The sequence below is a fragment of the Lethenteron reissneri genome, chromosome 55 (genome assembly GCF_015708825.2).
Source record: "Lethenteron reissneri isolate LAM-NWPU_2019-01 chromosome 55, ASM1570882v1, whole genome shotgun sequence".
In the NCBI taxonomy this organism is placed as follows: Eukaryota; Metazoa; Chordata; class Hyperoartia; order Petromyzontiformes; family Petromyzontidae; genus Lethenteron; species Lethenteron reissneri.
In genome coordinates this window covers 2,169,478-2,313,132 of record NC_083833.1, presented here as the reverse complement: position 1 = coordinate 2,313,132, position 143,655 = coordinate 2,169,478, and the positions used below count along the sequence as shown (strand labels likewise).

The 143,655-nt window shown below is 53.5% G+C and overlaps 3 protein-coding genes across 6 annotated transcripts in view; 2 read left to right on the top strand and 1 right to left on the bottom strand.

Annotated features, from left to right (window-relative positions):
* LOC133356801 (fibulin-1-like) overlaps nt 1-19,926 on the top strand; it is a 24,430-nt gene extending 4,504 nt beyond the window's left edge. The window contains exons 3-15 of one of the 3 annotated variants that reach the window (XM_061574492.1): nt 305-416; nt 2,531-2,771; nt 3,216-3,287; nt 4,469-4,570; nt 4,890-5,033; nt 9,246-9,377; nt 10,649-10,774; nt 12,256-12,375; nt 13,309-13,440; nt 14,330-14,453; nt 15,583-15,728; nt 16,615-16,749; nt 17,138-19,926. In XM_061574492.1, coding sequence (XP_061430476.1) covers nt 305-416; nt 2,531-2,771; nt 3,216-3,287; nt 4,469-4,570; nt 4,890-5,033; nt 9,246-9,377; nt 10,649-10,774; nt 12,256-12,375; nt 13,309-13,440; nt 14,330-14,453; nt 15,583-15,728; nt 16,615-16,749; nt 17,138-17,277 — 1,726 coding nt within the window. In that variant the 3' untranslated portion in view covers nt 17,278-19,926. The remainder of the gene's footprint in view (nt 1-304; nt 417-2,530; nt 2,772-3,215; nt 3,288-4,468; nt 4,571-4,889; nt 5,034-9,245; nt 9,378-10,648; nt 10,775-12,255; nt 12,376-13,308; nt 13,441-14,329; nt 14,454-15,582; nt 15,729-16,614; nt 16,750-17,137) is intronic. The other 2 variants (XM_061574493.1, XM_061574494.1) reach the window with 2 other exon arrangements.
* A 3,653-nt stretch (nt 19,927-23,579) lies between these two features.
* Nucleotides 23,580-77,223, top strand: ATXN10 (ataxin 10). The gene is made up of 11 exons (XM_061574495.1): nt 23,580-23,869; nt 32,227-32,409; nt 32,969-33,054; nt 33,177-33,273; nt 34,000-34,164; nt 34,577-34,657; nt 34,782-34,962; nt 35,690-35,798; nt 38,527-38,696; nt 51,279-51,342; nt 75,774-77,223. The coding sequence occupies exons 1-11, from the start codon at nt 23,661-23,663 to the stop codon at nt 75,965-75,967; spliced, it is 1,539 nt and encodes a 512-aa protein (XP_061430479.1). The 5' UTR covers nt 23,580-23,660; the 3' UTR covers nt 75,968-77,223.
* A 16,029-nt stretch (nt 77,224-93,252) lies between these two features.
* LOC133356804 (protein Wnt-7b-like) lies at nt 93,253-119,013 on the bottom strand. 2 transcript variants are annotated; one of them, XM_061574498.1, is made up of 4 exons: nt 118,346-119,013; nt 109,496-109,722; nt 102,995-103,287; nt 93,253-98,518 (listed from the first exon to the last, which is right to left on the bottom strand). In XM_061574498.1, exons 1-4 carry the CDS (start codon nt 118,414-118,416, stop codon nt 98,036-98,038), a joined length of 1,074 nt encoding a protein of 357 aa, XP_061430482.1. In that variant the 5' UTR covers nt 118,417-119,013; the 3' UTR covers nt 93,253-98,035. The 2 variants fall into 2 exon arrangements, with proteins under 2 accessions (XP_061430482.1, XP_061430483.1); XM_061574499.1 differs by having other exon boundaries at nt 103,007-103,287.
* Between the last annotated feature and the right edge of the window lie 24,642 nt (nt 119,014-143,655).

The following is a 143,655-nucleotide window of genomic DNA, read 5'->3' as shown; positions in this document are numbered from 1 at the left end:
AAGCCCGCTTCATTGGGCTATCATTTGCGATGGTCAGGTCGCTTCTGAAAAAGAGCTACATATCTTCTTGGTTCTTTCGGTAAAGTCACGTAGAAGGGAAGTAATAAAATAATACAAATAAAACATGATTATGTTTTATTCTACGTGACTTTACCGAAAGAACCAAGAAGATGAATCCCTGCAGTCACGAAAGCTTTAAATCGAAATTTAAGAGCTACACAACTCAATGGGCCTTGCCTGGTCAAATCATTTTTTTTAAAAAGTTTAATTGAATTTCATCTCTGTCTTGTTTTGGGCCGCTTAGCGTCACGACGTTGCTGTGCTGCCTGGCCTCTGTGCGGAGAGCGGCGTGCGAGCTCGGGATGGAGCTGGCGACACGCGGCGGCGAGACGTGCAATGCCAGCGAAGGTTGCCAGGTGGGAGCCCACGTCCTGGCGGAGAGACCGCAGAGACACGGCGAGACAGGGAGACAGCGAGAGAGAGAGAGAGACAGAGACACAGCGAGACAGAGACACAGAGAGGCAGAGACACAGCGAGACAGAGACACGGCGAGACAAGGAGACAGCGAGACAGGGAGACAGCGAGAGAGAGAGAGAGGCAGAGACGTGGCGAGACACAGCGGGACAGAGACACAGCGAGACAGAGACTCAGCGAGACAAGGAGACAGCGAGAGAGAGAGGCAGAGACACGGCGAGACAAGGAGACAGCGAGAGAGAGACGCAGAGACACAGCGAGACAGAGACACGGCGACAGAGAGACACAGCGAGACAGAGACACGGCGAGACAAGGAGACAGCGAGACAGGGAGACAGCGAGAGAGAGAGAGGCAGAGACGCGGCGAGACACAGCGGGACAGAGACACAGCGAGACAGAGACTCAGCGAGACAAGGAGACAGCGAGAGAGAGAGGCAGAGACACGGCGAGACAAGGAGACAGCGAGAGAGAGACGCAGAGACACAGCGAGACAGAGACACGGCGACAGAGAGACACAGCGAGACAGAGACACGGCGAGACAAGGAGACAGCGAGACAGGGAGACAGCGAGAGAGAGAGAGGCAGAGACGCGGCGAGACACAGCGGGACAGAGACACAGCGAGACAGAGACTCAGCGAGACAAGGAGACAGCGAGAGAGAGAGAGAGAGGCAGAGACACGGCGAGACAAGGAGGCAGCGAGAGAGAGAGGCAGAGACACAGCGAGACAGAGACACGGCGACAGAGAGACACAGCGAGACAGAGACACGGCGAGACAGAGACACGGCAAGACAGGGAGACAGCGAGAGAGAGAGGCAGAGATGCAGCGAGACAGCGAGACAGAGACACAGAGAGGCAGAGACACAGCGAGACAGAGACACGGCGACAGAGAGACACAGTGAGACAGATACGCAATGAGATAGGGATGGAGTTAGATAGGGATGGAAAGATGAATGCATCTCCCATGTCCTTGCCGAACCTCAGCAGCGGTTCGTCCTCTCCCAGTGTGGTGGTGGTGCCATTGGCCCCCGTGGCTGACCCGCCTCTGATTAGCCGACCGGATAAACTTTATCCGCCTTTGGCAATGAAACGTGTCACAATTTGGCATCCGTTCATCGACTTTATTCACCGGGGGAAATGGCAGTTTCGTCTGAGCAAATGGCCAAGCAGCCGTGTTAATTGGTGCCACGAAAACCATCGTCAATTGTCGTGAATGGAATATTGGAAATACACGTTAAAGGCCTAATTTGTTCCAAGACGATCGGAAGTTAACCTTTTTGACCCTAAAAACATAGTTTATAATATTTAAATACGCAAATTTTTTCGAGACATGAATGCCATAAGAACATATTAAAGCATTAATATTAATAGAAACATGGATAAAAATAACGAATAGAGCATTAAAAGTTTAATAGAGCATAACATTTAAAAAATATTAGCTTAGGTTTAAGGGGTTGATTGTAGAAGTTGCAGTGGGAGGTAATTTATTTTTGAAAGGAGAGTCTCCTTCCAAAAGGGCTTCGCTGATTGGCTGAGGTCTGCTGAGTCCACTTAGGAGAGGTCCGATTGGCCGAAATTGGCGGCCACGTGATATCGTAAACATATCGTTAATCGAAAATGTATCGTTCATCGAAACAATGGGACCCTATGGGTAGGGGGATCATTAATCGAAACATCGTTAAACGATGGCAGAGGTCGCAAACGGGTTTTGATTCCTTACCCGTACCCTTACCTGGCCGCACCAGGGTCGCAAATGGGTACCCGTACTCGTACCCGGCTGGGTACGGGTACCCGTTCCCTACCCGTACCCGTACCCTACCCGAAATGAGTGACAAATGGTTACTCACCAGTGACCTACGGTCTACCCGTACCCATACCCGGCCGTACCAGGGTCGCAAACGGCTACCCGTACCCGTACCCGGCCGGGTACGGGTAGTCGGGTATCGGGTACCCGGTTGCGACCTCTGCGAGGGACCACTGTATAGGCATTTGCGTTTCTTCTTTCACACTCTTACTTCCCCTTCCCCGTTTACCCGCCCCCCGCCCCGGAATCCCGCCAGTCCTGCTGCAGCTGCTGCCGCCTGGGCAAGCAGGCCCAAAGCCTGGGCCTGGCTTGCGCGGCCCTGCCCGGCCTGGGCTCGCTGTGCGGGCAGGCGTTCGAGGCGTGCTGCCGTGGTGGGGACCGCCTGCCCCCCGTGCGGTTCGACGAACCGACCGTGGAGGGTGGGAGCCGCGTCGCCGTGCCAACCAGGGCCCCATCGCCGGGGCTCACCGCGCTGCGGACTGCCGCCCCCCTGCAAGGTCCGGCAGAGACGCGTGAAAGGCGGTGGTTACGCGAGGGGGTGCATTCGTTGCTTGCGATTGCCACTGGCGACGCTTTTTACTACGAGCAACTATCCAGTAATAACTTATATGTGTGCATGTTGAACTTCTATCGCACCATACGTAGCCAACCATGCTATTCGGAGGTGCTGAGCCTCAAATTAAAGCAAAAACAAATCTAAAAATTACTGAGTTTTTTTTACTTTTGAGGACAATAAAAAACAAATTTTGTTTTTCATTGTTTGGTTTAGTCATCATCAAGCAATGTAATGTAATAGTTGAACGCATCTTGACGCTCACAAAAGTAGCATCACCAAAACGGCCACGTGACACGCTACTTTTTGGCGGGAAAAGCCAAGTGACGCCATTCGCTGATCCGTGTGGTTCCGCGATCTCCCCGGATTTGTGTCCCTCTGGCGAAAGAGAACGGACGCAGAGTGGAGCAGGAAAGCCGCTCGGGGGATGTCGTGCGGCTGCCCTTGGACCCATGCAAAGGTTTGTGATGGGGCAGCAGCTAAAACCAAACAAGCCAACCAACACACAACCAGTTAGTGCTGAACTCATAACTAATTGGGCTACGTTCTGTTTACGTGACAAACTTTGTACTCCACCACGCCAAGACAGTGCAGGAGCACAGACGTTGGAGTTGCAGTGGATCCAAGGGGTGGGGGTGGCGGGGGGGGGGGGTAATGGGAGGTGCCGCAGCCCAAAATTGGGAAAGTTTTTAGACCCACCTCGGATTGGGGGCACATAGAAAGCGCAGCTTTGTACAACAATGGACTTTGCTGCGCAACACGGAACTGTCCACCGCATCGCCACGTTTTGTAGTCACACCGCTGTTTACATCGGAGGATGTGTTCCTGAAAAGCGCGACGACGAATATCGAAACGACGTAACAAACCGAAGCGATTTACAGGGTTAGTAGAAGTATAGTGACGCAGACCGGCGACAGTAATAACTGGAGGCACTTCTTTTATTTAACAAGCACCATCGGGATAACACACACACACCCTACGTGGGTGCACACTATTATCATTAAGACCGTCTATTGTCGACGGCACTACTTAGTTAGAACAGTTGGTAGGCTGTCTGACTAGCAGCACCCCGGGATGGTGAAGACAGAGACGATGATGAGGTGACGACGACGAGATGGCGACGACGATGATCTTGAGCGGCACGACAGGGATCCCACTTCCAGCAACAGCCCCGAGCTCCCGCCCAGGGCCCCCTCTTATACTCCCAGTGTGGCCTCGCTCCGCCCCAACTACGCCCCCCTTCTGGAACCTACTAGCGGGTTCCCAGGGCTTCTCGATGGGCCCCTTTTGTGACCTTTTCCCGAGATATCCCCCTCTCGTGTCTATCGTGGCCTGCTGACGCGAGTACTGCCGTACAACGCAGTTACCCTTTTCCGCCAGCAGCCAGCGCTATACCACTACAGTAGTAGTGGGTTGGTATCGACGAAGGCTGAGAGGCGCGTGAAGGGGGGGGGGTGGTGGGTTGAGGCGGTGCAAATCAGGCGGCGACGTTAGTAAGAGAGCAACGGCGTGTTTGCGAAACGACGAGACGGGGGGACGGCGGAGGTGAGCGGTGGGGGGGGGACGCTAATCGCGGAATTGCTGCAGCAACACCGGGGCGCGTTCGGTGTCTCTGCCGTGTGGTCGTCGTGGCGTGCGCAGGGTCCGCCCGCTGCGACCACAAGTGCGAGGACGTGCGCGGGGCGGCCGTCTGCTCGTGCCTCCCGGGGTTCCAGCTGCAGGCCGACGCCAGGGCCTGCGCGGGTCGGTGACGTCCTCTGTTGATATGCAAATTCCTTTGTCAAGGCGCCCTTCCCCCCCTAACCCAGCTTAAATATACCCTGCCAAGCTTGGCGGTGTTCATTCAGACGTTGTCTTTCCGACAGACCTGTTCTTCACCTGAGGACGGCTGCTTGCGTTGTGGCCGAAACGTCGTGAGAATTGTATTTTATTATGTTTTATTTTTATAATTCTATTATTTCCCTTCTACGTGACTTTACCGAAAGAACCAAGAAGCCGATGCGATTGTAAAATATAAACAATATAATTATTCCGTCTCCCACCGCCTTGTGCTCCTCCGCAGATGTGAACGAGTGTGCGGCGGTGCCAGCGCCGTGCCCGCAGGACCACCGCTGCGTGAACACGCTGGGCTCCTTCGCCTGCCAGCAGGACAGCGCCACTTGCGGGCGGGGATTCCGCGCCAGCCCCGACGGCTCCCAGTGCCTCGGTAGCGACCGCCGCACCACCGACAGACAGCGCCGCTCCTCACACACGCGCAGAGCACCGCTCACACACACACAGAGCACCGCACACACACACACTCACAGAGTGATGCTCACACACACTCACACAGAGCACCACTCACACACTTACACAGAGCACCGCTCCTTACACACACACAGAGTGAGGCTGACACACACACATGCAGAGCACCACACACACACACACTCACACAGAGCACCACTCACACACTTACACAGAGCACCGCTCCTTACACACACACAGAGTGATGCTCACACACATACATGCAGAGCACCGCACACACACTTACACAGAGCACCGCTCCTTACACACACAAAGAGTGATGCTCACACACACACACACACGCAGAGCACCGCACACACACTTACACAGAGCACCGCTCCTTACACACTCACAGAGTGACGCTCACACACACACGCAGAGCACCGCACACACACTCACAACAAGCACCGCTCCTTACACACACACAGAGTGAGGCTCACACACATACATGCAGAGCATCGCACACACACACACAGAGTGATGCTCACAACAACAACAACAACAACCGCCATTCGCCACTAAGTGGCGGTGACGTCACCACGATGCTTGTGCCAGGCCAAGTGCACCTTGAGGCCACGTGAAGTGTCGAAAGCCCGCTGGCAGGAGGTCACGGGGCAGACCCAGGTGCCACTGGTCGACTGACCGAGATGACCGAGATGACTGGCTGATGCACCACCTGTGCCCCCTACTGTGCCAACTTGCTGTGCTTTAGCCACCCGGCGCTCCGCTCGTTGTTGTGAGCGTCGCTCCTCCGCCCTCCGTTGTTGTTGGAGGGCGACTGCCTCCAACTGCCCAGTAGCGTCCTTCACGAGCCTCCTCCACTGAGGCCGATCTTGACACCGCTGGTACCAGTCATCGGCAAGTCCACTCAGCTCCACGTCCTCCTGTACCACATCACTCCATCTCTTCTCCAGCCCGTGCCGCGCCCGTCTAGCCCCCTCGATCCGGCCGAACAAAAGCTGTTTAGGCATGCGGTGGCTGGGCATGCGGGCTACATGACCCAGCCAACGCAGCCTTGCCTGCCGGAGGAGCTCACTGATGGGACTTTGCCCAGATCTTTCAAGGATTTGTGAGCTCCTCACACAATCCAGCCTGGTTAAACCCAGGATGGATCGTAGGCAGGCCAGCCTAAATGTTTCCAACCGGCGAAGATGCTCCACCAGGGGGGTCCACGTCTCGCAAGCGTAGAGAAGGGAGGGAATGACCGTGGCCGAGAAGACCTGAAGCTTCGTGCGGAGCGACAGACCAGGTAGCTTCCACACAGCGTTACGCAACCGATGAAAAGATATTGCCGCTCGACTGATTCGGAGTGAGACCTCTGCTGATAGACTGGAGCCGGTCATAAGCACACTGCCCAGGTATGGGAAACTCTCCACTCTCACACACACTCACAGAGCACCGCTCACACACACACTCACAGAGTGATGCTCACACACACACTCACACAGAGTGCTCACACTCACACACGCAGAGCACCGCTCACACACACACTCACAGAGTGATACACACACACACAGAACACCGCTCACACACACACACAAAACACTGCTCACACACACACTCACAGAGCGATGCTCACACACACACTCGCAGAGGACCGCTCCTCCCACAAACGCAGAGCTCCGGCGCCGCTAGCGCCCTTGCCCACGGTGGCCTCTTCCCGTCTCTCTCACTCCCTCATTCCCTGGGCTGGCTGTCCATTCCCCGGGCTGGCTGTCCGTTCCCTGGGCTGGCTGTCCATTCCCTGGGCTGGCTGTCCATTCCCCGGGCTGGCTGTCCATTCCCTGGGCTGGCTGTCCATTCCCTGGGCTGGCTGTCCATTCCCTGGGCTGGCTGTCCGCTCTCCGCGCCACCTCCGCTTCTCGCTCAGCGACCGCTCCTCCTCTTGCTCTCCACTGATTTTCAGCGGCAGCGGCAGCAGCATTCGCGCTCTCCGACCCTTGCCAAAGTGTTGTGGTGGATCCAAGGGGGGGGGGGATGGGGGGGTGCAATGGGGGCGATTATCCCCCCCCCTTTCACCAACGTTTTCCTTTGAGACCCTGAAAAGAGGGATATTGTTAAAATGTAATAATATTTGTATTTTATTTCGCATCAATCATGCTAATAGCATCCCACAACGCCATACATTAATTATATAGAAGGAACCAAATCCCAAATGCAGCCACGACCAAGCAGATGAAAACCTCTTACTAGTACCAAGCAAAGTTAAAAACAAGAATCACAAACAACAACAAACGAGTTGTCGCCAACAAAGACATTGACCAGGGAAGATCGCGTGAACGTTTTTGTTTTTCTCGTTTGTGATTATTGTCGGGCCACGTTTAAAACGTGACATTTCGGGGTCATCCCTCCCCTCTCTTTAGAGTATTAGGCTGCTCAGTTGAACACGTGGTCGGCTTTTGCGACCAATATTATCCACAATAGAGGTTTTTGGGTTCGATCGCGTAAATGTAAATGCGTCGTTAAACCCGCCACCAAACCCACAACATTTACAATTGTGAATGTTGTGGGTTTGCTCTCCAACACACGGGTGTGCTGTACTAGTAACGAATTGGCAAGTTTTTTTTACGTGACAAACCTTACTAATTGGCTGTGTTGGGTGGTGGCGGGTTTATTCACGCGATCAAACCTTGAAAAACTCTCTTGTGAATATTCGGCTGCTGCTATAAATTTCCATGCGATGATCAGCCACTTCGTTGAGCTATCATCTGTGATAGCCAAGTCGCTTCTGACAAAGAGCTATGTAGCTCAGTGGGCCTTACCTGGTAAAATAAAATAAACATTTAGTTTTTAGTTTAGTTTCTTGGTATGTGTCCCGATCTGCTTCTGCCAGAGCGGGACTCCCTGAATGTGACGCGTAGATACGACTCAAAAGACGAACATTGATTCTTTCGCAGAAAACAACAACAACAATCCGACGTCACTTACGCTAGCGTGTAGACAAGTAACCATTTCACGTAAATTATCCGAAATTACGAAAAAAATATCTGAAATCGTCCAAAACATTTTTTGGACATTTTTTACTTTTTTAAAAAACAGGTTGCCAGATATAGGGTTGTCTTCTTTTTATGCTTGGTATTGCCGTATTGCTGATCTCGTCAAGGAGCATAAACCATCACGCGAACTCCGGTCATCCTCGCAGCAGCAGCCTTTCGCTGCCCATCGAGCAAAGACGGTCAGTGCATCGTGCGCTTTCAGATGTGCTTCCGCTCTTTCCGATATTAGAAAGCCGCTGGAGCTATGCACTTTTAAATCATTTAGAGTGAAATCGAATTCATTTCGAACTGCTTTTTGCGCTTAGTTTGTTGTCCTTTGCCCCGGCACCTCCGTTTAGCACGGTTGGCTGCGTACGGTGCGAAAGAAGTTCATGCATCCGTATGCACCTCCGGAGAGGTGGCGGCCCCCCATTTAATTCACGGCACGAGGGCCAGCGCCAAACGCGCCACGGCAGCGCATCGCCCACGTGGCAGCCGGCGTCGTAGGCCCTCGACACGCAGATCCACGCAGGTGACACTGCCGTGGGACGCGCTCACGCCCAGAACCGAGGTTGCTGAAACCTCGCGCCCGCCTCCCCGCTGCCGCGGCACCGTCGCCGAAGATTTGGCGCAACCGTGCCGGCCACCGCTCTGCGTAGTTTCCACCAATTCGGCTGCGGACATCTCGCGGCCCGAGGCGCCCCCCGGCAGTAAAGTTCGAGCGATATTCTCATTACACTCGGCCGTCGCAGGCGCATCCCCTTAACTCCAGTAGCTTAATCTTCTTGGTTCTTTCGGTAAAGTCACGTAGAAGGGAAATAATAAGCTGGGTTGGAGGGGGAAGAGCGCCTTGACAAAATAATTTGCATAGCAAGAGAAATTTAGCATATTTATGGGAAATGCAGATATGTGATTAGTACTACTTGTGAAATGCGTAGGAGGTGGGCGGGGGGTTTCAAAGTCATATTATGCCCGTGCATTATGCAGGATTAGCAGCATCAAAGGGAGGGGATAGGGGTAGCATTAATAAAGGGAAGCAATGTTAATAGAATAGCTTCGCCGTTGCTTGCGCTTGGCTCGCCTCCCGTTAGCTCCCCACCCCCCGTCGCTCCGTGCGTGCTGAGGCTGCGGTGTCTGGCTCGGCTTGGCTTGGTGTGCAGACGTGGATGAGTGCTCGGGGGGGCCTCCCCGCCCGTGCGGCCCCACGCGCCTCTGCGTTAACACGGCCGGCGGCTTCCGCTGCGACTGCTTGCCGGGGTTCGCCTACGAAGGCATCGGCGGGCTGTGCGTCGGTGAGGCCCCCCCCCCCCAACGCATCCGCCGATTCCCACCCCCCCCTCCCGCGCTCCCTCTCATCCACCGCCGCTTTCTTATTCTCTTCTTCTTGCCAATGGAACCGTGCTGAGACGTACAGCCACAGTTACCGGTGAGCTGTCAGCCCCCGTGCCTCCATCGGCACCACCCACTTTTACATAGACACACCCACTCAGTCACTACCCCCCCCCACCCACACGGCGGTTGACCTCTGACTCCGACATTGACCCCCCCTCGCCGCCGCCTAACCGTTCATAGGCCCCACCCACTACTCTGCCAACCCCGCCCAATACTCGGGTAGCCCCGCCCACTACCCAGGTAGCCCCGCCCACTACCCAGGTAGCCCCACCCACTATCCAGGTAGCTCCGCCCACAACTAGGGCAGCCCCACCCACTACTCTGCCAACCCCGCCCAATACTCGGGTAGCCCCACCCACTACCCAGGTAGCCCCACCCACTACCCAAATAACTCCGCTCACTACTCGGGTAGCCCCACCCACTACCCGGTTAGCTTCCGCCCACAACTAGGGCAGCCCCGCCCACCACCCAGGTAGCCCCGCCCACTACCCAGGTAGCCCCGCCCACTGCTCGAGTAGCCCCGCCTGCTACTCAGGTAACCCCGCCCACCAATCGGCAGCTGCGGGAAAAACCTCGTGTCAAGCCTGCAACTCCACGGACGCCTGCCATTTACAAACAACATTTGTGCCCGCCGCTGCAAGCATCTGAGCCGCACCAATCGGGTGCTTAGAGGGGAAATGTTTTCGACCTGGCAACAAAAACAGTGTGCGTGTCCTCTCGCGGTGACAGATGTCACGAAGGCGCGCACGTGCGCGTTGATTAGTGGACTCTAACCAAGGGTATTTGAGGGTCGTTTTCGGCCCTCAGTAAGGAGATAGGGTTCCCGACTCTAGATTTAATGGGGGTGAAATCCAGTGACTTGCATTGAGCCCAGTTACCAGAAGAACCCTGGCTGCTTTGCACATCATCAGTTCTCCCAATTATCTCATTGAATTGCAACAACACCTCAGTATTTTATGCTCCGCAGAGATCCGTCAAAAAAAATATAAAGACACACACCCGCTGCAATGACGCCGCTTTTTAAAGAGCACAATTTTCATTGAGCTGTGGACAACAGCTCCGATTGGCACGTTGGGTCACGTGCGGCGCGAGTGAAGTTCAACGTACACACTGCTGCCTTGAGGTGCCCTTCCGCGATGACGCTCGTTGTGTCCGCCGCCTGTCTGTAAAGATGTGAATGAGTGCAGGCAGTACCCTGGACGCCTCTGCGCGCACACCTGTGAGAACACCCCAGGATCCTACTACTGCACCTGCAGCCTGGGTTTCCGATTGGCTGCCGATGGGAGGAGTTGTGAAGGTGGACACAATGCAGCCTTCCCTTCCTTTCCTACCGGCATGGCACACACGGTGGCTAGGAGATGTTGACTACCTCGCCTGGTATACAGGAGGTGGTCGTTGGCTCGATCTCCGTCCCTGACGCCTGCTGCTGTATATTTGGAGTTTGAGCGTCTCTCCCTCTCTCATCATCATCACGGTGGCTAGGAGATGTTGACTACCTCGCCTGGTATACAGGAGCTGGTCGTTAGTTTGATCCCGACCCTGACGCCTACTGTATATTTGGAGTTTGCGTCTCTCTCACCGCGGTCGCGTGGATTTTTATCCGGGTCCCTCCGGTTCTACCCTCCGAATTTAGAATCATCGTGCTGTTTAAGAGTATTTGGCTGCTGTGCTTTTCCACGTGACAAGCCACTTCGTTGAGCTGTCATTTGTCATAGGCAGGTCGCTTCGGGAAAACAGCTCTACAGCTCAGTGGGCATTACCTGGTGAAATAAAAAAATATATATCATAGTAGTCGTAGTAGTTCCTCATGCACGTGGGCTCTGTGTCGCTTCTCCCTTCTCTCTCTCTCCACTTGTCCCCGTCTCGGGCATCATCTCCACGACCACTCCACGGTCTTTTTTCGACGCACGCGCTCTCAGTCTCTGCCCCATGTGCATCACCGTCAAAAGTGGGTTTTCCTTTCGTCACGTTTTTGAAATGTTGGCGTGTGATTTAAGCGTCCTAATCATTATATCCTACTGCTACTACGCGACCTCGCCATCTGAGTCAAGCGTCTTTGGTCCTCTCTGAGATGGGCGCCACCACTCTCGGAAACTGGAGGTGCCTGGAGAAAACCCAACAGGCGTAAGAGACGGGATAACTTTGAAAGGTTCAAACATATGAATTCACGAACCCGCTGGCTGCGCTGCCACCTCTTGGCCACTTTGCAGCTCAGCGGGTTCGAGTGTTTCACAAATCTGAAATGATCCACGGGATCCCTGCCATAGGCGCGTGCCACCGCCCGCCCGCCTGCCCGATGCCACTTTTACCCTTTTTTTCCACTGGCACATCCGAGCCGAGCCAGCGCGGCGGAGCCCTCACGGTTAGGTTTTGTGCTTCCACGGCCTGTTTGCCGAGCCCTACGAGCCGCCGCTGTCCAGAGTGACGGCGGCCGATGACGATCGCCACGTGGCGCCCGTCACCTTCCCCGTCCCGCGTGGTGCACGTTCGCAACGAAGCTGAGGAGAGGGCTTTAATTTTCTTATTCTTCCTCTTCCAACTATTTTCACGTTGCCCGGTTGGTCGATCAACCGAACCGATGATATAACCGGAAAACCGAAAGAGCAATCGATCGCGTAAATGATCGGATTGGCACGGCGCTAGCTACCAACGGATGCCTGCAAGTGCGCGCAACCCGTGCCGACTGAACGACGATCCTGCGTCGGACGACAAAATCGACCGAATTTTTTCAAATGTCGTGCCGTGTGTCGTCCATGGCGTGTGTCTGTGGCGTGGTAGACGTGAATGAGTGCGAGGGCAACCCATGCTCGCAGGAGTGTGCCAACGTGTACGGCTCGTACCAGTGCTACTGCCGCCGCGGATTCCGTCCCAGCGAGAGCAACCCCAGGGCATGTGAAGGTAACGCGACTACCCCCACCGCCACCCCTCCCACGGATTGCACTACCTGGGAGACAGGGGCGTAGACTCTACGACTGTCCAGCGTGTCCCGTCACGCACCCCCCCCCCCCACTGCCGCCTCACCACCCTCCCAACATCTCCCTCGCCAGGTATGGGTTCGATCCCGACCCGGACGCCTGCTGTATATTTGGGAGTTTGCGGTGTCTCTCTCCCCGTGGTCGCGTGGATTTGTCTCCGGGTCCATCCGGTTTTCCCCCTCCGCATTAACAAATCAACATCAACCGTTTAGAGTCTTTGGCTGCTATACATTTCCACGTGGTGATAAGCCCCTTTTGCTGAGCTATCGCTGCTTGTGATGTGGTTTTTTTTATAGTTTGTGAGATATGCTCTTTGGTTCTTTCGGTAAAGTCACGTATAAAGAGAAAAAAATAAATTAAATACTAGCATACGACGTTACGACGTTATTTAATTTATTATTTTCTCTTTATACGTGACTTTACCGAAAGAACCAAAGAGTAATTCCTGCAGTCACGAAAGCTCCAAATTAAATTGTGAGATATGGCCAAGAGGGTAAAGGTGCAGCCCTGCAATTGTCTGCTCTCCCCATTGCTGGTGGGTTGTCTCCGGGTTTGGGCGCTGGAGAGGGCGCAGAACGGGGACGGGGGGAGGGGGTGAAGGGTGGGGGGGAAGGGTGGGGGCGGGGTGTAGAGGGTGGGGGGGAGGGTTCGCTCCCCCCCATCGCCCCTCCCCCCCCAATGAGTCCCCCACTGACCACCAACCAGGTGGTAGCGACGTCCGAACTGGGCCAGGCGTTGTCCGGTGACTTGGGGACATGGAGCCCCGTGGCTCCCAGTGGTAGAAGCGCGGCTCCTCTCCGCTTGTCCGCCCCCCCCCCCGTAACCTCTCCCCCCGCCCCCCTCCCGCCCCGCGCAGACATTGACGAGTGCACGCTGTTCTCCGGCGGGAACCTGTGCACCCATCGCTGCCTCAACTCAATCGGCAGCTTCCAATGCACCTGCCCCGAGCCGGGCTACACCGTGATCAACGGAGGCCGCGGCTGCCAAGGTGAGGACGTGAGGCATGGGGGGGGGGTGGAGCGGTGTCCAGGGCAAAGGGGCCGTCCATAAATGACGTCACACACCTAGCGGGGGGGGGGGGGGGTTCAGACATCTGTGACGATGTGTGACGAGGGGGGGGGGGGGTTTGAGAAATGTGACGTCACAAATAATATAGACAACACGTTCTACTTAAATAGACTTTTAAATAAATGATTTCTCCTACAACATCAGAGTGCAGCGCCACATTAAATACGCACTACAATGACAATCGTTTAAAGTTATTTGAAGCATGTTTTATTTTTTGGGAGGGGGGGCAGAGCTTTGTGACGTCATATTTGAGGGGGGGGGGTCTGACTTTTTGTGACGCCGTGTGACGAGGGGGGGGGGGTAAAAAATCGTCCTAAATCGCGTGACGTCATTTATGGACGGCCCAATAGGAGACGAGACCTGGGACGTGCTCCGCGATGAGCATTTCTTGTTTCGTGTTTAGTTTGTTGTCCTTCCGCCACACCTCCCGATTAGCGCGGTTGGCCACGTACGGTGCGAAAGAAGTTCAACGCACGTACAGACAGATGGGAGTAACCCGATAACAACGATGGCCTGAAGTTATTGCTGCACAATGGGCGGCCTCTGCTTCGAAGGTTCGAAGGAAAACCTCGCGGAGCAGATGACGATGATGCCCGTCACAGGGTGGCCGTACCTGATGGGCATCCGGATCAACACTCGTGGCAACTAACGTCGGTTATGGGGGTGGCGCGCGTTCGCACGTGCGTTGTGTGTCTTCCTCAACACGGCCAGCGACGCGGCCCACCCACGCTCATTGACCCTGACCAACGCGCCCCCCCCCCCCCCTCTTGAACCTTCCCCTCTTTGCCCCCCCCCCCATGGGCGAGCAGACATCGACGAGTGTGCCACGCGCAGGCACGACTGCTCGGCCACAGAGACGTGCTTCAACGTGCAGGGCGGATTCCGCTGCCTGTCCTTCCGGTGCCCCCCCAACTACCGCCACATGGGCGAGAGGTGGGGCCCCCCACCCAACCCCCCGCCCCCCCCCCACCCCTGGCCGCCCCCCCCCCCGTGACGTGGCAACTCAACTCAACTATACTGAGCTGTGTAGTTCTTTTTCAGAAGCGATCTGTCCACCAATGATGGCTCAACGAAGTGGCTTATCACCATCACTGTGAAAATGTATAGCAGCAGCCACATACTCTAAACGCGCGACGTTGATTCTAAACGTGGACGGACAAAACGGAGGACCCGGAGAAAAATCCACGAGAGAGAGACACGCAAACTCCAAATATACAGCAGCAGGCGTCAGAGTCAGAATCGAACCCACGACTTCCTGTATACCAGGCAAGGTAGTTAGCATCTCCTAGCCACCGTGATGATGGTGAGAGAGGGAGAGACACACAAACTCCAAATATATAGCAGGCGTCAGGGTCGAGATCGAACCCACCACCTCCTGTGTACCAGGCAAGGTAGTTAACATCTCCTAGCCACCGTGATGATGATGATAATGACAGACACGCAAACTTGAAATATACAGCAGGCGTCAGGGTCGAGATCGAACCCACCACCTCCTGTATACCAGGCAAGGTAGTTAACATCTCCTCGCCACCATGATGATGAGAGAGGGAGAGACACACAAACTCTAAATACACAGAAGGTGTCAGGGTCAGGATCGAGCCCACAACCTCCTGTGTACCAGGCAAGGTAGTTAACATCTCCTAGCCACTGTGATGATGATGAGAGAGGGAGAGACACACAAACTCTAAATACACAGAAGGTGTCAGGGTCAGGATCGAGCCCACAACCTCCTGTTTACCAGGCAAGGTAGTTAACATCTCCTAGCCACCATGATGATGATAGTGAGAGACACGCAAACTCGAAATATACAGCAGGCGTCAGGGTCGAGATCGAACCCACCACCTCCTGTGTACCAGGCGAGGTAGTTAACATCTCCTAGCCACCATGATGATGATAGTGAGAGACACGCAAACTCGAAATATACAGCAGGCGTCAGGGTCGAGATCGAACCCACCACCTCCTGTGTACCAGGCGAGGTAGTTAACATCTCCTAGCCACTGTGATGTTTGGGGGGGGGGGTGGGGGGTCGACCGTCGGCCCGATTGACCGTCTCGCCGTGCAGGGCGGACCCCCGCAAGACCGAGTCTCTCCGCTGCCTGAAGCTGGACTGCGCCGTGACGGACGGCGCCTGCTGGACCGACCCCGTGAGCGCCATTTCCTTCACCTTCATCTCGCTGCCGGCGTACCCCGACCTGCAGGCGCCAGAAGGCACGCTCTCCGCGCTCGCTCCCCCCCTCTCCCTTTCTCTCCCTCCGTCTCTCTCGCACGACAAACGAAAACGATTTCCCTCTACTTGACCGCGCACGCTCGCGGTCGATGTCTCGAGACCAGAGGTCGCAACCGGGTACCCGGGTACGGGTACGGGTACCCGTTTGTGAACCTGGTGCGGCCGGGTACGGGTACGGGTAGGCCGTGAGTCACTGGTGAGTAACCGTTTGTCACTCATTTCCCAACGTCTTGTCTCTTCTCACAATTCAAGTTCCTAGAATCAACCCACCCGCGCCTGCAACATGTCTTCATCCCAGAGGTCGCAACCGGGCACCCGTACCCTACCCAATACCCGGCGGGGTACGGGTAGCCGGGTATCGGGTAGGGTACGGGTACCCGTTTGCGACCCTGGTGCGGCCGGGTACGGGTAAGGAATCAAAACCCGTTTGCGACCTCTGCTCAAGACGCAAAAAATGGCATCGCCTTTCGTGTGAAACCCTACATGGCGATAACATGTGAGTCGGGGAGGGTGAGGGAAACACGGGAGAGATGAGAGAGAGAGAGCCAACAATGCAGGACAGCTCGGGGCTCGGCAACTTTGGCCCAGCACCAACAACAGCGGAGAGCCCCAATGGCAGCCGGGGCAGGACCAATGAGTCTCAGGGCATCCGTGGGGGCGACTGCGACCCGTTCAACGAGTCCCAGGGTCCGCGTGCCGGTCTGAGGGCCTTCGGCCGCGAGACCTCTCGTCCTCCTCACGCTCTCCGGAAAGACTCGCCAAGACTGGGGTCCGACGGCTCTGCCCGACGGGCGCTCGACGACACCGTGCCACCCTTTAACCTCCCCCCTCACCTTGCCCCCCCCCACCCCACCTTGCCTGCGCCAGGTGTGATTTACCTGCGGGTGGCGTCCCCCGCCATCCCCACGGCGACGGGGCTGGACGTGTCGTTCCGCATCACGGAGGGGAACGAGTTGGGGCTGTTCGACGTCATCAAGACGGAGGAAAACGGCGTCTCTACGGGTGAGCGGCCGCTGTGGCCCCCCCCCCCCACCCCAACGAGCCCACGATTGCGCAGCGCGGAGAGGCGCGCGCAGGGGGGGTAAAGCACGGTCCGCGATAACGCGCGAGATGCGTAACGCAGGCCGAACAAAGACCCGAGGCGCCTGGATAGCGTCTCGAAGTATCCAGCAGCATCCCAGTGCCTTGTGCGATGCTACGCCGAGGCAGACGCACAAATCGCGCTCGTTCCTATTCGCGCGGGACGTAGGTCCGTTCACTCAGTCGTCATCCAGCGTTATACATATAAAAAAAAATGTCTTCCCGAATGCATGGACCGCGTTATCATCCAATTTGCGTCATGAGAACTGACCGTAGCCCCTCCGTTTCGTTGCTCGGCTCCCGGGCGCAGGCAAGGTGCGGCTCCTGCGCTCCGTGACGGGGCCCGTGTCCACCGTGCTGCGCCTGGAGATGGACTACCAGCGGGGCAGGGCGCTGTCGCACCGCAACGTGGTCTACGCGCATGTCTACCTCTCCCCCTACTGGTTCTGAGGTCCCGGGGTGCGGCGATCGCCATCCCACCCGCCCCACCGTCCCACCTCCCCCTCGACGATGGTGATGATGATCCGTAATACAGTAAAACCTTGGATTGCGAGCGAATTGGTCTGCGAGTGTTTTGCAAGACGAGCAATTTTTTAAAAATAAATATTAATTTGATAAACGAGCGAGGTCTTGCAATACGAGTAGTACGTGCTTTGGATTACAAACACGTTTCCGGAAAGAATTATGCTCGCAATCCAAGGTTTTACTGTTGAGGTTTTTTTCTGGTTAGATCGTTGTAAATATAAGTGTGTCATGAAACCCGCCACCACCGGGCACAGGCAATTGGTAAGGTTTGTCACGTAAACAGAACCTGCAAATTGGTTACTAGTTCAGCACACCGGTGTGTTGGAGAGTAAACCCACATTTACAATTCGAGTACCACGGCGTTTCGTGATGATGTCGAACAGAGGGACAGCGATGATATTAACCCTTTCCCCTTCTGAGACATCTGCAAGTTTGTCGGGTGGGCGTCCCGTTTACCGCTGAATCTTAGAGCACGCAAGCGGCTCAGCGTTGATTCTATTTAGAGAGGCGTAGCGCCGTTCTTTTTTAAAGACATTGTACTCACCGCAGAGAAGTGTAGCGACACGGCCGCAACTCTATGATAGTTGGCGTCAGACTGCGCTACACGCCCTCCCGCGTGGCCTTGTCGGAGCCTCGGTACCGATAAAGTTAATTGATTTTTTCTTCCGGTTTCGTTTTGATGATGCACATGTACGTCATCGGAACGAAACCAGAAAAGCTAATGACATAAAACTACAATGATTTTAAATTGGACGTTTAAATATACATTCGCTTGTTGTGTATGTACGTATGTTGAACTTCTCTCCTACCGCACGTAGCCAACTGTGCTAGTCAGAGGTGCTGCAGGGGGAGAACAACAAACACGAGGAGTCGGCCTCAATGAGACTGGGGATGACACCGATGGTTGGAGTCGGGACATTGGCGGCGACCTAGCGTGGAAAATATTTGAGGGTGCAAAACATTCATTGGTCAGAGGACGATACGCCCCCGTTGCGCGGAACTGCTCCGCGTACGATAGGCAAGTTTCCTTACCCTGCTCTGTCGAGCCAACGGTATAAACGGGTTCTCCCGCGGTCAGTCGCTCGGTAGGCCACGCGCGGTGCGGTAAAGCGTGGCTTCTCCCACCTACTCCAAGACATCGCTGCCAACCAAGAAGAGTAGGCCAGTAACACCCCCGTAGAATCAAGAAGTTGCTCCCCTCCAGTTACGAAAGGCCATTCCGTGGGCGGGTGGCGTAAGTGTGCAGTTTCAGGGCTGCGCCTCTATCCTTTAAATGTTCCCCTTCCACCCCTACGCGCCCCCCCCTGCCACCGACCATACCTGTGTGCCAGCCCGGGACGGGGTGTGAACTGTTACCGCTGAGGCTTGGCCGTAACAATTTCCGCCGCTAAGTTTTCGGCGATGACAGCAGAGGCTGCCGGTCGTGTTGACGTGCGGCGAAAAAATATACATAACCGGGGAAGGAAGGAGAAACGCCACGCTCGGAGGCCCCCCCACCCACCCCCTACTTGTGAATATCTCGGGCGCCAAGTGACGACGGCGTTGTTGTGACAGCTCGCTGTGGGCGAGACGACGGCGGATTTCAAAATAACAACGGCCCGGCGCATAAAAACTTCGCCGAATTTCCAAAATACGCCGCGCGTCAAAGGGTGCAGAGCGTGTACATCGCGAGCATATTTTCTGTGATCACGGTTGCCTAGCGCGGGCCCAAAAGCCCACGAATGCCAACTGCTCAGCAACGGATGGATGGTACTATTAAACTAAACCATTTTTTATTTGACCAGTTGAAGGCCACTGAGCTGTTAGCTCTCGTTTTAGAGGCGACCTGGCCACGCATGATAGTTCACCGTAGTGACTGATATCATCTCATGTGGGAATGTATAGTCATAGCCGAATAGTAACATAATAATCTAAACGCGTATTGTTTCAAACGTGGCAGGGGGAAAAACCGGAGGTACTAGGAGATAAATCCACGCGACCACCACGGGGAGAGAGAGAACAAGCAGGCTCCAAAGATACAACAGGCATTGTCAGGGTCCAGGATCGAACCCACGACCTGCATGCGAGGAGAGGCGAGATCACATCTCATTGTATGTCGAATTTCTTTCGCACCGTACGTAACCACACGTGCTAATAGGAGGTGCGAGAAAATGTGCCTCCCTCACATATTTGTGCCTCCACAGAAAAAACTTTCAAATTGTGTACTCATCCCATTAGCGGACACGGCCTTCTGGAAAGTGCATCATCATAAATTCAGCAGCACTTGTTCAACACACGGAAAGTTCTGGACTAGTTTCGACCCGGCGAACAACACGTTCCTTGAATTGAACAAGAACTTGGGAAAAGAAGGGAGTCAAGGAGGAGTGTTGTGCCCTGTGGTGCGGTGGTGGATGAGGTGAAACGGTCCGGTAGGCCGAGTTCTCAACACAGCTGGAGGAATCATTTGAGTGAAGTCCATGGGAACGGTAACCATGGTAGTAGCTATAGAAGCGTGACAAAGGAGCCGAACCATATACTAAAACTATATATCCGTGTAATTCTAACACAATATAATTTACACTGCAATTAACAATACTCATATAAAGTGTATGATAAGATATGAACCGTTGTAGCTGCTTGTGTGGACAGGGTTGTCCACAACACCGAGTGTTCTCACGCGACGCGTTGCGTGGACTTTGCAGTCCGGCCTCGGACTTGCCAGTCCCGGGTCCTTGTGGCATGGGACCGTCTTCGCTGGGGGTTCTCACTCCAGATCTGAACCATGGGGGGGGGGGGGGGGCACACACACACAACCCCATGAGGGACGTACGTCCGTGCGTTGAACTTCGTTCTCACCGTACGTAGCCAGCCGTGCTAATTGGGAGGTGCGGGAGGGAATGGACAACAAATGAGAGTCGAGGAGATCTCAACAGTGCAACCGCCGTGTTCGCGTCTGGCAGAAGGAAGGAAGCGATGGCGATGTGCAGAGACATCGACGGTTATGGCGACACCGACCTCTCTAACTTGAACGTGAATGCCTCCCCAGCTTTCCTCCCCAGAGCGGAGGTAGTGCTGTTCATTTCGGGGGGGAGGGAGCCATGGGTCCTTGTTTTCCACCAGGGACAATGTTTTTTTTGTCCGAGCAGCTGTATTTTTGGGTAGCGGTGCGTGTCTCAGTCAATCCATTATAACATCGGGGTCTGTCTCCGTGACCTCCTGCCATGGAGCCTTCGACGCTTCACGTGGCCTCAACGTGCACCTAGCCTGGCACAAACGCCGCGGCGACGTCTGCGCCACTTGGTGGCGAACCGCGGCTGTTGTTGCACGGCCAGAATGGGCCCTGGTGTAAGGGGTGAAACGTGGCCCCCTCGGTGCAATTAACCGCTGCCCCCCCTCCGCCCCAGCGTCTGGACCACCGCCCGCAAGCGCCCTTACGCAGTTGCACCGCCTGCACACTCGAAAAGCTGCGCCGCGGATTTTGGGCAACGGCGTTGTGCACCGACTGTGCCAACGCTGCGCACCCGTTGGGCTCCTTGGCCAGTACCGCTTTGCAGAATGTTTCTCCACTTTATAGACAAACTCAAGACAATCGTGAATGTAGTGTTGTTTATAGAGAGAACTTAAAAGGTCGCGCGCGCATTGTGCAACAGCTAGGCACCGTCGTTTGTAAGCATTGTTTTGATTATCTGGCTTTTGTTGAAAGATGGAAGTGCTGCTTTAAATGTGTTTGTTATTAAGCTTGCTTTTACCCATGAAAGTGATTCTCAAATCTTTTTTCAAGAGGATTCAGGTTTTCACAGACGGGGCGATGTTGCTGTTGTAATCCCACTTGAGTAGTTTGTCGGGAATGTTTTTTGTTGTTGCATTGGGATGTTTTACCAATACCAGTTACTACTTAACTCTTTAAATATTACCAGGTAAGAGCCACTGAGCTATGCAGCTCTTTTTTCAGAAGCGACCTTGCTACAAATGATGGCTCAACGAAATAGGGAATTGTACAGCAGCCAAAAACTCTAAACGCATGATATTGTTTCTAAATGTGGAGAGGAAAACCGGAGGACCCAAAGAGAAATTCATGCGACCACGGGGAGGACATGCAAACTCCAAATATACAGCAGGTGTCAGGGTCAGGATTGAACCCACGACCTTCCTGTGTACCAGGCGAGGTAGTTAACATCTCGCCACTGCAGTGCCTCTTACATTGAGTGTCCCTCCCCAGAAAAAAATATATCTAAATTTGAAAACTAATTTCCTTCCATTTCCTGCCTAAAATATTTTAAAAAATCACTAACACATAGGATGGACTTTTTTTTTACAATAATGTCTAATAGTGTATTGTATTACATTGCTCTGTTTTTTCTTTTTTTACCTTTTCTTGTTTTATTGTATGTAATGGCAGAGATTAGGGATTCATAAAGTGCAACCATAACCACAATCAATATATGGGGGGGGGGGGGGGGGGGACATTTTGAGCATATTTGAAAATAGATCTTGAGACTCTTTCCTGGATGAAACAATGGGACTGCTATGAGACGTAACGTACAATGTTTTAGAAATGCATCTTAAAAAAAAAATACCAATATATTTTTGTTGTAGGAAAAATAAGCACTGCTTAAGCGTATACCGTATCTTATTTACAAAGAACGCACATATATAGATAAATATTAGTTTATATGTATGGATATTTTTAGAAGGAAAAGTGGCATATACATATTAATTACAGCACTATTGCACAGCTTTTTGTTGTATGAGCACAGTCCTATTTTACATAAAATACAAGATTGTGCCTTAGCCAATGCTGCTATTACAATACAGTATACACTTTATAAAGCTTTAAAAAAATGCTGCTAAATAATTGAATAGAGAATAATATTATCGTTGCTATATTGTCTAGTATTTCACGTCGTCGTTGTCATTGGTAAAACACCACAATAATCACGCATGTAGAACATCGCAATGTTACCATTGTACATGTAACGTGGTGTCAAATTGAATCCCTTCACAAATAAAATTAATCTTTCACTATTCTGCAACGTTTCGTCAGCGCCAGCTAACCACACATTGAATTTACAGAATATGTATTTATACTGGATGAATCGAATGAGCTCATAAGCTATTTTTCACAGATGTCCAGGAAGGTGCAGGTCAGAACGTTACAACAAACAATACAAAACACGATAGGAGTGCAAAGTATAGGAGAGGTGAACAAATAACTTTTTAAAAAATGCAAATAAAACTAAACATTATTTTTAAAAATCTTACCAGATAAAGCCTACTCAGCTATTAGCTTATTTTTTCAGAAGCGACTTGGCCACAAATTATAGCCCAACGAAGTGGCAGCTAATCATGTGGGCCATTGCCTGAAACGTCTTTAATGTATATAATTAGTTTCCTTCGACGAACCAGTTTTATTGTTTGTAAATCTCGTCCCATTCTCTGCCAAACACCACGGGACATTCCGCCAACTGTTCGCGGCATAGTGTTCTGACCCATACTGGACATGTGTGTAAACAAAAACTTCGTAGCCCATCGGATTTCCTCCGGTCTGCAAAAAAAAACATTGAAAATTCTGATTCTGGACGCCTTCCGAAAATCCGCGAAAGCCACGTGCCTCGTGCAACGCGTCTCCCCACTGACCCCACGTGGTCCGCGAACGTGGTGGGTGGGGGGGCTCGGGGGAAGGAGGGAGAGGGGTGTGTGGGTAGCGTCACGTGACTCCCCCCCCCACCGTGGGCGCACGCGCGACGAGTCACGTGGTAACAACGGCGGGGGGGGGGGCGGTGCGCGTCACGTGACTCCCCCCCACCGTGGGTGCACGCGCGACGAGTCACGTGGTAACAACGGCGGGGGGGCGGTGCGCGTCACGTGACTCCCTCCCCACCGTGGGCACACGCGCGACGAGTCACGTGGTACCAACGGGGGGGTGGGGCGGTTCGCGTCACGTGACTCCTTCCCCACCGTGGGCGCGCGCGCGACGAGTCACGTGGTAACAACGGGGGGGGGGCGGTGCGCGTCACGTGACTCCCTTCCCACCGTGGGCGCGCGCGCGACGAGTCACGTGGTAACAACGGGGGGGGCGGGGCGGTGCGCGTCACGCGACTCCCTCCCCACCGTGGGCACACGCGCGACGAGTCACGTGGTACCAACGGGGGGGTGGGGCGGGGCGCGTCACGTGACTCCCTCCCCACCGTGGGCGCGCGCGCGACGAGTCACGTGGTACCAACGGCGGGGGGGGGGGCGGTGCGCGTCACGTGACTCCCTCCCCACCGTGGGCGCGCGCGCGACGAGTCACGTGGTACCAACGGGGGAGGGCGGGGGACCGGGCCATCATGGCGGCCTCCATGGAGGCCATGGACGTAGCGGCTCTCACGGCTCGCCTGCGGGACGAGGCCGCTTCGCGCGCTGCGGACGACGCCGCCGCCGTCGCCGCTGCCGCCACCGCCGGCGCGAGGGACCCGGGCGCCGCGGCAGCCGCGTGGAGGCCGCTGCTGGGCACACTCCGGTCCCTGACGGCCGCTTTCGTTCACCCGGCGAACAGGTGCGGGTAACGGCCGGGGTTGGACTGCGGCCTGGTGCACTCTCATGGACCCCCTCCACCCCCTCCCCCCAGCGTGTCTAGCACAGAGCCCCCCCCTGGGTTGTCTAGCACAGAGCCCCCCCTCCAGCGTGTCTAGCACAGAGCCCCCCCCCCTGTCTACCACAGCCCCCCCCCTGACTTGTCTAGCACAGAGCCCCCCCCTGTCTACCACAGCCCCCCCTGTCTACCACAGAGCCCCCCCCCTTGTCTACCACAGCCCCCCCCCTGACTTGTCTACCACAGAGCCCCCCCCTTGTCTACCACAGCCCCCCCTGACTTGTCTAGCACAGAGCCCCCCCCTGTCTACCACAGCCCCCCCCCCCTGTCTACCACAGAGCCCCCCCCCTGTCTACCACAGCCCCCCCTGACTTGTCTACCACAGAGCCCCCCCCCTGACTTGTCTAGCACAGAGCCCCCCCCCTGTCTACCACAGAGCCCCCACCCGTTGTCTACCACAGAGCCCCCCCCCTTGTCTAGCACAGAGCCCCCCCCCTTGTCTACCACAGAGCCCCCCCCCCCTTGTCTACCACAGAGCCCCCCCCCCTTGTCTACCACAGAGCCCCCCCCTTGTCTAGCACAGAGCCCCCCCCCCTTGTCTACCACAGAGCCCCCCCCTTGTCTACCACAGAGCCCCCCCCCCTTGTCTACCACAGAACCCCCCCCCCTTGTCTACCACAGAGCCCCCCCTGTCTACCACAGAGTCCCCCCCCTTGTCTACCACAGAGCCCCCCCCTTGTCTACCACAGAGCCCCCCCCCCTTGTCTACCACAGAGCCCCCCCCCCTTGTCTACCACAGAGCCCCCCCCCCCCCTTGTCTACCACAGAGCCCCCCCCCTTGTCTACCACAGAGCCCCCCCCCCCTTGTCTACCACAGAGCCCCCCCCCTTGTCTAGCACAGAGCCCCCCCCCCTTGTCTACCAGTGCCCCCCCCCCCTTGTCTACCACAGAGCCCCCCCCTTGTCTACCACAGAGCCCCCCCCCCCTTGTCTACCACAGAGCCCCCCCCCTTGTCTACCACAGAGCCCCCCCCCCCTTGTCTACCACAGAGCCCCCCCCCTTGTCTAGCACAGAGCCCCCCCCCCTTGTCTACCAGTGCCCCCCCCCCCTTGTCTACCACAGAGCCCCCCCCTTGTCTACCACAGAGCCCCCCCCCTTGTCTACCACAGAGCCCCCCCCCCTTGTCTAGCACAGAGCCCCCCCCCCCTTGTCTACCAGTGCCCCCCCCCTTGTCTACCACAGAGCCCCCCCCCTGACTTGTCTCCCACAGAGCCCCCCCCCTGACTTGTCTCGCACCGTAGCCCCCCCCCGGCTTGTACTGGTTGAGAGGAGCAGTGCTTCAGGGATTGAATGCGAATAATTTTTTTCGCCGTGATCTGGAGAACTGCGGCCCGCTGATGTAGTCGCAGGAGCTCACACGTGGTGGCGCTGTGAAGCCGTCTACGTTACGAGTGGACTGATGCTCTTAGGTAGCAACAAAGTCAACTGCTGACTGCCCATTGGATTGGCGATTACATTTTTTAAAGTCAAGCTTCAGTTGAATATTCACTGTGTAATAGATATAAAACATGTGATGGAGCATTACCACATGATACCATCAAAATATGAACTGCTCTGTGTATTCTAATGCAAGCATGAGAACTTAAAAGAAATGATTTGCATCCAACATGTATTTATTAAAATGTTTTAATTGATATCGAACAATCAAACATAGAACAAATGTTAAGTTAAATAAATAAAGTTAGAATAATAAAAAAAATATAACAATTCCAATAAGAAAGTAATAGGACTTTTCAAATCGCAAAAAATCGCAGCCTTTGAGATTTGATAATCGCATTGTTTCAAATTGCGATTTGAAATCGATTAATTGTTCAGCCCTATTAGTTAGCAATAAAATAAACTGCTGACTGCCCATCAACTACGTTGCATGGCGCCACCAAAGCAGTTAACCAGTGGACAGCCAATGCTGTTGAATGACAACATTTTCCTAGACGTCCAATTGTAACATCGCAGTTCCAAAAGTGTGGTGCTCGTGCCTACAACGTGCCAGACGAAATAAGAAAGAACGTGGGCTTAGATGACACCTGCTAAGCCACATTGTAGAAGCCACGTTGATGCTGTGTCAGGAGGAGTCCTGCTCTTAAACGCTTGACTGGTTCTTTTTCTGAATTAAGCCTGCAAGTGGAAGTTCGTTTCTAGTTTTGTTTGTCGTTCAGATTTGTGCTATTGATGCTTTGTTTTAACCTGTTAGATTTTTAAAACCAAACTTGTGGTTGAATTCAATTACATCCTTGCGAATGAGACCATGTTTCATGTATTGACGGGTTGTTTCCATCTCCTGGTGAAATAAAAGTTCCACTACGTATATCATATTGAGGAAATAACCCTTACATTCAAACGCTGTGTACTTAATACGAATTCCACGCCGTCTCTAAGATGCTTGTTCCATGGCGACATCTCTGTCATTGACATGGTGCTTCTGGTGGCGACGTAACGATGGCAGCAGGTGAAGTGTAATTTATTGTGATCAGGTGTAAGCTGTCTTGAAAGCAGCACTTGTCTGGTTCGAGAGCGATGCGCATTTGACATTTAATCCCACCCTTAAAAAAACCCATCCGAACGCCAAAAATCTCCTCCTAAAAGGCCACGGTATCGGCCAGTGTACACTCACCCCCTCGGGGTTTTATCCTATTTCATTTCAGCACCTCATGCGTTCCCCCGACTTTTGGGTACCTCGGCTGTTTTGGAATGTGGCTTGAGTGGCCCTTGCGGCTTAAACGGTGGGCGCTTCCTCTTGCCCCATTGGTCATTAGGCACCTTTTAGTCTTTCAGCTCCGGCCAGTTAACGTTCCGCAGGTGAGGGCGACATGCACCCGCCCCGCGCCCCGGACTCTGCTGCGGTCTAGCGTTTCACTCGTGAGACGGGCTGCCGCTTTCGTGGTGAGGAATTCAAAACAAGCCTTCCCGTGTCCACGTTTAACCCTTTAACCTTTTGTTTTTCCTCAACGCGAGCGCTGCACACACCACACATTCACCGTTCGGACATTCTCCATCGGTCGTCGTGTCATTCGTCCGGAAAAAAAGGCCTTTGCCGAGTCTCGAGGCTCTCCTCAAGGAGCGTCTTGGTAAGATTGCGACAGTTTGCATGTTCGGGGAAATCGGGAGCGTTTGGGGAAAAAACAATTGCACGCATGTGAGATGAGCACCGCTCGCATCTCTTCATGCACGCGTTTCATGAGCGATGGGAAACCGGTGGACTCGGTGAAACCTATCTAACTAGCTATTTATATTTTACTAGGTAAGGCCCACTGAGCTATATAGCTCTTTTTCAGAAGCGACCTGGCCACACATCATAGCTCAAAGAAGTGGCTTATCAATGTGGAAATTTATAGTAGCTAAATACTCGAAGGACCTGAAGAAAAATGCACGCAACCACGCGGAGAGAATGAAACATACCGACTCCAAATATACAGGCTGTCAAAGGTTGGGACCGAACCCACTGCCTCCCGTATACCATGCGAGGCAGTTAACATCTCGCCACCGCGGCACCAAAACGACGCATGCGTCAGAATAACACTTACAAGGTCCGTACGGTTAGGTTCACGAACCAACTTGCTGTACTGACCGGCCCTGGCCACTTCGCAAGCCCAGGCGGGTTTGGGAGTTTCACAAATCTCCACGATCCACTTGCCTCAAAAAGTGCTGGACTATGGACAGGCATGCACCACCACGATCTTTCCACGGCGTTCACATCCGTAATTACCCTTGCTATAACGAGGTAATTTCAACCCATCATCCACCTGGGCGGTGAATAAATTGAGCAACAATTTATACGTGAAGTTAACTGGTGGTTTTTTTTTACGGATAGACTGTTGCCAGTGATAGGAATGTGCAATTTCCACCACTGCTTCAGGGCTTCCGGCAGAGTTGAGTGACACACCGTGCTCATTGGAGAAGGGACACACTTTGTCTCTATGTTGGGTAATACTGTTTCAATGGAGATAATTTGTTTTGGGCATCTTATGAGAAGAAGCGTTAATAACTGATAAGAAGAATCACCTCGCTAGGGAAGTGTGATTGGAAGAGGCGGATACGAACGCGATCGGCAATATACGAAGATGGTGTCGGGTAAAAAATGTCATTCATATAATCACAATTAGATGTTCCAGTGCATGTACTTGTGGAACAGTTTTGTCGATCTATTGCTGGATGAGGGCCTCCCCGCGCCGTGCGGCTTGTGGCGTTTATTTGATTGTTTCGATGATGCTTTGTCATGCTGGTCAGCGCGGATTGGCGAAAGCCGGGGGTCGAGGGTGTAGATGTGGTGGCATTGGCACGGTTTTGCTACGTACGGTGCGAAAGAAGTTTAACACATACATACAGCGTAAAAAACACACGCAAAGATGTGCAGCGCAAGACCAACCAGACCTAAGTCATTTGAACGTGTCTGATTGGAGATGCCACAGTCTCGCAATGGGATTTGCCGAATGAAGGAATGCACTTCACCACTCCCGTTAAATACCAGGGCGTTTTTCCTTCTCGAATGTAAGATGGATTCATCATCATCATCATCAAATATTTATTAAAACCAGGTGGAGCCCAGTGTGAACAAAAGTATTTTTTCAACGGAGAGCTGGCTCCGTAACGTTACACTACGCTTATAAACAAAATCCACAACAATGAACAATATTCATCAGTCGACACGGTTTAACAGCAATAAACAATACAGCAGTGTAACGTTTAACATCGTAATTCATTTCCAATAAGGTAATGGACATTTTAGCTTGGGCATGCACGGTACAGTACAAAAAGCACGCACATTCGTAGTAACCAAAGAACAATTGCTCGATAAAAGTTAACTGCAAAGCAATGGAGGAGTTATTAAATTTGTTAAGAAGGACGTAAATGCATTTTTTTTCTTCATCTACGAACAGAATTACGTCAAAACATTTTCAAACGATTGTATTCGCTCTTGGGACAGTACACGCACTTTGAGGGCTTGTGTGAATTTGCTGCTTGTAAGCAAAATCGCACCTGGAATGCACCTCGGCTCGTTGGGTCCTCAGAAGCCAAGCAGGTTCGAGCCTGGATAGTGTTTTGATGGGCGACACACCATGCACACAACGGGTTAAAGGGATATGTCGCCCTTACAAGTGGTAGTAAAGCAGAGCGGATCGTGTTTTTTTAACCACGTTGGAAGAAGGATGGAAATGGATTTTTTTTCCATCTATGAGGAGAATGATGTCAATGCATTTAAAAATTATTTTATTGCCTCTTGGGAACGTACACGCATTTTGAGGCTTGTGTGAACTTCTGCGAAATCGGACCTGGAATGCACCCGAGCTCGTCGGATCCTCAGAAGCCAAGCAGGTTCTAGCCTGGATAGTGCTTGGATGGGTGACACACCATGCACACAACAAGTTGCCAAAGGGCTATGTGGCCCAAGTGATGGTCAAGCAGAGGGTCGTTTTTTTACCATATTGTAAGAGGGATGTACATGGGTTTTTTTCATCTGTTGGAGAATGACGTTAACACATGCTCAAGTGATTATAGTTATTCTTGGGACAGTACAAGTATTTTTAGACGAATATTAAAAATGTTAACTCTCTCGCCTGGTATGCAGGAGGTCGTGGGTTTTGATCACGACCCTGACGCCTGCTGTATATTTGGAGTTTGCATATTCTTCCGGCGGTCCCGTGGATTTTTCTCCGAGTCCTCCGGTTGTTCCCTCCACATTTAGGATTGACATGTTTAGAGTATTTGGCTGCTACAAATGTCCACGTGATAAGCCACTTTGTTGAGCTATCATTTGTGGCTAGGTCGCTTCTGAAAAAGAGCTGTATGGCTCGGTGGGCCTTACCTTTGTAAAATAAGAATAGTTTAGTTTGTATGTCTGCGCTCCCGAATCCTTGCTTTACGCCTTCACAAACTAGCATTAACCAAAATTGCGAAGTATGGTCAAATAACCCCCACGACACTCACGATGTGGGTAGGCCCTCATTCAGCAGCGGAAAGTCAAAACTGACTGGACACGTACACATTGTGCGTGGGCTACCGGATGAAACTTGCCAGCGCGGACGCAGCGGACGCTATAAACGATCTCGGTTATTGAATCGAATCATGAAAATCGAACCGTGAAAGATTAATGTTAACCCTTAACTGCAAGCGAGTCCAATGTTTGAGGTGTTGTATGTAGGTTGTGTATATGTAAGTTTAACTTCTTTGGCACCATAGGCAGCAAACCGTGGTACTTGGAGGTGCGGGGGAAGGACAACAAACTAAACACGAAATGCAGTCTTCAAGAAATGAGTTCTCAATCTGTGGATAGCTCGAGTTTCTTCCTAACATCGGAAGGAAGAGCGTTCCACCTGGCTGCAGAAGCGCATCCGAATGCGCGCGATGAAGTGACCGTCTTTGTTGGATGGCCAGCCAAAAGCCGCTGCCGCGATCGCCAGTACAGGACGTAGATTGATCGGGATTACGTGCGAAATCAGCAAATCGTACAGACGGACAGACTCGGTGGGGGCTGCACACAGAGTTGGTCCGGGGCTCCACCGAACCATCCTGTGCTGGCCCCCCTCCGCCACCACCCGTTCTTGTGGAACGGGGCGGGGTGGGTGGGTGGGGGGGGGGCAACGGCGGGTGCGGGCAGACAGCGGGGACATGGGTGAAGGGACGTGCATTGAGCCGCGTCGGCGCTGTTCCACCGCGTCGGCGCGGAGATCGCTCGGCGTGCCCGCGTCCACACCGCCGCGCCCGTCTTCAGATCGCTGGCGCTGTCTGTCAGTCGGAAGCCGGTGTCTGTTGCGCGAGCACTTGCCGCGCGACGTGCCCCTGACACTGTTTACGCCTCGTGGCCGGGGGCGGCGTTAACACTCGAACGTGACGGCGCCCAACGAGACGTGGAAGCGAAAACTCGTGGGGGGTGGGGTGGGAGGTGGGGGGGGGGAGGGGTGGGAGCGAGCCGGGGGTGGGGGGGCGGTCTGGGGACCGTGAAGGGACACCGCCTCCGGGGCTCGGCGCGCAAAAGCCGCGAATGTGAAGGTCGAGAGGTCATCCCGGCCGTCGCCGTTGATGCCTCCGCACCTCGCCGTCGCTTCCCTGTGATGGATCCCCGACCTGCAACCAAGTTGGCTTGGACTCGACAGGTAGTGGTGGCAGACCCGGAGCTACCTTCTCACGCCAGTGATGGTGAATTTCCCTCCACTCGAGGGGGCTCTGGGTGGTCACAATAGAGGGGAATTTGAGTGTCTACTCTTGCGCGCCACTCAGAATTCTTGGAAGAAGACAGAGGTGGGAGTAGCGACACTTTAATCCACCACTTGGGTCCTGCCAATCGACTAACTGTGCTGTACCCATTCATACCGCTTCGTATGAATGGATCACCAGTCCAGTGAGTGGTTGACCATTGCAACCACGGCAGCATTCCTCGCATGCTATTCCTGTCACATTGTATCGGAAACGAGTGGATTGTTGCGCGTGGCGTTGCCGATCTGGGGATGAAGCACGCATGTACGTATGTGCCGATGGAGTCACCAATCCATGGCCGTCACTTCTCATCCAGCGGCACACGTGGTAAAAGAGGTGACACACCCCCCCCCCCAAACTTGTTTATTAATCGCGCATTCGAACTGATACTCGTTCGAGTAATCGATTGCTTAAATGGTCGCATAGCCCGGCTCTAGAATCGACAGATGCCTGTTTGCCCAAGCGAACACGTCAGCCTGACCACGTCAGCCCGACTGACGATCTGCTTATAGTACCACTAAGTCCACTCTTGACGTTCGGCGGATATTTGTTGTGGCGTCACGTCGTACTCGTTACACGCAAAGTGCTCGCCACAAATGAACCGCAATACCGCGCTGATCTCGTCAAAGTGCATCACGCGAACTCCGGTCGTCCTCGCAGCAGCAGCGGCTTTTGGTTAATCGTCGAACGAAGACGGTCACCGGCATCGCGAAGCTTTCAGATGCGCTCCCGCGGCCGTCTGGAACGCTCTTCCTTCCTTAGGGAGCCACTACGAGCTGTGCACTTTTAAATCATCTCGATTGAAAACTAATTTCTTCAGAACTCCTTTTTTGTGTTGAGTTTGTTGTCTTTCCCACCGCGCCTTCGGTAAGCGCGGTTGGCTACGTACAGTGCGAAAGAAGTTCAACATACGTACGCAGATGGCGCGTGTTCGCGGTGCGGCGTGACCCGGCTAGCGCGGGGAGCGTGCCGCCACCCCGGCTCGCTCTGCTTGTTCACCAACCCCTCGCCCTATCTCTCCCTCTCTCACCCTATCCCTCTCTCTCCGCCACCGCTGGCGTGCGACGGCGAAGGGAAGCGACGGAGCCCGCACTGTTCGACTGCCTTGGTCAGCTGCTGGGGGCCGTGACGGTACCTGTCCGAGCGGGCGGCGCCGGCGCGGGGTCCGACCGGGCGGAGCTCGAGGTGGCCGGCGAGTGCTTCCGCTGCCTCCGCAACGCGTGCGTGCAGTGCCCCGCCAACCAGCGCCGTGTCCGGTGAGCCCTCGCCCGGCACCGTGCGGCGCGCCCGGCGGGTGCCGCCGTGACCGGTGCTGCCGGGTTGTTGCGGCCGTTGTCTGTGATGGTGTGTCTTTGTGTGTCTGTGATGGTGTGTGTCTGTCTTTGTGTCGATGTGTGTGTCTGTCTTTTTATTTTGGGGAGCGGTAATGTGTTGGTTAGCGTGCTGCGCTACGAACCCCGTGACCCGAGTTCGATTCCTGCTCTTGGCCAACACCGGTGACGATTTTCTGAACCGACCGTGGGCCTCCCCTAGTTCGACTCGGTGTGATGTGTAAACATCACCACTGGGGATGGTGCTGGCCACCCACCCCCTCGTGTGCCATGCCGGCCTTCATAGGCGCTTGTCAACAGCACTAACAGCCTGTTTAGGCGACACGGGGGATCTTTGTCTTTGTTGTTTATGTGTACGTGCCGTGCTGTGTGTGTGTGTGTGATGTGCTCTGTGTGTGTGCGTGCGTGTGATGTGCTCTGTGTGTGCGTGGTGTACATGCTGTTAGGCCGGCATGTGCTTAGCACCTTGTCTTGTGTTGCGCAGGGAGGCCGGGCTGATCAACGCTGTGGCGCAGCTGCTGCTTGCGTTTCCACCGCCTCCGTCTGCCCCGGATGAGCCGTACTTCACCGGTGGGCGAGCGAGCGGTCGTGTTCTGACATCGCCCATTTGCTACGTCGGCGTATATCGCGTGCACGCTCATGGCCGGTGTTTTTTTTTCTGTCGTTTCTTTCCCGTCCTGCCGTCGCGACAGCGGCGCGCTGCGGCCTGCAGGTGCTCGGCAACGTCGCGGCCGGGAACGCGGACACGCGGGAGGCGGTGTGGGCCGCCACCTACCCCCAGCTCTACCTGTACGTGACGTTGTCGTCCCGGTCTCGCGGTTGCGGTTCGTAGGTTCGCTGTCGTCCCAGGACGCAGCTGGCTCCGGCGTCGGCCTGAGCGGGTCAAACCGACCGGGAGCCATCGTTGCCCGTTGTTTCGCAACAGCGTCTCGGGGCACAATGGGCCTCGTCAGCAGTCAACGAACCGTGTATTTTTTTAGTCGATGACCAGGTGTTGACCCGCAGCCACGCCGGCCCCGCACAATGCACGCACTTTGAACTTCTTTCGCACCGCACGTGGCCAACCGTGCTAATCGGAGGTGCGGCTCCGCCGACCCGAGCTGGCACTGGACAAGGTGACTGCGGGGGCCACCGGGGCCAGATGGGGACCAGATGGAGCCAGATGGGGCATCTGGGATCGCCGGAGCTGCGTGTGAGGACAGGTGCAGGCTGTGACGCGTATTGTGGAATTGGAGGAGGAGGGAGGAGGGATGGTTTACCGGGTGGACCAGGTGGAGGACCGATAGCGCTCATCAGTTGCAGATAATTATGCTGTGCCCTGGCTCGGGCCAAGTACATATAGGCCCCAAGCATGAGTGAGATCGTGCTCCGTCGCACACACAGAGTGAGAGTACCGCGTGAGCGAACGATCATCGCTACAACGATCATCGCGACGCGCATTCGGTGGCATGAGCGGTCAAGTTGCGGCCGGCGCTGCACGTTTAACCCTTTGACCTTCGCCTCTGCCCCTCGCAGGAAGTTCCTGCAGTGTGGCGACGCGAAGACGCTGGACTACAGCTGCATGGCGCTGCACACGTGCGCGGGCCCCGCCCAGGTGGCGCGCCTGGCGTGCGACCCCCCGGGGGTGCTCATCGCTCGCGTGCTGCTCGCGCTGTGCTCCCGCCCGCACCTGGAGTGGCCGTGAGTGTCTCCACGTGCCCGTGGACCCCCCCCCCCACCCCCGCGGAGGTTACGGTTGCTGCACGACGACACGTTGCGCGTGTGCGTTTCGGCTGCTGTTGAAAGTCGTCCTCTCTTTTCGAGCGCGTCTGGCTAAGTACTGTGCGATAGAAGTTCTACACACACACGAGCGAATGCCGTGGTCCGTGTCGCCCTCGTAGCATCTTGGTTGTTCCTTGTAGCTCCTATCCTGTTTGTCTTGCGGGCCTCTGTGTCGAGTGGTAAACCTGGGTGAGTACGAATGCTCGTGATGGATCGTCCAATATAATTACAAATCACGGCCCTTTTATATATATATTCATATATCCACATATATTCGTATGTATAGGCAAGTGTACAAAAGCTTGCGTTTTTTGCGGTCTGGCGTTTGCAGGCTGCTGATGGTGACGGAACGCTTTCTCAAGTCCTCGACCCTTCTGGCACAGCTGTACGAACACCTGGACCTCAAGCTGAGGTGACGGCACCGTCAAGTTGAACGGACGTCACCGCGGTCTCTCTCTCTTGAGTTCCTCGCCCGGAATAAACCCGCCGGAGGCCACCAGAGCCGTGACCCCGCGTCGCCGCGCGCGTGTTCCCAGGCTGACGCTGCTGGAGCTGCTCCTCGCGAGTCTGGCCGAGGAGTCCCCGTCGGCTTCGGCGGAGGCGACGACCCCCGCGCCGGCGCCGTTCCTCATGCGGCTGGCCGACGAGCTGCGCACGACGGGGCCGGCCGTGCTGAGACTGGCGTCGCTCTGCGCCGAGGCCGCCGCTGGCGACGAGGCGAGTGGGGAGGCCGTCTCGTCGGGTCTTCTTCTTCACCATCGTTATTGAGCGCAGGCCAAACGGCACAAACCCCCCCCACCCCCACGCATCCAGCAGCCAAACATCGTGATAAGAAGGCACGCCGGATAGATAAGAGGCGTTGGGTTAGCACGTCGAGTGTGACAGGCGGTGCAACTTTAGCCGTCGCTCACATGGCCAGAGTAGCGGTTGTTGCCTGGCCGCGCCCCGCATTGCGCGCTTTCAGATGCGCCGCTGCGGCCGTCTGGAACGCCCTTGCTCTTTCCAATATTAGGAAGCCACTGGTGCTGTGCACTCTTAAATCGTCTAGATTGAAAACTCATTTCTTTGGAACTGCTTTTTGTGTTTAGTTTGTTGTCCTTCGTCCACGCCTCCGATTAGCGCGGTTGGCTACGTACTGTGCGAAAGAAGTTCAGCGTACGTACAGACAGATGGGAGTAACCCGATAACAACGATGACCGGAAGTTATTGCTGCACAAGGGGAAGGGTCTGCTTAGAAGGAAAACCTCGCCACCCTTGTCGACGGAACAGATGACGATGATGCCCGTCACAGGGTCGCCGTACCTGATGGGCATCCGGATCAACAATCATGGCAGCTAAAGTCGTTTGTGTGGGCGGCGCGCGTGGGCGGGGTGGTGAGTCCGAGCGCGTGCGACCGTTTCCGCGCGCGACGCTGTCGTCATCGCCGTCGTCTTCTCTCCGGCAGGAGGCCCTGCTCGTGGCGAGGACGCTGTCCGTGCTGTGCGAGGCGACCTCCGAACCGCGCGGAGACTCGTGCCTGCGCGACCACCCCACCTTGCTCGCCGCCGCCGTCGGTGAGTTTGCCGAGCGCCGGGTCGGGGCGCCGCATCTCCGGGCGGGACTCGACGGTTCCTTCTCCCCGTGGGTTTCTGACGGTGGCACACCCCCCCCCCCCCTCGTCGTGGCGAGATGTTAACTACCTCACCTGGTACACAGGAGGCCGTGGGTTCGGTCCCGATGTTGACGCCTGTATATTTGGAGTTTGTACCCCACGAGCTATGTAGCTCTTTTTTCAGACGCGACCTGGTGATCACAAATGATAGCTGGGCAAAGTGGTTCACCATTACGTGGAAATTCATAGCGGCCAAAATACTCCAAACGCACGCCGATTCAAAATGTGGAGGGAAAAACGGAGAAAAATCCACGTGACCACGGGGAGAGAGAGACACGCCAACACACAGGTGGCGTCAAGGTCGGGATCGAACCCAAGACCTCCTTCATACCAGGCAAGGGAGTTAACATCTCGCTACCGCAGCACCACACTCCACAGTGGTCGTCCACTTTTTCATCACCGGTTCATTGGCCATCGTCCAGATCTTCGTGGGATTCTGGCGGGTCGGGCTAGGGGGGGGGGGGGCATGGTTTAGGCCTGCAGCTCATGGGGGTCGTCTCACCATACTTCACCATGCTGGTCGGTGTAAGTTTGGGAAGAAAAGATTATTTTGTCTCCTCCGTGCACCGACTTATCTGATTGGTGTGGGTGCCCCTATCCTGCGATAGCTACTCGAGTCTTCAGGGCTCTCACGTTTCTTCACCGCATCAAAGCAGGGCTCCGTTGAAGAAGCGACGTGTTTAGATGCTGTATTAATCTCAATTGCGTTTTGAGTTGTGCGTTCGGCTACAGTGCCACCCGTTTGTGTGTGTGTGTGTGCGTGCGTGCGTTCGTGCTAACTTGTGCTTGTAGTGTTTAGAACTTATGTCCCCATCATCACAGTAGACTCATCAGAGCCCCTTGTTTTAAAATCATCATCAGCCATGCTCGATCCACTGCTGCACGAAGGCCTTCCCGAAGCCACGGCCTTCCCTCTTGGTCCATCCACAACACTGGCATTCACAAAACTTTCTTTAAAATGCGTCCAGGAAATTTTTTTTAAGGAGTCTGGTAAAAACAACTTTAATTTAGAACGAGAACTTAGTAACATGGGTAAAGTTATGAAAGTTAAGTGGCGGTGGCTTCCCGCACAAATTAAGAAGGGGTGGCGCTGCCCATCTCGAGCTCGCAGCTCTGAACCAGCAGTGGAAATTCCACATTCCTATGACCAACTCACCCGGAATGCACCAAATATTGTTAGATATTCAAAGCTAAGTTCAGCCTACAACAGGTGTTGTAGGCTGAGCGTAGTGCAACAAAACCCATTGTACTTTATTCACCAACCCGCACTGATGAGCACGGAGAAGTATGGTCAAACATGCCCCACGACCCGCACGGCGTGGGGAGGCCCTCGTCCAGCAGTGGACTGACTTAAAGGGCTGTACTTGTGCACACGTTATAAAAGGCCAAATTGATTCTTGAGCAGGTTCTCATAACTTGTGTGAGCCGGGGCGCTCGAACCACCGCACCACCGAACCTGCTGACGCACACCGCGTGCGTGCGTGCGCGTCACACCTACGTGCTCCTCCTCGCAGCGCTTGCGAACGTCTCGTTTCAAGTGAGCGTCCGCCATCGGCGGGGAGGACACCGATGCCTGCGCCGGCCGCGCTGGCACCAAGCCACCTCCCCCTGCCCGGTGTCGCGCACCCCGACGTCGGCCAAACTGTGCCGCCCTGACAGCGGCCCCCTCCGCGGTGATTGATGACCCTCCGTTCGAGGGGGCGGCAGGTCACAGAGGGGAGCCGCGGACGGGAATTCCGTTGGGTTGTAAGCGACTGCGCCGGCCTCGGCGAGCACTGGGGGGGCGGGGAGGGGGGTGGTGGTGGCAGGGGAACAATTCCCCCCCCCCCCCCCTCTCTCAGTCTCGTCGCTCGTCCCCCTGCGTGGTTAAAACCGGGCGCCCCGCAGCGTTCGATAGCTGAGGAAAGACGAGGCCGTGACACTCGATAAGTGTTTGCGTCTGCGAGCACGCGCGTGTCCCATGCGGGACAAAACAACGCGAAGCGCTTGTGCCCGTGCGGTTCGGCCCAATGCCGAGAGCGCCGTTTGTAGTGCAGTCCCTTCTCGGAGACGCTGTTTTAGAAAAATATTTTTCTGTTTTTTTACCCCATTTTATCGTGGTTTGTGCTGTCGGTGTCTCACCACGAGGCGAACTGTCACCCCACAGCGTAAGGCCCCTGCGAGGTACAAGGCAGCAGGAGGCGACGATGGCTACACTGTGCTGATGATTCATAACGAGGGCGAAGCCGGTGTGCAGTCGTCTCGTCCTGCTGCTGCTAAATGACACGGCCACAGTTTTGAGCCGGTGGTCTAAAGCGAGCCTGTGTGCGTTATGGGAGGGAGGACCAAGCTCACGACCACAACAAAATTAACCTTTCTGAGGAATCCCAGAAGCAACTCTCCATCCGCTTCTGTGGCCCTACTGTCTCACGGGGAAGGTTCACTCTGAAGTGCGGAATTAAAGGAATCGTGCAGATGTCTCAACGCAGCGGGTTCCTCCTTACAAACGAGTCTTGAGACTCCGTGAAGCTTTCAGAATCGGGATCTTTGTTTATCCTGGAGAAATCCGCTATTTTTTTTACAGATTTCCAGTTGGGGTGGAACAATACCTGACATCGTCGCGTCGCGTGTTGTCGTGTGTCCGCGAGCAGACCTGCTCGGGGAGTGCCACCGCGTGGGCCGCGAGGGGCGCAACGCCTTCAGCCTGGCCCAGGGCTACGGCGGCCTCTCTCCAGCGGCGCACCCCGCGCACGGCGTCAAGCGTGACCTCGTGCGGCTCGTCGGCAACCTGTGTTTCGCTCACCGCAGCAACCAGGACCAGGTGACCGCGCGCGGCGACCGGCGGCCGTGGCAAAATCGCGACCGTCACGCCGGCCAGACTTTACGCTCGCCTAGGCTGCCTGGTGCACCGTCCTGCGTGGAATGTTTCGCTGGCCGACTGCTCAATCGTGTCCGTCACCTCCCTGACCACTCGCCTACCCACAGGGTCTGTCCACAGCGGGGTGGGGGTGCGGGCCCGGGGCGAGTGACACTGTGTAGTCCCCCCTCCCCGCCCACTGATGCATTCAAACTAAATCGGAAGTATTACATCTGGGCGAAGACCCCGGGGCTGGCTCAGGACACGCAGGCGGGAATATGTCGCTCGGCTGGCCTGGGAACATCTGGGAATTCTCCAGAAAGAGCTAGAGTTTGTCGCCGGGGAAAGGGAGGTCTGGACCGCGCTAGTGAACACGCTGCCGCAGCGACCCTCGCCAGAACAAGCGGACTGGGAAACGAACGAATGAACCGTGACGTCAACGCGTGGGGCCTCCCGAAACGCGGGGCCGGGGGCGGTCGGTCCCCCCGATTTGCCGTGTACCCCCTAGGGACTGCTCTCCCCACTCAACCGCTCTCCTACCTAACAGCTCGCTAACCTTTCTGGCCAACGGCCAGAATCCCGTGGTGACCGATGTTAATCGTTTACCAATTGGCAGCAGAGCATCTACGGTAGCGACGACCAAACGGACGCCGTTTGCGTCCGCTCCCCCCCCCCCCTCCCCGCGCCCTCTCGTTGGGCACACGGCGAGCGGGCGTTGTTCCGCGCGAGCGTCTCACCCGTCCGGTTTCATCGGCTGCGGGTCACGGTTTGCGGGGGATCGGGCGGATGGGGGGGGGGGGTCAGGGTTCGCGCAAGGGGTCAGCGCAGGCGGTCGGCCGCTCGCCGTGACGGCGACGACGACGAGGGGCCGAGTGAGATTAACGAGCCGCTCGGCCATCCAGCGCTGCGCCCGTCCCTCCGCGCTGCAACGGCCGCCACCGCCGTCGATGGAGATTCTTCCCACGGGTGACGCGAGGCAAACCGCGGGTGGGGGAAGTTATAGAAGCGGCGAGGGACTGTGGGTCGGGGGGGGGGAGTTGGAGGGAGGGAGGGGACGGGGGCGGTGACGTGGCCGAGCGGTAGCGATTTTTTGCCGCTCGTTGGCGGAGCTTTGCGGATGAGGCCACGCTTGTGCATTTGTGTGCCGACGTCACGAACCCGGCGCGCCGAGTGCGATTCCCGCTCACGGCCAACACCGGTGACGATTATTTGAACCGGTACCTGGACTTCTCCTAGGTCGTCTCAGCCTCAAATAAGTATCTGGCGCGATGTGTAAACATTGCCATGAGGGAGACAAAGCTGGCCGGGCGTGGAGCTGGCTACCCACCCCCTCGAGTGCCATGCCGCCCTCCATAGGTGCTCGCTAACAGCACTTGCCCCAACAGTCTGTTGAAGGCTATTCAGGGGATCTTTGTCTTTGTGTGTGTGTGTGCCGACGTCACGGTCCACAAAGAGCAACAATGGGCACACACAGCCTCCGCCAGCGTCGGAGGCTGTGTGTCTCCACTCTGAACGATATTGTCCTGCAGCCGATGGTATAGTGAGTCTCAACTAAAGCGAGCGGGCTTGGGCAAGACCACGCCGCTCTGGAAGGGATCGCAGCCAAAGGAGGGGAAACGCGCTCTGCACAGATGGGAGCGCCGACGAAAGCATCTCATGCGCAGAAGCAGGACGTATGTTGAAATTATTTAAATTATTTCGCACCGTACGTTTCCAACCGTGCTAATTGGAGGTGCGGTGGAAGGAAGCTGGATGGATTGTTGTATCGCGAGACCGAGAGAGATGGCAAAGTCCCTATCAAGCAGTGGATAAATCACGGCTGCTGCTGATGACGATGATGGATGTAAGGAAAGGTATAGGATTTAACAAAAAGTGCATAGATTAGCGTACAACAGTAAAGTGTTGGAAATTTTCCTGCGTGCGAATGGATAGTGTGATGCTTTCCAACGTGCGTTTTGTCTTCAGGAGCGTTCGCTTAGCGGGAGGGAATTGGATGGGTAGCTTCAGGGCAAAAGGCGTTTTGAATTTTTGCAAAAAAAAAGTAAAAACAACTTCTCCAGCGTTAAGCCTCAACGTTTTGGACGACGCTTCGGTCAGCTTGGCTGGTTTCGGTCGCCAGTAGCAACAGAGCTAACAATCGTCTCCGCTCGCGATACAATCGGGATGGATGTAACTAATGGACAAACACTTTCCACTTCATTTGTAAACCATTGAAAATAACGCATTTATAACAATGCTTTCTGCTTACTCTCTAGACCCTACCCCGATGTCCGCAGGGAGGTGAAGCGTTGGGGGGTATGGGGGGCCTAGGTTGGGGGGGGGGGTTGGCTAAGGATCCCATCGTCACACTGCTGCCCATCAAGATCACTCAACGGCGACACCAAAGGTCATCCACCAGCCGACAACCAACACCGCAGAACGGCCGAAGAACCCAGAACCCAGAACCCAGACATCGCACCCCCGTTCAGAACCGTTGGCTACGTACGGTGCGAAAGACGTTCAACACACATACGTACATCGAGGCATCGATTCGTATCCTTTCGTAGCTGCTCCGCAAACCGGTAACTCGTCCCCCGGGCGCAGCGCCACCGTCCTACCAAGAAGAAGCTGGCGCTGCCAACGCGCCCCCCCTCCCGCCTCGGGGCCTTCTCGACGGTTTGGTCTCGGTGACCCCTAGAGGGCAATCCCTGGTCCTCTCGCTCCACCCTCCCTGCGGCTGAGTCCATTATGGGATTCGAGGGGAGTCTTAGCCGCGCTAATCTCGCGACCGCGAGGAGTGTGCGCCCCCCCCATTACCCCCCTCACCCCCCCATCACCCCCCCCCATTCCCCCACCCCTCACCGCAAGGCCAAGGAGCCCTCAGGGCGCTGGAGGACGACGCCGCCGCCAAATTCCCCCGGATTAGAAGAAACGGAACGGAACGCGGCAGCCACCCTCGCAGGTTTCGCGGCGAGCCGGCGTGGAAATATGCGCCTTATTTATTTAGTTAGTTCGTTATTTATTTATTCGCGCAGGCTGAAGCGCACCTGGGCGAAGCCCGGGGTTTGCGCGCTTGGGCAGGGATTAATGCGCTATTAATCCCGGCGCGCGCCTTGATGTGACACGCGTGTGACACGCGTGACACGTTTGATCGAGCTTGTGCCCCCCTCCCTCCCCTTCTCCGCCCCCCTCCCCTCGCCCCCTCACCCCTCCCCCCCTCCCTAAATATGTGCAGTGAGTGAACGCGGCGTTATCGTGGGAAGAAAACTTAGCCAGAGCCGAACGCAACACTTAAAACGTTGACCTCTGGCCGACGTAGCAGGTTCCCTGCGAGCGAATGCGTTCAGCCGAGTTTGCTTTCGTCGTGAAAGTTCGCTGGTGCGGTGCCCCGGCCGTGCTTCCGCTCCGCGGGCAAACTCCACGCGCCAGGTTTTTTGTTCGGACAGGTTTTTCGCGAAACAAACGAACAAACAAAAAAATGTAAACGGATTTTGAGGCAGCACCAACAACAACAACAAGAAACACGATATCGGAATGAACGATTCTTTTCGTGCGCGCGTACGGTAGCTTGTGAAATTCAGTTGGTGCTCCATCAGTCGTCCGGTCCCAGTTTTGGTTTCCGATTGCGCGCGCGGATGCTTTCACGCGTAATCACCGATTGGCAACGACTAACTAGCACCGGCTGCTCCGTGAGATCTTTGGAGTCGGCAGTTTGTGGAGTCGGCTGTCGAGCCGTTGGCAGCGAGCAATTCGCACTCCTCGTGTCGAGCACGTGTGCGCACGTGTACGTTGTGTGTGTGTGTATATCACGGGTGCTCGCAAACAGCACTTGCCCCAACAGTCTGTTAGGGTTATGCGAGGGTATCTTTGTCTTTGTTTATATCACATGTGGGGGGCGGTGGCGTGGCGGTTAGCGCGCTGCTCTACAAACCCGACGGCTCGAGTTCGATTCCCGCTGACGGCCAACACCGGTGACGATTATCTGAACCGGTCCTGGGCCTTCCCTAGGTCGACTCAGCCTCAAATGAGTATCTGGTGCGCTGTGTAAACATCGGCACTGGGGAGACAAAGCCGGCCGGGCGTGGTGCTGGACACCTACCCCCTGGTGTGCCGTGCTGGCCTTCATAGGATGCTCGCTAACAGCACTTGTCACAACAGTTTGTTAAAGGCTATAAGGGGGATCTTTGTCTCTTATACAGTACTTACACATGCACACAAAAAATAGAATCAGAAAAAACCAGGATTCCGGCGAAATTGGCCACAGTGGCGCGTTTGACGGGTGCCGAGTGGGCGCCGTGTCAATTGGAGTAGATGATGGCATGTGTGCGCGCGTGTGCGTGTTTGTGTACGTGGGTGCGCGTGTACGCAGGCAGGTGTGGCGGTGGGCTGCTTGTCTGCTGGGCGCGTGTAGGCCGTCGGGTAGGTCGGGCGGCCGGTGAATCGAGCGAGTGGATTCGTGGACGAGTGTGCGAGTGGACTGATGTGTTTTGTGTGCTGGTGTTGTCAGTAGGCTGGTGGGCTTTAGGACTGAGGTCCTAGTTGATGGGTCATTGGGAGGCTGGCTCACTGGTGTCCTAATGAGCTGTTGAGCTAATTAGTCAGTGAACGGGTGCACGAGCTTCCTAGATTTGGTGGGCTTGTGGACTGGCATATTTTTGTGCCATTGTGCCGTTTGACCATTGGGGCCGGTGCGTTAATGTCCTGGTGGGTGAGTGGGCTAGTAGGACCTTCTAGCTGCTTCTCTGGTGGGCTGATGTACTGGTGCGCTGCACGGCCAATGGGATTGGCGTGTTAATGGGATTCGGTGGGCCAGTGGACTGGAGTGTGGTGGGTCAGTGGGTTGCTATGGCTGGTGTGCTTGGCGGACCGGCCCGGTGAGTCGACTGGCAGCCTATGGGTCTGGCCGGGTCGGTAGGTTGGCGGGCTGACTAACGGGTACCTCGGAAAAAGGGGGGGGGCCTCCTACTATGATCCCACCCTCCCGCCTCCACCGTTTAGGAGCCCTTCAAGTGATCCCCGAAAAAAAGAAACTCGCCTTCCCAAACGTTCATAAAATTATCCACGCTCTTGATTTTTGACGCGCTGTAACCGAACACTGTTTTTACTTCAGCACGGCTGTCACTTTGGCAGCTGCTAGTTCTCCATCCGCTGCCTTCGCCCGCTCCTCACTCCCGCGGTTAGAAATGCATCGGGGCCCCAGCTAGCAGCGGACTCCAACAGCAGGTATTTTACAAGCGGCTTTACCTTGGACCCGTCCTCTTCCATTAAAGTTTAAGCTCAGTTCGGTTACTCACGTGAAGGATTGGCTGCATTAGGGTGAAAAAAAAAATATCCCGTTGCTAGACCAAATAATGTTTAATCTAATTAAGGGGGCCGATAGCCACTCGGTGCGATTGCTGGTGGCGGCAGCAGGACGAGGGCCGTCGCTTGCGTTGTGCAACGGGAGCCGCAGGTGAAGACACGCGCACGTACGTACGCGCATACTTGTGTATGCGTGTACGTACATATGGGGGGGCAGCTCTGTCCAGGCCGAGTCGACCTGCGGGGGGATAAGGGAGGTCCCGTTACGGGGGTTGGAAGACCGCCGGTGGTGCCGCTGGTGCCGCTGGTGTGCGCGGTCGTGAGTCCGATCGCTGTAGTCGAGCCCTGCCCCTCCACCCGAAGGGGGCCATTGAAAACGAATTGATAACATTGGCGTGGAGGGCGACGTGGGTGCCAGCGTCCATCACCGTCCGTGCAGAGCGGTGGTTCTCAAAAGTGTGGTCCCTGACCGACCGACCACCGGCGGTCTGCGACGCTCCTCCTCCAGGTGGTCCGCAGGGGCTGTGATGCAAACGCAGGTTTATTTTACATTTTTTTTACTTTTACTTAATTAAAAACTAAGTTGGTAACTTCCCTAACCCGGAGATCTAAATGCTCCACCCCCTCCCCACCACCTAAAAAAACCCCTTATAGCTGCATAAAATAGTGTTTTTATGTTCCGGTAATATGAATCATTTTATATTACTCATATTTAGAGAGAGAAGTGAATGCGTTTTGTCATCGGGGAATAGTGAAGCATTTGGGTGGTTTGCATCGGCTTGAGTGAAAGTTTGAGAAATACCTTTGTGCAAGAAAACGCTCGTAACTTCGCAGACAGGTTCGTCTTGATGTAACCAGGTGAGAGGCCATTGAAACGTCGTGTTTCTGGCAGGGATACCCATGTGCAGCCGATTCAAAAAATGTTCAACACTTTCCGTCAAGAGCACCGCCTTAAACATTTATACGAATATAAAGGGAGCGACGTTAATTCTTCTTCCACGGCACACAGAGAGGGCCGGAGAGCGGGTCTAGTGCCGAGTGAGTTGCGTTGCCGACAGACGTCTTAACGATTCTACCGTCGAGGCGATTCGACGGTTTGTCGAGATAGTTTTTGTCACCGTTTTTATATGGCCCCTCATTCGTCACTCGTTCTTGTTTCATGCCTCCGGTCTCACCATCAAAATTTTTTTTAAACTCCCACTAACCCTTAAGGGTAACATCACACGATTCGTTAAACAGCGCTTCGTCAAACCTACGCGATCCACGGGCGAACGTGCAACGCGGGCGGACGAATCGATTTGGGGGGCGACCGTTTGCTTTCGTCGGCTTTTGCGGTCGACGTCGCGTAGGGGGGGACGGCTCGTTTTTGTCACCGGTTGGATTGCAGTGGTAATTTTCAGGTGCGCGACATCGGGCCGGCCGCTGTCCGCCGCACCTGCGCACAATGGCTCGCTCTGTTTTTGCGGAACACCGCAGGGTGACGTCGGGGCATCTCTCTCTCCCTCCGTCGTCGGGCGCAGATAACGTTTCACCTCGCCTCGCTGTCACCGCGCGACACGTGAAGGGTCGCGCCCGTCCGTTCGTCCGTCCGTTCATTCATTCGTCTTGACGGCTCGGGACGTTGTAAACGCCGTCACAGTTGTCAGCGCTGCCCCCGGGGCTTCGTGTTTTTTCACCCTCCACTCACCGCTCACCCGTGTGTCGCTCGCCGCTCGCGTACGGTTTCTGTGTGGGCAGGTTTCACGACTCGGGTTTGTTTTCTTTTTTTTGCTTGCGAAAGGCGGTGGCTTGGCCCACGCGTTGGCGTTGTGTGACGGGGATTTTGAGAGTTGTCGCATTGGCCTTTCACGCGTGACCTGCTGTGCGCTTTCCCGGGCGATTACGGTTTGTCGCGGGCGAGCTCAGAGGGCGCGTCCCGTGTATTTTTTTAGCGCTTTTATTTTCTTTGCATTTATTTTATCTGTCGGTAGTGTTCCAGCCGTGCCTTTTTGGCGTCTCGTTTTGGAACGAGATTAAGTAATTTCCGTTTTCAAATTCTCGTCGGGAGCAATACGCGTAACATTGCCCCACGATTGGAGAATGGCGTTTGGAAGATGACGTCAAAGAACTACCTCCTGAGTCTCCATCACTCGTCTCTCATCCACGCCAGGCGGTGTCACCTGCTCGCCTGCGCTGCTGCGGGGAGCGTTCGTCGCACGACAGTCAAGCCAAAGTGTTATTCATGCTCCGCTGGAACGAGCGCGATTAGGTCAAAAACCCGAACTTAACACGATTACTCTTTGTGCGCGCGTGCCGTCATCGGGTGACCGGGCTGAGACCGCCGGCTCGCTGCACTTGAGAACCCGCTTTAATCACGGCTGGGTGAAACCTGGACGCAAACCCAGCACCACCCTGCCGACTCAGTGCTCTGTGACACGGCATTAGCGCCGTGAGCCGCCCGGCCACCTCCGGCGCTCTCTATTGGGAGTCGCCCGAGCGTGTAATCCCCGCTCGCCCGCTCGCCGCTTTGTGCTCGCGGGCTCCGAGGCGGGCGGCTTTCCGGATGCCGCGATCGCTGGCATCCGCCGGTGCGGTCGCTCCAACCGCCCGCCCGCCCCGAGCGCCGTCCGTCCGCTCGCTGGGAACGTCGGCAGGCGGCCGGGCCCACGAGTGGCCCGTCCCGCCGTGGGTCTCCGGGGTTCGTCGTCAACGTTGGCCGCGATCAGTTCACCGACGGAAGAAGGCCTCCGCGCCTTGTTTCACGCGGCGGGGTGGGGAGGGGGGAACCTGTTCACCATCGCCACCATCGTTACACGCACGCACGTGTGACGTTGGTGTACGTGCTGCGGAAAGATGCGCGCGTGTTTGATTTTTACGTGCAGCGCCTATATATTAAAAAAATAACATCGTATATTTGATGTATCATCATCAGCAGCAGCAGCAGCCTCAATCGGCCAATCGGACTGCCTTTTGATCACGAATGAAGGATTCCACACCTCTGACGGTTCCGCTCGGTCCTCCTGAATCACGGCGCAGGGTGTGAAGTGGCGGATTGTCCCAATGCTCGCCGGTCTCCACGGGGAGCAATTGCGCGAGTTAGCCGCGCGTGGTTGCGCGGGAACCATGTTTGCCACCTGTTACCGACCCGCGTCCGTTTGTTTAAACCTCTCGCACCACTCGAACACGATGGATGTGGGACAACAAACGGCACAAGCCGACCTCCTGTACATTTCAACAGATTAATCTGCTCGTGCTGACTGCTTGCCTACCATTCGTGGCATATTTACATGGCTAAAGCTTGTATTTAGTGCTCGCAATATTTTAAGTGGGGTACAGCAGAGCCGTAACTCAACGAGACCGTGGCAATGAGGTCTTGAGGCTCTGAGTTGTTGTATTCTGTGACCATGGGCGACACATGCTCAAACGCAAACACGCGCACAAGGAGAGATCGCGGATGGTTCCTTTCGTGCCCTCGCACTTGAGCCTGCACCGCCAACGTGACACGGGCCCAGGTGTTGACCTCGCTTGTTTGTTGCCCTCACACACGTCCGATTAGCACAGTTGGCTCTGTACGGTGCCAAATAAGTTCAACACATTATCAACGCTAACATGGAGGATCGAAGTGAAAGTCGGTTCTCTTTCGTGGACGCGCTTGCCTCACAGCGCAGTTGGCAGCGCCGCAGTTTGTGTTACACATAGACATGACATTAACTTGCTAATCCCCCTAATCTCCCTGCCTAATCTCTCCCATCAACATAGTGATAATTTCCCATGAACACAACTGACGTGCTTGCGTCCGGGGATGGAATTCCTTTCCAGCTCAGACCCCACTTACTTGCCCATCGCTTCATAAATAACCTACTTGTTGTAACAGCTCTCTCGCTGGTTCAATAGTTCTCATGCTGGATATTTTTTTTCTGCCTGAGGATGACTGCTTGTGTTGCGATCGAAACGTCGTGATTTGTTATTTTTATTTTATATTTCTACCTACGTGACTTTACCGAAAGAACCAAACAGTATTTTATTTTACTTTGCAAATTTGGGCCTCTGGGCAAAACCATTCCTGCAGACGACATCGGGGCATCTTCAATGAACGCCACCGCTATGTCGCTCCTCCGATTGGCGCGGTTGGCATTGTATGGCGCGAAAGAAGTTCACCTGACATACAACGAGGCGCCGTCATCCCCTGCGCATCTTCGACATTTCTCTCGCACGGTATCCCTGCTGCAGCCTCCCGATCCCCTGATCGTCTACTGTGCACCCCCCGCCCTGCTCCACGGGGTGTCGGGCGGTGGTGGGGGGGGTTGCCTGCTCGCCCCACGAATTGAAAACCGCTGCGATGACGGGGTCACCGCCATCTGCCATCGTCCATCCGCTGCTGGATGAAGAATTCTCCACGCCATCAATCGCTCGCGGTGCCGGCCATACCGCGATGCGTGCCCTGACACCGCCCGGCTTTGCATGCTGCAGTAGGTTTCTTTAAGGCTGCGAGGTGGCCGGGAGATGGCAGCACAGCAGTGGGGAGCGTTGAGAGTTATCGTCCTCTGATGCTGGGTCTGGGTTTTCCCCGAGTACTTCGGTTTCGTGATAATTGGTTTTTTCCCCTTCTATCTGGCAACAAAACTGACACCTTTTTACAAGGAGTCATGTTTGCATAGACCGCAATACCTGCAGTCATAATACAAACAAAAGAACATAACTCTGATAATGGGCACTGTCCTTATCAGAGTTATGTTTTTTTGTTTGTATTATGACTGCAGGTATTGCGGTCTATGCAAACATGACTCCTTGTATAAAGGTGTCAGTTTTGTTGCCAGATAGAAGGGTAAAAAACCAATTATCATATTTTTACTGGCATATGAAGTTCCCATAGTGATCCGGTTTCCTTTCGTAGGCCCAAGCACCCGTTACTGGAATTGGCTAAACGACCGAACGCGGAAGCCTCCTCAACAACTCACTCGACTCTTTTCAAGAGGCTTTTTTCCCGTGTTAATAAAATTACCGTGTTTTATTATTTTTTCAGCTCCCTATGAATGAGCTGTCGGATGACGGCCCTGCCCATTACGTTTCAGCCATGGGGTCGTTTCAACAACATACTTCACCGAGCTGGTCAGTGCAGATTGGTAAAGGGAAGGCCCTAAACCGGTTTAGTGTCTGTGTGTGTGCACGTTGATCTTCTTTCGCGCCGTACGTAGCCAACCGTGGAGGAGTGGCGACCGGGAATCTGTCTGTTTAACGCGTAGTAGTAGGCTTTCCCGACCAATATTATCCTTCGGAGGTTTTTGGGTTAGATTGCGTAAATATAAACGCGTCGTTAAACCCGCCACCACCCGACACGGCCAATAGCAAGGTTTTGTCACGTAAACAGACCGTGCCGATTTGTTCTTAGTTCAGCACACTGCTGTGTTGGAGAGTCAACTCACAACATTTACCATTCAAGTCTCGTGACGTTTCGCCAGAGGTCGCAATCTGGTACCCGATACCCATACCCTACCCGATACCCGGCTACCCGTACCCGGCCGGGTATGGGTACGGGTACCCATTTGCGACCCTGGTGCGGCCGGGTGCGGGTAAGGAATCAAAACCCGTTTGCGACCTCTGCGTTTTCGCCAACGATTATCTGTGGCCGCTGGGTTCTCAGCACGGCGTGCTAACCGCTGCAGCGCTTCTCACCCACTCGCCAATCCATTGGAGGAGTGTGCATCCCAAGACCAACAAAACTTGCATAACTTTATTGAAGAGAATCCAAGAAAGGTTCACTGAGTGTTCAAGGCCATACTTCAGGGAGGGCTTGCATTTTGTATGTTCAGTCTCATCTTTATTAAAATGTATGTTTAGAATTGTGTTTGAATAGCCCCCCCCCCCACCCCATGCGTCCAACACGAGTCCGTGATATATTTTTCTGCTTCATCATCCCCCTCTTTTTGCAGGGCGATTAGCATCGTCAGTTGCGTCGATGTCGAGGTACGTTGGCCAGTTGCGTGCAGTCGACCCAACGGTGCCCACGCGCTTCCTGCGTTCCCCGTCAGCAACCGAGGCAGAGTCACAACATCGTTCCCGTAATCATAATCAGTTATCTATGCTCCCCCAGGAATAGGATGAGCCATTAAGCTCTTTTTCACAGGCAGGTTCAGAACGTGACAACAACAAACAGTACAACAACACGATAGTATAGGAAAGGTAAACAACTCACAAAAAAACCTTATTTTATTTTACCAGGTGAAGCCGACAGAGCCGTTAGCTTCTGCAGCCTCACGTAGCGACACCGCTGGATGGTGCCTAGCAAGCTTCACGCTGCCGTGGGGGAGCCTCGGGGACACGCACACACAGAACCAAGATGACAGCTTCTTGTGCTTTTTTATATTTGTTTCGGGTTTGCACCTTCACGCAGTAGCGTTGTCGAGAAAAAGGGCTCGCGAAGCCTGCGGAGGGGGGAGGGAAACAAACCGCTGGCATTGCTGAGCCAGCGGTTGCTGTGAAATGAAGCGAATTGGTTAAGAGTGCGATTCCTGACGTGCGTGTGCAAGGGGACCTCTGGGAGAGACAGCGCCCGCCGGTCGGTTTCTGGCCCCTCTGTGCGCAGCGTTGGATTGCTCTTCCACGCCACGACTGGCACAGCATGGGTAGGCCTTCATCCAACAGTGTAATTGACAAAGCGGCTGTAAATGATTATAAGTTGTTGGTTTTTTTTGCGAATGAATATCAGCCACTTGACTGGCGCTCTTGGGACATTAAATACGCAGAGATATTGGCCAATCGTCCTAACCAGCACTTCAAGCGAAGGCGTTCTATGAATTTGAATTAGATTAGGATCATCCTTTTACAAAACAAACGACTTGGGACTCACTGTTTCCCCGCGGTAAATAAGTTGATGACATCGTGGTAGCTCTCGCCGACTCCCCTCCCTTCTGGGTTATCACTCGCATCTCACCACATGTTTTTTTTTCCTGCCGCGCTCGCCGCAAATTCACGGAACGGTGGGGGAGCAAGCGAGCGAGCCCCCCTCTCCTCCGGCCGCCGCGTCTATAACGAAGGGGGGCCGTCCGCTTGCTTGCCGGGCGTTGGAAATTAGTCGAGCAGCAGGGCGGTGTTTGACACGATCGATCGACGAATGACCTTCCGTTTAAACCGGTGTTTCTTTTTATTTTTTTACTCTCACACAGTGGCTTTCGTCATTGAGGATAGCGTGTCGCGGGGGCGGGACGTCGATAGCTGATGTCCAATGACCGCGGCAGTGCGAGTCATGTCGGTCTGGCCTGTGTCTCTCTGTGGTGCGCGTGCGTCCAGGTGCGCGATCTGGAAGGCATCCCCCTCATCCTGGAGAGCACCAACATCGACGACAACAACCCCTGTATCCTTGTTTTTCGCCAACGACGCTCGCTTCGCCACGTTTGTCCGCGGGCGTCCGTCCGGCCCGTCCAGGCCTCTGCTGCCACCACCTCCGCAGCGTCTCCTCCTGCGTCGCCGTCCCGCGTCGCCGTCCCGCGTCCCGCCGTTGTCGTCATCGTCCTAGGCTGTGGCGCCAAATCAGAGGTGGGCGGGCGGGCGAGCGAGCGGGGTGGGCCGGCGGGCGAGTGGGCGTGGGGGGGGGGTGAGCATTCTGCGAAACTCTTTTTCAAGTAAAACTTTTCACGAAACAAAAAAACCAACCCAACCTATCAGCCCGCCGCCGCCGATATACGGCGCGCTCTTCACTTGATGCATTGTTGGACGGGAGGGAGCGGTTCGTCCCGGAGAGGAAAAGATTGGCTCTCTTTTTTTCCTTTAAAAAAAAAAAATAGGGTGGCGGGGGAAACCGGGAGGGTTTGCCGATTTTTTTTTTTGTTGAGAGGGAGCAAAGCAGTCGCGTTAACCTCCTGCCCGGTTCAGAATTCCTGCCGCAAGCACACAAATACACAGATCCCCCATGTAGCCTCGACAGACTGCAGGGGCAAGTGCTGTTAGCGAGCGCCTATGAAGGCTGGCACGGCACGGCACAAAAGGGGGGTGGATGGGCAGCACCATGCCCGGCCGATGTTTACACATTTAACCGGGTAATCATTCGAGGCTCAGTCGACTTAGGGGAGGCTCAGGTACCGGTTCAGACAATCGTTACCGGTATTGGCCGTGAGTGGGAATCGAACTCAGGCAGCCGGGTTCGTAGCGCAGCGCGCTAACCACTGCCCTACTGCTCCCCATATCTGTGCTCATGCACATACACACGCGCACACGCGCGCACACACGCACGGCCCCTACCCCTCCGGCAAAGATGCACCGAATGCCACGGCGCTCCCCCGCCTTCCTGCCACCCCTGCGCACCACCCTCCCCAAGCCCCCCAATCCGCCACCCCTCCTCCCCGCCCACCCCTTCTTTAAAGTGTCCCTTCAACGTGTAATACGAACCCACTTGTGCTGTGCTGTACTGTTGTGCGTGTGCGTGCGTGTGCGTACACGTGCGAGCGCGCTGGTGCGTACGACTGCAAGCGTGCGATGATTGTTTCCCCGTGCGTGTCTGCGTGTGCGCGTGTTCTGTACGTGTGTGTTGGCGTGCGACTGCGTGTACGTGCGCGTGTGCGTCCGCTGCACGACGAACCCGACGATCCCAGTTCCATTCCCACCCACGGCCAACAACGGAGGCCAAAGCCTGAATCGTTCCTGGGCCTTCCCAAGGTCGGCTCAGCCCTGCTATGAGTATCGCAAGTTGTGCGGTGTGTTAACCGTCAGCGCTGGGGAGACAAAGGCGGGCCGGCCGTGGTCCTGGCCACCCAGCCCGTCACGCGTCGTGCGTGCCTTCGTTGGTGCTACTCGTCAATAGCAATTACCCCAACAGTTTGTTGAAGGCTACGCGGATGATCTTTGTCTCTGTTCCTCTGTGCATTGCACATGTGTGTCCGTGCTTGTCGGTATATAGTTAGCCTTCGCTTAACGCGTGGTGTTCACACCATAACGCGGCTACTCTATTAGGGAACAGTTTTCGCACAAGGCGGAAGGCACGCACCGTTACAACGTGGAACGCCCAGCGTTATAGCGTGGGACGCACCGTTATAACACGTAGCGCTCAGCGTTATAACGTGGGACGCACCGTTATGACACGTAGCGAGGTGGAACGCACTCACCGTTATGACACGGCTTCTGAGCGGCGGTCGACTACTTTCTTCAGCTGCGGCGGCTGAGCGGTGTGGGAATTCTGGGTGCGGAATGACACGTAACCCTCATCTCACCTCTTCGTCCCGCCATCTTACCGTCTGCTCGTACGTCGTTGTCGCAACCCCCACCTCGGCAGGAACGCATCCACTCCCACCGCGTTTAGCGATGGACGACCGACCGCGCGTGCGTGCGCGTCGCATCGTGGCCGCGTGCGCGTCGAGCGCCGCCTCCGTCCCTCGACGCGCACGCGCCTCAACTTTCGGTGCTTTTGGGCCGCAGGGTTGGTGATTGTGAATGTTTTGACACCCAGGACCTCTGCGGGACAACGCCGTCTCTATTGCGGAGATTGTCGTCCGCTCGTTGCGCGTGCGTTTCATCCGGACAATTCTGCTTTTCGCCCGCGTGCGAAACGGAAACCGGCCAAACATCTCAATGCAGGACCCCTCCGAGTGTCGTATTGACATTTAGTGAAGCTCCCCTTCATGACAAGGGGGGGGGGGGGACGTCATTATGTCTATCAAAGCTTCCGGCGCCAGCTGGCAAATTTTGGTTTGGCGTGAGATCGGGAGATGATGATCGTGATGATGGTGCATTCCTGCCTTTCGGTCCGTTTAATGAGATTCACCGGGATTATCATCATCATCGTCGTCATCGTCAGCAGCATCAGCAGCAGCCGTCATCGCCACCCTGCGACGCAACGTCGGCAGATTTTTTTGCGAGCGACATTTTTCACGGTGGGGGGGAGGAGGGGCGACGTACGAAATTAAGATCGAGAGAGAGAGTGGATTTTGCCACCGCCTATTTCTCGCCGTCCATTCTTTCCGTTCGCCGGTCACGCGCTCGCACCGCCCCCCCCCCCGACCGGCGCGCCGCCCCCAACGCGTTGTTGCCGCGTAACGGTCGGGGTTTTCCCAAAGCGCGCCGCCGTCTCCACCGGAGGGATGTTGAGCCAACGGGGGCCCCGGGTCTGTGCTCGAGCATTAAGCCCCCCGTCTCCCCCCGCCCCCCCCACCGCCCCCCCAGAGCGCCCTCGCAAGAATGGGCCGTTGTCGTGGATGCAGTGGCCCAAATGATCCATCCGTATTCCCCGAAAAACAAAACAAGGCTTCCTTGTAAGTTGCACGCGGCTTAATGAAACCATTCTGCATGCGAGGGCATTCATTTGAAAGACTGAGAATGAATGAGCGAGTGACTGAATGTGGTCGATGGCAGAATTTTAAGGAGCGCGCGCGCGCTCGTGCGTGCGTGCGTGTGTGCGCGCGCACGCGCGTCTGCGCTCAGCGAGCCGCTTTGGCTGTTGAGCACGTTGGGTAAACTTATATATGCGTGGAGGCGCTCCCCCCGGTTGGGCGGAACGGGTGGGTGGGTGATTGTGGGGTGGTTGGGCGAGTCTTCCCGGGGTTCTCGGCTCGTGTTTGCCCGCGACGTCAGTTCCCGCGGCCGCTCGTTTGAAGCCTTTGATCGCGCCGGCTCCGAGGGACGGGAATCGGCCCGGCCCCTGTGGAAGGAAACTCGCGCTGCCCCGCGAGAGCCGATAAAGCTGCCCGTCGATTGTTCCTATCCGCGCGTATCGCTCCATTTGAATTTAATTGCTTTCATTGTATCGTTGCGAGCGGCGCGGCAAGCCCGGCCCGCTTTGGGCGGTCATCAACAGCGCCACGTGGGAACGTCCCTTTTTATCTTTGGCTGGGGGCCGGGATTTTAGGCCAGGCTATCGGCGTTGTTGGCTCGTCACCCGGTGGGAACGTATCATCGATGCACCCCATCCACCATGCGGTGAATTGTCACCGATCACGGTTGAGTTTGCGAACATTATTACTTTTGTGCCCTTGTGGTCCTTGCATTGCCTCCTACCTGCTAGTTTAGAAACGCGGTCATTTACAAAACAACTTTGGGCAAGAAGTGCACGTTTGTACGCATGTTTGAACTTCTTTCGCGCAACGTACGTAGCCAACAGTGCTAATCGGAGGTGTAGAAGCTTGGGGAGATGCACGCTTAGAAGTTTAATTGACGGATGAACTCGCGGATTTAGGGACATGTCTTAGGTGGATGTGAGCAAGGCACGTCACTCGCAAGGGTGACGGACAATGGTCAAAGATAAAAGTTGAACGGCAGCGAAGGAATGCAACGAGTCCGCGAGAGGACATCCGCTGGGGAGATGGAGCTGATGAAATCAGTTTGTGTGTGGAGCAGATGCAGGATCGTGAGAGATGGTGGTAGCTTGGGGAGGGTGAGGGGGGGCGGGGGTCCTTCATCCAGCAGTGGATTGACCATGGCTGATGAGCACGATGGCACATGGCAGAATCTAGCGGTGTTAATCTCAAGAAGCTAAGGTGTTGTGGATCTGTTGAATCTATGTCGCTTTGAATCTTTTTGATTCGACAGTGTTGTTCATATACAGCATTTATCGCTGTCAACCTGCAGAGATTATTTACGTTGGGTGTGGTTCAACAGCTTTCTTAATTGAATCTGTAGAATCTTTAGTGGTATTAATATACAAGCCCTTAAGCCCCACAGCCTCCACTTCACCCCAGCGTCGCTCGTCCTCAGACAAGGGTTTGTGTTTCTCCAAAAGGTTGACGTTGCGGGATGGAACGGCCTCACAATCTGCCGGCCAGCGCCGCGTTCCTAGATTCGACTTTGGGTAGTTCCGTCCGATGGCCAACAGCGGCCAACGGCGTGCGCTCTCTGAACCGGGGGGAGGGCCTTAAATTTTTTGTTGCCGAGCTCCTCGCTCGATCGCTCACCACCAGGGGCAGTCCAGGCAGGCAGCGCTCGCACAGCTGTAAATCCATTGCCGTTAAAAACCTGTGGGAGGGCACACCTTCATGTACCCGGCATATCATAATACCACAATGAATTACCCAACTATTGGAGGACATTTAATGTGGGTTTTCCCCCCCCCCCCCCCTCAAAATATTTGTTGGAGGGTGGTGTGGGTACATGAGTGTGGGTGGGTGGGTGGATGTTTTGGGTTGGGTCCCTTGGCAAAGGTGGGAGGTGGGCAATGAATGAAAACGTGGAACTGGAGTAGTCGTTGGTTGGTGCCCGCAGAGTGACACATTGGTGTGGGCTGCCGGGTTTCAAAGTCGCGCCGGGTGTGCGTCAGCGCGTGCCCGCCCGCCCGCCCCGCCCGCCCCGCCAACGTTCCTTGCGCTGGGTTTTCGCGGAATATTATTCAACGGCGAGCTGATACGCGGGGCTTTGAGCGGCACCGTGGGAGGTGCCCCTCTCCATCTCATTGCGGGATTATCGCCGTGTCCAGCTGTCAGGAAACTGCTGATAAGCACCTATTCCTACCCCTCGCGTTGCACTTTTGCCACGGTTTGCTCAGCCCCCCCCATCCCCCCCCCCCCCAATTTAGGATTCTTAAAGCCGCGCGGTTGCCTGTTACTCCCAGCGCCGGTTAAAGCACACGCGCAATCCTCTCCCTTCAGCTGATTACATTTTGAAGGATTAATACGCGTGCAATGTAACAACTCGGGGGATTATTAAGGCCTGAATTAGTGATTTGCGATGCGTGCGTCCAATCGCGTACGCCGTTAATAGTTTACGAGCGTCGCTAAATTCCCAGCGGATTTCGCCCGCGCCGGGTGGCGGGGTGAGGCTTCGTTCATTTTTCGCTCGGGCATTTCCAAAAAAAAGGGGGGGTACCAATTCTTTTGAGTTATTGAAAAATCTGTTGTCTTGTATATAGATTAGGGTGCCCTTGAAGAACTCCAGATACAAGCTTTGTAACCCGAGGTGCAAAAACGAAAGAGTTCACATTTTCTTGCCCCCCCAACCCACCCACCCACCCCCCTCTTTGCCCCCCCCCCCCCACTCTCCTTCTTGGGGCCACAAATTTGAAGGTTTGTGGGTTAACAGATGTTTCTGCAGGAAGAAAAGAAAGCCGCACACACGCACTCCGCTGCTGTATCTGTGCTAAGCTACAGCTTGCAGGTGCTTTGCTTTGTAGTTTTCTGAGTCCAGCTTAATTTTTGGAGGGGGCCGCCTGCTATGGAAGAGTTTTGGATGTTTGCGTTTTAAACAATTCCGTTGCATTTGAAATTATGACCCTGTATTATATGAAGTAAAAGTTAGAGGGGAATGGGGGGGTGGTAGGTCTTGAGAATCCGCAGTGTCTTGTTTGGGAGGCGATATTTGTAGAACTTGATTTTGAACACCTAGCAGACTTTCTGATTGCCCACGTTCTGCTGATGAGCATGGCTTCTGTTTAAGCAATAATCGATTTAGAGGAAGCAATTTACAGCTCAGAAAAACAAAAACTTTGCAACCCGCCGAGAGGTAACGGGCGACGGGCGTTTTTTCTAAAACTGGGGGGTTTGCGCTTCCTCGTTAATTAGCGCCGGGCAGCTCCCACGGCCCTCGCAACAGAAGTCTCTTAATTGCGCGTCACTGATTGAGATTGCCGCGCTCGTTAACCCCCCGGGCCCTCGCACGCGGCGGACGTGGGCTGGGGAGGGGGGACTCTTAACCGAGGGCCCGTTCAGAACGAGGCGGGCAGATTGATGAGGGCAGCATGAGCACTCTTTGATGGGTAGCCGTTAGCATGTTCACTAATTAAACGAAACTTAAAACTTTTTATTTATTATTTTTTTATTTTACCAGGTAAGGCCCATTTGAGCCTTTTTAGCTTTTTAATAAGCGACCAGGCTATCACAAATGGTAATGCAATGGAAGTAGCTATTATGGAAGTAGCTTATCGTCGTTTGGAATATTATTGCAGCCAATTACTCAAAACGCGTGACGTTGATTCTAAATGTTGGAGGGTAGACTGGGGGGTCCACGCGACCACGGGGAGAACGGACACGCAAACTCCAAATATACAGCAGGCATCGGGGTCGGAATTGAACCTACGACCTCCTCTATACCACGCGAGGTGGTTAACATCTCCTAGCTCCTGTGATGATGATAGTGAGAGACACGCAAACTCCAAATCTACAGCAGGCGTCAGGGTCGGGATCGAACCCACGGCCTCCTCTTTACCAGGCGAGGTAGTTAACATCTCCTAGCCACCGCGGGCGCCTGTCATGCTCACGTAACCATTCTCCCGCTTAGATTCGAGAATCACTGAGTTTCTTCGCTCCATTAGCCTCAATGTAACGTGAGCATCGAGCGTGCATCGGTCGTAACAGGATTATAACAATGATTTAGAATTCGTAGCACGCAGAGTTTTCGTCCACGCCGTGCGGGAGAGAGAATAGTTAAGAGTCGCGGGGAAACCACAGACACCTCCGATTAGCACGTTTTTGCTACGTAAATATACGACAAGCGGGAAGGCAGCCACAACTGGCGCCACCAATTGCCCAAGTTCTGTGATCCTATATCGGGATGTTTGGTTGCTGTTACCAACTGACCACTTGTTTAGCACATGCTTACCAATTATAAGCCATTTGTAGGTAACAAGCGCACATTAATTATTGGCGTGATCACCATTATCTGGTAGCGTTCTCATTTGGTGGAAGTTAACGCGCTTCCTATCGGGCGTAATCTGCACGCTCGTTAATTGGCAGTGGCTGGCAGGCCTGATTAATTGCCGCTAATCGGCATGCTCGTTAATTGGTGGTCGTTAACACGCCCACTAATTTGCAACCAATAGGACGCTCACTAATTGGCAACAATTAGCACGCTCCGTTGTTGGCCGATGAGACCTCGTTACCGGGGAGAGCAGGTTTCGCTCCCCGCTGCGTCCCCCGCTGCGATTGAGCTTCGCGGGCCTCTCCTCTCCTATTTGTTTAAGCGCTTTACAGTGACAGGCAAGGAATGCAGATGGGCTGAAGTTCTCACAGGGGTGGCCAGATCACCCATCCCCCCCCCCTCCCCATGATCCTCTACACCCCCACCGCCAACACCACCGCTACCCCCCGCAGGCCTCGCCACCCCAGCCATCCCCACCATCTACACCACCCACGACCCACCCACCCTAACTCCCGTAGGGAGGCCTCTGCCTAACGACGCCACCGCCGCCGCCGCCGCTCACCATTAGCCGGCATGGCTGGGCACGAAAGCGCAAGTTCGACCCTGGACCCTTTTTTGTCTCTGCCCCCCCCCCCCCTCAACTGGCAGCGGTTAGATGCAGGTGTTGTTGATGCAGTAATTACCAACACTGGCAAGAACGATGCTGGCTCATGGGATGTCACGGATAGATGTCGTCCGTAAGCGTTGATGCTTCTTTTTTTGTTTACTCGAGAGAAAAAAACTGGCATCAGAATCATCAATTTGGGTTTGGGAAAAATAAAAAAACCCCTCTTTTTTTTCTTATCGCCACCGACTTTGTAACAAAATTTTCATAAAGAACCTGGAGCGAAGGAATTCCCTCCCTGCGTCGTTCCCAGCGACCGTGGCCCCCATTTGCACCACATCCCAACTTTCCTCCAGCTCCTTTCAATGCCCGCCCTCTATCCCTTTCACTTCTCTGTGTGCTACACCGCACCTCTCTCAATCCATCCAATCCTCCCTCCATACCCTCCCTCCGTCCCTCGCTCCATCCATCTAATCCTCCCTCTATCCGTCCCGCCATCCCTGCCCGCCCACCCTCTCATCCCCCTCCCAACTCTCTGTTTAATTCTCCCGCGCCGTCCGGTTTTTATCTCGGCCAAAAAAAAAAGCGTCTTATTATAACCACCTCTTGGCCACTCAATCGGCCTGTGTCAAAATACCGGGGGCGGCCCCAACAATGGTGTTTTGGCTGCGGTCCGGCGCGCCCGCTGGGAGAGCCGCGGAACAGGGGCCGCGTGCGTGACGCGGCCGGGCGGCTCGCTTGCGAGCCTGGGCTAATGAGGGGAGGGTGGCCGGCTAACGACGGCCGCCGAGTGGGGGGCGAGTTTCACCGCGGCTCCCACAAGAAGGGCACAATTAAGTTCACAAAACACCAATTATGGTGATCCCCCCCCACACCCCCCCCCCCCCGCGCCCGGTATCCTCCGTCGGAGGAGTTCTCATACAGCCGCTGAAGTGGGACGGATGGCGAGGGGGAGGGAGGGTTTTTGTGTGCTTGAGCGGGCGGGGGCGGGTGTGTGCCCCCGTGTTTCGCAAGTGTTTTTTTTCTTTCCGTGTTTAGCAGTTCCTCGGTGTTTTGCGTGAAAATCCTCCCAGAATCTTTATTTGGACTGGAGGAATCCGATGAGCTTATGAAGAAGCTCTTTTTCAACAGATCTCCGGTATGGTGGGCGGGTGAGCGATTTAACGCGGTGCCAACATTTAATGCAGCACGGTTTCACACTTTGCGCGGCGCCTAAACGCAATCGCACCTCGGGACGCTTCACACGAAGCAATCCTCGGGTTAACGGCATCTATCTCAGGCACGAGCTGGAACAAGGGGGAAATCGTGATAAAAGTGACGACGGTAGAAATGCAGACGGTCGTTCCGTCGCACGACTCCCCCGTGCTTTGACCGCAGGCGAAAAAAGTTGGCGATTTTTTTTTTCCCCTCCCTCTCCCACCCACTAATAATTGGCCTCAATTAGTGTCTATCACAGAAACCAGAAGGGGAAGGTGGCGGGGGGGGGGGGGGGGGGGACGCGGAGTAAAGCGGCCGTGCGTTATCGTCGACGAGCGAAACACGAACGCCCCTCGCGAAACAAGCTCCCCTTTTATATTTGGCACCTGCGCCGGCGCGCCGAGAGAAGGAGAAGGAAAAAAAAAGAAACCTGTTTACGTCGGCGGCGTTACCTGCCTGCCAGGCTCACCTCTGTTCTGCTCCGCCAACCAAAGGGGGGGGGCCCGCCTGTCGCCTGCTGCCTCTCTCCGCAGCTCTCTCTTAACAACGCTCGCTCGGCTAGCAGCTCGGAATCGTTAGCGGGAGGGAGCAACCACCGTTGCATCGTTCGAGCCAGCCGCCATTGGTAGATGGCAATTGCTCGTGCTTTATATTTATATTTCTTCTTCTTGGTTCTTTCGGTAAAGTCACGTAGAAAGGGAAATAATAAAAGAATACAAATTAAACAATAAAATTCTCACGACGTTTCGATTGCAACACAAACAATCATCATCACCTGATCATCATCACCTTGCTTGTGTTGCAATCGAAACGTCGTGAGAATTTAATTGTTGCATTTATATTATTTTGTTATTTCCCTTCTACGTGACTTTACCGAAAGAACCAAGAATATGAACCCCTGCAGTCACGTAAGCTTTAAATCAATATTTATATATTTTTCCGCCACGGCATCGGTGACGAATCGAGTCCTTTTCGCGGTGGAAAAGCATCGACCGCGGCACCTCTTTTGCCCCCCCCCCCCCTTTAGAGGTCGACGGAACTTCTGACACGAGTGCCTCCCCACTTTCCCCGACTGCTGGCCGACCGAGCCCTGCGTATAATTTGTCCACGAGGCCGAGTTGTAGTGTTAAACAAACAAAAAAAAACGCGTTCACCTTTCGCTGTTTGCAATTCCTCCCTTTCACGGAATTCCTGTCTCGTGCATTTCTCCGATGTTATTTTTTTTGATGCGGCGGAATTTATTGGAGGTTGCCGCGTTCAGGAATTCCTTTTCCAACGTCCAACATCACCCCCCCCCCTACCCCTTGCCGCCCCCCCCCTCCCATCTCTTTTATTTTTTGTTGTTTCTGCCGCTACCGCCGCTGTCGTTAAAAATCGCCGTGCGTTCGGCCACCCAGGATCGGTGGGGAGGGGCCTCCCAGATTAAGCGGATTAATGGACGGATCCCTTAACGAGTTGTGAGTGGCGATGCAGAAGCGCAGCGGAGGGGTGGGGTTGGTGTGGTGGGGGGTGTGGGGCGAGTGGGGGGTAGATTAGCAGTCGATCGCGGCCCGGGGCTTTTCAACGTGCGGGACCTGAGCCCCCCCCCTATGTCGGTGATCTTGCTCTCGCATCTCTCGCATCTCTCGTGACACCCGTGGCGCACAGTGGTTGCGAGCCGCTCACATTTTAATGGCGTATCTTCCGTTCTCTCGTAGCGGCGCCACCGTGGCGAGATGTTAACTACCTTGCCTGGTGTGCAGGAGAACCTGGGTGCGATCCCAACCCCTTGACGCCTGCTGTATATTTGGAGTTTGCATGGTCTCCCCATGGTCGCGTGGATTTTTTATCTGAGTCCTCCGTTTTTTTCCCTCCACATTTAGAATCAACGTGCGTTTAGAGTATTTGACTGCTGTAAATTCCCACATGATAAGCCACTTCGTTGAGCGATCATTTGTGGCCAGGTCACTTCTGAATATAGCTCAGTGGTCCTTTCCTGGTAAAATAAAAAATAGTTTAGCTTGAGTTTATTTGTCCCTCTTAACGGCACGGCACTCTCCTCCTTCCCCCCCCCACCCTGCCCGAGTGGTGCTCCATGGCCATGTGTGATCATTCTAAAGTTGGTGAAAACCTGCACGGGCGTTTGTGCCACATTAGTGGGGGGTCGGACGTGGAAGGGGGGGGGGGGTGCGGGGCGGGGGAGTGTGCGAGGGAGTGGATTAGTTTTTGGGTGGTGAGTGGCAGCACTGGGGGGGGGGGGGGTTAGGGGAGGGTAGCTGGGGGAGTGAAGCAGGCAGTGAGAGGTGGAGGGTTGTTGGTGGGCGGATTTTCTCACTGCAGGATCACGGGCAGCGGAGGAATTTGTTTTGACACTTTGGACCCGTTTCAAAACACGGACCGAGCCAGGCGATTTTGGGATTGACTGTAAGCCGCAATGGAGCGTACGAAACAAATAAATAAATGTGTAAATAAGCACACGGGTTAATCAATGGGATGTGCCTCTTTTTACAAATTAACCCCCTCCCCCATTTTTGGGTGTATCGGTTCTGTGAACCAAATATATTTTTTATGGAATACATTTTTGACTTTCCCTTGCCCTTCCGGCGTCAGCGTCAGCGTCTCTCCCACCTCGGGCCCTCCGCTTGACGGCGTCGCTCCTGCTGCCGCTCTGCGGTGCTCATCCAGAAGGACCTCCGGGAGAGCCTTGAGACCGTGCAGGAGGCATTGGGGAAATGCTTCGCTGATTTGTCTTGTTACGAACGAATCGCTTTGCGGGAGGGAACCACGGACTACCTGCACAATCTTTGGAAACTGATTTGCCAGTAAAAAATATGATAATTGTTTTTTTTTACCCTTCTATCTGGCAACAAAACTGACACCTTTTTTTTATAAGGAGTCATGTTTGCATAGACCACAATACCTGCAGTCATAATGCAAACAAAAAACATAACTCTGATAATATATGCACTGTCCTTGAAGTTGATTGGTCCACACCCGAGACAGCTTTCCTTAGAGCCTAGTCTCACATGGGTTGGACCAGATGACGCCAAAAGACATGACTCCTTGTAAAAAAAAGTGTCAGTTTTGTTGCCAGATAGAAGGGTAAAAAACCAATTTACCTGCACAATGTTTATATTATTCTGCTGCTCTGAATGTCCAAATGATAAACTACTTTGTTGTTGAGCCATCATATGTGGCCAGGTCACTTTTGAAAAAGAAGTTCATACCTCTGGGGTTTGCTTGGTAGGATGGGGATGGTTTCATTGTATTTGTATGTGTTTGGGTAATTTGTTTACCTTTCACGTACTTTGCACTTTGATCGTTTTTTTTTATACTGTTTGTTGTAACGTTCTAACCCCGTGCCCCTGAGTGGCCACCTGTGAAAAAAAGCTTCGTAGCTCATCGGATTCCTCCTCCAGTATAAATAAATATTCTGATGCTGGAGATGACACCCGGGGTCGGCACAGATGGGTCCATGAACGCACCTGCCGCAATGTCGCCTCCTGTGGGCTTGAGACTTTGACAGGTGAGCCGCCAGGTTCTGCTTGGCTAAGCTGTCGATCAGACAAACTTCTGGACAGCAGAGTGCCCCGCCCCCCAACCCCCACACCCTCCCCGCCCCGCTCCTCCCGCCCCCGGCCCCGCCCCCAGACCCGCCCGGGAAGTCGTGGGTTCGATCCCGATCCTGACGCTTGTATATTTTGAAGTTAGCAAGTTTTCCCCGTGGTCGCGTGGATTTTTCTCCGGGTCCTCCGGTTTTTCCATCCACGTTTAGAATCGCCATCACTCGTTTCGAGTATTTGGCTGCTGTACATTTCCACGTGATAAGCCACTTCGTTGAGTGATCATTTGTGGCCAGGTCGCTTCTGAGAAATATCTGTACAGCTCAGTGGGGCTTACCTGGTAAGATAAAAACTAGTTTAATGGTTTAGTTTAGAGCTATGCACACCTTCCAAAGACGTCTGGCCAGCGTGGAAGAGGAGGCCAATGTACCACCCCGAGAGATTGCAGGGAGGGGGGGGGGGCCCTTTTGCCGGTGTTGGCATGAAGCAGAATATGTATTTATACTGGGGGAATCCGATGAGCTATCAAGCTCCTTTTAACATGTCCAGTCGGGGCGATTTTGACCCCCCAAAGCCCTTTACGACATTGCAGGGAGAAGGCAAGAGTGGGGGGGGGGGGGGGGGGGGTTGGGGCTGCTGTACGTACGCAGTGGCTGAGAGGGGGTTTGGGTTGCTGATGGGTTTGGGTGGTTGATGGGTTTGGGTGGTTGATGGGTTTGGGTGGTTGATGGGTTTGGGTGGTTGATGGGTTTGGGTGGTTGATGGGTTTGGGTGGTTGATGGGTTTGGGTGGTTGATGGGTTTGGGTGCCTTAGGAGCGTTGTGGTGGCTGAGAAGGGGCATTGTGGTGGCTGAGAGGGATTTGGGCGGCTGCTGAGAGGGGTTTTGTGGGGTTGGCAGCGAGTGAATGATGTCACCCATCGCTCCACTCGCTTCAGAGGGGGCTAATTACAGGGTGTGCGCGTTCTCTGCCTTTGTCTTTGTTTTTTTCTCGTACAGACACAGGTGAGATACATTACACACACAGACACAGGTGATCTACGTTACACACACAGTCACAACATGCAGCGTACACCAGGTGTGCCCAAATTGTTTTTTTCTTCTTGGTTCTTTCGGTAAAGTCACGTAGAAGGGAAGTAATAAAATAATAAAAATAAAACATAAAATAATTCTCACGACGTTTCGGCCACAATGCAAGCAGCCGTCCTCAGGCGAAACCAGGTCTGTCGAGGCGACAGCGCACATACTTGGGAGTGTAAAGATTCTATCATGGGGTTTTTGGTTTTTTTTAATCCCTCTAACCCTCCGCACGTTCCGATTAAAAACCACACGCACACTCGCCACTCGCGCTTGGTAATGTGAAGATTTTATCGCGCGGGCCTCATTCCCCTAAACCTCCACGCGCCCGCCAAAGCGTGGGTGCCGCACGCCCTACGGAGGTCCGGGTCTCCACCCAGGCGTCCACCGTCGTCTCGGCTGCGATCGTCCCGTCACCTCCCCCCCCCCCCCCCCCGCAGCGTTGTGCCGTCTTGCGCTGTGGAAGGTCGCTCAGGACTTTCGCTTTCGTGGAATACGCGATCCTTTTTGCGCAACCCCAGTATTCAAACTGCGGAGTGCTCATTATTAGTCTGTAATAACATCTACATAGGCGCCCTGCAAATAATAACAACAACCGCCGTTCGCCACTAAGTGGCAGTGATGACACCATGGCACTTGTGCCAGGCTAGGTGCGCCTTGAGTACACTTAACGTGTAAAAAGTTCCGCGGACAGGATGTCATGGGGACAGACGCAGGTGCCATGGGATGACTGACTGAGATGACCGGCAGAGGCAACACCTGTGTCCCCCTACTCTGCCAACTTGCTGAGTTTTATCCGCCCAGCGCTCCGCTCGTTGTTGTGAGCGTCGCTCCTCCTCCCTCCTCCAACAACAGCGGAGGGAGGAGGAGCGACGCTGCCTCCAAATGCCCAGTCGCGTCTTTCACGAGCCTCCCCCATGGAGGCCGATCTTGACCACGCCGGTATCAGTCATTGGCAAGTCCACTCACGTGCGTATGTAATAACACCCATTGCCGCGTTTACGTGCTCTGTTTCATCACCACCTGAGATGTTGCCAGACTTGGCGCCAACCGATGGCCTCATTGCGGATTTGCGACCTGCGGTGGATCACGATCTGCAGGGTATCGCGATCTGCGGATCGCGATCTGATGTGGTTCGCTATCTGATGTGGATCTCGATTTTATGTGGATCTCGATCTGATGTGGATCTTGATCTCCTGTGGATCGCGATCTGATGTAGATCGCGATCTGATGTGGATCGCGATTTGATGTGGATCTTGATCTCCTGTGGATCGCGATCTGGTGTGGATCTCGATTTTACGTGGATCTCGATCTGATGTGAATCTCGATCTGATGTGAATCTCGATCTGATGTGGATCTCGATCTGATGTGGATCACGATCTGATGTGGATTTGCGATCAGCTGTGGATCGCAATCTGCAGTGCACCCCGATTTGATGTGGATCGCGACCTCCTGTGGATCTCGATCTGATGTGGATCGCGATCTGCGTGGGATCACGCCTGGCTCACTCATCGGTGGCCACCACTGTTTCACAGACGGGGGCCTCAGAGGTCAGAGTGCTCAGCTGACACCGTGGAGGACCTGGGTTCGAATCCGAGTTTCAGTCGCCTGTATTTATAGCGGCTTCTGAAGTGCACAGCGAGATGATGGTCTCGGCCCAGACACCAATGACTTCACGATAATGCCACCGCGTAAAATTTCAATTTGCGAGTAATTTGGCTGGATTTCAGCTCTTGAGATAAAAAAAAAATACATTAGTTCGACTGTCATATGAGGAGTGTAACAGGTTGGGTGGGCAAGTGCTGCCTCTGGCTTTGTGAACCAGAAGTCACTTACAGAATGCATCTCAGATGTAGCTCTTTGATATCCGCTTCTGCGGGCTGTTCTCGTAGCACCCAGGGTGGCCCTGCTGTGCGAGACATGTTGACCGATTCTTTGCCACGTGGACGTGGTTCCGGTTCGCACGTTTGGGATAAAAATTGGAGAGGAAGTCGGAATATATAAAAATAATATGTTAAGTTTGGTAAAATCCGCATGTACTGCATGGAGGAACTGTAGCCGAATGGATAGAGGTAGGCTTCGTGTAACACGCCAAGGATGTGCGTTTCAACCGCTGCCTCAACATTGCCCTGTACTCCTGTACCCACATCTCCTTGGCTTCAGTGTGTTCGCTGAGCAGCACTTCACGAATTATATGCGGTACGTAAGGTGCGGAGAGGGCAAAGACCTCTGCGCTCCCCAACTGTGGTGCCGTCTGTGATGCGCGAACTCGGTCGGGGAGCGGCATTTAAATTTGAGTTCTTTCCCGGAGGTTCAAATAGTGGCAGGAATATTTGTGTAAACAGGTGCGGTGAAGTCAGTGGAGTCAGTCTCATTTTGCAAGAGTCCTCTCCTGGGTTGCGATGGCTTTGGGCCCGTCATGTTGCTGGAGTTGTGATGGCGTTGGGGGTTGCGACGGGGTTGGAGACGTGATGATGTGGTTGTGACGGGGATGACGTGGTGATGGGGTAGTGATGGCGATGACGTGGTGTTGGGGTTATGATGAATGGGGTTGCGATGGAGATGTGATGAATGGGGTTGTGACGAGGATGATGTGATGATGGGGGATTGTGATCAGTCTCCAGTGTAGAACTCCTGAGCGCTACACTATCCACACGCTTTGTGTTGTCGCGGTTTTTTGTTTGTTTGGTAGAACTTTTTTTTTCTGCCAAGATCCTTCACGTTGTCTCGTTAATCCTCTACACAGTAGGGGGCACACTTTCCCCTCATCTCTGCTATGGCATTTTTTTTGCGTGACAAAGCTGACATTTAACCGCATCGAGTGCGAACGCATTTTATAAATATTGCACGGTCGTTGGTGACTGGTCTCAGACCATGGACTCGCTACACCAGAGACCCCCTAATTAATCACGGGTGGCTGCCCATCCGTGATGAGCACAGGCGGCTGAAACCTCGATTCGAACCCTGGAGCTAAGTGGTGCCAGCTCAGCACTCTGACCTCTCAGCCACTCGGTCACCTCCAACACTCATCCCGTTCTTAACCCCTTAGCCTCGGAGTGCCTCTAAGCCTAACCCTATTGTCATCTGGTTTGTTAACCATGACTATAATGCTCGTTCTATTCTCTTTGCGCCTATCTCTAACCATTCCCCGATGCCAAACCCCTCTAACACAACACCCTATCCATATTCATAGCTCTTGACTGTAGCGCTATCCATTACCATATCGCTCGCCTGAAACCTATCCTCAAACTTAGCCTTACCCCTATCCTTACCTGTAACCCTAACCCTACCCCAAACCCTATCTCCAGCCCTAACCCAATTATAATCCCTATCCTTAAACACCGGCCCTATCCCTTACTGCAACTCGACCCTAACCCTGTTGCGAGCCCTAACCCCATTCTTATCCCTGTCCCAAACACCAGCCCTGTCCTTAACCCCGATCTGCCGAGAACTTCCGGGACTGTGATGTTGTTCACTCTTCGTGGGATTCTTCTCGCCCTTCGACTGCGCAATATCTTCCCATTGCTCCCCAAAGAATACGAGCAGCCATGTCGACTACACTCTGTGTGTGTCTCTCTCTTTCATGTCGCTCGCTCGGGATTCTCACTCGCAAACTTCCCCCGCCCCCCCTCCCCCCGTCCCTTTCCCACCCTCGTCGCGAGTCGTGCCGCACCTTGCCGCTGTGGCAGCGGCTGGGATTTGCGCGCTGTGGCCGCGGGCGGTTTAGTCAGGTGAGAAAAACACGGCGCGCCACCGCAGCATGCCAGCTAAAGCCGCCCCCACCTGCCCCCCCCCTACCCACCACCCCCCACCGCCCCCCCCCGTTTCGGGGTGGTGGGGGGGGCCGGGGGGGGATACTCATCTTTCAGAGGAGACGGTGACGGGGGCCCGAGTGGCGGGATACGCTCTGCTTTCGTGCGAAACCCGCGTCGCGTCACGTCCCCGCTGTCCTTCTTGCCGCGTCGCCCTTCGGCCCGGCCGCCGCTTGCCGCTCGCTGAGTGCGACCGGCGGGGGTTGGGGGGGGTGCGAAGTCTGGGGGGGCCCGGCAGGGAGAGCGGAGACAGAAGCTGAAACTTTCCCCCGCCGCCTTCTTAACCCGGAGCGTCGAAACCGATACCGTCCCGACGACGTGCACGTGCGTCGCCACGTGACGTCTCGGAGCGGGAAAGGGCTCGTTAGCTCCTCAACTGCGGCTGGGCGGCACGGCTCCCCCGACGCGTCGTCGTCGGTTTTTCCGCGTCGTGTTCGGCGCCGTGGCCGACGTTTCGGACGCGCCCCCCCCCCCCCCCCCCCCCCCGGCGGCACGTGGGGCTAAAGCGTCGGCAGTCGGCGCCGGCCAACGCGCGCCACGAGCCGCAAACGCCGCGGAGATCTCCGTTGGTCTTCTCGTTCCTGCTTGTTCGCCATTGTTCTCTTGTGGGGAATGGGGGCGGGGGGGGGTTTGCTCCTCGATTCCCTCGATGCATCTTTCGTACGCTGCGCTCCAATGCCGGTCCGCACACCTTTGCTTGAAGGAAGACGGAGCTTTAAGAAGTGGATCTCCTTTGCTTCCTTCTTAGCTCCAGGCTGTGTCCCCCCCCGGGGTTGTCTGATACGAGTTTTTGAATCCCGATTAACGAGAGAAGAAAAAAATATTCAGTGCGCAGCGCCGTATTAAAGCGTTCGGCGGTCACGCGCTGCGTTGGGCAAAGCCTGCGAACCGTTTCTAAAAGCCTTCTCTCCGTATTCACAGTGGAGCTTCACAGTAGCGTGGGGCCGCTGGCGAATGAATGAATGAATGCGCATCCTCGGATCGCTTCACTTTCCTTTTGCCTCGGCCACTCTCTCGCATGGCTGAGGTTGTGTATTAGTCGTGGCTCGTGAAGGCACCCATGTGTTTGCGTGGCAGAGGATCCCGCGCCATTGATAGCACTGAGAGACGCGTTCGTGTGTGTGTGTGTACGTATGTTGAGCTTCTTTCGCACACCGTGCGTAGCCGACCATGCTAATCGGAGGTGGACAACAAACCGAAACACAAAAAGCAGTCCTGAAGAAGAAATGAGTTTTTAATCCGGACCATTTAAAAATGCACGGCTCCCCAGTGTCTTCCCGATAGGTCTGGCAACATCTCCCAAACCGCCACTTTCATCATCGCATAGTTTGTGTCACTCGATACGAGCTGTTTGTTTTGTTGCGTGGACTCTTCTTATTTGAGGTGGTGACATGAAAGGCTTATATATATTTTTTTTCTCCCCTCTTCTCGTGCCCGCTCCTCCATTGGGAGCTCAGTCAGCAGGGCGGTGACTGTTGGCACGCGCCGGGCTGGTGGGGCACCCGTCGTGTGGAAACTAGGACCGCACGTTGGTTTGTGGTCGCCAGAAGGAGACTTGGCATCGGAGTGCGAGCTTTGCTGATGAGCCCCGCCGGTAATGGATGCGACCCGGCCGAGAGTTATCCACCTGTGGCTAACCTCCGCCGCCGCCTGCCTGCCTGCCGGCCCTGGCTCGATAGTGACCTCTTAAGACGCGAGAGGGCCACAATGCGCTGCCTTCAGGGAGCCGCTGATGGCTCCTTTTGCATGACGCATGCAAAAAAAGGCCGAGTGTGCTTCTCGCACAAGTTTTGTGTGTTTTTAGAAAATGATGGGGGGGAGAGGTTTTTTTTCCGGCCTGCACCGTGCTGTTATCCTCTTGTGATATTGGTGACGATGATGATGATGATGGTGTTGGTCGTTTTATTTGTCGCCAGTTGCTGATTTGAAGGCGGTGGCTGCGAGACGAATCGTAAAACGACCTCGGGGGAGGGGCGGCGTGGCGTGGTGCTGTTTCGTTGCGCCGGGAGTTTGCGAGCTCGGGGCTTGAGGGCCGGGGTGCCCCTCGCCAGGGAAGTCCGTGAGAGTTGAAAGCTCGTGAAAGTCGTGCGCGGTGGGGGTTGCATGGGAGAGGTGGTGAGGGGGGAGCACAGACGCTATTAAAGTTTATGAAGGCCGCTGCGCATAGCTTTGGGGGGGGGGGCGATCTTTGATCTCAACTCATTGGTCCAATCCAATAAAAAAAAACTCGAGCCGAAAAAAACTTAACGGCTCGAAACCACTTAGCGGAGACGTTGCCTCGTGTCACCACCGCTGTTTGTTTTACATTTTTAACATCGGTGCTCGTTTCACCCAATTTGTTTGAGCGCCGAGCGGCGGTGTTTTGTGAAGCTGCGCGGAGATTCGCGTGGCCTTACCGCAGTTTGGTTGTGACTTGCGGATTCGGGAGAGCGAAGGTGGTGGTGGTGGCAGCGCAAGCCGCCGCCACCACCACGGCAACGGGGCGGTACACTCTCTCACCACACACTCGTTACACCACACACTCGCTCACCTGCTCACCGCACACTCGTTACACCACACACTCGCTCACTGCATACTCACCGCACTCGCTGACCAAACATTCATTACACCGCACACTCGCTCACTGCATACTCACTCACCGCACTCGCTCACCTAACCTTCATTACACCGCACACAGGCTCACTGCGCACTCGCACACTCGCTCACCCGCTCACTCGCTCACCCACTCACCACACATTCGTTACACCCACACATCCGTTACACCGCGCACCCGCTCACCGCTCACTTGCTCGCCACATACTCCGCTCGCCACATTCGCTCACCGCACGCTCATTCGCCACTTATATCCGATCACCGCAGGATAGCCATGGACTCACGCGTCACGCGCGCACCACACAACCACTCACCGTTGGGCAAAACACTTTTGCGCGAGCACTCACCAGCTGATCGGTGTCCACGTCTCCTGGCGCGGTGTGGTTTTTTTTTCGGAATAAGAGAAAAAAAATCCACGAAGCCGCGTGGATATGGATCGTGACGAGAGCCGCCACGCTTTCAATGAACGCTCATCTCGTGAAACTCTTAACAGAAGTGGTCCATTTGCCGAGTGAGAACACAGCCAAAGACGGTCACCGCATCGCGCGCTTTTCAGATTGCACTTCTGCGGCCGTCTGGAGCGTGCCTCTTCCTTACGATATTAGGAAGCCACAGGAGCTACGCACTTGTTAAATCTAGATTGAAAACTAATTTCTTTAGGACCGCTTTTTGTGTTTAGTTTGTTGTGCTTCCTCCGCACCTCCGTTTAGCACGGTTGGTTACGTACGGTGCGAAAAAAGTTCAACAACAACATACATAAGTGCTGGTTGTGGCTGGCCTCTTGGCGTATTTGGCCTTCGGGCCCTGTGCTCGGCAAAAGCCGTCAGCTACGGGGGGGGGCGGAGGAGGGAGCGGTGGGAGATGGTTTAACGCGTGGGTAGAAAGGCGCTATTTTAGTTGGTTTATTTTTTATTTCATTTGTGTTGCACGTTATCGTTAAAGTTATTAGCAGTAAAAGCCTGGGACCGCGTGCCCGGCCACCCCCCCCCACACCCCTACGCGCCCGCCAGCCCGCCCGCCCGCGGTAACGCCGCTGTCACCGGGAGACGGCGGCGAGATGAACGGGTGGGGGGGGGGGAGTTGTCGTTCGCGTCTGTCTCCCGTAAAACCTCGCTGCCGTTTAACTCTTTTTTTTCACTTAACTTTTACTCGCTCGTAGTAACGACACGCCCGCCCTCCCCCGCCGTTCCCCTTCCCGCGGTTCCACGGAACGGCTTCCCCCCCCCGCCTTGCCTCCCCCCGCAGCCTTGGCATGAATAATCGCGTTTCGTCTTCACACTTCCACTCGAAGTCTCTCTCTCCGGTCTTGTTTTCTTGCTTGTTGTGGTCTCCCAATGGCAGGCTAATGTCCGGTGCTGTGTACACCTTTTTGTGCCACGCAGGGACAGCTGCCGCTGAGGAGGATGGGGAGGGGTTCCCCTTGGCTGGACTGCAGCAGGGCAATTGAATGGTTGAAAAATCCGCACGACCCTGGGGAGAGCGAGACACAAACTCCAAATATACAGCAGCAGACCTCAGGGTCGGGATCGAACCCACGACCTCCTGTATACCAGGCGAGGGAGTTAATGTCTCCTAGCCACCGTGATGATGATGATAGTGAGAGGCACGCAGACTCCAAATATTCAGCAGGCGAGGTAGTTAACGTCGGCCCGTCTTACTGACAGGGCGATCTTCCCCTACTCGGGACTGTCTGTAATGTAGAGGCTGTCGTAATGTAAACCCGGCACGTACATTTTTTGACGTTTTTTTTACATTTCACAAATTTCCACGACCAGGTGGGAGGGGAGGGGAGGGGTAGGAGCCACCTCAATGGGTCCCTGGCATTGAAATTGGAACTCAGGTTTTTTGGGGGTATATTTTCTCTCTCTCTTTCGCTCGCTCTTTTCAACCCGAATCGTGACCCCCCACCCCCCCTGTGCTTGTGTACAAGTTTTCCGTTTTTCATTTCCACAGCATTTTGGGCTTTTTTCTCTCTCTCTCCCTGCGTCCTTGGTTGTGTTTGTGTGTGCATGGGTGTGCCCGCGTGTCTGTGTCCACGTGCGCGTAGCGGGAGGGGGGGTTCAGTATTATTCCCATTTTATGTAGCAGCTGCCTTTGTTATTGGGTGTTTGTGAGTGCTGCTGGGGACCGTGTATCTGCGGTACCTACACTTGATTGTCTACATGAAGACGCCCGTAGTGTAGGTGTGCGGTGGGTAGGCCCCACTCTTGCCAGCCGACCCTTTGATTCGAGCATCCTGTCGCAGTGACCTACAGGGTATTGGTGAAGGAGCAGCCCTGCAGTTCCTTCCTGTATGTATGTACAGTAAAACCTTGGATAGCGAGCATAATTTGTTCTGGAAACGTGTTTGTAACCCAAAGCACTCGTGTATCAGTTGTGATCACGTGATGCTCGGCAGACAAAGCGTATACACGTACTACTGGTGTTGCAAGACCTCGCTCGTTTATCAAATTAATTTTACATTTTTGCTCGTCTTGCAAAACACTCGCAGACCAAGTTACTCGCAAGCCAAGGTTTTACTGTGTGTATGTTGAACTTCTTTCGTGCCATACGTAGCCAACGGTGCCCGTCGGACGAGCGGGGAATAGGACTACAACATAAACACGAGAAGCGGTCCTACAGAAATAGCCACGTGCGTAGGGATGCAGCGGGTATCAATAATACGAAATAAAATTGCGCTTCCCACATGTTGCAATAAAATGTTCTCAAGTTGCTGAGACTCCGCAGAAACAATTACAAGTGGAGAAGGTTGCAGGCTCGTGTTTCCTCGAGAACAGCATTCGTTTGTTTAATTTGCATTGAGGATGAGTCCTACCAAGGGTAGCCAATTGTCTTTGCAGGGCCATCATCAAATATCCTGTTGACGTTCGGAGTCGAGATCATCCCAGAGATTTTGCTCGAGACCACGAGGGCTTTGCCTTCAGAAAATCTGTTTTTAAATTTCGCCGCCGCTTGCCGAATGGCCTCCGCCCGAGGGAGTTGTTCGAGGGTATTTTGCACGACTCGTGCCAGGCTGACCGGACGATCGACCATGCTTCACCCATTTATGCTGTTGGGCGGTGGGATTTGAGAAACTTGCTGCGTCGTTTTACCTGCCACGCATGCCAGGATATCTGGTCGATGCGCGTCCTCTGGATTGCAAGTCCGGCGTGCAAACCGTCACATGACGGGATCACCCGCTGTAGAAATTAAAGTGTTTTCATAATTTCGTTCCTGGTGAGTCATCTCTGGTAACCTTTTCTTTATCGAAATATTTTTATTTAGACGGGAGGAATCCGATGAACTCTTTTCCACAGATGTCCTCTCCGCCAGCGGTGGCCGTTGCAGGCCTGCACCTTTGTCTTAACCTCCGTTGGGCTCGTTGGCCACTTTTTTTTCTTTTAAGCGGTGTTTTTCAAGCCGGGGGAAGTGGGAATGTGCCCAAATAAAACCCACGCGATCCAACCGACAGCACTTCAGAGCCAGTGAGGATTTCCTGGATAAATAAAAAAACGACTGTTGTCATTTATTGTGCATGTTAACATCAGCCGTATCATCTATATAGCTCGGATATAACTAATAAACTATTTTTTATTTGATCAGGTAAGGCCCACTGAGCTATAGAGATCTTTTTTCAGAAGTGACTTGGCCACATATAGCTCAAGAAAGTGGCTTCTCGTGTGTACATTTTTACCAGCCAAATACTCTAAACGCGTGACGTTGATTTTAAATGTGGAGGGGAAAACCGAAAGACCCAGAGAAAAATCCACGCGGCCACGGAGAGAGAGAGAGACACGCAAACCCCAAATGTACACGACCTCCTTCATACCAGGTGAGGTAGTTGTAGGTAGTTGTAGCGATAATCTGTCTCCCCAGTGGTTATTTAAAATGCCACGGATAGGGTTCACGGTTGTGGAGTAGTGGTGGCACCGTGGGTCACACAGCGGCTTAGCTTGTTCGTCAATCCATCTGTCCAAGCAAAAACCTTGGGCACCCCTGCATTAAAAAATCGGTTGTTGTTCAGTCTGAAGTTTTAATCACAGCCAGTTGTCTTTGTCTCGTTCGTTCTGTTTCGCTTGTCCAGTTTTTCTCGCTGCATTAGCCTGGAGCATAAATCGTTATCCCGGAGCATGAACTTTTAATAATCTATTTGTCGCATGCACAACTAGATGCGTGGATCCTCAAAATACAAATACTTTAAATCAATTAGAACGTAAAAGTGAAATAACCAGTTTATGCAACCCTCACAGTGATGATGAAGATGATGTGCTTGTCTTTTGCTCATGGGTAGGCCTCCCGCTCTGTCCGGCCTACTGCACTTGCACGCACGCACAGACACGTCCGTGCACGCATGCGTTTTCCACTTGACCTCCTTGACCCCTGACCGCTCGACGCGCCATCGCGCCTCCTTTCTCGCGCCCCGACGACTGCAGTCATCGCGCAGTGGGCCGTGCTGGCCGTGAGGAACCTGACCCAGGGCAACGTGGAGAACCAGGAGGCCATCAGGAGGCTGGAGCGACGGGGCGCCGCCCAGAGCCCCCTCCTGGGAGCGCTCGGGGTCGGGGTGGAGGAGCGCGAAGGCCGTGTGTACGTGAAGGCCACCAGCAAGACCACGCCGCCTTCGTGAAAGCCTTGCACAGGACCCGTGGACCTTCGTGAAGGAGTTAATAAGACAAGACCACGGGACCTTCATTAAGGCCTTGAACAAGTCCACAGGACTTTCACGAGGGCCTTACACAGGACCACGGGACCATCATGATGGCCTTAAACAAGATCACGGTACCATCATGTTGAAGGCGTCATGTGGGCGCATGATAGTTTTGCGAAGTTAATTAGAGGGGCTGGGGGAGAACGGCGCACCCGCAAAAACTAATATTTAATATAGCTAGGCGTGAGCGACGTGATTGACTGCTTGATCGAACTAGATTAGAATGGCTAATTGTGATTCACAGACTTTGACGTCTGCGTGTTTGGCAAGACCGGATCGCTGCCGTGTACTGACCCCACCCCCCGCCCCCCCCCACCTGGTTTGCGCGTCGTTCACGGAATACGAGATTTTGAAATCGCGCCTTTTTTGTGTGTTAGTAAACGAGTGGTGCTAGTAGTTAGCGACGTGAGATTTGGCCGAAGGAGCGTGGAAGCGCTCGAGCGGTTGTAAATGTGCGAGCCGTTACCGGCGCGCTCCGTGAGCCCCACGCGGTGCGCGTCGGGCGCACGGTGAGCACCGTCGGCGTTGTGCGATGCGAGTAAGTCCACTCTCCCGCGTGCGTGCGTCCGCCCCCCCCCCGCGTGCGTGTAAAAGTGACGGGTGCTAAGCGTGTCCTGTTGATGCAAATTGCGGGACGCGAGGACGTCGCCCGTGGGGACAGAGAAGGGGGGGGGGTCCTGCCGGTCGACCAGCCGTCGGAAACGGGGTCGCCCGCCACCCCCCCTCCCTCACCGCCGCCACCCTCTCCTCCCCGGTTGTCCCGGGCTGGATTCGCCCATCTCTTCTCGTCTCCTGTTCCGACCGACCGGCAAAACACGCGAGCCTCGCAGTGAAAACATCCACTCGTCTCGATCTCGTTAAACAACAACAACAACAATGTTGCCTCTGGCACGGGCGCGACCCGGAGCTATAATTGTAGCGGGCGGCTGGAGCTGCGGATGAAGTTGGGGGGGGGGGGGGTGTTTTGCATTTCTGCGCCGCGTGTTGAGTTTGGTGTCGTGCCCGCACTGTGTAACATAACAGAGTCGATGATGGAAGTCGGCTAAACCAAGATAAATATTTCAATGCCACGTGCGTGTGCATGCGCCCTCGTGCTTTTTTTTGCGTTGCGCAATCGGCGGTATTGTTTGTTGCGGCCTGGATGGTTATTTGTCGGGTTTTATTTTTTTGGGGGGGGGTGTCCGGAGGAAGAGGGGGTCATTTGGGTTCACCTCGATGCAATTAAACAAACATTGTATATCAAGACATGTTTGTGTCCACTCGTACAGGATAACTTACAACGGCCAAAATACAGCATTATAGAGGTTTTTGACTTAGATCGAGTACATTTAAATGTGTCGTTAAACCCGCCACCACCCGACAGCCAATTAGTAAGGTTTGTCACGTAAACGAAACTTGACAATTCGTTGCTAGCACAGCAGCAAACCGGTGTGTAGGAGAGTAAACCCACAACGTTTCCCATGTGAGAACGACGTTTCACCAGTAATCACAACTATCTTTGTTAGGCGACAGCCAGGGTTGTCCGATGATGATCGTTGTAATTACTGGGGAAACATGCTCAAATTGTAAATGTTGTGGATTTAGTTAAACACGTAGGCTTTCGCGACCAATATCATCCATAATATAGGTTTTTTGGTGGGGTTAGATCGCGTATCTACGCAATCTATGCGATCTAACCCAAAAATCCCTATAATATGGATTTACTCTCCAACACACCGGTGTGCTGTACTAGTAACGAATTGGCACGTTCTGTTTACGTGACAAACCTTGCTAATTGGATATGTCGGGTGGTGGCGGGTTTAACGACACATATACATTGACGTGATCAAACCCAAAAATCCTCTTGTGGATAGTATTGGTCGCGATAGCCTACTGTGTATTGAACTGACCGAAAAACACGTTTAAGCCTCATTATTAGTTGTGTAAAAACGCATCGATTCATCAGTTAATCTTGATTCTTAAGTTCACAATCGTGCATAGAGGGGGGTGGAGTGTGTGCGCATTGGTGTGTGTGTTTTCAATTGGACATGCAGATGATTTGAGTCGCGTAATGCATCACGGATTGCAGGCACATCAAGGAATCTGATTAATAATAATTTGAGAAAGGAAGGGTTAGATTTTTTTTGGAGACGTAATGAGGAAAACAAGAGACTGAATATATTATTGTACCTCGGAAAATAATAGGCTTGTGACAAGAAGCCGTGGAAGACTCAATTAAGTTTCGTCAACAATTTGTATGCAACTGGGAGTATCCAATGCAAAGTTATTGACTAATAACATCATGGACACAAAGGCACATGGCACAGAGAGAGAACGCCATGCGTGAACGGTGGCCCCTGTAGCCGCAAGAGGCTGCTACGTTTATCCACGCTCTAAAATGTGCAAAAAAATTACAATCAAATTATTGAATCGAATCGGGGTCTTGCATCGTGACGATTCATCTCATTGCTGACAGCGAGCGCCGATTGAAGAGGGCCTTTGCTTCACGGCCATCGCCACGCCTCTACATTTGCTGATTTTAATAACACACCTCTGCTGCAGGTACTTTCTTTTTCGGCTGAGTTGGCCTCGAGGGAGGCCAGAGGCCGTCACCTGTTCAGATGTCGCATTCCACTGGCACGAATGGGAGGCGTTGAAGACTGTTGGTTTTTTTTGGTTTTGCCAGGTTGAGCTCAAAGAGACCAGCTTGAGCCTCGTTTGCAAGAGTTGGTCCTGGGCCACCGACATCGCAACAGCAAAACTAAATATTCGGCACAAACAACGGTGATTGCGATGTCGCCACAGCACTTGTGTCGGGCTAGGTGCACTTTGATGCCACGCGAAGTGTGGTGAAGGAGGTCACGGGGCAAGACCCCCAGGTGGGACAGGTTCACTATAGGCGGACTGACTTCTATATTTGGGGGGAGGGGGGGGTTATCTTTACCCCTCACATTAGGAATCGTGGGAGCATATAAATCTATTTACTTATGTTTAATCTTAATTGTTAATTACTGAAAGTAAAGTCTTAAAGGTGTCCAGTTTGGGGGTACGTTGCCCCTCCCCCGTGCCCCCCCCTCCCCCAAACTCCACCCATGGGGTTTAGTGACTGAGATGAGTGGCACAATGCTCCACCTGCGCTCCACTCTTGCCCCCACCACTGCACGCAGACCGAGAAGACGGCAAACATTCACCGTGTAGCCATATAGACTGGGGGTGAGGGCTGTCGGGCCAGCGCCTATTGAGGTCCGGCTCGGTACACTCAACAGTGTGGCCAGAACCAGGCCCGGCAACCGTCATCTTCCCCGGCACTCTGTTATGGCCGAATTGACCTAGGGGAGGTCCAGACGTGGCCTTCCACTGAACTTTACCTGTGCGCAGGAGTCGAAGCCGTGTTGCACGGCCTGCACGAGGTGACCTCGCTCGCTCGTGCGCGCCCCCACACGCGCACACACGTGCACACCCACTTACGGGCGCACACGCGCACACCCACACGTGCACACAACCACACGCCGCACACCCACACGCCGCACACACACGTGCGCACACCCACACGCGTGCGCACTCACGCGCACACACGCACACGTGCGCACACCCACCCACGTGCGCACACCTACACGCGTGCGCACACCCACCCACGGGCGCACACCCACGCGCGCAAACACGCGCACACCCACACGTGCGCACACTCACACGCGCGCACACCCACACGCGCAAACACCCACACGCGCGTGCACTCACGCGCGCACACCCACACGCGCAAACACCCACACGCGCGTGCACTCACGCGCGCACACCCACACGCGCAAACACCCACACGCGCGCGCAGCGTTGCTCAAATATGTTGAGTATTTGTGATGCGTCCAGATCGTGGCATTCAGAAATTATGATCGTCCTTGCGGAGACCCCCCCCCCCTCCCCCCCACCTAATCATCACGTCTCTGCTGCCTCTGGGGGGAGGTATGCTCGGCATGAACCGTAATGCCCTTCCAAGAGGCAGTGTACCTTGGCTCCGTTCCTGCTGATACGCGTGTTCACGCCGCTCGTCTTCGTCGCCGAGCTGTGACCGCAAGGCACGCGCGGCGGCGATCGCCCGGGCCGAATCCACGTGCACCCCCCCCTTTACATTGTGGGGGGTCGGGGGGGGGGGCAACGCTTGGCCAGGCGTGACTCGAGACTGCGTTTGTGAAATTGCCGCTTCAGCTGTTTTGAGTTTTGTGTGCGAGTTGTGTTCCGTTGCGCTTCTGCGCACGTCTGGAGCGCCGTTCTCCATCCCGTGTTAAGAAGCCATCGGGAGCTGTACACTTTAAAATCATCTAGAATTAAAAACGAATTCTTGTTTTTTTTAAAGTTTGTTCTTCCCACCGCACCTTCGCTTAGCGCGTGCGGTGCGAAAGAAGTTCCACGTGTTTACACCATTGGAACGTCATTTGCCAGTAAAAAATATGATAATTGTTTTTTTACCCTTCTATCTGGCAACAAAATGTGTCAGTTTTGTTGCCAGATAGAAGGGTAAAAAAACAATGATCAAGTTCCACGTGCTTGCACGCACAACGTGCCACTCACGTTCCCCAGCACACGTGCGGCGTTTGTCCTGCACGGTGTCCCTGTCGCAGCCTTCGATCCTCCTGGACGGCTTGCTGTGCACGCTGCGCAGACGGGGTCACCGCCATCGCCCATTGTCTATCCGCTGCTGGATGAAGAACTCTCCACGCCGTCGGTCGCACGCGGTTCCGCCGATGCCACAATCCGGCCCCCTCCTCTGGAGGACTTCTGCCAGGAGGGAGTGGAGGGGGGGGGCACGTGGAGGGCTTCCCCCCGGGGGGGGGGTCTCCCCCCACCCCCCCGCCAGGCTGTCACGTGGTTGATGGGGAACTGTTGATTACTCGGGCGGTTCCTGTGCTGTCTGATTGCATTCGATATGCGAAGCTGTGTTTCTGTTTCACGGACCACTCTGGAACCAGTAGGTTCCTACCAGTAAAAGCGTGTAGTCGTAATAAAAAGAAGAGAGGCTGTACAGCTCATCGTATTCCTCCTGCAGTATAAATATTCTGATTAATGATCACAACAATGACAACGTGTCACGCTGTCGTCACCGCCGCACGGGAGTCGCTCGCTCTCCCCAAAGAGAGAGAGAGGGAGCGAGAGCACGACTCGAGGGGCGGGGGGAGGAACCACGGACGAGCGTGAAGGGCAACAGCCACGCGGCAAACAATTGCCCGAGGTCTGCTGTCCTCGACATGGAAAGAAGGCATCGGCCAATCAATGAGTGTTCGCTTGTGGGAGGAAAAACCGGAGCACTTGAAGGAAACCCACGCGTGCGAGGGGGAAACACTATATCCCATCTAGACGGAGCAGAGGTGGAGGCCACAATTTTGCCGTGGTGCCTTCTGTGCAAGTCAGGATTTGAGGCACAAGCTGGAAGTGCCATTAATGTAATCGTATTACTCTCCGCGTTTATCTTCTGGGGATAACCGCGTGTATATCAGTATTTTTTTTGTTTAGCAGTGGCACTGAATTGATTGTATCCATCAATAAAAATGGCCTCCCATGTTTGACGCGAGTCTAAAATTGGAACGCATCTGGAGAAGGTTTCATGAAGGGGACACAACTGGGCATTTGGATGCAGCAAGCCGTCTTATCATCTCGCCTTTAAACTAAACTACATTACTTTTTATTTTACTTTCCTACATAAGGCCCACTGAGCTATATAAGCTCTTTTTCAGAAGCGAACCGGCTACAAATGTACAGCAGCTCAAAAATACTCCAAACGCGTGATGTTGATTCTAATTGGCGGAGGGAAAACCCGGAGGACCCGGAGTAAAATCCACGCGAGCAAACTCCAAACATTCCAGCAAGCGTCGTCAGGGTCGGGGATCGAAGCCCACGCCCTCCTGTATACCTGGCGAGGTAGTTAACATATCGCTACCGTGGTGGGCACAGCGGCAGGGGGCAATTGCCTCGACTGCTCAGCGGATTGAAAGGACGGCTCTAGCCGAGTCGATCTGACCTCTCCCCCTGCCCCTCTGCCCCTCCCCCCCTGCCCCTGCCCCCCTGCCCCTCCAGCATCTCGTCACCGTCGCGCGTGTTGACGCCGCCTCCTCCTCCTCCCGCTTCCTCCAAATCATTCCGCGTTTCCAGTAAGCGATTAGGGAGACGATCCAACATCGGAGAGAGTCCGCGTTAGTTCACGGAGGGGTCTTGTTTTGTTTTATTCCTGCGGGTGGGGGTGCAGTCGCGGCGACGGCATTCGTGTTGAGATTTCTCACGGGGTGGGGGTGGAGGAGGGGGGGGTGAGAGATGGTGGCACCGCGTGTTTGCGTGTAAACACCGCGCAGCGTTCGAATTAATCACAATTAGAACAGGGCACGTGTAGTCAAGCGCGCGTGTGTTTATAATTGTGTGTGGGCGGGGGGCGGTGGGCGTTGCGGTTTAGCGGCGCTGCGCTTCTCGGCCGGCGAGCCGAGTTCGATTCCCGCTCACGGCCACCAACGCTCCTAGGTCGACTCAGCCTCAAATGAGCACCCGGCATGGTGGACGTCCTCACTTTGGCTGTTGCTGCTCTGGTCCATGTCCACGACCCTCAGGGTTCCTCCTGGCCAAAGCCCCCTTTGCTTTTCTTAAACATACTCTTAGGTTTTTTCGGTAAAGTCACGTAGGTAAAAAATAAAATTAAAAGTTAATAGTAATAATGGAAATAAAATAAAAGAATACATCACGACGTTTCGGAGGCAACACAAGTCTCCGTTATCAGCTTCAAATCTAGAATTTTCTTAAACAGTCAAGAATATTAAATTTTGATTTAAAGCTTTCGTGACTGCAGGGATTCATATTATTGGTTCTTTCGGTAAAGTCACGTAGAAGGGAAAGAATAAAACGTCGTGAGATTTTTTTTAATTGTTTTATATTAATATTATTTTATTATTCCCTTCTACGTGACTTTACAGAAAGAACCAAGAATATAGTCAAGAATATGATTCTACTATGATTCATTACTTTGGCAGGTAAGGCCCACTGAGCTATGAAGAGCTCTTTTTTGCAAAAGCGACCCAGCTATCACGAATGATAGCTCAACGAAGTGGCTCATCACCTGGATATATACAGCGGCCAAAAAATAATCTAAACGCGTGTTGTTATCGATGCTAAATGTGGAGCGAAATAACGGAGGACCCGGAGAAAAATCCACGCGACCACGGGGAGAGAAAAACAGAGGCACGCAAACTCCAAATAAACAGCAGCGGCAGGCGTCAGGGTTGGGATCGAACCCGCGACCTCCTGCACACCAGGCGAGGGAGTTAACATCTCCTAGCCACCGTCCGGCTTGGCTGTGCTCTCCAATCCACGCTGCCTCTTCCCGTCTCTCGCTGCGATCCCCTAGTTTGCATTCCTCTCCATCCTTCCTTGCGCACTCATCACTTCTGTCCGCGTTCTGTGGTCGATGCCCACGACTAAGAGCCACAGACACCACCAGCAGCAACAGCAGCAGCAGAGGGACACTGTAAACTACTTCCTGTAGCCGTACAGCCGTGCTGCTGTTCGTCCCCAAGTACAAGACCCTTCGAAAGCTCTGCGCCACGCTCTCGTCCGCCTCTCTGTATTTGTCATCGTTCGGATCCCGGGCTCGCCTTCAACAGCTGTCTACTTTTGCTATCCTCGTTGCAAAAGTAGCTACTACACATGTAGTACACATGTGTAGGAGCTACACGTGTCGCTGCTACACGTGTAGCTGTGCTCTTTCAAGGGCCCCGCGCTAAATGCTTTCAAGCTATCAATTCCGGTTCAGTGATTCTGCACTTGCTCGATTACTATAGTACTATACCGCCTTCAACTTTTATGAACGACTGCCTGTTAAAGGTTAGCGATTTGTGGTATTATCTGTCTGTATAGCAAATGAACAAAAAATAAAAGTACTTTACTAAGTAAAAAAATTACGTGTTGTAATATTTGTGTTTTTTGTTTTATTTTATTTAGGGCCCCTTTATAACATATGCTACAGGCCCCGCACGATACAAGCGGGGTCTGAGCTGGAAATGAATTGCTTGTCCATCGCCACATATATAACATCTTGTTGTAACAGCTCTCTCGCTGGTTCAGCAGTTCCACTGCTGGATGATATTTTTTTCCGCCTGAGGACGACCGCTTGTGTTGCGATCGAAACGTCGTGATTTATTTAAATTTTCTACCTACGTGACTTTACCGAAATAACCAAAGAGTATGGAGTCCTGCAGTCACGAAATCTTCAAATCAAGATTAGGCCCCGCACTAGATTAATCCGGCACTGCGTACGGTGCGAATGAAGTTCAACATACACACGTGCACACACGCACGTGTACACACACACGCGTGTACACACACGTACACACACACGCGTGTACACACACACACACGTACACACACACATACACACACACGTACACATACACGCGTGTACACACACACACGTACACACACATACACACACACGTACACATACACGCGTGTACACACACACACGTACACACACACGTTCACACACACGTACACACACACGTACACACACGCGTGTACACATACACACACATGTACACACACGTACACACACGTATACACACACGCGTGTACACACACACGTACACACACGTATACACACACACGCGTGTACACACACACACGTACACACACGTATGCACACACACGTACACACACACGTACACACACACGTACACACACGTATACACACACACACGCGCGCGTGCACGCGAGCCTTCTGGGTGGTCCTGCTGCTGCTGCTTTTCTTCTCTCGTGTGACGTGGCGCGCGATCTGTTGCGATATCAAAAACATTTTCATTGTGGGTCGAGCGGGCGGGGAAGGGTGACGCTCGCCACGTTATCCAGACAGTCGGAGGTACACAGCAGGCCGACGCTGCCGGAGTGCGCGCGCGTGCGTGTGTGTGTACGTGTGTGTACGTGTGTGTGTACACGCGTGTGTGTACACGCGTGTGCGTACACGCGTGTGCGTACACGCGTGTGTGTGATGGGGAGCGGTAGTGTAGCGGTTAGCGCGCTGCGCTATGAACCTGGCGACCCGGGTTCGATTCCCGCTCACGGCTAACACCAGTGACGATTATCTGAACCGGTCCTGGGCCTCCCCTAGGTCGACTCAGCCTTAAATGAGTACCTGGTGCGGTGTGTAAACATCGCCACTGGGGAGACAAAGGCGGTCGGGCGTGGTGCTGGCCACACACCCCCTCGCGTACTGTTCCGGCCTTCATAGGTGCTCGCTAACAACACTTGCCCCTACAGTCTGTTAAGGCTATACGGGGGATCTTTGTGTACACGCGTGTGTGTGTGGAGCGGTGGTGTAGCGGTTAGCGCTACGCTGCGCTACGAACCTGGCCAACCGAGTTCGATCCCCTGCTCACGACCAACACCGGTGACGATTATCCCGATCGATCCTGTGCCCCGCCTAGGTTAACTCAGCCTCAAATGAGTACCTGGTGCGGTGTGTAGCAAATATCGCCACTGGGGAGACAAAGGCGGCCGGGCGTGGTGTTGTCCACCAAATCCGCTCGTGTGCCGTGCCTACCTTCATAAGTCCTACTCGCTAACAGCACTTGCCCCTACAGTCTGGTTAAGGCTACACGGGGGACCTTTATCTTTGTACACCAGTTGTGTGTTGCCCTTCGGCAGTGGTAGTGCAGTGTGGTGGTTAGCGCAACTGCGTTAGGAACCCCGCGAATCACCGCTCACGGGCACAACTCCCAGCGAGGATGATCTGAACCGTTCCTGGGCCTCCCCTAGGTCGACGCATTCTCAAACGGGAAACGCGGTGCTGTGTTTAGCCATCCTCGCCACTCGGGAGACAAAGGCGGCCGGGTTTGGTGCTGTCCACTCGACCCCCTCGTGTGCCGTGCCGGCCTTCGTTGGTGTTCGCGAAACTGCACTTGCCCCGACAGTCTGGTAGAAGACTATACGGGGGATCTTTGTGTCTGTGCGTAGCTGTGTTTGTACCCATGGGTACGATCGTTTAAATCGCGTCCAAATGCGACGACATCTCAAGGGCCGGATCTGAACAAGCAACAGGGAGCCGACAGCACGGGTGGAGTTCTAGTGGAGTGAGATGAGAGGGAGAGGCAGGAGAGTGCGTGGAGGGGAGTGTAGTGAGATGAGAGGGAGAGGCAGGAGAGTGCGTGGAGGGGAGTGGAGTGAGATGAGAGGGAGAGGCAGGAGAGTGCGTGGAGGGGAGTGGCGTGAGATGAGAGTGGAGAGGCAGGAGAGAGCGTGGAGGGGAGTGGAGTGAGATGAGAGGGGAGAGGCAGGAGAGTGTGTGGAGGGGAGTGGAGTGAGATGAGAGGGGAGAGGTAGGAGAGTGTGTGGAGGGGAGTGGAGTGAGATGAGAGGGGAGAGGTAGGAGAGTGCGTGGGGGAGAGTAGAGTGAGATTAGTGGGGAGAGGTAGGAGAGTGTGTGGAGGGGAGTGGAGTGAGATGAGAGGGGAGAGGTAGGAGAGTGCGTGGGGGAGAGTAGAGTGAGATTAGTGGGGAGAGGTAGGAGAGTGCGTGGAGGGGAGTAGAGTGAGATGAGAGGGGAGAGGTAGGAGAGTGCGTGGAGGGGAGTAGAGTGAGATGAGAGGGGAGAGGCAGGAGAGTGCGTGGAGGGGAGTAGAGTGAGATGAGAGGGGAGAGGTAAGAGAGTGTGTGGAGGGGAGTAGAGTGAGATGAGAGGGGAGAGGCAGGAGAGTGTGTGGAGGGGAGTAGAGTGATATGAGAGGGGAGAGGTAGGGGAGTGCGTGGAGGGGTAGGCGAGTGAGATGAGAGGTGGAGAGAAAGAGAGCTTTTATCGGGCTTGACACGATCGGTTATTTCATGAATGGTCCAGCAACGGTTCTTAGTTGCCCGGGGCCCCAAATGGGTGTCCTGCTGTCATCAAACCACCCGCGACATCGACACAGCAAACCCACCCACCCACTCACCCACCAACCCACCCACTCACCAACCAACCCACCCACTCACCAACCCACCCACCAACCAACCCACCCACCCACTCACCAACCCACCCACCAACCCACCCACCAACTCACCAACCCACCCACCAATCCACCCACCCACCTACCAATCCACCCACCAACCCACCCATCCACCCACCCACTCACCAACCCACCCACCCACCCACTTACCAACCCACCAACTCACCCACTCACCAACCCACCCATCGACGCAGCATACCCACCCACCCACCAACCCACCCACTCACCAGCCCATCCATCCACCCACCCACCAACCCACCCGCTCGCTCACCAACCCACCCACCAACCCACCCACCCACTCACCAGCCCACCCACCAACCCACCCACCCACCTACCAATCCACCCACCAACCCACCCACTCACCAGCCCATTCATCCACCCACCCACCCACCAACCCACCCGCTCGCTCGCCCGTCGGCCCCCACGCTAACAACGTGGGGCGCTGTCACCGCCACACGGGGACCGCGCGACGGACCCAGCGAGCCGCCGCCGCCGCCGCTGTTTTTGTCCGCGGCGCGGGGGTTGAATTCTCCGCAAATCCCCTGGGGGGGGAGGGGGGGCAGCTCCAGCGCGCCGCCGCTTTTGTTCCCAACAAAAGCGGCGGCGCGCTGTGGGACGCGCTGTGGGACGCGCGCGGCTTTGAAGCCGGAGATGCGAGCGGGCAGCGCCTAAGCCCCGGGGGGGGGGGGGGGGGGGGTGGCTCAAGAGTGGATCTCGACGTGTCTCTCCCTCTCCGTGTCTTCCCCCCCCCCCCCCGTGTCACTCCCCCTCCCCGCGTCTCCCCTCCCCTCGTCTCCCCCCCCCAGTGTCTCCCCCTCCCGTGACTCCCCCTCCCCGTGTCTCCCCCTCCCCGTGTCTCCCCCCCCCGTGTCCCCCCCTCCCGTGTCTCCCCCCCCGTGTCTCTCTCTCCCCGCGTCCCCCCCCCCCGTGTCTCCCCCTCCCGTGTCTCCCCCCCGTGTCTCCCCCTCCCGTGTCTCTCCCCCCCGTGTCCCCCCCTCCCGTGTCTCCCCCCCGTGTCTCTCTCTCCCCGTGTCTCCCCCCCCCCGTGTCCCCCCTTCCCGTGTCTCCCCCCCCGTGTCTCCCCCTCCCCGTGTCTCCCCCCCCCCCGTGTCCCCCCCTCCCGTGTCTCCCCCCCCGTGTCTATCTCTCCCCGCGTCTCCCCCCCCCCCCCGTGTCTCCCCCCCCGTGTCTCCCCCCCCGTGTCTCCCCCCCCCGTGTCTCCCCCCCCCGTGTCCCCCCCTCCCGTGTCTCCCCCCCCCCGTGTCCCCCCCTCCCGTGTCTCCCCCCCCCGTGTCTCCCCCTCCCGTGTCTCCCCCCCCCGTGTCCCCCCCTCCCGTGTCTCCCCCTCCCGTGTCTCCCCCCCCGTGTCTCCCCCTCCCCGTGTCTCCCCCCCCCCGTGTCTCCCCCTCCCCGTGTCTCCCCCCCCCGTGTCTCTCCCTCCCCGTATCTCCCCCCCCCCCCGTGTCCCCCCCCCCCCCGTGTCCCCCCCCCCCCGTGTCTCCCCCCCCCCGTGTCCCCCCCTCCCGTGTCTCCCCCCCGTGTCTCTCTCTCCCCGCGTCTCCCCCCCCCCGTGTCTCCCCCCCCCGTGTCTCTCCCTCCCCGTATTTCCCCCCCCCCGTGTCTCCCCCCTCCCCGTGTCTCCCCCTCCCCGTGTCCCCCCCTTCCGTGTCTCCCCCCCCCCCGTGTGTCCCCCTCCCCGTGTTTCCCTCCACACACCCCCCCACGCCCCCCCCCGTGTGAGCCCTGATCGGGGCGGGTGGGTGGGGGGTGTCGGATGTGTGTGGCGAGATGTTAATTGTCTCGCCTGGTAGACAGTGCCGGATTAAGCTGGGCCCTGTAGCGTGATGTTATAAAGGGGCCCTATACAGCCAGATAATACGACAAATCGCTGATTTTAAACACCCAGTCGTTCGGCAGTCGAAGGCGGTATAGTACTATAGTGATAGAGCAAGTGCAAATTCACTGAACCGGAATTGATAGCTTGAAAGCATTTCGTGCGGGGCCCTTGAAAGTGCGGGGCCCGTAGCTACTACATGTGTAGCTACTACACGTGTAGCTACTTTTGCTACTAGGATCATCCGGCACTGCTGATACACAGGAGATCGATCCCGAACCTGACGCCTGCTGCTGTACATTTGGAGTTTTCGTGTTCTCCCTCCCTTGTGGTCGCGTTGATTTTTCTCCAGGAACCCTCCGGGTTTCCCCCTCCACGTGTACGCGTGTTGAAGTTCACGAGCGTGTTACGTAGCCACCCGTGCCAATCGGGGATGAGGGGAAAGGACATCAAAACAAACATGAAAAAGCCGTCCTAAAGATCTAGGTTTAAAGGTGCATACTTTAAAAGTGCGTTTAGAGTATTTTGCCTGCTGTCCACTTCCACGTGATGACAAGCCACTTCGTTCGGCTATCAATTGTGGCCAGAGTCGCTTCTGATAAAGAACTTATAGTTCAGTGGGCCTTACCTAGTACAATTGAAAATAGCTTAGTTTAGTTGAATGACTCCATGCAGTATTAATCAGGGTGGCCGCTGGATTACAACCGTGAACCTTTGCAACGATCAGCGATATCCAGTAGCTCAGTGGACCTTACCTGCTAAACTAAGAAGTGGTCTAAGTTGAATAGTTTAGTGCGTGGGTGCTTGCCCGGTGGGTTGTGGAGGACAGGCGGACAAGAGATGCCGATAATATATATGGGATCATATATGACCATGGATAATATATGGGAGCAATATGATAACGTTGATCATGGATAAGATATGGGACCTATATGACCGTGGATAACATGGGATCATATATGATCGCGGATAACATATGGGGTTATATATGGCCATGGATAGCATATGGGTTCATATATGAACACATAGAATATGGACAAAGGTCCATCTTTGCAAAAAATTAAACATTCGTAATCTCTCATAACATCAGGCAGCATTTTTTTTACTGGCCTGGCAATGCTGTCCAACAGTTTGCTGCAAAGCATGCTGGTCCGACACGTGTGTTATTTATATGGTGAGAGCCGGACCGTGACCTGTGTTAAGGTGTTATCAGTGGGTAGGAATGAGGTCACCTCTAGCATCGACGAGTGACCAGAATTGAATGTGTTAGGGTGAGAATCCAGGCAAGGGCTTTAACACATTCCTGCGGAGGGAGCTGGTAAGAACGTTGGGTTGCTCGGTCAATGGCCAGGGTCAACGGCGGCGTGGTGTATTCCGCAAATATGCCTGACTGTGAGGGCGGGCACAAGCCGGCGTGAGTAGGTTAAACGTTGAGTTTTATAAGGGCACCACGGGGTGACCAGCCCCTCCCCACCCAGCCCCACCCCTCCCACCCCCCACCCAGCCCCACCCTCCCCACCCAGCCCCTCCCCACCCTCCCCTCTCCACCCAGCCCCACCCATTTTTGTATGCACAACGGACGGACGGACACAATAATCCCCTGTGGGCTGGTGTAACCAGGAGGTTCCTACCGAACTCACTTGATGCAGCAAATCTGGCTGTGACGGTCCCACCTGATGACGGAGACTTGTGTTGCCTCCGAAACGTCGTGATTTTATTATTTAATTAATTTTAATTTCATTTTTTTCCTACGTGACTTTACCGAAAGAACTGAGAGTATCCTACCAGTAACATTGTGTTGACCTGTGTTAGGGTCAGGGTCAGTGCTGTGGTGTCGCCTCCAGTTGGCCTGTGGTAGGGTCAGTGCTGTGGTTTGCGGTCTCGCCTCATGTTAACACGAGCGACATGGGGGGGGGGGGGAGATAATGACCGAGTAAACCACAAAACAGACAAATGTTTTTGGCATGAGCAGATATGTAAGTGTTGGCACAGTGCCCAGCCTAGTGTGTGGCATCACTCGAACTGTGTGTACACACACGCACACACGTGTGTATACACACACACACGCGTGTGTATACACACACACACGTGTACACACTGCACAAATATCTCCCCATGTAGCCCACGCGTCTGTTGGGTCACGTGTGTACTTATCGAGCCCCTAATGAAGGTCAGCACGGCGCGCGAGGAGGTGACCTGCATATCACCAGGCCCAGCCGCCTTTGTCTCCCAAGTGCCGATGTTTATACACCACGAGGGGTATTCATTCGTGCCCGGCTAGGTGCACTTTGAGGCCACGTGAAGTGTGCAATGTTCGCTGGCAGGAGGCGCGGGATGGTGACCCATGGCTACGGGTTTACTGACAGGCCAGATGCGCCACCAGTGCACTCACACTGTGCTTTATCCGCCCTGCTCTGCGCTCGCTGTTGTGAGCAGCGTCCCCCCCCCAGCCCCGCTGTTGTTTGGAAGGCGACTGCCTCCAACTTGCTCCGTAGCGTCCTTCACGAGCCTCCTCCACTGAGGCCAATCTTGACACCGCTGGTACCGATCATCGGCAAGTCCACTCAGCTCCACGTCCTCCTGTACCACATCACTCCATCTCTTCTCTAGCCCGTGCCGCACCCGTTTAGCCCCCTCGACCCGGCTGAACAAAATCTGTTTAGGCATGCGGTGGCTGGGCATGCGGGCTACGTGACCCAGTCAACGCAGCCTTGCTCGCCGGAGGAGCTCACCGATGGGACTTTGTCCAGATCTTTCGATGATTTGTGAGCTCCTCACACAATCCAGCCTGGTTAAACCCAGGATGGATCGTAGGCTAGGCCAGCCTAATGTTTCCAACCGGCGAAGATGCTCCATTAGGGGGGTCCACGTTTCGCAAGCGTAGAGAAGGGAGGGAATGACTGTGGCCGAGAAGACCTGAAGCTTCGTGCGGAGCGACAGACCAGGTAGCTTCCACACAGCGTTACGCAACCGATGAAAAGATATTGCCGCTCGACTGATTCGGAGTGAGACCTCTGCTGTTAATCTGGAGCCGGTCATGAGCACACTGCCCAGGTATGGGAAACTCTCCACTCTCTCCACTACTGCCCCATCATCGATTGGGAGTTGTGGGGGTGGAGTGTCCGATGGTACAAAATACCCAGGCAGGTGCTTAGTTTTGGTGGGGCTGATGGTAAGGCCCCACCTCTTAGTGGCACGCTCCAGTCTGAGACTGCACGCTCCAGTCTGAGACTGGAGCGTGCACATATACACACACACACGTATACACACGTATATACACACACACATAGTCACTCATAAACACCCACCCACACTTGTACACACACAGTCCGTCATAAACACACACACGTACACACACACGTACACACACACGTACAAACGTACACACACACGTACACACACACACACGTACACACACACGTACGCACGCACACACACGTACATACACACGTATACACACACGTACACACACACGTACACACACGTACACACACGTACACACACACGTACACACACGTACACACACACACGTACACACACACACGTACACACACGTACACACACACGTACGCACACACACACGTATACACACACGTACACACACACACACGTACACACACACGTACACACACACACGTACACACACGTACACACACACACGTATACACACACACGTACACACACGTACACACACGTACACACACACGTACACACACACGTACACACACGTACACACACGTACACACACACGTATACACACACACACGTACACACACACACGTACACGCACAGGTACACACACACACGTATACACACACACGTACACACACACACGTACACGCACACGTACACACACACGTATACACACACACGTACACACACACACGTACACGCACACGTACACACACACGTATACACACACACGTACACACACACACGTACACGCACACGTACACACACACGTATACACACACACGTACACACACACACGTACACGCACACGTACGCACACACACACGTACACACACACACACACACGTACACGCACACACACGTACACGCACACGTACACACACACACACGTACACACACACACACGTACACACACACACGTACACACACACGTACATACACACGTATACACACACACGTACATACACACGTACACACACACACGTACACACACACGTACACACACACGTACACACACGTACACACACGTATACACACACGTACACACACGTACACACACACACACGTATACACACGCACACGTACACACACACACACGTACACGCACACGTACACCCCCTCGACGCTCTTGGCTCTCACGCGAGAGGTTTATTATCACACCGCGCAGCGTGTGGAGCGAAAAGCAAAAAAAAAACGCGTGCGTGTGAATAAATATTTTAATATAAAAATAACGTCTCGCCAAATATACACTCGCTTGCAAAATACACAATAGCCGCCGCCGCCGCTGCCGATTTGGCAAAACAAAAAAAACGAATGAAGAGAGAATAGGAGATTTAAAAATGCGCCTCTGTTACAATTCAACTTGGTCCCAGTTTTCCGCGGATTAAAAAGAAATTGGCATCGTCTCTTGCGTCTCGTCACCTTTTTTTGCGAATTGATTTAGCCTCGAATTCGTCTCCATTCAACGTCGACGTAAAGGGTCAAGGGGGCTCTATGGTTTGGCTTTACGTTGAGTGTCTTTAATCGGGTGAGTCAGGGTCAAGGCTATGGTTTAGTGGAATGTTAGACTGGGTTAGGGTGAGGGCTATGGTTTGGTGGAACGTTAGACTAGGTTAGAGTCAGGGTCAGGGCTATGGTTTAGTGGATTGTAAGACTGGGTGAGGGTTAGGGCCAGGGTTATGGTTTAGTGGAACGTTAGACTGGGTAACAGTCAGAGTCAGGGCTATGGTTTAGTGGATTGTTAGACTGGGTGAGGGTTAAAGTCAGGGCTATGGTTTAGTGGCATATTAAACTGGGATAGTGTGAGCATCAGGACTATGGTTTAGCCTCACATTGCGCTTGATTAGCATTACAATCAGGGTTCATAAGGTCAGGGTGTCGCCTTGTGCTGGGGCTGCATTCAGAGTCGCGACCAGAGCCAACGCTAAAAAGAAGGCACAGCAGGTTGGAGGGGGGGGGGCGGTAGCCGTCAGGAGTCGTCATTGGCCTCGCTTGATTCGAGCGACAAATTCCGTGCGGTCTCTGCGCGGTTCCCACTCCATGGCCCGGAGCAGGAGCCGCCACCAACGCGCCGCCACGACCGCCACCACCGGCACTTCTCTGCAAAGATCGCCGCATAGCGTCAAGTAAATAAATAAATAACCGCCATCGCCGGGACAGCCCCCCACCCCCCACCCCCCCCAGGCGCGTCGCTGAGATGAACAAAGCGAGAGAGAGATTCGTCGTCTCGGTGGCCGTGTTGAGGTCGCGGGCAATCCCATCGGACGGCGGTGACGACAAACAAAAGAAAATTGCTCATCTCCCACCCGCTCACCCCATGCGTCGACTCGCTCACGATCCGTCAGTAGTTGACATTCATCAGTAGAATCTCTGTCGCCCACAATGCACCGCTGCACGGCGGTTTCGGTGCGACGCGGGCGAATCGCCTGACATGCTTCGAGCTGTTTCTGGGCCTCCTCGCAGGTCGCTGTGACGGCCCCATTTTTTCACCGACTCTCCCTGACTGCCCATCGAGACTGACCGACAATTTTGCTAAGATTGCCTGGCAATCCATCCACACTGCCTTACAATCCACTAGCCTGACAATCCACCGAGATTGCCTGACAGTTCCATACCATACAAACTGAACGTTCAGGAGAAATATAAATTCACATGCCCTCAAAATTGGTAGAAGTCTCAAATAATTGCAACGGTTGTTCCTAAATAGGCGGAAATGTGATTTCAGAGTCCAGGGTTGGGGTCAGTAGTCGTGCGGGTTCATTGGGGGCCCTCCGTTCGATACATAAACTCTTAATGAGATGACAGGAGAGACATAGACACGAGATAGCGACGTGGTGAGATCAGAGGCTCGAGATCATCAGCAGAGAAGACAGCTGGAGTGAAATAAGGGAGGTATAGCCAAGAGACAAAAATGAAGCTCCATAAGAGACTTCAGACGAGATGGGGATGAGAGGGATGAGTTAGCCCCTTTAATGCCAATCTGCGACTTTGAATATTCGGATTTGAATTTGAGCTGGTATATGTTTCATCCCTCTTCACGAATCTGGAGGGCCTTTGCGCCACTTGGGGGCCCTGCACAGTCGCTTAGTTTGATTATGCCGAGGGCCACCACTGGGGTTAGGCTTGGGGCAAGTGAGCGACAGAAAGCGCCTGGACCTCGTTGTGAGTTGACCTCCTTTCTCGCACGGCCAATTAACCCTTTTCCCTTCCGAGACGTCTGCAAGTTGCAGGGTGGGTGTCTCGTTCACTGCCGAAGCTCGGAACGCGCAAGCGGATCTGCGTTCATTTTATTCAGAGAGGTGTAGCGTCGTCGTTTTTAATGACATTGTACTGTGCTTACCCGCAAAGAAATGTATCGACACGACCGCACTCTACGATGGTTGGTGCCAAACTGAGCCACACACCCTCCGGCATGGCCTTCTACTTCCAATTCCGTTCCGTTAACATGCACGTAAGTCATCGGAATGAAATTATACGTCATCGGAATGGAATTGTATGTCATCGGAATGGAATTGGAAGAAAAACTGATGACGTCCATGCACGTCATCGGAATGGAATCGTACGTCATCGGAATGGAATTGTACGTCATCGGAACGGAATTGGAAGAAAAACTAATAACGTGCACGTACGTCATCGTAATGGAATTGTACGTCATCGGAACGGAATTGGAAGAAAAATTGATGACGTAATGCACGACATCAGAATGGAATCGTACGTCATTGGAATAGAATCGTACGTCATCAGAATAGAATTGGAAGAAAAACTGATGACGTACATGCACGTTATCGGAATGGGAAAGGGTTCATTAATTGCCTACAAAAGTCTACCAACTCAGTCGTCCGATGTTCTGTACGGCCACCCCTCTGGCCCTCCGGTGACGTCGCACATAGCATGGCTGGCTACGTGCGGTGCTAATGAAGAAGTTCGAACACGGGTGTCACTCGCACGATATCGCGGCATTTGTGAAAAAATACAGTTTTGTAGTGTTTGAATCGAGACGCTCTTCCGGTTAAGTGTACGGTACGTTATTCCAGTGCAACCTGCCATATAACTTATATATATACACACACGCACACACACACACGCGTGTGCGCGCGTACACACGCGACGCATGCAAGCAACGGGCTGTCAAAAACAAACCTCAAGAACGAGCCGTGTAAAATACCCCCGGCACAAAACCACGCGGCCCGAAACCGCGTCACGACGACGGTGCCTCTCTCCGTCCCGAGTTTCGGCAAAGATGCTCCATGATCTCCGTCATCACCGGTCGGCGACACAATCGTGCCCACGCGTTCCAGCCCGGTTCGGCGGAGGTCTGAATCCGACCACCCACAATGCAATGAGACCGGCATCTTGCTTGCGTTGTTGTGCCTACACCACCCTCATTACTTCTATCACCACACAGCCGGTGCAGTATACGCTCGTGCCGTGGTGTTACGGTCCATTGCTCCGTATGGCTACAAGCGTGTCAGGAGCATCTATCGTAGTCACGTGACAATTCGACACCCGCAGAAATTCTGATTCCTCGGTGGGGGGGGGGGGGGGGGGTCGTGAGTTGTCGTCCGCGTTGTTTCTTGGTGGAGGGAGGTGGGGGGCGGGGATTCTTTTCCCCCCGTCTCGTTTGTATTGTTTTTGTTCGTCCCATTAACCCAACTGTTGCACGAGCTTATAACTTACATACGATTTGCAGGAATTCTAAATAATCGCGTCTTTTAACGAACTAAATGATGCACGAGCCACGAGCGGACGATTTGATTTTTAAGGGTTTAACCCAATGCAGCCTTGCACGCCTAGTGAATAGAAATCAACAATTTTCGACCGCCCCTTATATATATTGAAAATATATCTCTCTTTAGAATCTTTTTTGAAAGATATTTTGTGGTTACCATTTATTTAAAAAAGTCAACTTCCAAGCCGGCCCAACCACTCAAAGAAGGACGCCAAGGCGTGGCTCACCTCTCTGGCGGGTGGTGGAAATTCCCTATTCCCTTGGCGAGGATGAGCCATTTCATCGTAGCACAAGCACTGCGGACTCTCCGACAAAGTGGCACTCGTTTTTATTTACCTCGTACCAATGCGAGACTGAGTTCGCGTGGGAACAATTGTGAAGTTAAGAGTATTTGGCCGCTAGAAATTTCCACGTGACGACAAGCCACTTCGGTGAGCTATCAAATGTGACCAGGTCGCTTCTGAAAAAAAGACACAGAGCACAGTGGGCCTTACCTGGTTAACAAATATATTAATATATTAGGGGAGTGCGGGCGGGCCTGGGGTGAGGGCCTACGTAGCCCAGGCCACCAATGTAGAGTGGTCGAGGGATCCATGAAATATAAACCCAAAATGTGCGCGTAAAATTGTCCCACAGTGGCCTTATTGCTCAAATTTATCAAGCAATTATTGCTCAAGCCCATAGCCTGGGCGGAGGAGGCATGCGCCCCTGGCACGCCACCCTCACGTCCGACAGAGGAGTCCATAGTCTCTTGGCTTGCGTTATCGGCTGCTAATGCTGCTCCTGCTGCTGATGAGGATGATCACGATGATGATGATGATGGTAACAGCTATGACAATGGTAATGATCTTGACGCAGCTACAGCTGTTGTTGCTGCTGCTGCTTCTGCCGACAATGATGGTGCTGCACCACGATCGCCCCGTACGTTCAAAGTCCCACCGCCAGTCGTAACATCCACAATTTCCCTGCTCCATCCCACGACTTGCACATCTCTCCTCCAACCCGTCCGACGTTCCCGTCTCCTCCGCGTCCCGTCCGCGACGCACATCTCCCCCGCCTCTCTCCGCTTTAACCCCTGGCCACCGCCCTCCTCTTCCGTTCTCTTCCGCCACCACCTGCACCTCCCTCTGTCTTATCTCTCTCTGTCTCTCTCTCCACCGCCCTCCTCCACCTACATTTCCCCATCACTCTCTCCGCTTTAATCCCAGCACCGTCTCTCTCTTTCTATCTCTGTCTCTCCCCCCCCCCGCCCGTCACTTGCAGGTGAACACCTCCACTCGCTCGCTGCAGGTATTGCACTTGACGTAGCAGCACCAGTGGAACTTGCAGTTGCACTGCCACGAGCGCGTGTACAGGTGCGTGTTGTAGCCGCGGCCGCAGCACAGCAAGTCGCAGCCGTCGGCGTGCGGCGACGTGCGGTTGCAGAGGCGCCCACGCGTGCCCAGGCTGCCCGACGCGGGGTCCTCCTCGCAGTAGCTGGGCGAGCGGTCGATGTACACCAGGTCGGTCTCCATGGGCTTGCGGTAGTTCCGCGGCGTCGACTTCACCTTGAGGAAGGCGGGCCGCCGGTGCGGGCTGGCGCGCACCGGCTCCACGTGAACGGCCGAGTTGTACTTCTCCTTGAGCGCGTGGCCCACCTCGCGGAAGCGCGGCAGCATGGTCCAGCAGGTGCGCGTCGTGCACGAGCCCGACACGCCGTGGCACTTGCACTCCAGCTTCATGCGCTCCTCCAGCACCTGCGGGGAGCGGCGGCGGCGGCGGCGGCGGTGGCGGGTTAGCGCGTCGCGCTGCGCTCGCGAAACCCGGCGAGCCGAGATCGAGTGCCCGCTCACGGCCAAGACGCGCGGTCGCGATTGTCTGAGCCGGTCCTGCGCCTCGCCTAGGTCGACTCAGCCTCGAATGAGGACCCGATGCGGTGTGGAAACATCGCCACTCGGGGGAGACAGAGGTGGTCGGGCGTGGTGCTGGCCACACACCCCCTCGTGTGCCGTGCCGGCCTTCGTAGGCGCTCGCTAACAGCACTCGCCCCAACAGTCTGTTAAGGCTATCGGGGGATCTTTGTCTTTGTGTGTGTGTGGGTGTGTATCGGTGGGTATGGGGTTATGGAGGTGTGTGTGGGTGGGTATCGAGGTGTCTGTGGGTGTGTTGGGGGGTATGGAGGTGTGTGGGTGGGTTGTTGTGTGGATTGGCGTGTGGATGAGTGTGTGTCGATGAGAAGTCGTTGGGTGTGTTGGTGAAAGTGTTCGTAAGTAGATACGTTTGTGTGTTGGGTGAGTATTATGGTAAATGGATGTGTTTGGGTAAGTGATTTTGTGAATAATTGGTTGTGTGGGTGTGTAGTTGGATGCTTGTGTGTGTTGGTGTGTGTATGTGTGGGTAGCTACGTGTATGGTTGATCGTGTGGGTGGATGTGTGTTTGTACGAGTTGCGTGGATGTGCAGTTAGGTGGACGTGTGGTTGATTGTGTGGGACTATGGAGGCGTTTAGAGGGTGAGACAAGTGAGAGACGCAAAGTTGAGTCCGAGTTCACTTGGGGATTTGTCCGGGGTGTGTACTGGGTAGTTACTGGGAGTTAAACTAAAGTAAAACTACGAAACTATTTTTTATTTTACCAGGTAAGGCCCACTGAGCTATATATTCTACTTTTCAGAAGCGACCTGGCCACAAATGATAGCACAACGAAGTAGCTTATCATCGTGTGGGAATTCATAGCAGCCAAATACTCCAAACACATTTTGTTGATTCTAAATGTGGAGAGAAAAACCGGAGCACCCGGAGAAAAATCCACGCGACCACGGGGAGAGAGACACGCAAACTCCAAATATACAGCAGGCGTCACCACCTCCTGTATACCAGGCGAGGTAGTTAACATCTCGCCGCCACGGCGTTCCGCTGTCTTGGCTCGGTTATTTATTTGCTGACACTATATTTACAACGTAACAAAAACGATAATAAAATGTCTAAGTAAATACCTATCAGCCAGTAAGTGAGCGCTTGGTGTAAATTTTTTTGTCGAGTAATGATATTCGTAGTTTGATTTTTTATTTATTTTGATATTTAGTTGAAACTCGTAGCACGTGCGTTATACTATAGATTGTAAGGCCGCCGTTACGCGCACTGGGACGAGCGGCGAAGCACACCGCAGCGAAACGGCTCAATGTACGACTGCGAAGTTCCGCTAAACCGACATCGCGATAGTCGTCGTCAATTTGAATAAGAAAAGAAAAACGTCGATCGTTTCGCATCGCAAAATAGTCTTTGCGCGTCGGGGTGGCCGGGCGGCAACGATGGAGGCAGCGTCGCGACGCAGGAATGACGTCTCGAGTCGATCCGTGTTAACGCGGCGAGAACTCGAGCGACGAGGGATCGTCTCGCCTGTGAGAGAGTGGCCTGGGCAACGAATCTGCTGGCCCGGTGGGGGCACGGAGGGAAGCGAGGGTGGGGGAGGCACTTATTGCTGGCTGCGTAATCCCAGCCGTGTAATTTGCGGTGTCGTTTTTGAAATGTGGCAAATTAGGACCCTGACGCCAACACCCCATTGGCATAATCTTGCCAACGGCGTCACGGGATCTCTCACGTCCACCGTGAAGCAGACGGCGCGTAGTGGCATTGCGGCCAGGGGCGCCACGGTGGCGAGGAGATGTCAACCACCTCGCCTGGTATACAGGAGGTCGTAGGTTCGATCCCGACCCTGACACCTGCTGTATATTTGGTGATTGCGTGTTCTCACTATCATCATCATCATGGTGGCTAGGAGATGCTAACTACCTCGCCTGGTATACAGGAGGTCGTGGGTTCGATCCCGACCCTGACGCCTGCTGTATATATGGGAGTTTGCGTGTCTCTCTCCTTGTGGTCGCGTGGCTTTTTCTCTGGGTCTTCCGATTTTCCCTCCACATTTATAATCAACATCACGCGTTTAGAGTATTCGGGTGATATACATTTCCACACGATAATCCACTTCGTTGAGCTATCATTTGAGGCCAGTCACTTCTGAAAAAAAGTTATATAGCTCAGTGGCCTTACCTAGTAAAATAAAATAAAAAGTTTAGTTGTATTACACCACGCAGTATTAATCAGGATGGCCCGCTGGATTAGAACCGTGAACCTTTGCAACGATCAGTGATCACCCTCCTGCATGTATGTATGTTGAACTTCTTTTGCACCGTACGTATCCAACCGTGCTAATCGAAAGTGCGAGAGAAGAACAACAATCTCAACATAAAAATCAGTTTTAAAGAAATGCGTTTTCAATCTCAATGATTTAGAATCGCATAGCTCCAGTGGCTTCCAAACATCGAAAGAGCGTTCCAGACGGCCGCAGACGCTTGGCGATGTTTCAGAAGGAAGCGAGCGGGGAGCCAGGGAGGGACGGAACAGGGAGGCGTAGGAGGGAGGTAATGAGAGGGATTCAGGAGGTTAGAGGGAGTGAGACACGGGATGGAGGGAGGAAGACAGCAGTGAGCTAAGGAGAGTGAGTCAGGAGGTTAGAGGGAGTGAGACACGGGATGGAGGGAGGGAGACAGCAGTGAGCTAAGGAGAGTGAGTCAGGAGGTTAGAGGGAGTGAGACACGGGATGGAGGGAGGGAGACAGGAGGGAGGCTCAGAGATGGCGAGGCATGACTCGATAGCCCGCCACTACCACCTTGCACCTGTGTGGCTACGTGTGCGATCTGGGAGAGGCGGGAAGAGGCAGGTAGAGAGGCAGGGAGAGATCAGATCGAGCCGTCCTTCCCATCCGCATGAGCAGCACCCATGGGAAGGAGGTCGAGTGAGAGGTCGCCCCCTGCCACTGCCCACCTCCTAGAGCCTCTGTTAGCTACCTCTCCCGGTGTCCAGCAGGTCGTGGGTTCGATCCCGACCATGATGCCTGTGTGATTGCTAAGGGTGCTTATAACATCCTTACATCCTTTATATTTGGAGTTTTCATATCTCTCTGTCTCAGTGGTCGCGTGGATTTTTATGCGAGAAACACGCGTTTAGAGTATTTGGCTGCTATAAATGTCCACGTGACAAGGCACTTCGTTGAGCTGTCATTCGTGATGGCTAGGTCGCTTCTGAAAACGAGCTACATAGCTCAGTGGGCCTTACCTGGTAACATGAACAAATGTATTTTACATTTTTTTGTTTCCTCCCAGCCCGAGCCTCAGACCTTCGAGATCACTGCTGCCAACATTTCTGATCGACTTCTCAATGAGCCCCGGCAGAGACACGTGCCCTGCCACACGTGGCGACTCCGGTTTGGCAGTTACCTGTGACTTAGTGTGGAAGAATGCAATGCCGAGGGCAGTGTATTCTTCATCATCATCATCCTCATCATCATCGTCGTCGTCACAGCAGCAGCAGGAAAATCATCATCAGCAGTAGCCGCAGCAGCAGCAGCAGCTGGTATCGTTACCATTATCAACAGCTGTCATGATGATCATCACGAGGAGCCTCATCAGCCAGTGTCTATCCGCTGCTGGGTGAAGACTTCCCTACGCCGCCGCTATCACTCACAGGGTTGGCGGCGGCGTGGGGAGCGCGACAGGGAGAGCGAGAAAGAGGGGCAGGGAGAGCGGAGAGAGAGAGGGACAGGGAGAGAGAGGGGCAGGGAGAGTGGTGGAGAGAGGGGCAGGGAGAGAGGGGCAGGGAGAGTGGTGGAGAGTAACAGGGAGAGCGAGAGAGAGGGACAGGGAGAGAGGGGCAGGGAGAGTAGTGGAGAGCCACAGGGAGAGCGAGAGAGAGGGGCAGGGAGAGCGAGAGAGAGGGACAGGGAGAGAGGGGCAGGGATAGTGGTGGAGAGAGGGACAGGGAGAGCGACAGAATGGCAGCGTGACAGGAGGAGCGAAAGAGCGGCAAGGGGAGCGAGCAAGCGGCAGCGTGGAGGGAAGAGAGGGCCCACCGTGCCCTGCCCACCGTGCCCTGCCCACCGGCTCTCCCCAACCTGCCCTGACCACCGGCTCTGCCCACCGGCTCTGCAGCACCACCGAGCGGCTTCAGCGCTCGCCCAGATGGGGGCCGCGCGCAACAACAAAACCCCCCACGGATGACCAAAGAAGTGGGGGGGATGTGGAGGGGTGTGTGGGGGGGGGGGGTGTGGGGGGGGGATGTGTGGGGGGGTGTGTGGGGAGATGTGTGGGGAGGTGTGTGGGGGGGTGTGTGGGGGGAGGTGTGTGGGGGGGTGTGTGGGGGGGATGTGTGTGTGGGGGGGCCGGGTGCCGCTCTCTCACCTTCCTACCGACCTCGTTGTTGTGCAGATTCATGAGCGTGCGCGCGTTCTGCTTGATCTCCCGCGCGTCCACGAATATTCGCGAGAAGTCGAGGCCGTAGCGGATGTCGGCCGAGCAGCCGCCCCATTTCCAGCCCTCGTCGCGCTCCCCGGCGAGGCCGAGGGCCTCGCTGAAGCCCTGCTTGTGGCGGTCGCAGCCGCACTCGCTCAAGTTGCCGCGGCTGCAGGCCGACGTGACGGCGTGGGCCACGCCGGCGGCCAGCACCGAGTAGGTGAAGGCGGCCTCTCGGCTCCCTGGCAGCAGCAGGAGCAGCAGCAGCAGCAAGAGCAGCAGCAGCAGGAGCAGCAGCAGCAGCAGCAGGAGCAGCAGGAGCAGCAGGAGCAGCAGCAGGAGCAGCAGCAGCAGGAGCAGCAGCAGCAGGAGCAGCAGCAGCAGCAGCGGCACGAGACGTGAACAACCGCACGAACGCCTCCCAATTATCACGGCTGGCTTAGGGGCACATCCATTTAGTAGGTACGCAAACATCTGTCAGAACTTGAGCCCCCACCCCCCTCTCCCTGTACGCACGCGGACTTTTTACACACCCCCCTAACCCAGAATCCTACAGAACGGCCGATATTTAATCCACGCAGAAACGATCAAGGATTGATAAGATTGACCTGCCGCCTATGTCTCTCGAGTGGCGATGTTTACATATCATACACCAGGTACTCATTTGAGGCTGAGTCGATCTAGGGTAGGCCCAGGACCCGTTCAGACAAATCGTCACCGGTGTTGGCAGCGAGCGTGAATCGAATTCGGGTCTCTGTCGGATTCGTAGCGCTACCCACTCCGCTACTGCTCCCCACAGGACGCCCCAACAGCACCACATACCCACACATCACGCCGGGTCAGACCCGGTAATGTGAGTTGGCCAGATCGCCCAAGCCCTTTGTTGAAGGTCACACAAACACTTCACTCTAACAAGTGGGTGTGTAAGGACGCATTTATTCATCATCATCATCAGTGGTGGCCAATCCACTGCTGGATGAAGGCCTGTCCAAGCCGTCGTCCCCTCTGACGACCTTGTGATTGCACCGATTTCACAGCTCCATCTCCTCGGATGCGTTCACTTCCTTGAATGCCACTCCGTTATTATGCTTGACCATCGATACATCGACCCTTCCAGTGACGCCATGGACCTGCTGGCACGGTGGCGAGATGTTAGCTACCTCGCCTGGTATTCAGGAGGTCGTGGGTTAGATCCCGACCCGAACGCCTGCTGTATATTTAGAATTTGCATGTTTTCCCCCCGTGGTCGCGTGGATTTTTCTCCAGGTGCTCCGGTTTTCCCTCCACGTTTAGAATCACGCGTTTAGAGTATTTGGCTGCTATACATTTCCACGTGATGATAATAAGCCACTTCGGTGAGCTTTCATTTGTGGCCGGATCGCTTCTGAAAAAGAACTATACAGCTCATTGGGCCTTACCAGGAAATAAAAAAAATGTTCAGTTTAGTTTAACATCCACTCGGCTTAGGTCAGCAGAACGCAGCTTCTCACCGGCAGTCACGTGGTTTGGAATAGGCTCTGCTGCACTGAAAGTCTGCTCAGCCGCGACGATCGGTGATTTAGGATCGGACTAATAATATTGTTTTTTGTTCTGCTCTTCGCCTTCGGTTGAATGTTCTCAGCGCCGCCCGCCCCTTCCATCTCAGATTGCTGCTAAGCGTGGCGCGTGACAAATCTCGGATTGATTGATTGACGCGTCCTGCCCAAGCCCCAATCACTTTTCTCAATACTTTGGGTGATGTCATCCACCTGTTTGTATGTGTCTTCTCTAACCCACGTGCACCTCTCTCTCTGTTTTGTCGGCAGGTGTAATTCCAAGCCTGCGTCTCTGCATGCAGCAAACTTTTGCAGGTTACCATCGATGTGTTATATTTCGTTCACGACCTCGGCGTGTCCGCATTCGATGCGTCTCTTCAAATGGATTCCTTCTGCTCACGATGCACTGCGTCGGATCGCGTGCGAAAGAACCGGACAAGCGGTTGCGATTGATAACCTTCTTCGGCTAATGGGGTGAACAAAAAACGTGTACGAGCGACACGGACAAGAAGAAAAAAACAATAACAACATGCAACGCAAACGAGACGAAACGTGAATTCTCACGCGAATCGAATTGCGACACTTTGCTGAATGGCCACGTTGATGAACAGCTGGGATAGGCGTGCTGTCGAATCTCGCACTTTACCGAGACGCGCTGTTGCAAGCCTCCCGGAGCGCACCAAGATCAAGAGCCCCTATGTAGATTTGAAGCTTTCGTGACTGCAAGGATTCATATTCTTAGGTTTTTTCGGTAAAGTCACGTAGGTATCTCTTGTAATCTCTCATTTACTTGATACAGCTGTCGGGCTGTGACGGTTCCACCTGAAGACGGAAGCTTGTGTTGCCTCCGAAACGTCGTGATTTCTATTTTTATTTTACTTTTATTAATTTTAATTTTTTACCTACGTGACTTTACCGAAAAAAACCTAAGAATATCCCCTATGTAGCTTACACGTGATGTTTAGGCGCGTGCTGTTTGCGAGCACCTATGAAGGCCGGCAAGCATGTGTAGTGACATGGAATGAGTCACTAGCGCGTGCCGCTGGGAGACTGGTAGACAATAGAATTGGGGGTAGCAGCCCGTTCTACCAGTTGCACCTGTGGGCAAGGCACAGAGCCCTCTGGAGGATCCAGAGGGATGCGGGGCCGAGGGCGGAGCCTGGCCACGCTGGGGAGGATAAAAGGGCGAGCTCCGACTCACAGTCGGGGCTGCTGCGAGCTGGAGTGGAACGCGGCGTGCCATCGTCGTCGTTGTGATATTTGCCTTCTTCTAGCTGTGGGTCTGGTAGCATGTTGGTTGTCCCCTAAGGCTGTGAAGGCCGGAATAAAAGAGAGAGAGCACCTCCTACGAGTGTCTGTGAACTGGCACACTACAGATGTATGTTGAACTTTTTTTTCACCGTACGTAGCCAACCGTGTTAGTCTGAGATGCATGGCGCACGAGGGGGTGGGTGTGACTTGCACCAAGCCTGTCCACCTTTGTCTCTCCAGCGGCAAAGCTTACACGCCGTACATTTGAGGCTGAGTCAACCTAGGGGAGGCATAGGACCGGTTCATGTAATCTAACCTCTGCGCCGTCGCTCCCCACATGCGAATAGAACGCATGCAGGCACACACACAGTGCTAGGTCAAATGCACTCGCATACACGCATGGAACACACACACGTGCTCACCCATGTACCCACACCGGGAACTATAACCCTTGCGTGTCGTGCGCACACGTGATGGGAACAAACAGGGCAACAACTGCCACTCTCGGCACGTACCAGTGCCAAACGAAAACTATTCAACTACATTTTTTATTTTGTTTTACTAGGTAAGGCCCCATTGAGCTATCTAGATCTTTTTTTTTCAGCAGCGACCTGGCCACAAATGACAGCTCAAGGAAGTGGCTTTGTCACGTGGACATTTACAGCATCCAAATACGCTCTAAACGCACGTTTTTAAATTTGGAGGGAAACACCGGAGGACCGGAAAAAAAATCTACGCGACCACGGGAAGAACATGGAAACCCCAATTATACAGCAGGCGTCAAGGTCGGGATCGAAGCCACGACCTCCTGTATACCAGGCGATGCCGTTAACATCTCGCTACCATGGCGTCTCAAACTAGATCGTGCTTGGAGCTTCCAATGATCTGTGAGCTCCTCGCACAATATTGCCCGGTTGAACCCAGGGTGTATCACGCGGCCGGGTCAGCCTGAATGCTTCAAGCCAGTGCAGGCGTTGCTGTAAAGATGACTTCGTATGGAGCAACTGGTCAGGTCGCTGCGCTGTAACGTTACACAGGCACGCCGAGCAAGGGACATGCCTCAATGGATGTTGCGCTCAAGGCGATTTCCTTATAATCAATGGGGACCACGCCAAGACAAAGATGCCCCGTATAGCCTGACCAGATTGTTGGGACAAGTGCTGTTTAGCGAGCAGCACCTATCAAGGTCAGCACGGCACACAAAGGGGTGGGTGGCCAGTACCACGCCCCATTGCCTTTGTTTCCCCCAGTGGCGATGATTTTACACACTGCACCAGGTACTCATTTGATGCCGAGTCGACCTAGGGGAGGCACAGGGCCGGTTCAGATAATCGCCACTGGTGGTGTCCGTGAGCGGGAATCGAACTCGGTTCGCCGGGTTCGTAACGCAGCGCGCTAACCGCTACAAAGGCAAAGGCCCCCCGTAAAGCTTGAACAGGCCGTTGGGTCAAGTGCTGTTCAGGAGCAACCGCTACACATACGTGTACACACTACTGGGACAGAGATCCATGTGCACATGAAGACCACTGAGATACACACACTACTTGGGGACTCAAAAACACCACCACCACCAGCTGCTGCTATTCCCAGATAAATGGCAGTGACATAACCACGTGCTTGCTCTAGGCTACCGACACTTTGAGGTCGTGGGACAGACCCAAGTGTTACGGGTTAACGGACCGAGGCGATCTGCACGCGCACCACAAACATACCAAACTCGTTGATTTAGCCGCCGTGTAACTCCACTAAATGTTACGAGCTTCTCTCCGCGTGTCCTTTTTGTTTGTGGAGGGCAGCTGCCTCCACTGCCTAGTAACGTCTTTCACGAGCCCCCCCCCCCCCCCCGGTGCCTCCCAGTGCCTGGCGAGACGACTAGGGGCTCCAGGTGCCTCTGCGTGGCACGACGGCCCCATCCCCTCTCTAGCCCGGGCTCCACTTCCTTGAGCCCCCCTTAGAAGCGGGACACACGGAAGCTGCGCGAAACGTGCGGCGGTTTGGACGCGTGGACAACGCAAACACAGTCGTCGCAATCTCCTCCTCCTCCTCGCCTGCTGAAGGCACTCTGCTCAGACCCTCTCGGAATCTAAAACACAGAATGGATTGCTCAGCGCGTTGGCTTTCGCGACCCAAATTAATTTGTCCATGATAGAGGTCTGTTTGGGTTTGGGTCGCGTGAATATTAAACGTGTCGTTAAACCCGCCACCACCGGACACACAGCCAATTTGTAAGGTTCGTCTCGTAAACAAATCATGGCAATTCGATACTAGTTCAGCACACCGGTGTGTTGGAGAGTAAACCCACAACATTCACCGTTCGAGCATTCTCCAACACACCGGTGTGCTGAACTAGCAAAGAATTGGCATGTTTTGTTTACGTGACAAACCTTACTAATTGGCTGTGTCGGGTGGTGGCGGGTTTAACGACACATATATATTACCTCGATCTAACCCAAAAAAACCTCTATTATGAACAGGATGGATTGTAAGGCCTATGCCGGCGTAGGCGTTTCTGCATTGGGGGTTATGTTTTTTAATTGCGAGGGTAGAGAGAAGGCCCAATATTTGCGGATGAGAAGGTCCAGGTGCTACGTGTGGAGTTACCTTGGCAGGCAGCTGGCACACAGCGCTACACAGCCAAGCCAGAGTGAGACCTCTCCAGTCAGACCACTCTTTACAGGGGTGGCCCAAAAAAGTCAGGACACATTGGGTTATTATATTAACGGCAGTCATACCACTCTGTGGCTCATCAACAGTGGTTGTCCTATGGTTAGGCTGGTCTTGGCATATACGCACTACTCGGGCTCACAAAGACCAAGACCCCCCCCCCCCCCCATATAGCCCTGAACAGGCTGTTGGAGCAACAGCTGTTAGCGGGACACCTATGAAGGCCGGCATGGCACACGAAGTGGGTGGGTAGCCAACACCATGCCCGATCACCTTTGTCGTCCCAGTGCTGAAGTTTACACACCGCACCAGGTACTCGTTGAAGGCCGAGTCAGCCTAGGGAAGGTCTAGGACCTGTTCAAATATTCGCCACTGTTTTGGCCGTGAGTGGGAATCGTATCATAGCTCACACATCACACGCAGCAACAATATAAAATCGCTGTTCGCAACCAAGTGGCGGTGACGTCACCATGGCGCTTGTACCAGGCTCGGTGCACATTGAGGCCAGGTGAAATGTCGAAGGCTCGCGGACAGGAGGTCACGGGACAGACCCAGGGGCCATGGATTGGCCGACTAAGATGACTGACCGATGCACCACAAACACCCCACCACTGAAGACAAAGATCCCCCGTATAGCCTTAACAGACTGTTGGGGCAAGTGTTGTTATCGAGCACCTATGAAGGCCGGCACGGCACACGAGGGGGTGGGTGACCAGCACCACGCCTATTTCTCCCTTGTTGCGATGTTCACACACCGAACCAGGTACTTATTTGAAGCTGAGTCGACCTAGGGGAGGTATAGGACAGGTTCAGATAATCGTCACCGGTGCTGATGGTCGTGAGCGGGAATCGAACTCAGGTTTGTAGCGCGGCGAGCTCACCGCTACCACCACCGCTACCACCACCGCCACCACCAAAGTACAAAGACAAAGGTCCCCCGTATAGCCTTTAACAGACCGTTGGGGCAAGTGCTGTCAGCGAGCGCCGCCGTGTGACTCACCGACTCGCAGCTCCTGTCCAAACACTGTGGTGTCGCCCAGCGCCGAGCAGTTCCAGCGGCCGTGGCGGAACTGGAAGTGGCACTCGGCGAGGCCGAGCTGGGCCCCCTCGCCGATCACGATGATCGCGTCGGGCCGGCTCTGGCAGATGGCGCGCTGCCGCGGCGCCAGCCCCGGAATCTTGTTGCAGATCACGTTAGCCCCCAGCGCCACCACGGACGACAAGGCCCTGGGGAGAGGGGAGGGGGAGTGGGGGGGTGCACGCGGATCGTCATCAGCTGCAATATTAGCAGCAGCAGTCCAGTTTACCACTTGAGTCAAATTTACCGTGGAAATCCAATTTACCGTGGGAGTTTAGTTTACCAAGAAAGTGCAATTCACCATGGAAGTTCAGTTTACCATGGAAGCCCATTTCATCATGGAAGTCCGGTTTACCATGGAAGTCCAATTTTCCATGGGAGTCCAATTTACCATGAAAGTCCAATTTACCATGTCTAACACTGACGGCGCTGACTGAGATATCAAACTACTATCCTTCGTAGCGATATATCTAGTGGAGACAGTCAGTAGCGACAACGGCAACGAGACGACAGCAACGATGAGACGAGTCCACTCCCAGAACCGACAGCCTCGAGCTCCCGCTCTCGGCTCCTTTAATGCAACCCAGCACCTGACCGCGCCTCCCTTCTTGAACCCGCTAGCAGGTTCCAGGGGCCTCCAGATGGGGTCCACTGTGACCCTTACCCTGGTTCCTCCTCTCTGCCAACACACCGTGCACACCCTCACCGGCGTGTGTACTGTCTGTCTACCACAGTTGCCGCTGCTGTCCACCAGCCGGCGCTATTACACTACATCACCCCCCCCCCCCCCCCCCGCTTGTTTAAAAAAAACCAGCCATCCCGGCTGATACACAGCAACGCAACCGGGTGGATAGGTAGAGCAACTCCCACAACCGAGGAACGTCAAAAAGCACAAAAAAAACAACCAACCAAAACCATAGTCGCGATACTCCCAGCAAACCAACAACCCAACACCTGCTCCACCTGAGCATGTCGGCGTGCACGCAGGCACACAGCACAACCGCGGCACCCCCGCCAACCGACAACACAACAGATGTGACACTCGGCGCGTGGCGCAGGCAAAAAATACCCATCAACGACAACAACAACAACCATTAACACAAAACACGCAGCACCATAAACCCCTTCTCAGTGCCCATTATCCTTAACACGTAATTTTTCCCAATCACACAGTACAAGAGAAAGTCCGCTTTACTGGAACATTGCTCATCTGAGCCTTGGTCCTTGACGCCGGTCCCCCACCTTGGGCAGGATCTTGCACTTCTTGTGGGGCTCCGAGGAATACACAAAAAACAGCCGAAAGGGCATGGCCCCTCCCTGGATTCATTAGCAGCACTTGACCAGGCTCCAGCCTTAGATTTCTCACACACGGCGACCTCGGAAAATTTTCCGGCATCACAGGCTTGGGTTGTGTGGGGCTTGGGGGGCAAAAGCCGGCAGGGTGGAGGGCGTTGGTGGCGCTACCGATGTCGCGTTGATACCCCGGCACTCTCTTGCGACGTGGCCCGGCCGACCACACCTGAAGCAGGTGGCCGTGGGTCTCCAAGGTGGAAGGGGCAGCCACTCTCACCAACTCCATCCCGTCGGCCTTCGGAAGAAGCCCCTCCAAGCACAGCCCATAGCCGTACACCGCAGCCACCATCTCCACCTCCCGGCACTTGGGTCTCTGTGCCTCGGCGTCTCCAGTCCAAGTCGCCACCTTGAGTCACTGCTGCATGCTATTGTGGGCATGAATCCACCGGGCCACCTTCAAAGACGTTTACTCATCGTCCTCCATGATCGCCAGGACGACCCCCAACTCCTGTGCCAAAGATAGCAGCCTCTTCACTGCTAGGGAGTCGAGCGCCATCCGGTCCATGTGGGGATATGCCTCCTGTCCCAACGCCAGCAGAGTCCTACGAAAAGCGAGAGGCGTCTTGGCCTTCCCTCACTTCCGCTGCAAAAATCTCCTGCGGGCATTATATGGCGTGTCAAAGACTCCGACTATTTGGGCATATGCCCGCTGGAGAGTTGACCGATCACCTTCCGGGATGGCCTTGAATGCCACCAACGTATCGTCATCGACGGCCATCGGTAGGGCTCGCAGGGCATCCTCTTCCATTCACCCGATGGAAAACCAAGCTGCCTCGAAGCGATGACGGAACGCCGTAAAATCGTCTCCCGCCGCCACAAATTCCCGAACGGGAGACAACCATCATGGTCGGCATACGGTCCCTTGTAGCACCGCCTTAGCATCGTCCCACGTCTCACTCCAAATGGCACCTGCCAGCCATGCCGTGCCCTCCACGGGCAAAATGGCACCCGGCAATCGCGTGGTCTCCGTCGTGGGAATCGCTGCTGCAAGTGGCAGCTTCGCCGAGCCTCGCGGCCCACTCACCGTCCCCTGGACGGCAGGTGCGGACGCGGAGAGCTGTGTGACCAGCTGGCTGATGGTCACGGGGAGCAGGTTGAGGCGGCCAACCTCCTCGCGCCACCCCATTCGCGACTCAGGAGGATCAGTGCCCCTCTCCCGCTGATCCACAGCCACCACTCCCATGCCCACGGAGTTTCTAACTGAGGTCCCGAGGCTGTCGGAGGGATGACCGTCTCGCCATCCTCGTCTTCTGATGACACTACGGGTGGGTTCCTCTTCCTGGATAGCTTCGACATTGTAACTTATACCCTAATGCCTGTCAAATTTTCCAACCACTTCTGACACCAGTTGTAGTGTCAACGATTCAGAGACAGAGTTTATAGGAGGCACCTTCTTTATTAACAATTACTACGGACTCGTCCACACACTCTCCACAGAAGCTTAGCCTAGCCTGTACACAACACCAGCCATCTAACACTGATGGCGCTGACTGAGATAGCCAGCTACTATCCTTCGTAGCGCAATATCTAGCGGAGACGGCAGCGACGACGGCGACGAGACGACAGCAACGATGAGATGAGTCCACGCCCAGAACCGGCAGCTTTGAGCTCCCCGCTCTTGGCTCCTTTTATGCTACCAGCGCAGCCTGGCTCTGCTCTGACCGCGCCTCCCTTCTCGAACCCGCTAGCAGGTTCCAGGGGCCTCCAGACGGGGTCCTCCGTGACCCTTGCCCCAGTTCCTCCGCTCTGCCAACACACTACAGTTGCCGCTACTGTCCACCAGCTGGCGCTATTACACTACACATGCATAGAGGCTAATCCCAGCTACACTCAACACAGTGTGCATGAATAGAGGCTATCAATGCTCCGGCATGTGTGAGTCCGTTGAATAACACTGTGTAACAATTTTTTTTGTTCCTGGATAGTGTTATTTCCTAATTTCTTATGCCTCAAAAGTACAGAAAATAGCTATTATTCCTCACAAACTTTGCTTTTGTGACCAGGGCAGTGGTATTTTGAAATGTACCTACTTTCAATGAGAAAATGGGCGAATTTGTGTACTTTCGTTCACATAAAGTCAGAAACAAAACAACAAAGTAATACAAAATTGACTACAATATATATGCCAGTGAATTCACAGTACTGAATACAGCACCCGCATTCCTATTATCCGCGGCAGCTATATGGTCATATTCTTGGTTCTTTCGGTATAGTCACGTAAATAGAACAAAAAAAATAAGAAAAAAAAATACACCAAAATTTAATACAAAAAATATTTGAAAATTATTTTAAAAATGTACAAAAATACATTTCAAATATCATTTTTATTTACAAATTTTTTTCTATTTATGTGACTACCGAAAGAACAAAGAATATGATTTTTTTGCAGTCACGAAAGTTTTCAGTCCAAAAGCTAAATGGTCCGCGAAAACCCCTCTTAACCGCCGCTCTATTTAATCCTATTATCCGCGATTTTAACTGTAACGCATAGCTGAGTTCTAAGAGTCGAGATTCTTTCCCGCGGAAAAGAGGACACACACAGGGACACGGAGACACACACAGAGAGACACACAGAGATACACACAGAGACACGGAGACACACACAGGGACACGGAGACACACAGAGACACGTAGACACACACAGAGACACACAGAGATACACACAGAGACACACACAGGGACACGGAGACACACACAGAGACACGGAGACACACACAGAGACACACATAGAGATACGGAAACACACACACACAGAGACACTGAGACACACACAAATACATGGAGACACACACAGAGACACGGAGACACACACAGACACGCAAACACACACAGACACACGCACAGACACAAATACACACGCAGAAACACGGAGACATACAGAAACACACACAAAAACACAAATATACACAGAGAGACATGGAGATACACAGACACGAATACACACAGAGAGACACGCAGACACACAGACATACGGAGACAAACACAGATACGGAGACACACACAGACACGAATACACACAGAGACACGGACACACTTTGTGAGATCTCGGACGCTAAGCAGCGCTGATCCTGACTCGCGCTTGGATGGGTTGACTCTACAATGCATAACAGGTGTTGTAGGCTGCTCCTACTGCTGCTGCTGTTGCTGCTTGCAGGACTACGCGGGCAGCAGGAAGCAGTCAAGCGACATCCATTGCTGTACTGCGCCATGCCCGCAAGCGAAGATGCGTCCTGCCTTCACCAGCGCGCACCGGCGTGGTGAAGTATGGTCAAATATACCCCCAGCCAGTACCGGATTAAGCTCGTGCGTGGCCTGTAGCATATGTTATAAAGGGGCCCTAAATTTTAAAAAATACATATATAAAAATATTATTTTTTTACTTGCACAGTAAAGTAATTGTATTTTTATTTGCTATACAGCCACAGATAATACGACAAATCGCTAACCTTAAACACCCAGCCGTTCATAAAAGTTGAAGGCGGTATAGTACTATAGTAATAGAGCAAGTGCAGAATCACTGAACCGGAATTTATAGCTTGAAAGCATTTAGCGCGGGGCCCTTGAAAGTGCGGGGCCCCTAGCTACACATGTAGTAGCTACTACAACACGTGTAGTAGTAGCTACTACAACACGTGTGTTGTAGCTACTACACTACACACGTGTTGTAGCTACTACACACGTGTTGTAGCTACTACTACACGTGTTGTAGCTACTACAACACGTGTGTAGTAGCTACTACAACACGTGTGTAGTAGCTACTACAACACGTGTGTTGTAGTAGCTACTACACGTGTAGTAGCTACTACACACGTGTGTTGTAGCTACTACACACGTGTTGTAGCTACTTTTGCTACTAGGATCATCCGGCACGGTTCCCCCCTCCCCCGTCCCCACACACAACACGAACGACGTGGAGAGGCTCTCGTCCAGCAGTGGAGTGGTAAAATATCTCCCTCGACCGGTACATCTCTTCCGCACATAGTGAGAATTGGCGTTAGATATTCACCACCATCATCACGATCGTCTGTGATATCATACTTATCTGTTTAACACGTAGTAGGCATTCGCGACAAATATCATCCATAATACAGATTAGATCGCGTAATTTACGTTAATTACGCAATCTAACCCAGACACTAGCTTCATCAGCCAACGGCCAGATTTGTGGAGAAGTCCACCTGTTCCACAAATATGCCTGCCGCCTGATGAAGCTGGTTGTAATGACTGGCGAAACGTCGTACTCAGATTGTAAATGTTGTGGCTTGGCTCTCCAACACACACCGGTTAGTGCTGTACTAGTAACGAATTGGCCACGTTCTGTTTATGTGACAAACCTTACTAGTTGGCTGTGTCGGGTGGTGGTGGGTTTAACGACACATTTATAAATGTACGCGATCTAACCTCAAAAAGAACCCTGCATTATGGATGGTTATCTGCGTTTAGCCAAAAGTTGTGGATGCGTCTTATAATCCGGGAGGCGTGCTAGTGGGGAGCCACATCTGGATAGTTGTACACAGACAGCGGGCACCACTTTGGGGGGGCGGGGGGGGGGGTGCGTCTTACTATCCGGAAGGTTTTATCACCCGGAGAATAAATTTGGATTTAAAGCTTTCGTGACTGCAGGGATTCATCTTCAAGGTTCTTTCGGTAAAGTCACGTAGAATGGAAATAATAAAATAATGATAATAAAACATTATAAAATTATTCTCACGACGTTTCGGCCACAACGCAAGCAGCCGTCCTCAGGTGAAGAACAGGTCTGTCGAGAAGACAGACTCTGACAGACTGCAGTCTTCTCTGTCTTCTCGACAGACCTGTTCTTCACCTGAGGACGGCTGCTTGCGTTGTGGCCGAAACGTCGTGAGAATTATTTTATTGTTTTATTTTTATTATTTTATTATTTCCATTCTACGTGACTTTACCGAAAGAACCAAGATGAACTCGGAGAATAATACACCTGTGTGTCTGTGCGTAATGGCGGAGCCAGGATTTTCAGGTAGAGGCGGTGGCAACCCCTCCAGCAATGAAAAATGATAAAAGTTGTTAGTCAGTAAGGACTTGTCCCTTGCTTTTTATTCGACGCGTGTGCGGCGATGGCGCAGCCATCGATCGAGGGTCGAATTCGAACCGCGTTGTGTGATCGGCATCGCGCTCGCTGAAGGTGAATGCCTTCAGGGAAGTCGTGGACTGTATACGCAACTGCGCACAATTCTGTGAGTCACTAATAACCGCTTTGCCGTTACTTATTGCCAATTATGGACTCAGACTATTGTCCTATCATCTCATAAAGTCCGTGACACGTAATAATATGCTACACAGTGGCAGTGGGGGTCGCAAAATACCGATTTATTACTAATAAACCCCAATGATCCGATCGAAATTATGGATTATAAATTCTGGATTTCGATCGGATCATTGGGGGGGCACGTGCCACCCCACCCCCCCACTGGCTCCGCCAGTGACTGTGCGTGTGCGTAAACTTGTGGGGGGGCGGTGGCGCAGCGGTTAGCACAACGCGCTGCGAAACCCAGCAACACCGGCGACGAGTATCTAAACCGATCTCGGACCGCTCCTTAGGTCGACTCAGCCTCAAATTACTATCTGGTGCGATGTGTAAATATCGGCACGGGAGAGACAAAGGCGGCCAGGCGTGCGTGATGTTAGCCACCTACCCGTCAACCCCCCCCCCCCTCCTTCCTATAAAAGCCGTGCCGGCGTTCAGAGGCGCTCGCTAACAGCACTTGCCCCAACAGTCCGTTAAGTCTACACGGGGCATCTTTGTCTCTGCCCACTCGTGTGAGAATGACTCTGCCACTCGCCTGCTAAACCCCGAGCAACATGCAATGCTCGAGTCAAACCACTCAGCTTCGCGCACACACAAACCCACACACCCACACACACACACGCGTGTGTAGAGCCCCTTTGCCAACCCACTGCTGGATGGAGGAAGGGCCAGCTTCCCCCAGCGCCTTGGGGATGCGTGGGGGTTAACTCGACCATACTTCGCCGCGCTGGTGGTCAGCGCGTGTTTGGTGAATGCGGGGAGCCCACTTCTACGCACGCCACAGATTTGGCTCCAAAGTCTCCGCTCCGCTTCGGTGAGCTCTTGCAACGCGTAAACAGGATCACACGCTCGCCGCCGAAGCAGCAACGCACCTCCGGTTGGCACGGTTGTCTATGCGCGGTGCGAAAGAAGTTGAGCGTACACGCACGCGTGCGCTCGAAGCTAAGCAGCGCTGAGCCTGGTTCGTGCCGAATAATAATAACATCACGTGTTGCTGGCTCTTGGCCTGCGAGGTGGATTTAAACGCACCGCTCTGTGCGGAGCTTTTAAGTGTTAGTTGCTCGGCGGCTATGTGGACTTTCTCCGTGCAATTCTGGTTTCCTTCCATGCGAAGCCAAACAACTCACTGATGAAATCAACCAAACGTACAAATTCCGCAGGAACCTCTTGGACGATAGCCTCGAGACTCAGACTTTGCGCCAAGTGGCGTGTGGTAGCAGGCGGTGCAACTGCGCCGGACTACTGGACATCTGTGCAACAAAATGAAGCTTTACAGCTCGCGTATAAATAAACATTCTGATTCTTATTCTGGGTTCCAGGGTGCCGAACCGGGCCCAGGCGGCGGACTACCAAGAGGGTGGGGGCATTGAACATGGGGTGGGGGGGGGGGGGCATTGAACATAGGGTGGGGGGGGGGGCATTTCTCATCGCTGGCACCAAGGGCTCCCCTATGCTCACCGCGCTGTGCGCGCCTTTCAGCTTGGGCGAAATTGCTTCTGCGGAACCAACTGAGAACCCCGGGGGGATGGGGGGTGAGTTCGAGAGAAAGGTGGTTAGATACTGATGTATCACGGAGCTGCATTAGGGTTCTCTGCATTACACAAGTGTGAGTCGATCTCGAGTCCGCGTCTTGAAGAGAGGGCCCTTAGCGATTAAAACCTGCCAGTTCACCAGCATTGATTGATTCGAGCAAGTCCGACTCTGCCGATGGGACACGGGATATCAAAACCGACGCACAGTCTGCTTGTACCGACTTAATCGATAGTGTCGAAATGATTTCACTCACAGGGGTTCGTGGGTCGTATCGGTCGTGCTAAAAAAGAAACGCGTTTTTCATGCTACGTGGAAAGACAAACATATGAAAGAGATGCGTTGTCTGCGTATCTGTTTTGTTATCAGAGCGATGGACAGGTGAGTAGGAAAACAGATTTTGGTGGACCGGAGAGACGGAGGGATCGATGGATGAGCGTGTAAGCAGTGATGGAGATGAGCACGCGTGTATGTACGTACGTATGTTGAACTTCTTTCGCACCGTACGTATCCGACCGTGCTTAATCGGAGCCGAGTGTGAGCAGTGTGCGCGCGCGGGGGGGGGGGTGTGGAGAGTGGGGGGGGGGGGGTCTTCTCCTTCTTACCCAATGCGTAAGTAGACGAGGCCGAGGCACATCAACACCTGCGGGAGCCAGCGCTGGAGGTCCCGGCTCATCGCTGGGCGAAAAATCTCGCGCGGGAGCCCAAAAGCCGCTCGGGTTTACACGCGAGCACCGGGGGCCACCTCGCAGCCGCCAGCACCACCTCCTCCCGGCTCCACTCCCGGCTCCACCAGTGAAAAGTTCAAACGCAACAGACGTTTTGTTTCGCTCTCTCTCACTCACACGCACGCGCGCGCACTCCCGAGTGCGCGCCGCGGGTCCTGTGACCGAGTGCGCGATGCACGTGACAGTTCTTGGAATAAGATGAAAATGTATTTAAAAAAAGAAAAAAAAACGTCGTTGATAATTCCCTTTTAGGCGTTTAAGTAAAACGCGGCGACTGCTGCTTTCGTGACACCGGCGAGATTGAGGGCGGCGAAGTCTGGCGCGGGACGAGAGGAGAGTTCCTCCTCCAGGTCGACTTCTCCTGGGTTCGCGATGCTCGCCCGGGGCAGCATGGGGTGGCCGCGTCCCTGGAGCTGAGGGGTCTCGGAGTCTCGGCGCATTGAGGCAAAAGTCTGCTCTGACTTCCACCGGAGTTTGGTGTCTCTGTGTCTCTCTCGCTCTCCGTTTCTCCCGCGCGCTCTCTCTCTCTCTACACACACCCTCCCTCGCTCTTTCCCACTCACTCACTCACCCACCCACCTACCTCCCTCCCTCCCTACATCCCTACCTCCCCTCCCAGAGTCCTGCTCCTCCTCCCCTATCAGTATTCATGCAGTGAACCGTGTGCGCGTTCGGCCACGTGGGAGCTTCGGCGAGGTGTGGTGCTACACGGAATGGTTGCTACTGCTGTTCGTGCATTGGATGAACATTTTTTTTTAAATGCAACGATTAAACCACGAAAATATTTTAAAAAATGCAACGATCAAACCACGAATACTTTCAGCTCATCCCAGCGAAAAGCTGTCTGCTTGTGTGCGCGGGTGAAGCGATGATGCTGATAATAATCGTCACCGTGACAATAGTCATCGCCTTAATGGGTAATACTACTGCTGACCCAAATGGGCCCTCAATGTGGCCAATATCGTGAGATAATACGGATTTAATTGTTAAGCCTGGTTCGCACTCGTACGGGAAACTACCAGGGCCCATGAGGTGTTATGTAGACCAGAGAGCTACGAGGTGGCCGGGCAATGTTAGTATTTCACAGCGTTGCATCCTTGAACCTATCTGTGCGGAGTTTTAAGCGTTACCCGCGTCGTATTCGTGGTGGGGTTTCTCCCCGTTCCCAGATTTCCTCCCACTCGAAGCCAGGCAACTCATTAATGGACTTTGGCCAAAGATCTCGATGCAGTAGGACCCTCTTGAAAAGGGGTTCTTGAGACTCGGCGAATTTTGCACCGTGGCAAACAAATGGGAATACGTGCATTCTTATCACTATGATTAAAGTTACGTTGAACACCGCCCATCCTCGTGTGATGACACTCAGTGGTGACGCTTGCAATAAGCATACTAAGCCAATACTTGGGGTCCCAAGCAGCCCAAGGGTCCATAAATTTCACGTAAATTAGCGGTGAACCAAAAGTCAGCTCGAATTCAAAACCTAAATGGACATTAACACGCTCATGAATCTTTCATCTCGATCGTGGCTGTCATCTCTGTCATCACTCCTCTCTCATCTCACGACCGCTGGTGTCTGTCATCTCGCTCCACCTCCATGTCGTGCTCATATCTCTCTCGCTGGGAGTTTATCGCTCCACGGGAGGAGGGCCCACCCCCCAAAAAATAATTATTCTGCTTAGGGCCCCTATAATGGGCCAGCATCACCCCAACTGCTGACATCCACACAACCACCGAGTAGCCATCCCACACCATCACTCTCCTGCCGCAAGAAGCGGCTGTTTGCACCTTTTCAAAAAACCCTCTCGCTCAAAGCCAAAGTCACGCCGCTGCGTTCTAATGCTCTTCTTTTCATTCCTTTCTTATTCTGTCTATCTGCTCCCATTGCCTCCCCCTCCGCCCCCCCCCCTCTCGTTTCTTTAGAGGAATAATCGTTCATTTGAGCGAGAGGGAAACGGAGTGGAGGGGCGAGAATTGAGGAATTGAGGCTTTGGGGTTTTTGTAACTTTGGAGCGAAGCCGGTCTCGGCCAGGCATGCATACTGATGGGGGTGCGAGGGTTCACGGGCTGCTCGCCTCCTCGTTTATAAGTGACTCAGTGACTTTTAACATATATAATTGTTTAAGTCCCCCCCCCCATTCCACATCACCACCCCCCCACAACCCCCCACCGCATCAATTCGTCCGACACCCCCCCCCCCGTCGCTTCGTATATGCGCGTTCATGGCAACGGGGGTGTGGTTGGTCGGCGTGCGTGCGTGCGACGAGAGCGAGTTTAATACATCAGCCAGTGGGGCTCTCACCACAGCGAGAGGGTGAGGACGTGGTGTGTGTGGTGCGTGGCGTATGTGTGGGGAGCGGTAGTGTAGCGGTCAGGGCGCTGTGCTACGCGCAAGGCGATCCGGGTTCGATTCCGGCTCACGGGACAACACCAGTGATGATTATCTGAACGGGGCCTGGGCCTGTCGTAGGTAGACTCAGCCGCAAATTAATACTTGGTGCGGTGTGTAAACATCACCACTGGGGATACAAAGGCGGTGGGGCGTGGTGTTGGCCACCCACCCCCTCGTGTGCCGTGCCGGCCTTCATAGGTTTTCGTTAACAGCACTTGCCCCAACAGTCTGTCACAGGCTATACGGGGGATCTTTGTCTTTGTTTTTGTCCCTTCACACGGCCAGTATCATCAGCAGCAGTAGCAGCACCAGCATCACCATGGGAAGATCATCTAAATCGATTGTGATCATAATTGTCATCGTCATTATCGTCGTAGCTATCGGCAGCATCAGTGTAAGTATCAATAGCAGCATCAGCAGCATCATCATCAGCAGCATCATCGTTTACACCAATCATCAACATCGTCAGCTGCATCAATAGCATCATAATCATCTTCATTTTCATCATCATCATCATCTGCAGCAGTAAAAGCATTACGATCGTCATTATTGTCGATGGTGATGGTGGCTGATGATGAAGATCATCAGCAGTATCATGATCGTAATCATTATTGTCATCACCGATCAACATCATCCTTAACAATCAGATGATATTCTTCCGTTACATGTCTGTTTCTCAACATAAATCAACGTTTATTTTACACACCCCATGAGCCGCACGGCCTTGTGGGAGTGCATCATTTGAGCAGCACTGGTTTGATACGAGCACATTCTCGACCCGATTCGACATTTAGTGTCGCGTTAGCAGCGTCAGTGAACCAACGTTGGTGAACTTCCAGATGTTCATAGGCAAGAAACCCTTTCTGTTAGATGTGTTCCAGTCCTATGCAAAAAAAGATATATTTTAGTTTGTTATCCTTACCCGCCCCCACCCACCCCCGCCCCTCCGATTAGCACGGTTGGCTACGTAGGGTGCGAAAGAAGTTCAACGTACATACGTACTCAGATTGTAAATGTTGTGGCTTGGCTCTCCAACACACCGGTTAGTGCTGTACTAGTGACGAATTGGTCACGTTCTGTTTACGTGATAACCCTTACTAGTTGGCTGTGTCGGGTGGTGGCGGGTTTAACGACACATTTATATATTTACGAGATCTAACCCCAAAAAAACCCGTATTTTGGACGACATTGGTCGCGAAAGCCTACTACGTGTTAAACTGACGAACACATCAATACACAACAGATATGTATAATCGTCGGTGTATTTATCGTGTTACTTATATTCACCATTCTTTCATCGTTGTTAACGATCAATATCATCATCATCATCATCACCACGGAGTTAACATACCTGCTGTGTATACCCTTTACCGGGTGGCTGGGTGCCTCAGTGGTGGTTGACACTCGTGACTCACAGCAAGAACCCATGGGTTCGATGCCAAACTCGGGCGCCTCTCGTATCTCTGCATCGGTTGCTTCCCACAGCTGAGCAAAATCACAGAGTGTAACCGGTGTCTCCCAAACATCGCAACGGCGAAATGTCGCCCGCAGAATTTGACTCCCTTGGGGCTACGCATCGGCATCATCGCTCTCGACTGCGAACAACTCCGCAGGGAACCTCCTGAATAAAGAGCGCTTTGCTGGGTAATTATCATCACCATCATCATCACGATCCATGCATGGGCAGAAGGCCCGCAGGTATCCACTACACATTTCGTCATTTTATTTCCACTTTCCTTTGTCTTGTGCCAATATGCCCAAGTAGTGGGCCACATCCTCCTGGCACCGATCTCTTGCGATGTCGTCCTAAGTCAAGCCACTCTCCGTTAGGTCTTCCTCTCTGTCCGGTTCCTTCCATTTTTCCCAACAACACATTTAATTTCCCTGTTGTCACCCCCCCCCAACCCACACACGTGTGTCCAAACAGTGGCAGTTCTCTTCTCTTGCTTGAGCCAATGCCGGGTAAACAAGCGTGATCATACCAACGTAGTGAGACGACGCATTGGCGCTTACGCATTGAATCGGTAGCCAACGGAGCTAATCCGATGTCTCTTGCATGGGAAGCGAACGCGCGCGGCTCAGCAGATTCCCCCCCCCTCCCCGTCGAGTCAATAACGTCAACAGAACTTTGTGGGACGTCAACAGGAATTGTGGGCACGTCAATTCACAGGGGGTGCCCAGCACCGCCCTCCCGGTCATATGAATGTGGAATGTCCACCACTGGTTCAAAATCCGCCTGCAGAGATGATGCACCGGTGCCGCACTGGGGTAGTTGCCTGCTGACCCGTCGAAATCGTCAGACCTCCTGAGCCAAGCAAGGGGGTCAATCATGGACAGCAGGGGTTCACGACCGCCATGCGTAACGGGTGTTACAGGCTGCGAGGCCACGCTCTGGGCAGCACGCGGCAAGGTTGTAGACCGTACGGATGTGCTCCCCGCATTCAGCAACTCGTACTGGTCCAGGCTGGTGAAGTATGGTCAAATAACCCGATACTTCTAGATTTGAAGCTTTCGTGATTGTAAGGATTCATATTCTTAGGTTTTTTCGGTAAAGTCACGTAGGTAAAAAATTTAAATTAATAAAAGTAAGATGAAATAAAAATAAAATAATAAAAATCACGACATTTCGGAGGCAACACAAGCTTCCGTCTTCAGGTGGAACCGTCACAGCACGCTTGCTGTATCATTTACTTGATACAGCTGCCGTCACAACACGCTTGCTGTATCATTTACTTGATACAGCAATCGTGCTGTGACGGTTCCACCTGAAGACGGAAGCTTGTGTTGCCTCCGAAACGTCGTGATTTTTATTATTTTATTTTACTTTTATTAATTTTAATTTTTTACCTACGTGACTTTACCGAAAAAACCTAAGAATATGAACCCGATACTTGCTGTCCCGACCGATGCAACAGTGATTGTAAGATCTGGACTGTGTAACATCTGCGCAGTCTCAAAGACGCCTACGGAATATAGTCTAGCAGCTAATTGGTATCTTCCTGCTAAAATTCTAAAAAAAAATCATCTATCCAAAATCTATCCGTTCATCCAGCAGTGAATTGACAAGTCGCTACACGTTAAACGCTGCCCCTATTATGAAGGCGACATAAATCTTATTGAGCTGACGTTGTAAATGACTTCACTTCAAACATTCACGTGGACATCAGCGCGCGCGCCGTGGTGATCAAAGTGGTGTAATGGCCGCGTAAATCATCCCCTTGATTATCCATCGTAATTAAGTAACACCCATCGCAATTAAGGTCGCGCACATCAGGCGAGCGCATGTGGACATCAAAACGGACCGGCGAACACGACGTGAAAGTTACTGGCGCTTTGCAAGCATCAGAGGTGTCATTACGGGTTAATAAGGGTGAGTGTTGAGTGATGTGGACGGTCATGGATAGCGCCCTGGGTTGGCTTGTTGGTCAGGGCTATGATAGATCGGCAGGACTTAAATTCGCATTTGATATTTTTTTCCAGGACGCTGCTTCTAGGCTATGCATAAGGCACTACCAAGAGAATACAATATCTACTGTGTTTCTCAAGAATAATAATAAATCATATACTTGCATATACTGTATTTCTAAAATTCTACGAACAGCTTCATCAACATAGTAATAGGTTTTTACCCTTTCAACTGGTACAAAAACTGACACCTTTATACAAGGGATCATGTTTGCAATAACCACAACACAAGCAGTCAAAATGCAAAAATAAACAACTCTGATGATGATAATAATAGGCTCTAAGAAAAGCTGTCTCGGGTTTGGACCAATCAACTTCAAGGACAGTGCATATCATTATCATCATCAGAGTTGATTCTTTTTGTTTGCATTTTGACTGCTTGTGTTGTGGTTATTGCAAACATGATGCCTTGTATAAAGGTGTCAGTTTTTGTATCAGTTGAAAGGGTAAAAACCTATTACTATATTTTGCCACTGGTAAAGGAGATGTCTCAGTGTAAAAGCTTAATCAACATCATACTATTAGGGATAAGGTGCCATGGATTTGGCGTGCCAACTTAACATATAGGACATTGTCGCAGGCAATTCCGGCCGAATTAATTCCAGTGTCTGTGCGCTGTGCAGCATCAGTGATACGGCTCGCTGTAAATCCACTGCTGGATGAAGGCCTCCCCACGTCGTGCTGATGATCCTCGCTGGAGATAATGTTGACCGTACTTCAAGCACGCCGATCAGTCCGGTGCGGGGGTGGGGGTCGTGAAGGCTAGGAGCGGAAACGCGGGAGCATAGATGTACGCCACAACGACCGATTGCGTTGTGCATCCTTGGGTATCGAGGGTGATAGCTCGTGCGAGCATTGTCCAGGCTCCCACACGGCACGCCTCCTGGGCTCCCAAGCCAGCCTGCTGCCTCTTCAAGGACTGCCCCGTGGCGTTGGTCATTAGGCAGCCCATAGCCGTTAGCGTATTCACCGCCAGAGTGCATTGCGGCTCTTTGAATATTGAGTTTTTATTTTATTTCACCGAATTCGAGAAATAAAAATGCCTCTTATTTTGGTTGACGACCCCTGTCAGATAGTCCATGGGCCCAGACAGAATACTTTTGTTGCGTTGTTGGTGCCCTCTGGAGATGGAAAAACTTGAGTTTTGTATTAATTCTAGATTTGAAGCTTTCGTGACTGCAAAGATTCATATTCTTAGGTTTTTTCGGTAAAGTCACGTAGGTAAAAAATTAAAATTAATAACAGCTATCGTGCTGTGACTGTTCCACCTGAAGACGGAAGCTTGTGTTGCCTCCGAAACGTCGTGATTTTTATTTTATTTTACTTTTATTAATTTAAATTTTTTACCTACGTGACTTTACCGAAAAAACCTAAGAATTTGAGTTTTGTACCCAATACCTTGACTCGTGCACTAACCTCACTTAGCGAGTGCATTCTGAAGAGGACCACTGCCCGAAACGTCGCTTTATTGTATATCTGCCCTTTTAAAGCCACGCACGCGCATTCACACACACACAATGTTATCAACTGGTGATTTTGTTCTTCGTGTTTGTGCATAGTAGTATAGTAGTGTATAGTATAGTAGTGTAGCATGTAGTGTATAGTGTAGAGTATAGCAGTGTGGTATGTAGTGTGTAGTATAGAGTATAGTAGTGTAGTATGTAGTGTGTAGTGTAGAGTCTAGTAGTGTATAGTGTAGTGTATAGTGTAGTGTAGAGTACAGTAGTGTAGTATGTAGTGTAGAGTATAGTAGTCTAGTATGTAGTGTATATTGCAGTGTGTAGCGTAGAGTACAGTAGTGTAGTATGTAGTGTATAGTGTAGTGTATAGTGTAGTGTATAGCACCACTGGCATGCAAGTTGTCACTCCCATTTGTGTTGCTGTTTGTTGGATCCATGCACACAAACTAGTGCCACTAAAGGATCATAAACCACCATCGCGCAAACTTCGCTCATCATCCGTCGCAGCAGCAGCAGCCGCGGATTTTTTTGTTCGCCAACCGCATCGCGCTCCCTTTCGGATGTACTTCTGCGGCCGTCTGGAACGCTCTTGCTCCTGCCGATACGAGGAACAGCACTTTTAAGTCCGGATTGAAACCGCATTTTTTGGAACTGCTTTGTGTGTTTGTTGTCCTTCGCCAGCACCTCCGACTAGCACGGTTGGCTACGTACGGTGCGAAAGAAGATCAACATACATACAGACACATCCTGATTTAATTCTATGGATTTTTCAGTGTCGTCCGATGACTCCCAATGGTGGAGGATTTTGGTGATGGTCGTAGTGGTGGTCATGGTAGTCGTGGTGGTGGTCATGGTAGTGGTGGTCGCGGTGGTGGTCGTGGTAGTCGTGGTGGTGGTCGTCGTGGTGGTGGTCGTGGTGGTCGTAGTGATGGAGGTCGTGGTGGTGGTCGTGGTAGTCGTCGTGGTGGTCGTGGTGATAGTCGTGTTGATGGTGGTCGTGGTGGTGGTAGTCGTGATGGTGGTGGTCGTGGTGGTGGTAGTCGTGGTGGTAGTCGTGATGGGAGATGGTCGTGGTGGTCGTGGTGGTGGTAGTCGTGATGGGAGGTGGTCGTGGTGGTGGTAGTGGTGGTAGTTGTGATGGGAGGTGGTCGTGGTCGTGGTGGTCGTGGTGGTGGTCGTGATGGTGGTAGTCGTGATGGGAGGTGGTCGTGTTGATGCTGGTGGTCGTGGTGGTGGTCGTGGTGGTCGTGGTGGTGGTAGTCGTGATGGTGGTGGTCGTGATGGTGGTAGTCGTGATGGTGGTCGTGGTGGTGGTAGTGGTGGTAGTCGTGATGGGAGGTGGTCGTGTTGATGCTGGTGGTCGTGGTGGTGGTCGTGGTGGTCGTGGTGGTGGTAGTCGTGATGGTGGTGGTCGTGATGGTGGTAGTCGTGATGGTGGTCGTGGTGGTGGTAGTGGTGGTAGTCGTGATGGGAGGTGGTCGTGTTGATGCTGGTAGTCGTGGTGGTGGTAGTGGTGGCTGTGGTCAGAGCGCCCTCTGGTGGCCGCCAGCGGTATCTACGGCCTACAATAACTACGGATTCACGGCACCTCAACAATGGGGATTACCCTCTCTGGCAATAATTAGCAGGCGCTAAGATGTTCACACACCAATGTTGTAGCCATGGAGTCAACATTGGGGGGGACCAAATCTTCCAGGGGGTCTCACCCCCCCCCCCCCCACAGGTGTAAATCTCTCTTTTGGTTCCATTTTCACAAATAAATAATTATCCTCCGGGAGTTTTGGCTAAGTTCGCCAGAAGGGGGCAGGCAATGAGCGCAGCGACCAGTCGTGGTTTGTTCCTGTTCAGCATCGTGGTGCTGTACTCTACTCCCTATGCTCCCCTATGCTGTCGCTGAACCAGCGGGGTGAAGTATGGTGCAATCACCCCCGCGACCGGCACGGCGCCCGGAAAGGAGGCCTCCATCCAGCAGTGGATTGATTAAGGGGATTGCAACATCGCACGTGGTAATAAGGGGTCGTCCATAAATGACGTCACGCGATTATGGTAGATTTTTGACCCCCCCCCCCCATCGTCACGCGGCGTCACAAAAAGTCAGACCCCCACCCCTCAAATATGACGTCACAAAGCTCTGCCCCCCCCCCCCCCAATTTTTTTAAAAAACATTCTTCAAATCGGTTTAAACTATTGTTTAAAGCGATGTAATGTGATGTAGGAGAAAACATCAAAAAGTATATTTAATTAAGTATAACGTGTTTATATTTATTTAAAGTTACGCATTTTGATGTGACGTCACATTTCTCACCCCCCCCCATCGTCACAAATATCTAACCCCCACCCCACCAGGTGCGTGACGTCATTTATGGGCGGCCCCTAAAGGCACGTGTGTGTGTCTATTGTGAATGTGATGTAGGAGGCTGTTTATCCTCCGGCGTCATTAAGGCAGGGGGATGCTCGCTCCACGGAAAGGTTGAACGTCCAGCTCACGTTGGCATGCGTACTCCACACGGATACACGAGGATACGTTCATCACCATTACCACCACCACCATCGCATTCGTAATAACTTGTCATTACCATGATCAGCACCCATCATCACCGCCGCCACCGTTACAGTCATAATCTCCATTGTCATCACCACCATCGCGTTCATAATCACCATCACAATCATCACTACCACCATCACATTCACAACCACCATTATCACCATCACAACCACCATTATCACCACTACCATCACATTCACACCCACCATTATCACCATCACAACCACAATTACCACCACTACCATCACATTCACAACCACAATTATCACCATCACAACAACCATCACCACCATCACGATCACCACAATCAATAACCGCGTGAGCACGCTGATCATCATCAACTGCAGACCGTTTCGTAACCCGCTCTGCAACCACCCCACTGCAGGTAAAACTAACTTTTCTTGCTGCGTATTGCCTCCATCTATCTCTACGTTTCTCTCTCTCTCTCCCACCAAGTTCTAACAATCATAACCTTGCTCAGCAACGCCCTTGTTCAACTCACATCGTGGTGGAAACCCCTCCGAGCCTTGCTAACAACCCCGACAGAGCCACGTGAGGCCACGTGATTGGGTCACCGCGACTTTAAACACAACAAGATCAATCGTCTGCACCACCGTCACATTTACAATTATTATTAGAATCACATTCTCTTATGTAACAGCCTTAGCAGACTTTTTTGGGACTTGGGTGGCCTAACAGCCACGCACGGCAACCTTTGAATCACCAGCACCGACGTGTACGCAGAGCCAGGCACGGTACTCATTTGAGGCCGAGTCAACCTAGGCGAGGTCCAAGCCCGGGTGCTGTAAGACGATCGTCATTTTCGTCGTGCGTTCGTATCGCAGTGCGCTAACCACTGCGCCACCGCTCCCCCCCCCACTTCCCCAACGCCACACGTGGCACGCTGTTGTGATTTTGTTGTTGTCGTGATTTTGTTGTTGTAGACAACAACAACACCGATGTGGTTGTACGAACCCGGCTACCCGAGTTCCATTCCCGCTCACGGCCAACGCCGGTGACGATTATCTGAACCGGTACCTGGGCCTCCCCTAGGTCGACTCGGCCTCAAATTAGTACCCGGTGCGACGTGTAAACATCGCCACTGGGGAGACAAAGGCGGTCGGGCGTGGTGCTAGCCACCCACCCACCGCCTCGTGTACCGTTCCGGCTTTCACAGGTGCTCGCTAACAGCACTTGCCCCTACAGTCTGTTAAGGCTATACGGGGGATCTTTGCCTTTTTATAGATAGCCGTCAACCAATGCGGGTTTGAACAAACTCGTGTTCCGGTGCAGGGAAATGAGTTTTGAGGTGCATGCGGCGTTTCTCCCTTGTGATGGGACTTTGTAGGATGAACGTTGACATTTATAAGGTGCACGGGGTGACCAGTAAGGTCTGAATCGGTCTGTAACAATGTAGGAGAGAGGTAATAGACCAAAGCGCCGGGTCGGATGCCACTTCGCCAAACTGATGATGTTTGCCGTGGCCGGGAATCGAACTCCGGTGGCCGAGGACTGCGGCCACAGATCTCGAACCGTGGATCAACACTGGAGGAACCCCAGCACCGTCTGACACCATTCACATGTCCACCAGGCCAGGTATTGTCCACGAGGCACTGTGCCTACGGCCTACTACAATATTTTAAAAACCATGTTTTTGTTTGTATGTATCACAAAATGTTTTTTTAAAACCATGTTTTTGTTTGTATGTATGACAAAATGTTTTTTAAAACCATGTTTTTGTTTGTATGACAAAATATTTTAAAAACCATGTTTTTGTTTGTATGACAAAATATTTTTAAAACCACGTTTTCGTTTGTATGACAATTAAAAAAAAAACCCAAGATATCTTCTTGTGAATGATTATATTTCGATGGTTGCTCCTTGCAATTTCTTTGCAAGTGTCGACAAGTCGTTGGCTCGGCTTGTAAGTGTGGCATATTAACACCTAAAATAACAGCCTAACATCTATACTCTAACATCTTTCTGTTTAAAGTTTAAACGAGTGTAAAGCTAAATGGCGCTCGCCACGTGGTCGGCCCTGTCAGGACGTCCCCGAATCTGTTAATCGATGATAATGAACGGCATCCTTTTAAAGCTGTTAAAGATTGTCGGAGACATTTTCGCTTGTAATATTTTTTTGCTTAGGCTTATCGTGGTTTTTTTCTTTAGTCATTTAAAATTAAATCTGCTTGCTGAGTGCGCAGACTAAACAATGAAACGTCGTGTCGGTAGTTCACGACGTCTGTCCGGCGACTGGACGAAGTGCCGCACGAGTGACGGCGGCGGTAGTCGTAACAATGGGGCAGCAATTGTAGAAAGTTATCACTTGAAGGCCTACGAAACACAAGTGCAGAAAGCCTGCAAGAACCTTAATCCGGCACCGCACCAGGATTCTGCTGCTGAACCCCAATCAATCCATTGGCTCACTCGCTAACCTCTTTTAAAATTAATCGACGCAAGAAAGAGATGATTCGTACGTACTTTTTAGATCGTGTAGACGTAATGCCAATAAAACAACTTTCACACACCCAATAACATCTTGCTGTGAACCGTAACATCGGCCGTGAAAAGTGTGCGCATATAAAAGGGAGCGTCGATTTGAGGCCGCGGGTCTCAATGCAAGTCTATGGATTCTCTTGTGCGCGTGTCTGTATCTCAAATTCATATTCTTGGATCTTTCGGTAAAGCCACGTAGATAGAAAAAAATACAATAAAAAATTTAAATAAAATTAATTGAAAATTAAAGCTACAAAACACGATCAAATAGTACATTTTTTTTTCTTTTTCTTGAAAATAATAAAAGCCAAAAACCCCACGACGTTTCGATCTCAACACAAGCGGTCTGTATCTCAAATCACAGGCCACAAAGTGCGCTGCCCTCATTTGCTGCCATGCGGGCGTCTTCACATCTGTCGTGGGGAGCGGTGGCGCAGCGGTTAGCGCGCTGCGCTACGAACCCGGCCACCCGAGTTCGATTCCCGCCCACGGCCAACACCGGTGACGACTATCTGAACCGGTCCTGGGCCTCCCCTAGGTCGACCCGGCCTCAAATGAGCACCCGGTGCGGTGAGTAAACATCGCCACTGGGAGACAAAGGCGGTCGGGCGTGGTGCTGGCCAACCACCCCCTCGTGTGCCGTACCGGCCTTCATAGGTGCTCGCTAACAGCACTTGCCCCTACAGTCTGTTAAGGCTATACGGGGGATCTTTGTGTATTGTCGGGGGCCGCTCTAAAGGCCACCAGGGGCCGCTACTTGGTCCGTGAGCCTTGCAATGAAAAACGACTGCTCTACATGAATACATGAACGTATGCTGATCAACTCCATGCTCCACATGTTTTGCCGTGACGGAAGAGGTTTCTCATTGCTTGTAGCCGTCTAAACTCAGGTGCCGGACCCATGGCTCGTTGTGTTTGTGTGCACGTCCTTAGTGGGGGTTTTTACACGCTTTTATTTAACTCAACTCAGTCACATATCCTTAAAAAATATCTTTTAACTACATTTTTACCCACTTCCTAATGTGATATCGACTGCAAACTTGGTATACTTATGTCATACTGATGACAAGACTATATTCTATCATAAAAAATATATATATTTTTAAACATTTTACACGCTTTTATTTAACTCACTCTGTCGTCGTATCCTCAAATCTTGTAACTCAATTTCAACCGTCTTCCCAATACCGTATCCACTGCAAACTTGGTATAGGTATGTCATGCTGATGACAATACTATATTCCAGAGGTGTGGACTCGAGTCATGTGACTTGGACTCGAGTCAGACTCGAGTCATGAATTTGATGACTTCAGACTCGACTTGGACTTGCATAACAATGACTTTGTCCCACCTCTGCTATATTCTAACATTAAAAATAAAAAATATATTTTTAAATAATATTTTTTACGGGTCTAATTGTCCACGCTCAACTCACGTTGCCTGTAAATCACGGCCCCTTACGTTATGGCAAGCTGCGGGGCCACTTCCTGGAGTCGTGGAGTTCTGCCATTACGAGTATGGTACATTTCCTTAAAGCGTGTTTTTTTTTAAGTATTTAAAAAAAATAATTTCTCGTTGCTTTGAGATTGTCTTGATGTGCGCGTGTTTTTGCGTTCATCGTCTGCAGGTATTTCATGCCTGTTGAACGCTACCACTGCGTTTGACTGTGGCGGCGGCTAGGGGAGAGATCTCTGTTTTTCTCGACATTTCTGCTGTTCCCATCACCCCGTGGCAGGTAAGCCAAAGGTCAACTTAATAAGTTGACCTTTGGGTTGGGCCATGTAAGTGATCTGGCCAAATGTTTTCCTTAATGCCTTCCACCAACTGACGTGGCAAAACAAAGTGAAATTGTCACGCGTGCAAGTGTTCAGATCGCCAATTATTTTTGTCTCGGCTCACCGGTAAGTTTAACAGTCCTCGCAGCCATATATCGCGGTGAGATAACCACCTTGCGCTCGTCGCTGCTATTGCCGCCGCTGTTGCTGCTGCGGCAGCAGAGGTCGCAACCGGATACCCGATACCCGTACCCTACCCGATACCCGGCTACCCGTACCCGGCTGGGTACGGGTACCCGTTTGCGACCCTGGTGCGACCGGGTACGGGTAGACCGTGAGTCACTGGTGAGTAACTGTTTGTCACTCATTTCCCAACGTCTTGTTTCTTCTCACAATTCAAGTTCCTAGAATCAACCCACCCACGCCTGCAACATGGCTTCATCCCAGAGGTCGCAATCAGGTACCCGATACCTGTACCCTACCCGTACCCGGCCGGGTACGGGTACGGCCAGGTATGGGTACCCGTTTGTGACCCTGGTGCGGCCGGGTACGGGTACAGGTAAGGAATCAAAACTTGTTTGCGACCTCTGTGCGGCAGGCCTTTTTTTCCGAGAGCCGTCGTGCTTCTCGCCGCAGGGAGATGGCGTGCGTGCGGTCCCTCCGCCGCCGCCGCTTCTCGCGTGCAGGATGAGCTGTTGTGCCCCCTGGTCCGTGCTGGCATGGCGCCAGCGCTGGGGGCAGACCGGGGCAACACTGCGCAGGCGCCCATCGCCATCCGGCTCGGTGGCGGTTGACCCGCCGTGGGCTGCCAGGGAGCGGACACGGGCGGGCAGGGCGCGGAGGGCGGGGTGGACAGTGCAGCGGGTGAGCGCCGATGCATCGATTCATCAGCCGCGCTTGATTCGTCCTCGCGCGCTTTCGAGCCGTGTGCGAGCGCGAGAATCGATTGTTTATGGTGCACTGCAAGCGATGCGCTAGTTTACATTCAGGCCCGTGGAAGAAACGAGACGGACAATGCATGAAAACCAGACGAACGGATGGGGCGAGTGATACAAATCAGGTGAAAAACAATCAAAAGGTGTGTAGCTGAAAAAGCTTTTACATTCTAACCATTCTCTAGAGGGTCTCCGGCTTCCTCTTGGGGAGGCCTATCTGCTAGCAGTGGTACATATCCTCCCGTTTCATATTTATACACTGGTCTTTTATTTGCTTTTAGGCCGTGTTTTCCAAGCCTCGTGGGTGTTATTGACCATTCTTCACCACACTGGTCCGTCCATTTGGCTGCACTTAGCTCTGCTAACAGCAGCCTATAACACCTGCTAACCCTTTCCCATTCCAAGACATCTGCAAGTTGCAGGGTGGGTCCCTTTCACCGCTGAATCTCGGAATGCGCAAGCGGCTCAGCCTTAATTTTATCTAGAGAGGCAAGGCGCAGTTGTTTTTATAAGACGTTTTACTCACCGCAGAGAACTGTAGCGACACCACCGCACTCTACCATAGCTGGCACCAAACTGTGCCACATGTCCACCCGGCATGGCCTTGCGGGAGCCTCGGTATGTCTTCCGACCTGGTGACGTACCGATAAAGTTATTTTCTTTTAGTTGGGAAACGGTCAAGTATTGTGGTCGCCCAGCCAGTCACTGAAGGTGCAAACTTGCTTAGCATCGGAGACATGGAACATTGTGCATGATTTGGGTCAAAGGCTATCGACTACGATTGTGCTCTAGATACTGAGTAACGATGCAGTCATGCACACATTCCGCTTCCTCAATCCGATCGGCATGCATGGGAACGCTCCGCTCCCAGTTGCAAATTAGAAGGAAAATTAGCCCATCCGCTTTTCAGCTCGGACTCAATTGGCGAGGCCCATTGAGCGTAAGCAGCTTTTTCTACAATGACGAACCACATCCCAAGACCGTCGGCAGTGGCGGGCAGTCACGGGATATTTCAGGGTCATCCCATTATCCTCATCCCATCACCACCACTTTGGCGTCGTTAAAATATCTACCACTTTGTGGGACGGAAGGTGGTAGTGCTGCTCAGCAGTCCGCGATTGGTGGAAGGGCCTCCACTAGAGGGAGGTCTCTGAGTCAATCTAGGAGATATTTTTGGCCGATGCTAGCCAGACGTCTTGATAGAGTTGGGAGCACCCACATTGTCCCCCACCACACGTGTGACTTGCGAGTCGACTAACTGTGGTGATACCCATTTATACCGCTGGATGGTTGTGGTGGAGGGGGGGCGGGGGAGATTTAATAAATTAGCACAATTGCACTAACTGCCGCGGTGCCAACCATTACGCCGCAGTGTTAGCACGCAGATCAACTCGCCCTGCGGAGATAATAATCATCATTAAGCCATGGCCAGTCCACTGTTGGATGAAAGCCCCCCCCCCCCTAATGTGCTGCCACTTCTCCAATCCCGCTGAAGGATATTTGCGAGGACATCTGTCTTCCCTCGACATTTAGCTGGCAAGGTTCGAACCTAGGGGGGGCCCGATGGATCGGCACGTCTGGCCCTGAGGAGGACCTTTGTTGCCAGGATTGTACTTTTTTGCTGTGACCCAGGCAAGATACGGTTTCCTCAGCGATGTCATTCGTATTGGATTTTGTTTGTAAACTTCGCCTAACAGGGTGTGCTGCGAGAAGGCTGACATCATCCGCCCCACTTCTCTCCGACGGTAGAGGTGCGGAGAGTCGGCAGGAGTGAGTGGGCAAGCAGCATGGCCTCGGGTAAGAGGTGTTTTCATTATTGAATTACGCCAGGAACAGCTGGGATCGTCTCCGATGCTAAATTTACGGTAACGCCGTGCGCCGATGAATACGAGCAGTCTGCGGAAACCCGCCCCCCTCCACGCCGCCCCCCGCCACCCCCCCTCGGCGTGCACATCAAAATAAACACGTCCTAATTACGCGCCGCCTAAATCGCGTTAAGCCCGCCGCGGTTTGTTGCTGTGGATTATCGGGAACGCGCGCGAGAGCGTGGAAGCCTCCGCCGCAGCCGCCTGTCGGCGCCGCCGCCTATCGGCGCCGCCCGACGAGCTCGTTCACTTTCACGCCGGCACCACTCGGCTAATTACGCGTAATTGATGATGACCGGCACGAGGCTGCGCTCCGCTAGTGCAGCCGCGCGCTGTTCCGTTACCGGCGGCCGTGTCGCCGCCGCCGCCGTCGACTTATACAACTCGATTAATTTCCTGCGCAGGAACACAAAAAAACTAGCCTTTTAGGTGTCGCGTAATCTGCCATTAACCCCGGCGTGTTTGACCGGGAGCGGTGACGGTGATGGGGACCGCGTGAGATACTCCCGCGTCCCTCGTGGTTGTGCCGCGGTGGTTGTGCCGTGTGCTGTTAGGTGGTCTCGTGTGTTCCGTTGCGTGCGTTGCGGCGTGTTTTCTACGTATTGTTACGCGTGATGTTTATGTGTATTGTGGTGTGTGCTGTTGCGTTTGCTGTGATGTGCAACATGTTGTGTAATGTGTGCTGCGGTGAGTCCCGTAATATGTTTGCCGATTGGCATTGCGGCGTGCACGGTGATGTGGTGCGTATCGTCATGTAGATCACATTTGGAGGCCGGTGCTGCGTAAACATTGCACTGCGTAGGGATGGTTACCACGGGGGGTCCCCTAGCCAAGACTGCCGAAGGACAATATAATGGTTGATATGAGGTGTGATGTCAGGCGCTCTGTGATATTGACGCATTCAAGCACGTGTCCTATGAATGCAAATCCGTATCACTATGTCCTGTCTCCTGGCTGTGAGGTTTGATGACGAACCATTTCTATACTGCAGGCTTCCCATCATGCCTTTTTTCAAGGCCTGTCGGCTGTCTATTATTGCATGAATCGAAGAGCTGGACCATAACTTAGCTGCTCGAAAATAATAGATGTTTGTTATTTGAGCACAGGTATCTAAGATGGACGCTTGAGAATTATCTTCCCAGAGACGATATAAGCAATGCAGAGGTCTTTAAGGGAACGTGGCGGACAAGTGTTTGAGATTTGATCAAGCAAAAACGGTTGTGCTGGGTGTGGGGCATGTTGCGTGCAGGATCACGGAGGAGGGCCGATTGCCGAAAGGGTAAATTAGAATCGTCTAAAATCCGGCGACCGAGTGAAAAGAAAAGACCTTAGGCCACCCGATGCCGAGATCGTTGTTCGGGGCTGGTCTTGGAGGTCGCTTGCCGACTGTGCAGCAGCTGCCGTGGCATCTGGTGGCGGCGGAGAGCGTTGGGAGCAAGGAGGTGTTGGTGGCAGCAGCAGCGAGGGCTTTGGTCCTGCCGACGTCTCGATCTTTGTCGGCCGAGGCATCGGCGTTAAGCTTTCCGGCAACGTGAAAATATAAAATTGCGTTGCTTTAAAAAAAAAAATATATAGTTTTGTTTCTACGTCTTGCTGAAGCAGCACGAACGTAATTTACAAACGTGTTCCCGTGTTTCATTACTCAAACCACCGCGGAGCGTGGCGGCTGCTTCTGCTGGAGACTTTTGGCGTGTCACCTCTCGCCGGGGACAAATTATAATGATTCATTACCGTCGCATTACAGCCACCAATTAGAGTAGAGTCGGGCTGAGCGGCAGTTTTTTTTTACTGAATAAAGGGTAAATTCAAAATTATAACGGGCGGCTATTTGTTGCCATTGCGAGGAAAGAAAATGGTCTGTGTGTTTTGCCCGACTTAACCTGGTGCCCGTTGCACAACTCCGATTAGCACGGTTGGCTACGTGAGGTTCAGAGACGTACGTACATTGCACAACGCCATTGATTGAGAAGCTTTGTGCGTACCTTATCCTGCCATCCGCAAGACTCTTTGGAAATTAAGGCACAGGCCAAACTCGCGTGCGCGGTGTCAATCATATGCTGGTCACTTATAGCGCTCTGCTGCCGCTGTTGTCTGCATGGACGAGTGTCCACATCTAATCGGGCTTTACTCGGGAAATAAACTCACACGCATGCCACCCGCAAAATTAAGAACCCTACTCTGGAACGTGCGTCACGTTTTTGAAGGGGACCGAGGGAGCCAGAGAAATCCGACAGCCACGCGTACCAGAGGAAAACGCTTTTTTCCTTCTCATGTTGTATGGCCCAGAGGGTGGAGGGGTGCCCAGCCCGTGGTTCTCTGTGAACATCGGTTGGTTGCTGAACCAGTCGCAGGCTGCAGGGGTGATGATGCGATGCAGTGGATTTTTCTCGATATTGCCTGGTGAATGGTGTATGTGGCGGGCAGTGTCGTGCGATGTGTGGTCCATGCTTCGGCTGCGGTGTCCACGGGCGCGGCCTGGGGCCCATGGTCACACTCGGGTCCTCCTGTTTTTTTTTCCCGTCCACAATTAAAATCGACGTGCGTTTAGAATATTTGGCTGCTATAAATTTTTATTCGTGGCCGGGTCGCTTCTGAAAAAGTGCTTATAGCTCAGTGGGCCTTAGCTGGTAAAGTAAAAATCGTTTTAGTTTCTTTAGTAGAGAGCCAGCGATCGGTGTCAATATAAACGTCCCGGCCACGAGGCGTGTAGGATTACACTCGAAGATCCGAGTGGATGAGTTTCATTCACCCGCTTGCTGTGCTGTTATCTCCCGGGCCACCTCTCAATGCAGCGGCTCTGCAAGATTCACAAATGAGACCCGGGGCGTTTAGAATGAAATTGCTTGGTGTGATATTCGGCACGCTGGAGTGCGAAGCGGCGATGGGGACGCGCTGTGAGCGGGGGCCTGCGTGTGACTCCCGCGTCTCCGCTCGTTTAGCGCGAATTCTCGAAACCGTCGTGAGCTGCGGGCATAACGCGACGGGGGGCTGCTTTCCCGCTGCGCTCTTCAGGGAGAGAGAGAAATGGAGAGCAGTCTGGGGCCATCACGAGCCGCACTGATGTCTTTGTAGCTAGCGCTGCGGTTGCAGTAAAACGCATCAATTCCTTTCTGATCTCACGTGGGGAATATGGCCGAGAAGGACGTCGGCAGTCGGTGGCGCGAAATCCGGATGGGCTGCGACGTGCTCCAACGAGCAACCTGTGGAAGAGCCGACCCAGGTATATAAACACGTTCCTTCGGAGTGGGCAGCTAGGAACTTGGTTGGACGGCGCATTCGTGCGATCCGTGTCACGCGGCACAAGCTGCGTGGGGCGGAGCGTCACGTGGTGCTGAGCCCGCCCGAAGCGCTCTATGAAATACAAATCGAGGGCGTGGCTATGCACGACAGACAGACAGACAAATAATCCCTGGCGGGCAGTATGGAACTGTTGTTCTTACCTGTATCATCCGGCTTCAGCTTGTGTAGAAGGCGCTGGGCCACGCCGAATCGCGTACGAACGAATGTGGCGAAGCGCGGTGCCGTTCATCGTGTAACAGCGCTGCCCATTGCAGCGCTTGGACAGGAGGAGCGGACACTACGCATCGAATGGATTGTCAACCTCAAAACAGAGGTGTAATATTTTACCGGCTGCTCCTTGAATGCATACGACATAGAGCTTAGCGGGAAGCAGATTCCAATTGAAACAGAACAACATTTCTTTGTACGCATTACTCATGCGTGCAAATATGCACGCATGAGTAATGCGTACAAAGAAATATGAAAGAAAATGTAAAACTAATAATGTGTGCAATAACATTTTTACGTATAACGAGGCAGCAATTTACGATGTAATTATTTACTTTGGTCTATTGCACAATGCTATCCGTATTGTGCTATCGGCATTGTGTCATATCAAATTTTTATCGCAGCGCTGCAGACAGTGGGCCTCCATCACGTGTCTGTCTCGGTATAAAACAATGAGAGTATTCATTACACAACCAATCGGCGACGTAGCCTGCCGGGAGCGCATATTTTCAGCAGCATTGATTCAGGACTAGCAAAATTTAAACGGGTTTTGAAGGTTTCTATAAACTCACCTGAGCTATATTGATTCATTTTCAGGGCAACCTGGCCACACGTGATGGCTCATGGAAGTGGCTTATCTCATCACATGTTGGAAATTATAGTAGCAGCCAAATGATCTAAACACATATTTGTTGTTGACATCCCCAGCGTTTAACAGTGCTGCTATTTTGGTTTTGGCAGCCAACATTGGCCGTAATTCTTGGGGAGGTGTATCAGCTGTACCTTCCCTTCTAGCCCCGCCCACCTTCCCTTCTAGCCCCGCCCACCTTCCCTTCTAGCCCCGCCCACCTTCCCTTCTAGCCCCGCCCACCTTCCCCTTCTAGCCCCGCCCACCTTCCCCTTCTAGCCCCGCCCACCTTCCCTTCTAGCCCCGCCCACCTTCCCTTCTAGCCCCGCCCACCTTCCCTTCTAGCCCCGCCCACCTTCCCTTCTAGCCCCGCCCACCTTCCCTTCTAGCCCCGCCCACCTTCCCTTCTAGCCCCGCCCACCTTCCCTTCTAGCCCCGCCCACCTTCCCTTCTAGCCCCGCCCACTTCCCCTTCTAGCCCCGCCCACCTTCCCTTCTAGCCCCGCCCACTTCCCCTTCTAGCCCCGCCCACCTTCCCTTCTAGCCCCGCCCACCTTCCCTTCTAGCCCCGCCCACCTTCCCCTTCTAGCCCCGCCCACCTCCCCTTCTAGCCCCGCCCACCTTCCCCTTCTAGCCCCGCCCACCTTCCCCTTATAGCCCCGCCCACCTTCCCATCTAGCCCCGCCCACCTCCCCTTCTAGCCCCGCCCACCTTCCCTTCTAGCCCCGCCCACTCCCCCCCACCCTCCCAGTCCCTGACACATTTAGATAAGCTCCTCCCCCTCCACTTAACCAGTATATAAGATCTTGTCTCTTGAATTTCTCTTCACTTGATACAGTAAATTTGGCTGTGACGGTCCCACCTGAAGACGGAGACTTGTGTCGCCTCCGAAACGTCGTGATTTAATTGACTTATTTTCATTTATTATTTAATTTAATTATTATTTTTTACCTACGTGACTTTACCGAAAAAAACCTAAGAGTATGAATCCTTGCAGTCACGAAAGCTTCAAATCTAGAATTATATTTGTAAATGTGCAGGGCAACACCGGAGGAACCCGGAGACAAATCCACTCGACCGTGACGGGCCAAGAGAACACACAAACTCTAAATTAACAACAAAAATTGTCCGGGTCCGCGATCGAACCCGCGACCTCCTGCATGTTAGGTGAGGGAGACAACACCGCGCCACCACACACAGTGTCTCATAGGCCGTGAGGCTGATGGCTTGTGTGAAGAATACTTAGATTGTTCCATGCGGAGAGGCAGATATATGAAGGAGACATTACTTATCTGTGTTACCTATCGACACAACGACGCTTGTGACTATTCGGAGTTACGTTTTACTTCTTAATTTTACGCCGTACGAGGACCTTTATCTTAAAGTGAAGTTCCTTGACTATAACATCTGCCAGTTCACCAGCATTGATGATCCAAGAAACCGTAACTGCTGACGAGAGACTGCATGTCGAAACCGGTCCATAGTTTGCTTGTACAGCACCGAATCAATGCTGCTGAAATTATGCGTTCCCGTTGCAGCCAATGAGTTGTGTAAGAAACACTTTTATCATTATTGTTGTTATTGACATGGAGAGGCAGATACACGTGAAAGGCGCATTGTCTGCATACCGACGTTACTCGCCGACCATCATGATGGGGAGTGCGGTCAAAGAACCCTTGTGATCGAGCCGGGGTTTGTAAAAAATGGCCTTGTGTCTAACACATGTGTCTAACACATGTACACCCCCACGTGACACCGCGACACGTGTACTGCTACACGTGCCTCGTGTGCACGGTGGTGTGGCCTGGCACAGGCATCGTGGTGACGTCACCGTCGCTGAGTGGGGAAGGGCGGGTGTGGTATGGGTGTGGTATGGGTGTTGGTATTGGTGTTGGTATTGGTGTTGGTATGGGTGTTGGTCTTGGTGGGGAGTGCAGCGGTGAGTACGCCGCGCTACGAATCCGCCGACCCGAGGTTTGATTCCCGCTCACATGCCAACACCGGTCACGATTATCTGAGCCTCCCCTAGGTCGACTCAGCCTCAAAATTAGTGCCTGATACGGGTGTGTAAACACCGCCACCGGGGAGACAAAGGCGCTCGGGCGTGGTGCTGGCCGCCCACCCGCCTTGCGTGCCGTGCCGGCCTTCATAGGTGCTCTCGCTAACAGCACTTGCCCCCAAAGTCTGTTAAGGCTATGCGGGAGATCTTTGTCTTTGTGAGCGAGCGGTGAATCACCGCGGTGACGCTGATGACAGGCCGACGTTCCCTCTGTGACAGAGCGTGCCTTTTGCGTCAGCATCCTTTCCTGCTTCTTTGATAAAAAAGGCAGCCCCCCCCCACCCTCCATCCCCCTTCATGGATTCTGGGCAAAGTTTAATATTTGCCAACAGTTTGTGAGTTAATGTTTAGTGAACTTCACAGTTGGCTATGGGGGACCTGCCCTAACCTTGCAGCATGCCTGCACCCAATGCGGCCACAGCATTTTACATTTGTAAAACAAGTGTGAAGGTGTGGTGTTGGGGTGTGCGTGTGCATGGGTGTGGTGGGGGGGGGGATGGGTGTGGTTATTCGACCACACTTCACCATGCTGGTCAGAGCGAGTTGGTGAAGGTGGGAAGCATTGACGTGGGAGCATAGTACGGTACAACAATGGATTTTGTGGCATGACTGCGCTGCGTTGTCCACCGCGTAGCCAGCTATGACAACCGAGCGTGTGTGTGCCGGTCGCCCATTCACTCACCATCCACGCTCAACCCTGCAGAGATTTGAATTATGTTTCTCTACTCTATTTATACGTTTGTATATATGTATCGATGTTGAACTTCTCTCACACCCATAATACAGGGTTTTCTTTGGGTTGGGGAATATAAATGTGTCGTTAAACCCACCACCAACCGACACAGCCAATTAGTAAGGTTAGTAAGGTTTGTCACGTAAACAGAACGTAGCCAGTTCGTTACTAATACAGCACACCGGTGTGTTGGGAGAGTAAATCCCCAACGTTAAAATCTTGAATACGACGTTTCACGAGTAATACTTCTTAACAAAAATGCACGCATTGCCCTGTTTTACCCATTCGCGAGATTCTGACTGGCAAGATGTCGCCGCGGCGTAATGGTCAGCCCATAGGACTTGCAACTCGGAGGTCGCTGGTCGGATTAAATTGCGTGGCGTGGCGGTTGAATCAACATAAATTTTCTTCAATTCCCCTTCTCCCGCCCCTGCCTTGGTTGTGTGTAATGGGGTAAAGTGTGGGGTGTACGCCTGCCTCTTCCAAGATCGCTGGTCAATGTGGAAGATTAGGCCAAGTATGAAAAACTAAAGCTAAATTATTTTTATTTAATGAGGTAAGGACCCACTGAGTTATGTAGCTCATTTTCACAAGCGCCCTGGCCACGAATGATAACGGAGTGGCTCACATGGAAATGTATAGCAGCCAAACGCTCGAAACGCGTGATTCTAAATGTGGAGGGAAAAGACGGAGAACCCAGAGAGAAATCCACGCCACCACAGGGAGAACTTGCAAACTCCAAATATGCAGCAGGTGTCGGGGTCGGGATCGAGCCCACAACCTCCTGTATACCAGGCGAGGTAGTTAACATCTCCTAGCCACGGTGGCAAGATGTTCGCAGCTAGTCCTCGCTGTAGTGGAGGCTTCTCCGCCAGAATTGGCGTAAGCCGCAAACTGCAGCGTCGCACCGTTACCTTGGTAACAGAGACGAGGGCACGTGTACCATGCTGTGACTTGCCGCCGTGCGGTTTGTACGTCTGCGCACGCCAAATGTGGTGCGTTCGTTGCGTTCCACGGGAAAGTGGTGACCGGCTCCTGACTGTTGAGAACGGGTAATAGATTCTGTAAACGTTTACTGGTTTCATATTCTTGGTTCTTTCGGTAAAGTCACGTAGAAGGGAAATAATAAAATAATATAAATATAAAACAATAAAAAAATTATTACGACGTTTCGATTGCAACACAAGCAATCATCATCAGGTGTGAAATCCACAGCAATAAAATTTGAAAAAAGTTTACTGGTTTACCGATTGTCACTTAACAACCCTAGTTACACTCGGGCTCCTGTGTTAGTCTTTGGGTCTTGTACGGGTCCAAATTTAGTTTATGGT

Excerpts from the sequence above, each read along its gene's own strand:
- ATXN10 (XM_061574495.1), top strand. The coding sequence starts at position 23,661 with ATGGCGGCCTCCATGGAGGCCATGGACGTAGCGGCTCTCACGGCTCGC. Across the intron at positions 34,658-34,781 it reads CACCTGGACCTCAAGCTGAG|GCTGACGCTGCTGGAGCTGC; the intron begins GTGACGGCACCG and ends GCGTGTTCCCAG. Across the intron at positions 51,343-75,773 it reads CATCGACGACAACAACCCCT|TCATCGCGCAGTGGGCCGTG; the intron begins GTATCCTTGTTT and ends CGACGACTGCAG.
- LOC133356804 (XM_061574498.1), bottom strand. The coding sequence starts at position 118,416 with ATGAGCCGGGACCTCCAGCGCTGGCTCCCGCAGGTGTTGATGTGCCTC. Across the intron at positions 103,288-109,495 it reads TGGACAGGAGCTGCGAGTCG|GGAGCCGAGAGGCCGCCTTC; the intron begins GTGAGTCACACG and ends TGCTGCTGCCAG. Across the intron at positions 98,519-102,994 it reads ACAACGAGGTCGGTAGGAAG|GTGCTGGAGGAGCGCATGAA; the intron begins GTGAGAGAGCGG and ends CGCTCCCCGCAG.